The sequence below is a fragment of the Dermacentor andersoni genome, chromosome 1 (assembly GCF_023375885.2).
Source record: "Dermacentor andersoni chromosome 1, qqDerAnde1_hic_scaffold, whole genome shotgun sequence".
Lineage (NCBI taxonomy): Eukaryota > Metazoa > Arthropoda > Arachnida > Ixodida > Ixodidae > Dermacentor > Dermacentor andersoni.
Window position 1 is genome coordinate 19,452,214 of NC_092814.1, and position 144,179 is coordinate 19,596,392.

Sequence of the window (144,179 nt, forward strand, 5' to 3'; positions counted from 1 at the left end):
GAACGAGAGTTAGGTAAGCTAGTTTGCGGACATTAGTAGGAACATTTCTTAAGTTGCGTCGCAAGTACCCCAACGATTGGGAGGCGTTAGCTGTAATGGACGTGATGTACTCTGTCCAAGAAAGATTCGATGTGAATAGAACTCCTAGATACTGTTCCGTTCGACCGGCGGGGGCTGGGGATCTTCGGGGAAGCGACGGACGGAAAGACGCCACCATGTTTGCTGCGACGACTCGCTTTGAAAAGACGGCGATACGTCAGTCAACAGGACATCGGCGCCACCATGGCTGCGGCGGAGACTCGTTTTGTAAAGAGGACATTGCAACGCGTCCCCAATGGTATGGCGCCGAGATGGCGAGGCGCAGGCGGCGGAGCAAGTATTGTTAGTGTGTACGCCGACGCCTTCACTGTTCGATTGGAGTGGGGGAATTTCTAGAAGGATATGTTTTCCGGTGCCCTCTCACAGAGCTTAAAAGTCGTCAGTCAATGGCCACTGACTGCAGGGTCAACTATAGGATAAAGAGGCGCCTCCTCGGGTGAAGCACTGTGTCTGCGAAAACCCTCTCACCTTGGTGTCGCCAGTGCAACCTGTGCGCAAGTGAGTGCGTAAACCCTCCCCCTCAAAGGCGCGTCGGCTACGATGACTTTGGACGCTCCGTTTAGCCGAACGGCCGTTTTCCCTCCCCTAGGGATCTAGGGAGGACAGAGTGTATTTAAGGAGCCATTGGCGGCTCCTCAGTGTGCATTCCTCTTTCAGTCATGTTAGACTGATGAAGTGTAAAGTTCTCATGTAGACACTGTAAATAAATCCTATATTCTTCTTTCTCGAATAGAGCAAGTCTCTCCCTTCAACAACGTCCTCAGCGTGGATAAGTTGGACGACGGCATGGGCCAGCTACCACCTATTTCATGCCCGACCCCTACCATTACAATACCTTTATTGTGTAGCCGTTGCAGCAGTGTAATTATTAATATGATAAGGATACGGTGAGGTCGCCGACTTCTGGGTAGACGACAGTACTTTTCATTTTGAGGTATTTAACGTCATTAGCCATTTATTGCACCAGCTAATAAGGTTTGTCATTCATTGTTGTAGCATGACCTGGTAAGCGCAAAACTCCCAGAATCGGGTGCAACCACAGCATTTATGTGTGGTATTAGAGAACGCGACGCCGCACGCAACAGCTTCTGCGCAGGGCCAGCATCAAAAAATCCATGCACGAAACAAGTACCTAACCAAAGCTCCATACAAAGGCACCCCATGATGTGCGTAGCACACAGGTAATAAAAAGGTTGCAGTTTCGCCCGAAAGCTGAACCACCGATTTATATAGCAATGCGAAGTAACTGCTACTACTATCCTTACAGCAATACCAAGTAAGGATAGTAGTCTTACCGGCCATATAAACTTGTAAACATAGACATACTAACTAAATTAACAGGCATGGTGTCACGCGCTCACAAGCAAACATGAACGCATCTCACTTGACGACCAGGGAAACACGCTGTAACAGCCCTGGAGTGAAGAAGCGCGGCATCGACAGCGAGCGAATTGACTTTCATGCTGCGTAGCGCATAAACGCGAACTAAGCCGCGAAGGCGGCCTATGTCCCCGTCGCAGGTGCCTTTCGCAGCGGCCGGGTGGACGTGCGTGGCCGCCCAGGTCGCATCTTTACAATTGCCAGTAGGTACAGTGGGGCGTGGCGTTTATTGCGGCGCTCGATGTTTCTGCGCAGGCGCAAGAGCGGGTACGAGAGAGAAAATCTGGGGGCCTTTGCTCCTTGAATATGTGACTCTGCCTATAGGCACTACGGAGGAGGTTTCTTAGCGCGTGTTGTATGCGTTTGTCCCCTAGACATGCCGGCATTGCGTAGTGCGGCCGAGTTTGTTTACGCTCCGCCGCTGGCTGCCGGCGTGGTGAGGCAGTGGGCACGGACGCCCCATTAGGTGGTCGCTGTGCCTGAAGGGGAAAGGTTCTGATGGTTGTATAAGTCGCGGGTCGCTTGTTTCGTCGCGACGATAGATTGAATTTTTTACAAGTACTGCTCCATAGGCCATGTAACCGGCAAACTGAGGCCTCAGGAGAGCACGTGAGGTTATAATAAAGCAGGCGGCGCAGGATCTCCGGGGCACCCAAGGGGTAGCGGGGGGATCAAAGCTGGAAGCAGGGCGGCCCGTGGGTTGGGGCCGCGGAGGCCGAAGCATCCTAGGGGGTGTTCGCATAAAAAATTGGCTTATCTTATACACCCCTGGCACCCCTGGCACCCCTGGCACCCCTGGCAGCCGATCTTATACACCCCTCGCAATCGCAGGCCCCGCGCGTGCCAGAGGAGCGCCATCTTCCGCGCAAAGGAAGACGGCGCTCTTCCTCCACGCTTTCCTCTCTGTCGTGCGCGAGATTGAGCCGTAATCGCGGCTCACTCTCCACGCTTTCACTCGCACATGCAGCATACGGTGCGCGGCAACATTATCGCCCTTGGACTTTTTAGGGAACTTCATGGCGACGGCGGTGTCCATATAATTGCTACCGCAATAAAACGTGGCGGCAGCACAGTCGAGTCACCCGAGACACGGCAGACCAACCGGAACAACGACGCGCCGGCATCCGACGCGTCTTGGCAATCCGTGCGCAGAGCGGCAGCGTATGGAACCTCACACAGCGTCTAAGAAGCTGTACATTGTTTCCATTTCACATTTCACACAACGTGAGATGAGTGCTCCAGATCGGCCGTGTATTGCCACCTACTTGTTCACCAACTTATAGAAGTGACCACTTCGTTTTTCAAGCTTAAGTGACATGTTGTCAATAGAAAACTTACCTCGAGCCCAACTCCCATTCCTCTATTCAAATACATTACTGAGTTCTAAGAACTCGAATGAAATTTGCGTCATTGAAAAGACAAGAGTTATAATAACTATAACAACAAAAATATGTACTTATTGGCTCAATTTTGAAATAAAAATTTTCGAAAATTGTCATGTTCTTTTTTTAGAAATCGAAGCACTAAGTTTACAAATCCCTAGCTTGGCATCAAGAACAGATATAACAAATCTGCAACCTGCAACTCTTAGAACATATGGAGCAGCCAAATATGATGTACGACTTTTTAGCTAACCTGAAATTATTGAAATGTGCACGAAGGTTTTGCAGAAGCCTTATTCATAAGTTAATGGTGTTATTCAGGCAAGTGTATTATACATTATGGTATAAACCAGAATATAAGTTGAGGTATTTTCTTGAAAGAAAAAAAGACAGGCTAGCGCCATATTTAACGCCTTATATAACAATTTTATGCAGCATGTTTGTCGTCGTCTGGCAACCTATGGTGTGAATGTTGACCAAGGCATTGCTAAAGCTATATTGATACCCAAATGTGATAGCTGGCAACTTCCTTTCCTGGTCGCTTGGTCTTGTGTGCTCTCTTACGATCGACCTGGTGTGTGAAGTTCTCCCTTTTTCTTTTTTCTTATTTTGATGGTGAGATATGGTGAGCGATGAGTAGAGGTAAGCAATGAAAGTTTTCTGTGATGATGAAGATTATCCATTTGCAGGACAATGGGACATATGCGCCACACTTTGTAATGCAATGTGCACGAAAACACTTCTCAACAACAAAGCGGTGCATTTACATAATTACTTCGGTGCTGCATTCCATCTAAAGGTTTCAACATTTCATGCAAGAATAGTTTTCGGAGTGGGTACTGTATCGGGTACGTATCGGGCCTGCAAATGGCTAGTCATCGGACATGAGCCGTAACGCACGATCAGGTATTAATGTAGCCCTCGGAATAAACCATCGTCCTTCTTGTTCATCTCATGGTGCTGTCGTCTCAGTCCTTTCGCAGTTCGACACATGGTATCAGAAGAGCTGCCCCACGTGCAGAAAATATGCCTACAGGCAACCGCAGAAGCCGCTTCTCATGCGTGCTGCATGTGTGCATAGTATCGGGCTGGTGCGGACATTTTTCCATTAGGAGGCAATCGTATGTAGCTACTTTTCACGCTCATTCAAGTTTCCCTGAAGCAACTGCACAGCGCATCGGTGGGGGCGACCACAATTGCCGCTCTCAGGTCGATATTCTCCCACTATCGCATTCCACTTGAAGTTTGCATGTTCAACGGGCTGCAGTTATCCTGTTCCGAGTTTTCGGCATTTGCAAATAAGTACGACTTCGCACACGTCACCTGCCTACCCGCAATGTAATGGTCGGACGGAGTAAGGGCTCCAAACAGTCAAACGCATAATGAAAAATATGTATCTAGAATTCCCGCTCGATCCCTGAGCATGCTGCTCAGCACCCTTGGAAGCTGGGCAATCACTGTACTCGCGGACAACTTTCTGCGGCAATGAAGGGAAAGCAACGGGGGCTGAGCATATGCACATGTGTTACCGCGCCAAGTAGTCCGCCAACGTTTGACAGTGTTTTTGGTTGCTCGGAACAGACACTGAATCGACGCAGCTTCCCCGTGCGACGGTTTCGCGTTTGCCCAGACGCGGAAGGGAAAAGCCGCAAAATAAGTAAACCTTCACATTCAGTGGTGTGTTTTGTCTTATTTAACTGCTGCTAAAAAGGTGTTTATCTTTTCCCTTCCCGAGCTTAAACTAACGTCGATGAATACACGGGACTCTTTTCAGAAGCGCTCTCTCTCTTTTACGCGCTTTGCCTCCGTAGCTTTCCCTTCATTGCCACAGAAAGTTGTCCACGAGTATAGTAGAGCTTCAAGCAAGACAAGTGCTTTAGAAACAACGTTCCAGCAATTAACGTTGTCTCGGAAACGGAAGTTAAAAAGCACCGGCAGCAAAGGAAATGACGAGCACTACCTCCTTTGGTGACTCGCTGTGGTTGCTTAGTGGCTATGGTGTTGGGCTGCTAAGCGCGGGGTCGCAGCAACGAATCCCTGCCACAGCGGCCGCTTTTCGATGGGGGCAAAATGCGAAAACACCAGTGTACTTAGATTTAGGTGCACGTTAAAGAAACCCAGGTGGTCCCAATTTCCGCAGTGCCCCACTACGGTGAGCCTCATAATCAGATCTTCGTTTGGGCACGTAAAACCCCATAATTTTTATCCCTGGCACAAACAGCTGTAGTAAGAGTACGGGACAAGACATGGCGTCTAAAAGGAATGGTTATCAAAACAGCCGCCCCGAGGTCGTACACTGTACTAACTGGGCATTAGTGCTTCTTCAGACGCAACCGCCGTCACCTATTTCACACTAATCAGACCCATTCATCTGAATTAACTGATGCCTAGAACAATGTACAAATCCCAGATCCTGATGCAGGAGGTAGTCCTAGTGATGGAACCCAGAGGGCCTCCACATCAAGAACAGGCCGAAGCTCCTGATGCTGGAGCTTCAGATGCCTCTTGCCTAAATATCGCAACCTTGCGCATTGAACCAAGTTCCAAGAACGTCGGCGGGCACTGTCAGGCCGCCTCATCGCTTAAGGTAGGATGCAAAGTTTTAGCAAATGAGTCAATTTTCCATTTTGTTGTTGTTGTTCTACCCGTGGAAAGATCTATCGGGCACATGGGCCTCGTCTACAACTCGTAAGTCATCGGGCAGGTGCAGTGCGCTACGATCTGGTGTAAATGCGAAATGTACGTGTACTTAGATTTAGGTGCAGGATAAAGAACCCCAGGTGGTTACAATTTTCGGAGTTCCCCACTACGGCGTGCCTCATAATCAGTTCGTGGTTTTGGCACGTAAAACTCCATAATTTATTTTAATTAAATTTTTTTTGTAGATCTATCCCTCACAATTACCCATCGTTGGTCCTATTCCTGCCGGCCTGCAATCGACTCAGATCTTTCACAGTTCAATACAAGTGCCAAGGGGCGACAAGCGTGCAAGAGCTAGGCAATTTCTTTGCATTGTTAGAGCACTTCCTGAATTTGGACCCTATTTGCTCACGAGAATAAAGATCTCAGGATACCTGATAAGTTATTCCCCTTTCGTGCATTTAGATTTGCACAATTAGCTCGCAAGGAGCACCCATTGTTGTAACTTTACGCGATAGCTAGTTCGCAAAACTCGCCCTTGGGAATGCATGCGTAAAAACCAAGCACCTGCAAGGTGATGATGCTATTGGTGTTCGAAGCATGTACGAGAAGTGCGCACAAAGTTTTTTTGAGGCCTCCACTGTGCCATTTCGTCCGTCGTGCTTCGGTTCGGACTACGAGGGAATCGGTTAGAAATAATTTTTCATCCACGCCCTGCAGGGTCAAAAGACAAAGGACTCCCACTTTTTGAAAAAGTCCATTTAGTGTTAGTGGCGCAAATACGTCCCACTTTTATAAAATAAACTGCTTTATGTAGAAAATAGAAATTTCTCGAAAACTATTTCTGAGCACCTCATTTATTGATACCACTCGAAAATTTTCAAGTTAGCACCTTTCAAGCCAATTTCAAGCTATGTCTTGTCAGTTTCTGCACGTGTTCTTGTGCCTCTTTGGTAATTGTAGACGGTGATTGAGTCGCTTTGTGTTCCATCGTTTGGTCAGACCCTAGCGGACCTCCCACAGATGACGGAGGTGCGGGCCAACGTCCGGCGCCTCCATGGTGGTGTTGAGGATTTTCGGGACCCTGTCGAGACGCCTACCGAGGTCAACCTTCCGGCCTCGTTCTCATAGGCATGCCGGGATATCTGACGCACAAAGTATAAGAGCTCAGCTTTGGTATTTGTAGTCTCCAAGGCGAACCTAGATGCTAGTCTTATAATTTGCCGGACACTTTAAGGAAGTTGAACTCCCTGAGGAACGTGGATGTTGAAGGCTGGCGATTGGTGGTTTTGTCTCAGAGCAGTTTTTTGCTCACACGCCTCAGCTAGAGCTGCCTAAGGTATTCCGTGACTTGATCCGCTAAGCGCATATGTTTGCGTATTCGAAGTTTAGTTGCATGCGGTTCGAATGCCTCTCTTCATACTGTGCCAGGGGGAGCCCTCGCAGTGTAGTTCTGCGACGCCATTGCGTTTCCGAGAACGACCCTCTTCTCCTGCCACGAGTCATTAAAGGCCAACTGCGACGAAATTTCACTTGAGCTAAATTGACTATAAATGTCTAAGGTATACTCTGAAAGTAATCTTGGCAAAGTCACAGGGCTGGTAATTGCCTAATTGTGATATTAGCAGTTAGTAAATAGCGCCTATGTAGACGACGCGTGCATCTTGCGGTAAAGCCGTAGCGATGCGGATATGGCGAATATTGAAGAACCATACGCAACTGTTGATCTCTCAGTTGCGCCATGTAGCGCCTTGGCAGCCAGATGCATTGCTCGCTCGTCATTTGCGAGTTGACGGGCGTCGCTCTCGGTGTGCTTTCTCACCGTTGTTCTCGTGATTTGAGCAGTTGCAACAATACCGACACGTTGCGCGGCCGTCGGGTGCTGGAACACGTACTCGAGCACGAGCAATGGCCGTGCAGTACACAACGCTAAGTAGAGGAAGGCCGAACACATTTTTCCTGTCGCAGCTTTCAGATCGAAAGCGTGCACCGCGGCGCAGCAAACAAGTCTGACGCGGACCGGCAAACGCAAACAAAATATGTAAACAGCAGTTGAGGAAGCTGCACGAGCTACATTTGAACAGCACAGCCACTTACACATTAAAATCTCCTTGGCAAACGCTTTCTCGGGGTGACTATAGTACTATATTGGCACGCGCTAGTTACGCTAGAGGCCGAGGTTGAAGAAGTGTGTGTGGTAGCTGCTGCAGAAACGAGCAGTAAACAGCCGTTTGCTTGGAACTGACTGCTTGCCTTTTCCTCTCCCGACTAACTGGTGTAGGCGTCGGGTACGCACCCACCGTATGCCTACTGGTCCTGAACCAAAAGCTACCGACGCCAGTACCTCGGGGACGGCAGAAACCCATCGAAGCAGCCGTCGCCTCCGAGGTCTTCCACCGCAATACAGTCCCCTGGCAGGCTCCGTCAGGGAGATGTCAACAACAACCGCAAGCCAAACCGCGGGGATCCCAAATGCTGTTGTACCATGCATTGTCAACGCGCCTCGCACGCCTAACCCGTTCCACGGGGACGCCTTTGAGGAAGTTGAAGACTGGTTGGACCATTTCGACCGGGTAGCTGTCTTTAACGACTAGGACAATCGCAGTAAGTTGAAGAACGTCTGCCTGTCCCTTTTAGACGCGGCAAGGGTATGGTACGAGAACCACGAAGCCTCATTTACCAGCTGGCAGGAGTTCTACTGACTGCTTCGCGACGCCTTCAGTACCCCCAAAAGGAAAGAAAGAGCCGAACAGGCACTGTCTTCGAGGTTCCAAATGCCGAACAAAACCGTCGCCATGTTCGTTGAAGACATGACGCGATTGTTCCGTCGGGCCGACCCACTAATTTCAGAAGACAAGAAGGTGCGTCTGTTAATGCGAGGCGTAAAAGAACAGCTTTTCGCGGGCCTCGTGCGCAATCCTCCTACAACAGTGTCTCAGTTCGTTCGTGAGGCAACAGTCATGGAACGTACGCTTCGGCAGCTGTTCTCGCAGTATGAATGCCACACTACCGTGACTGCTGGATGCTCTCTCGTACCTCCAAATGATGACAGGGAGTCCCTTACCGAACTATTACGGCAAATTGTTCGAGAAGAACTGCAGAAGTCTTATGCATCGGCTCCGGCACCTCCCAGTGCCGCGGCTCTCACGGACGTCATTCGGGTAGAAATCGGCAAAGTGGTTCATCTCTCGCCACCAACACAACCGAACCCCCCACGTTCTCGTACGCGGATGCTCTTCGGGTTTGCGCGCCGTCGACGGGCCGTTTCTCTCAGCCGCCTGCTTGGATTCCTCGACGCTTGAACCTGCAAGCAGCCTTCCATCCTGGTCCGCGCAAGTCTACAGTATGGCGCGCTCCCAACAAAGGTCCGTTGTGCTACTACTGTGGGGAGGCTGGTCACATGTATTGCGACTGCCAGTACCGACGGATTGGTCTGCGGGGATACCATCCGGGCGCCCGTTGCCGACGATATTGCGACTCCCGCGCGAAATCGACGAATACTTAGAAAGTAACCAGCTTCCTCCTGCCCCGCAGCGAAGACAGTCACGGTCGTCAGCACCTCGTCGGTACGCGTCACCAAACCGCGCTCGACCCGCCTTTGATTCCGCTGGAGTCAACGGTGGAAGCCCGCGCCGGGGAAACTGAAAACGGCGACCTCCGGGGGTGAGGCTACTGTCATGCGAACCGTAAACTATCCTCCGCCGACCCCCGGACACCCCCCCCCCCCCCCCCCCCCCCTGTCCCGTCGCGACGTACCGCTGACGCCTTCATTCGAAACTGCCAAAAGAACTTCCGCTGCTATTACTGCTTCCATCGAAGGTTATCTGGTAACTGCACTTGTCGATACGGGAGCTGATTCCTCGGTTACGAGTGCCTCACTGGCCACTCGGCTACGCTAGGTGCTCACAGCGTGGGACGGCCCACATCCGATTACTGTTGGAGGACACCTCGTGTCACCCATTGGACGATGCACCGCCAGACTTGCCATTTCTACTTCGACTTTCGTAGCGTCTTTCCTTGTGCTGCCCAAGTGTTCTTGGCTAGTTGTACTGGGCATAGATTTTCTCCGGGAATATGGGGCGATCATTAACTTGCGTGAGTTCTTCGTGACTTTTTCTATGTTTCTTCGCATTCGAGTATGAATGATGAACATCACCGCACGGCTTTGCGCATGGTCGATGACTGCGTGACGTTACCGCCTCGAAGTAGCATCTTCGTCTTCGTTGAATGCCCCCAAGACCAACTAGGAATAGGCATCGCCGAAGGTAACCTCACCATTTTGCTGGATCGAGAAGTCGGCGTGCAGGAGGACTCGTATAGCTCCAAAATAGGCAAACCACGGTCCTAGTTACGAACTTCAGGGACGAATACAAGCAGTTTGCGAGGCATACCACCATGGCCTACTTTGAAACGGTGGCCGAGTCCAACCCTGTGCTTCGGTAACGACAATCTCGATTTCGGAACCCAGCGATGTGGACTTGACCAGTCACATCAACGTCAACCCATAGCTAGACCAACCCGAAAAAGAAAGGCTCCTCACTCTGCTATCGTCAGTTCGCGACTGTTTCGCCACCACGTCGAAGGTCAAACAGACTCCTTTAACCAAACACAAAATCATCACTGAACCGACCGTCCAACCTGTTCGCCAACACGCTTATCGCGTGTCGCAGAAAGAACAGGATGCTATTCGTCATCAAGTTAAAAAATGCTAGACGATTGTGTCATTCAACCATCGACACGTCCTTGGGCTTCACCTGTTGTATTAGTTAAGAAGAAAGACGGTTCACTACGAGTCTGTGTCGATTATCAGAAACTGAACAAGATCACGGAAAAAGACGTTTACCCACTTCCTCGGATTGACGACTCTTTGGACCGCCTGCAACATGCCCCTTACTGCGCGCACTCTATTTCGACCGACCGAATCTTACTATACATAGCAGGCCACCTGCGCAATCAAGGCAAGTAGGCTGCTCATGTGTGGCCTTCTTCCCCGTGAACGGCGCGCAATATAAGGCTTTTCCTTGATGCAAGTGTGACTCCGCACATTTCACAATGCACTCGTTTTCGGTGTTTTCTTTTTATTGTTATTTACGATGCCTTATAAGTAATAGCTAGCTTACACATTACAACTAAATCCTGTGGACGTAAGCGTAAGTCAAATGACGAATTATTTTTGCAGTGTTGTAGTTCCAATATGCGTTAAGTTTTGGGCGAGTTGGTTGTACATGATTCTTTAGAGACTTATGCATGCACAAAGCTAGGACGTCGAACGAAGAAGGGACACACAACATGCGCAAACAGGCAGGCCATGTCAAAGATATTTTCTGACAGTCTCTACAAGATCACTGCAGCCCAACCGACCTGCTTAAACTTCCAACACTGTTACCGTAACCACATAAAACCGGCGCATGCTGTGTGTCCTTCCTTCGTTCGACGTCCTGTCCTTGTGCGCGCATAAGTCTCTAAATTTCCAACATGCGACACCCTATGTTTTGGTCGCGAACGAAAGTGGTATTATGTGGCTACTAGTCTGAAAAATTTTCCATTCCGCTCTTCCCATAGCGAATGGTTAAGACCTGCGAGGCCTATCATGTAATGTATACATCATATTTCGCGATATAAATTACGAGACTTATTCCTAATGGAATTCCATTATGCATACCAATATGTTCCCTTTATATGTGACGTAGTTTCTTGGGGGGGGGGGGGGGGGGATCGCGAATGCATGCAGTGAGAAAAAGTCCCTGTAGCCTCCGCAGTGTCACCTGCTACACGGAATATAGGCATTCCTGCCCCGGAACATGCAGGCTTGCTACAAAAGCACGAGCTGAGCTAGTCGAGTCCCATACATTCAAATTGTGAATTGGAAGAAACTGCATTAAATATACCCTCCATGAGGACGACCCATCAAAAGTTGAAGGATTCCTCAAGGATCAAGGGAGCTCCTAGCACCATGTATTGCTTTTGCAGGGGTGAAGTTTTAACCTGAATGAATGAAATCTGCAATCGATTAGTCAAATCACTTACGTGTGTGGCGCGTCGCAAGACGCAAGCAGATTTATGGGCCCATAGCGGCTTAGAAAGCACAGAAAGAATGCAGCGGGAAAAAATAAGACTTGAAAAATTGCTTCACACACTCCTGGCACACTATCACTCATCTGTTGTCAAAGCTAACCCTGACAGGCTTTGTTTTCTTCGCTCATATCATCCCAACGGATCACAAGCGATAAGACCACACCGAGAGCGAGCTTCCCGCGACGGAGCTTCGCGAGGCCGATCCATCAAATAGGCACAGGCGTGCCCCATGCACCGGTAGTGGTCGGTGGCAGCTTCTTGCCCAAAGGAAAAAATTCTTACTGAACGTTATTTCATGAAAATCAGTTCTGCTTGCATTTTGCTCTCATTACTGCAGGGAAGTGCAATAGGCGGAGCAAATGTACGCATCAAGCAATAGTTCAGCTGGCACCATGGTGCTGCATCGCCACCAAAGAAGCCCTCAACAAACGCTCTAAGCTTCCACAATAAACCGAGAAAACTGCAGTGCACACTTTCCTTCTTAGTCGCGAGAGTTCCGGGCACGTGTCAAACGCTTTCCTTGTTGCCTGTCTACGCTGTTCCTACGAACCTTAAGCATCATGCAGATTTGTGGTGCCATTTCTCTTCCACATGTCTGCCAGGTCCTGCCAGCTTGCTCGTTGGCAAGCACCTGCGTTTCTGACACGTCTTATCCCCGCCTTGCAAAGCACAGGAGGACGAACTGGCTGCTTCACTCGCCCTTGCGAGCAGTCTTCGCGGCGACAGATGTCATCTGGGGCGTGTTCCCTCATGGCACGTTTTCAGGGCTTTCCACGCTCCTTCGTCCTCCCACCGAACTCGAAGCTCCATCGTCATTTATCACCTACTCAGCGCGTCTATTACGCATGTCTGTTAAGATGGTGTTATTTTTTATTAATATTTTATTACACGCCGTATTTAACGACCTGTAAATACAACATATGGCAATAATAAAATTTGATTATTATCCTGATTCTCTGATTCTGATGGTCAGTCGCTGTGATCGCGCCGTCACTTATCTAACAGATGCATTATAATAGGACAGGACTCCTAAACCCGTGGTGTGGGCCTCACAGAGCTTTGAGAGGGACAATAATAAGAAACAATGACTTTGTTAGGATATTTTGCTTCTTCAATAGCAAGGTGACAATTCTTGCCATGCGAAGACGTTTCTGAAGTCAGAAAAAAAAGTTACGAATGAATTGCGAGACCACTCAAATGTACCCGCAACTGCTTGCCGTACTACCATGTGGACAAATTTCATGGCACCTTCACAGAGCTAGTTAGTACTACATCCGCCAAGAAAGGATACGTTGCATAATAAAGAGGTCAAAAGCTCAACCAAGCAAGTCTTGAAGACTTCTGCGCCAGGCTGCACAAACATAAGAAAATAGTTTGACAACGCTGCCAATTTCGGAAGAGGTGAATGAGCATCCTTCCGCGAACTTCCAACAGAACAGAACTACACGCTAGAAGACACACAGCTAGAAGCAGCGAGTTATTTCTGTCCAGCACCTCTACCTCGTGGCATCCCATGACGGACCCACTAAGGATAATTAAAACTGCGTAACACCAGCTGTCACCTGTGTACGCCCCACTTGCAGCGTTCTCCAGCGCTTCGCCGATGAAGTCCGCAAGGCGTCAATCAGGTTCATTAAGAGCGGCATACATCCAGTTTCACATACCCAGTGGCCCAAGTTGGTCTGAAGATTGGCTTCAAACTTGCTTTCTTGAGCACAGCAGTCCGATGCTGTGGTAATTCGACAATGGTCTACCCAATGACCCAAATTTGGCAAGAAAGAGGTTAGACACGGACATAACGCATAGTGGGGGGAGTTCCCAAAGAATGCTAATGGCATTAAAATACCGCCCGATTTTTGCCCTCCAAGTTAAGAAACTATAAAACCCGTAAACGAAGGGCCATAATTAAGGAGCATTGTTTGGATTTCTGAAAAGTGTTATCAGATGAACACGTTTGTGCACGACGATGAATAGTGTACGTGTGAGTACAGCAGCAAGAGGACGACGATAGTGTGACGTGCTGACTGATTTGTTGTGTATACTGCAGTGGGAAGTAACGTGTTGTGCCGCACAGGACCCAACTCCTGCGGTGATTATACAGTACGCAATTTATGTCGAATTTGTGTACGCCTTTTATGTCGCTGTCGCGCGGAAAAGGGAGGGGGGCCCGGGCACTAAATCGTGTGTCCAAGTTCCGGGCAATATGATCTGAAGCCAGAATGATGTGACCAAAATATCAGAAATCAAAGGGTTTGAATATCATGCGCTCCTACATTAAGAGGTCTGACTGGTTTAGAGATACCCATGAGCCGACATTTTATTTAGGTACAAGTTTTATGTCGAGAGTTATTGTTTCATCACGCGTAACAGGGTTGCGCTCTCTCGCACTGCTTAGTCGATTAGACCATGCTACCAGGAGAAGCGACTCTAGAATTAAGCCCCCAGTAATGTTCTGAAATAACAACCAGCGGCAAGAGCAGCAAGAGCGGCAAAAGGGGGCAGAAACACGTTTTTTCAGTCTGTCACAGACAGCTGTACAATTCATAACACATATGTTATTTGGCATTGGTTTCCACTATCAAAAAATGACATTCGAACACACAACACTGACATCAATAAAATATGATATACATCAACCTCACCAGCTTAATAAGAAAAATCTGCTGAACTTCACAATGCTGAATAATTTTTAAAAAATACAGAGAAGTCAAGACAACATAACACACAGTTAATATATTGTATGTATTGTAGCATACACATTCGCGAAAACAGCACACATCATTTTCACTTGAGAGTAATCAACTTTCTTTTTTTGCCATTATTCTTTCCTTTGTTTATCTTGTCGTTTTTGAAGGCTGCGTAATTCTTCAGCAGATTGTATACTGCTGGATTAAGGATGTTATTTAACATTGACTCTTGACTGTGACCAGTTGCACAAGTGTCAAAGTCTTCACTGTCACAGAACAAATACTTCATCACACTTTTCTCTCACAGAGCAGCTCTCTGATTACTCTCTGCATGAAACATATTCTCATATTCTTTGCCTGTAATATGTTCTAATATCTTGGTGCACAGCACCACATGAACGAGACATGGCTGTGGAAATTTCAAGCCGTCTCTGTCCATATTATCAATCAGCATATGCTCACTGCGTTCAAGCTCTCTCTCAGTAATTGTGAATAAATCGCAGCAGTCATTGCAAGGCTGGTGCTCCAAAGCAGCATAGGCGCAGTAGCCAGCGATGTACACCAATGCCGGCATGTCTTCCCGGGGTTTCTTTAGATCACAGCTTCTTAGCTTTTGAGCTTCTGAGCATTTCAGCACACGTCTCTTTGCAAGTGTCAGTGGATGCTGGCATATCTGGCAAGATCAGTGTGTTCTGCAGGCGGATCTTTGCCTCAGCTTCAAATATCGGTGCGATCGACACATTGTAACGGGACCACACAGCTCCCGGTACTTTCCAAACCGAGCTTCGAGGGGATCGGTTTGAAATTTTCCAAGGAGAACGCACATAAAACCGAGCTCCTCCAAACAATATCTTGACACCTCGATCAAGGCGCATGCGGAAAGGCGGAGAGCTGAGTGCGTCTCCTTTGTCAACGCACCTGTATGTACACACCTACTTTTCTAGTCGTCGAGCCAGATAACAAATGTCTCTAGGAACTGCAGTTGCTCACCATTGATTTCACGTACTGGCTCTTGCCACACATCTCTCATTCTGTGTCCCTTGACGTTCACGATGCTCCACCATCGCACAATTAGGTCAATGAAATCTGCAGTACCATTTGCAAGCGTCAGATGCAGGGTTTCACCTCTTATCCTCAAAGCAGATGAAACAAAAGAGTTAAAAATTTGAAGAGCAAGTTTCACGTTCTGCCTCTCAATATTTGTGGGATTTAATGCTTTATAAGTTAGCCCAAAACCACTTTCAAAGTATTAGTTTGTTCAGCCTCATGAAGCTTTCTGAGTGATGTGAATGAAGCACCCTCCATTTTCTTGCTTTCTGTGGTTCCACAGGGAGAAGGTGGGTAATATAGACATTTGTCAGGATTTTTTTGGTTTAGCCAATTGTTTCTGATACATTTCAGCAAATGCACAAAGTCAACAATATGAAAAAAGTGGCTGCTGCGGATTAGCTGGATGGGGGTAAACGATTTCGAGCTTCTCAGCCTCACTAAACATAGCCATTACTTTCTGGTTAATGGAATTATTGTCTGTGATGACTGCAACGATATGAAGGTTCGCTTCTTCAAGTATCAAGACTACTTTTTTACAGTTTCATGCAGTTCCTCCGCAGTAATGTTTGACACTGGAAGGATGTGTGCAACATCTTTGAACGATAACAGGAGAGACTGCACCATAAATACATGCACTGTCTTAGCAGGTTCAGAACAGTTCGCAGCAGCCCTTGTTATGCTGCCTCCCTTGTATACAAGAACACCTGTAAGTGTATTTCATCTACCATTAATGCTGCATTTCTTTCATGAGCTTTCAGAAGACTTGCCCTCCTTTTAATATATCTTAGGAATCCTTAGGAACACGCTTGATTGTTTCAGTATGAGGCAACACTAACTATCCACTGCTCCTCAAAAACTTGTAGACATGCGGTGAAATAGTGTACAAAATGCTACACAACACCAAAAGTTCCGCAGGGTACCGAACAGCATTAATCCTCTTCATGAGGAGATGACACTGCTCTTTGAGGAACATCACAGCGCCCACCTTTTCGTCCTCCAGAAGTTCTCCACTTGAAATGTCACCAATAAGTGAGATCACCAATTTCAGTGCAACCTTTCCTTTGTCCACTTCTTGTGGTTATCCTTTAGTGCAGTGGTCCTCGACATTAGCCAAGAGCTGAAGAAGCACGCGGAAATCGTGGATGTGATCCGGGACCTCAAAACTCTTGTCAGATGTAAGGCGAGCACCTCTCCAAAACACACTCAATGACACATCCGACGACACAGTCACTGACACCAAATTCTCGGGAGCATCTGTTGTCACTTTGATGGAAGCAAAGATCATGCAACTGTCACAACGTACCGCTGTCCTAAACCTTTTCTCTCCTAGCTTCTGCAGGCGTGAACTGATGTCTTGGAGGCTGTTAACTTTGTTTTCTCGTTTCTCGTTCTCGTGCGCTAAAGCTGACTGCTTTAAGGCCCTTTGAAGCTGTTCGTTCTCCACACGTGTTCGCTTTGCATCAGGGTCTTCTCTAGACTGGCGAGAATGCGAAATATATTGCGGGCAGTCGGGAAAAATCGTTGGAATAGCATCAGGTGTAAGCCGGGTGAGCTTCATTTGAACCTCGATGGTCCGTCCGTCGCAGTCCGTGCATTTTGATGATGTACGTAGGTGCTCGGGCTTGAAATGCCGTTCACAAACCTGCGACACAACTAGCGCCGTCATATTATGAACACAACTTGACGCCTGCAAAACTGTGACATACACCTAGAAATCTAAGCGCGAGATCTGTGAAAAGCGCATTTTACTGACCCATGAGCCTTTTTAACGGATGAATATACACAGACCACCGCAAACGCACGCGAGCCCACGTGATTTACGCGTTTATATAAATGGTCACTTGAAAACGTATTATATAACAATACACTAATACACTTTCATTGTACATTGTTTATATAAATCGTCACTGCACGAATTGAAAAGGCAGACAACACTTACCAGCGGATATTTCAGTTTTCCAACGTCGACATCGTCCCGTCGCACTGCCCGCTGCCATTTTTTTCCTTCGTTCGGGATCACTTGGGAACCCAAACAGCCTGACCTTTGGCCCGTTGTCGTAGTGTCCTCTACAGTTTGGTACACAACATCGTCCCATGACATCGAACAGACCGTACGTGTACACAGAGGAATAAATGCAAAAAAGCGATCCATGTGCAGCGACGTTCTCCTGCGGTGTCTCGACGGCGCAGGACATGCACGTCACGTGCATCGCGTAGCACCTAGCGCCATCTGGTCCTCAAGGGCGACACCACGCGCAGTGGAATGGCTAGGGCAGAGTGGGATGACATCAGAGGATAGGTGCGGGCGAGTGCGGAGGCCTTCTCCTACTCTAGGTGGTTGTGGTTGAACCGGCTGGGCAGTGTCGCGTCGCCCAATTTCCGTGACCGAGACGGTCGATGGGGCATGTGGGAAACGCATGGGCATTAACGGTGGCTGGGGACCTCCAGCACCCCCTACCTTTTATCTTCACGCCCGTCTCCCCGAACGCTCCCCTTCAGCTCTGACCGTCTATCTTTTTCAAAAGGACGTCTTCTTGGGCAAGTTGGTGCTTAGCTTTCCTAGGTGTACTTTGTGGCGCAAAATACATTTCTGGAAAAGGAACAGAAGAAAGGAAGACAGTGAAGCGCCAAACTACCAACTGTTTAATGACAGCCTGAGCAAATGTATAGAAGAAAAGACAACTTCCGCTCATGCGCATGCCCTTTTGTTCCGAGCGAGGGTGCAGATCTATTGCGTCTTCTACGGCGCAGCCACTAATCCGATTTCTTTCCACGCGTGGGTGTTTCCCGCGTCCCTCCTTCGCGGAACCCAGCTGCGTGCTTCGTTTCCGGTTGTTGGCCAATACAGCAGCATGTGAACTCGTCCTGCGCTTTGCTGTAGTCACCTAAACTGGTACACACAGCAACAGCAAGGCCAACTCCCTAACCTCAAACTGACTCCATCCTCACCACGTACATCACAAACAGCAGGGGGGATAAAGGCCACCCCTGCCTCAGCCTCTTGTTATCAACTTTGTCCTTGCTGCTCATCTCTTTCCATGCAACGCAAAAGGTATTTTTCAGGCAAATCTCTCTCAGAAGCTGTAGACAATCGTCGCCTAAGCCCTCCCTTTCCAGAATCTCCCGCAAAATATTGTGGTCTACTTTGTCAAACGCTCCTCTAATGTCTCCATAAGGCCACATATAACGGTCTCCTTGCCACTCTTGATACTTCAACACACTGAGTAAGCATAAATAAGTTATTATCCAGGCGTCTACCTATCCTGAAGCCATTCTGAAGTTCTCCCAAAATGCCATTATTGCCAATGTTACCACACTTTGCTTGGCCATTTGCCAAGTTCTTCCTGGACTCTTGTGACTATATTTTTATTTGTTCAGCGTTCAATTTTGGGCTAGTCATGTTGCGCTCCTTGCTCTCTTTCCCAACTACATATCTCATTTTCATAATAATTCGTTTATGGTCACTCCCTATGCTGCTAAACCCTTCCTCGTCAATGAACATTTCTTCCAATTTATCATGAATTCCTTTGGTCATGAGACAGTAATCAATGGTTGATTGCCGGTTTCCCACTGCCCGCGTGCTCTGCCTGTCACACTTAGGGCCTGTATTCATGATAACTAGGTTATGTTGCTCACAAACATCTAGCACTGACTTCCCTTTGTTGTCGGGATAGCCATCTAGATCCTGTATTTGGGAATTCATGCCACCTAATAAGATAATTTCGGCATCATTCCCTAAACCCTTAATATCAGCACTTCGGCATTCCATTAAGTCTTGACTCTTCTCTGTGCAATTATTTCCGGTCCACAAATACGTTACGCCCAGCAAACTTTTCTTTCTACTCATTGTACATGATAACCAAAGATGGCCTTGACATTTTGTGTTTACTCTTTTCCCATTTGGCTCCCTCATGGATGAGAATTCCGACTCTCCTTCCCTTTCTTTCCGATTTAGCTCTGTTGCACCCTTGCCAAACATAATTCTCAATCACTGGCGACTCTTCCGAGTCTCTAACGTGCGTTTCTGTAACCGCATACACCCTTATTTGTTCTCTTTCTAACTGTTCCTCAATCTCTACCCAATTTTCCTTTCTTCTGTCGCCCTGCATATTTATGTAGCCTATTGCATGGCGAGTTCTCGTTCTTGTTTTCCTTCTTTTTCTGTTCGCTCAGGTTACCTTGGGGAACCTGAGCGCCCGTCGGTCCCCCCAAAAAGCAACTGCGCGACCAGCAAGTCGCCAGCCCACTTCTCGTCCAGGCCTGCAACTGAAGTACATCCCGTCTCGCTGAAAACTACCACACCTTCTCACTTCCCTGTTTACTTCGACAACCTCGAAACCTTTCTCTCTGCTCAAGGTCCATATAGCCCGATTATTAGCCACTACGTTTTTTTGTGCGTTACTGTCACGTATAGGCACCTCCGGCACCGTACACACCACGATCTGCACTTGAGTGGATAGCTCGCGCTAGTCGTCTGCCCCCTTCGCTAAGCGCTGAGCTAGTCCTGTCCCTTTCCTGTTTAGGACGCCATTTAGCCCACCTGCTACTACGACAGGGTTCCGTCCGTGGGCACTTTCCACGAGCTTTGCTTTGCTTTTGCTCGCTCCATGACAGAACCCAGCGTCCCTACCGCCACTCTTTCATCGCGTTTTCTCTCAGCAGTTGCTTCTGATTGAGTCGCTGGTGATAATCACCTTTCATTCCCTCTCCTACTGCCGAGGCCTCTCCCTCCTTCGCTTTGTCATCATTTTCCGCGTGATTCGGACTTGACAAGGGGCCTTAACCCCTGCGTTCCTGCTTTTCCTTTGTGGCGGCCTCAAGGTTGGTGCAGATCTTTCTAGCTACCCCGTACACGCGTTGCACGGCTTTCAGGTGCTTTGCTGACACTGCCTGCCCTGTCACGTCGGGAGTCTGCGTTCCATTGCCACGACCATGCTCGTTCACGATGGCAACACTGTTCAGCGTTTCCTTTGCTGCTTGACGTATTTTTTCCACCGCCTTCCGTGCATCACGCTCCATATTGAGCTCATTTTTGAGCCCTTCGACCTGTTTCACAAGCTCATGCTGGAAATCTTCCATTTTCTTTAGCTTCGCATCGACATCACAGTGTCTGCCGATCGGCTCGATTTCCTCTTCATTCTCATCCTTCTCCTCGTCTTCCTTCTCCTCGTCTTCCTTGAGGGAACCACTGCAAACTGAAATATTCCATCGAGCGGGCACGTTGGAGGGGCAGCCATGCATTCGCTCGATCAAAAACGCGATCTTGCTTTTTGTGCAGTTTACCGCTCGGTCTGGCACGTGGCTAGAACCTACGGATGCAGCGATTACCGGCTGTCGACCATCAGCGGTCTCTCCTGTCGTCTCTCCTGAAGAGCACGGTGGCTTTAAAAGTGACAATATCCATGAAAGTACGTCAACAAAATCTTGTTTTGGGGCACAGCTACCAAATCTGGCTGTTGAGGGGACTCAGCCGCATTTTGGAGTTTGCCCTGAATTTTTTCGCTTGTCAGCCTCTCATGTGTAGGAATGCGTGCTTGTAGCTGAGTACTGCTGAAAAGTGCAGAATTAAATTTTGCCGACTCAGCCAGGGTTGCTGCTTCTTACACCATGTAAGGCGAGCCTCATCAGTAGATTGCGAAAGGAAAAATTTCCGAATGGAAAAAACGCGTTCCTCTAAGACAGGTTCGCAACCACACGTTTTGCAGTGCTGCGCAAGAAACCCCCAGCTGTAATACCATTCCTGGCATTGTAACCATGTTCACGCAGCCTGTCATTCAGACATCGGCCAGTTTGACCAACGTAACGTTTTCCGCACTTGAGTGGAAAACAATAAACAACACCAAGTGCGCAATTAACAAACTTATTTTTGTGGTTCTTGTCACAGGAAAGAGGAGCTACCTTATTGGGATTAGTCAGTTTGCAAATCCTCATTAGCTTGTTAGGGGCAGACAACACTACACGAACATTCGCTCGCTGGGCGATTTTCTTAAGATTATGTGAGACGTTGTGAAAATAAGGGATGACGCTAGTCCTACCCCGAGTAGTTACAGGATTATCTGCGTGCTGGTTGTCTTTTCTACGCTGTCTTAGAATTCGTTCTGCTATTGACACTTGTAGGGACACGGGATAACCAGCCTACGAAAGCCGTTCGCATTGAGAGGCAAAGCTAGACGAAACACTATGGTGGCACGACTTTTTCAAAGCATTATTAAGGCAAAGGTTAGCAATGCCTCTCTTGATCAACTTGGAATGGGCACAACGAAACGGAAGAAGTGGTTTGTTACCATGAGGTTTATAGTACAAACACGTATGAATATCCGAACAAGCTAAGCGCAAATCCAAAAACCGGATCTTATGATCCTGTGGGAGCTCGTAGGTAACGTCAAGGGGCGCAAGGCATTCCTGGACTATTCGCACTACCGAGGCAACCTCAGTCTCAAGGTCAGCCGGAGAACACTGAACACAAAACAAAAAGTCGTCCACGTAACGAAATATTTCAAAAATGTTAGTCTGATAAAGGTTGACTGACATGGCGACGTCTAGGCGAGCTAAAAATAAATCACTGAGGAGCGGGGCAATGCACGAACCAATGCATACTTCGTTTTTCTGCAAATAGATGGTGTCATTCCATGTAATGAACGTAGATGACAAATAAAAGCTCAAAAGTTCTAAAAAGTGATTACTAGACAGCCCAGCATTATTTTGAAAACGGGTGACGCCAAATTCATCAATTGTCTGCGAAATAGCTGACAGCAAGTCATTGTGAGGAATAGAATAGTAGAGGTCCTTCACATCGACGGAGAAGACTTGAAAGCCTCGATCAGAGTTGTCTTTTAAAAATTCAATTACTTCATCGGAGTTGCGTATTAACAACGGGTCATTCACGGGTAAAATGGCTGGCTTGGCCTGCATAAGCAGTGCGACAGACTTCTGCCACGTGTCCTTTTCTGAAACAATAACCCTCAACAGGACGTCAGGTTTGTGCGTTTTCGCGCTAAAGAACACCTCTAGGTGATCTCGTTTGCTGCTGGCAATGTTTCTCAACAGTTTGTCCAAGTTGCATTCCCTGCAAAGTTTCTTAGCCTTAGCTTTTACCTTACTTAAGGGCACTTTATCCTGACGCTTAAAAACGGCGGAAATTGCCAGACCAGCTTTTGCGTGAAAATTCCCTTCTGAGAGTACACAGAATCCGCCTTCTTTATCTGCCGGTAACACGCAAATCGAATTGTCACGCATATAGTTAGCTACACGTCTCAACAAAACCTTCGGAAGTGCCTGTCTAGAGCGGGATATGGCCCCTACACCTTCGGAAATAACGCGCGAAACATCCTCTTCCGCCGCGAACTTGGAAATCTGCCTCACCATTGAAAGCATCTCTTCCGGTGGTTTACTAGACTCCACCGCGAACTTAGGTCCCAACGCCAAAACGTTGTGGATGTGTTCTGGTAGGTCCAAGTTTTCCGGCTAGTGAACAGTGTTTCCAGTAGTCGGTCTTCTCCCGGAACAACGGCCACGAAGTTCACGCAACTGGCACTGCCACAAGCACTCGATTTTCTGGTCAGCGAAGCGTAGAAATTTCCGCACTGTCAGACCCAGCGAAGTAGGTTCCTTAGAAACCTTTAGCTGAGTAGAGAGCAACTGGTGGTAGAGCCGAGCCTGCCTGTGCAACTCGGATTTGAGAATCTTGCAGATTCTGCTGGAATGTCCGGATGAGGGAATGAATCCACCAAAGAGGGAACCTAGTTCCAGTGGGATGATCTTGCGGCGAGCACAAAATGCCAAGGTACGGGCTTTGCACACGGTTGCCGCAACGAGCGAAACTGTAGCATACGGGTCACGAGTTGCAGCAAGAGTGGGGCCCGTTGAACTAGAAATGAAGGTCAAAAGCGTGGCAGTTTGGGCGAGTTGGTATGTCATGACTGTTTTAGGCTTGTAGCGCAGCTCAGGAAGAGCTAAAAAGGAAGGAGGTAGGGGTAATCAAAGGGAACGGAAAACAGAGTGAGCGCTAACTTCCAACTGATGGTTTATTTCGTGACACAAGACTACTTATACACTCGGCAAACCATATGACATCAAGAGATAACAAAGAAACCAAGCAACAAAACCGATAGTAACCAAGTGGTAACATATTCAGACAGCCTGTGGCTGCAGTCGGAGATACGCCAATTCATTGCTTGATAATGATAATGAAGGTGAGCTTACACATGCATGGCTCTACCGAGGTTGCCTCGGTAGTGCCAATAGTCCAGGAACGCCTTGCGCCCCTTGACGTTACCTACGAGCTCCCACAGGATCATAAGATCCGTTTTTTGGATTTGCGCTTAGCTTGTTCGGATATTCATACGTGTTGGTACTATGAACCTCGTGCTAACCAACCACTTCTTCCGTTTCATTCTGCCCATTCCAAGTTGATCAAGAGAGGCATTGCTAACCTTTGCCTCAATAATGCTTTGAAAAAGTCGTGCCACCATAGTGTTTCGTCTAGCTTTGCCTCTCAATGCGAACGGCTTTCGTAGGCTGGTTATCCCGTGTCCCTACAAGTGTCAATAGCACAACGAATTCTAAGACAGCGTAGAAAAGACAACCAGCACGCAGATAATCCTGTAACTACTCGGGGTAGGACTAGCGTCATCCCTTATTTTCACACCGTCTCACATAATCCTAAGAAAATCGCCCAGCGAGCGAATGTTTGTGTAGTGTTTTCTGCCCCTAACAAGCTAATGAGGATTTGCAAACTGACTAATCCCAATAAGGTAGCTCCTCTTTCCTGTCACAAGAACCACAAAAATAAGTTTGTTAATTGCGCACTTGGTGTTGTTTATTGTTTTCCACTCAAGTGCGGAAAACGTTACGTTGGTCAAACTGGCCGATGTCTGAATGACAGGCTGCGTGAACATGGTTACAATGCCAAGAATTGTATTACAGCTGGGGAGTTTCTTGCGCAGCACTGCAAAACGTGTGGTTGCGAACCTGTCTTAGAGGAATGCGTCATTCTTGGTCGCAGTCGTAATCAGCTCACAAGAGAAATCATCGAAGCAAAGGCTATCATTGGTCTGGGCCATGCATGTGTAAGCTCACCTTCATTATCATTATCAAGCAATGAATTGGCGTATCTCCGACTGCAGCCACAGGCTGTCTGAATATGTTACCACTTGGTTACTATCGGTTTTGTTGCTTGGTATCTTTGTTATCTCTTGATATCATATGGTTTGCCGAGTGTATAAGTAGTCTTGTGTCACGAAATAAACCATCAGTTGGAAGTTAGCGCTCACTCTGTTTTCCGTTCCCTTTGATTACCCCTACCTCCTTCCTTTTTAGCTCTTCCTGAGCTGCGCTACAAGCCTAAAACAGTCATGACATACCAACTCGCCCAAACTGCCACGCTTTTGACCCTATTCTGTGGTTCGGTAGGCGCTACAAAGACCTGAAGAAGCTGGCAGCCAGTCTGCTTTCGTGTTTCGCTAACAAGTGACATCTGGGTTGGTGTGAAAGCCGTCGGACGCTCTCGCAACTGTTAACGAAGTCAGCTGTTGCGCCCGCACAGCCGCGAACGGTAACACTACTCGTCCCGACATCGAAGACGAGAATCATGACCGGCTGCTGCGTACCGCAGTGCGCTAACAACAGCCGCAACGGCGTGCGGAGGTTTCGTTTTCCGGTCAGCCCTGCCCGAAGGAAGCGGTGGCTCGCGCAATGAAACGAGACCGATGGACACCGTCCGCCTCGTCATACGTATACTGTGTAAGTATTGCTCCAATTCTTATGCAGGCGATAGAGTGATCTTTGGCATACAATATAAAGTTTTCCTGCATGCTCCCACACAATTTCAGTTAGTTAGCCTGAGTTGGATTGCATCAAGAACGTGATCAATTGACTGACGAGCGAATGTGTGCTAGAACTCGTGGTAGAGCAAACTGCATTTCGCGTACGTAATGTTTTCATAAGCTGGGCTGCCTAGCCTCACTAACTGCCTGCAGTAGCGGAAGCTGTTGCATCTTTTCTTATTTGTGTAGCTCGCTTGCTGTTATTCTGAAGACGGCTGTGCTCCCATGCACAGAGCGAGAAATTCTGAAGAAGCAGTGGGGAATGGAATAGGCAGGGGCTACAGCAGGATGTAGATCTTGAGCAGTGCATCCATTCGCAGTGGGTGTACTCAAGACTGTTAAGCAATTTCAATTTCCTTGCTAATGCCAGCATGGTTACGAGCAACTTTGATAGCTAACCTATTTTGGGGTTGCTATTTAACGCGTTATGTGCTCTCGTAGGGAGCTGTCATACACACTACCGTTACTGCAGAGAAAGGATGCTCATACGAAACAGATTCCCACTTCATGACGCGTAAATGCATCCATGATGCATAAGCTGATACATTTTCAGACGCTACAAGCTCACACCCGAGGCTTCCGTGGCATGATGCGCAATGAGAATCGAAGCTATGACATTACATTGGTGTTATTTACTAAATTTCTATGCCTTGCAGGCCAACTTTGACGACTGCAGCTTCGAGGAACACAGAAAAGATAATTGGAAGACGCTAACAAGACATGCCATCCCGACACTGTTTGCATTTCGTCGTAAGTATATATATTATTTATTTATTGCAATACCCTCAGGGCCCAAGCGGCATTACAGAAGGGATGGGTACATTCTGATTATACAAGCACAATAATGTAAACAACAACAAAGCTATGTATGAAAAAACCAAGACAAAACAATAAAAAGAACAATGATGAACACAGCAGGTTATTCTAACAGGTCAATACCAAAGGCCTTGAATGACAATACCGTTAGCAACATTTTTGTACATATAAAATACACAACTTATTGAAATAACAAATAGCTGCGCAGCTTATTCTGTGAAGTGGTTAACAACTGCGTCCTTGAATGACTGTAGATCTTCAATGCTGGCAATACCCCTGGGAAGATGGTTCCATTCTGAGCTATTCTTTGGTATAAATGAATCGTGAAGAAGGTTAGTATGGCAAAAAGGAATGGCGACCTTATGCTGGTGATCAATACGGGCAGAAAAATACTGACACGTGTACTTATATTTTACAGGCAACCACGTTTCGCCGCCTAACAAATGTTATCGCACAGCGCGGGACGCGTCTGCATCTATCCGAAGTTTCTGGAAAGTTAGCGATGCTTCTATCCGCTGTCTGTTGTCGCCGAACCTTGTGTTATCTGATTTCATCGCGTGACTCGAATGTTGTAGAACTTTGTGGAAGGCATGCGGGTCCCAACGATTAGTCTGGAACATTGGACGACTGTTGTATAAAAGCCGACGCGCTTGACCCGCTGATGAGATTTTCGACGATCGCCGAGCGTGTTCGCCGCTATCGTTGTGCTATAAGTGTAGCCTGTTTTGTGGGCACAGGTTCGCCCAATAAAAGTTTGTTTTGTCGTTCACAGTATTGCTACTGTGTTATTCAACGTCACCACCACGTGACAATACGATGGTTGTGGTAAAAGTTTGTGTTTCAGTGACTGGTTCAAGAAAAAAAAATTATGAAAGAGGCAAAGAGGTGAAATTTTGCTTCTTAAGAGCAAGTTTAGAAGGCCAAGATTAGATTTCATCAGCGAGACACTGGCAGTACGGGAGTAGTTCGATACGATAAAGCAATCTGAGCGATTCTTAGCAGACTCTATTGCATCTGCAAGGTTACGTAAGCCTGGATCCCAGATAGCAGACGCATACTCGAGTTTCAGTCTAATTAGCGTTTGATATAGTAATAATTTTAAATGGCTCGGTGCTCCAGCCAAATATTGACCAGCCAAATATCAGCCAGCATCAATGCAGGATTGTCGGTTCTCAATTCTTTCAAAACTTCATGCTTGTCGATGCTTATTGTAGCTAAGCTTTAGCAAGGCTCCGCAAGAAAGAAATCTTATATGTAGATTTTCATTCAAGGCATGACTTGGGTATTCGGGAGGCATGGTGTGTGGGGTAGGGGGGAGAGAATGAGTGATGTACAACGCCTATAGACCACAGAAGTGAACATTTCTAGCAGATGACAATTAGGACTACTTTCGGCAAATATAAGCTTGCACCCTAATTTTAATTCAATCTCATTGCAGTCTAAAAATGCTTATGCACACTCTGAGGCCCTACCCTGCAGTGATATGACTCGCTTATGGAGCAGTAAAAAAATGAGGAATTAAAAAAAACACATTCCATGAAGCAGCACACCCTCAAACATGACGGTTCCGGAGTAATTTCAACTCCGGAGTAATAATTCCACAACACTGTCCTCTACAAAAATAGTGACGTCACCTCACTTGTCGCTAGCGTTTTATGCCACAAACGATGGCAACGCTGCGATCATTCAGACTGAAATCCAAAGGATGGTGACTGTGATCAGTCAGCATAAAATCCCTATGGCGTGCTATCGCCTGTAAAAGTAAAGCACAAGGGCTGCCTGTGTTCGGTTTGATTGTTATTTCTTACTTCTGAACAATTTTTTACAGCTATGCCGAAACGCCGCAAGCCACCAAAGTGTCGCTTCCAAGACGCAGCCTCTGCTAACGCGGCGGTAAGTGGACTGGCAGCTAATGATGGCTCTGTAAGCCAGTGTGGTAGCATATCAAACAGCCTGTGCCTTGATGTGATTGCAGCTGAAGATGCGCGAGATCAGCTTACCGAGAACTGTGACAGTAATGTGATCCACTCACCACGCCAGCATGACAGCATGAACATGTGCCATACTCCAGGCAGCTCTGGAACAAGTAGCTCTGCATGCTTTACAGATTTAAGTTCAGCAACTTCATTACCGTAAGAGGCAAACGCTCGCCTACCCAGATGTTTAGTTGTCAGCTGCAGCGTTGATAGCGATGAGGACGACAAGCCTTCACAACAGAGGACTGCTGCTGCAACGTGTAGCAAGTTTCAGTCAAACAGCATTGATAATGGGAAGAAGTGTTCCTTACCCTCCCCCATGTAGCCACAGCGTTGTCTAGCCACACATCGGCTAACCTCAGTGGTAGCACTTCTAGGAGCATGCTCCCTCCACTAGAGCTGACAGAGATCCATTCTGAACCCATTGACACAATGGTGTCAGAATTATCACCAGAAGTAGCTGGGTTCTGTGATAACCCCGGAACTACCAATCTGGTCTTGTTCACTTTCTCTGGAAATGACACCAATAAAAAGCCAGAATCGACATGCAATAGCACTGCAGGGCTTTAAAAAGTACAGCGACCTAACACGGAAGTACAAGAGGCTGGAAATGCTGCACAACCAGGCAAAGGTCTCCATTCGAAGCCTCAAGCCTCAAGTTAAGTCTGGGCGCCAAAAACTTGACTCCATGTCCAAGATTAAATTCCTAAATGAAGACCAAAAGAAAGTAATGACCAGAAAAAAGAGCAAAGAATGCGTTTGGTCTGAAAAAAAAACAATCAGAACATCGCTGCAAATCAAGCATGCATATGGTGCAGCTGGTTGTGAACTTCTGAGATCATTATCGTATCCCCTGCCCTCAAACACAACCCTGATCAGGAGGTTACAAAACATCCACTTTCTTCCAGGTATCCTCCACAAAGTGTTCGATGTGCTCAAACGCAAAGTGGAGGCAATGGAGGATATTGAAAAGGATTGTGTCCTATTCATGGATTAAATGGAAATCGTTCAAGGGTACAAGCATGACCACTCGCTGGACTACCAGCACGACCCTGCCCGACAAACCAGACAATGAAGCAAACCGCGCCTTGGTGTTCATGGTGGGCGGTCTAAACAAGCGCTATAAACAAGTGGTTGCATACCACTTCATGGGTAGATCTGTTGATGGACAACTGCTGAAAGACGTTGTTTTCAGCCTCATAGAAATGCTTCACAGCATATCGCTAAGAGTTGTTGTCGTAACAAGTGATATGGAGTCAGCAAACCGGGCTGTGTGGTGGTTGCTAGGGCTTTCTAGCCATCGAAACTCTGAAACAGCAGTGTCCCTCCGCCTCACTTCGAAGGTAGGCAGCTGCATTTTATGGCGGACCCTCCCCCCCCCCCCCCCCCCAGCACATGTTATAAGAAATCTTCGGGCTCACCTTCTGCGGGTAAGCTGTTTCTACTTGAGCAATGAGACAGTGAACGAGCAGGGCCTTCCTGGCAACAAGGTCGACATCGAACATGCAGAGGAAGTACTCGAGCACGACTCCGATAATGGCCTTAAGATAGCAAACGGCTTGTCTGCTGTCCACGTGAGCACTGGACATTTTACCAAAATGAAGGCCAGCATTGCTGCACAACCTTTTTCTTGAAGCCACTGCTGGAATTCACTGCCTAATCCAGAATGGAAACCTTTCAGCCGAGGCCGAAGCAACGGCTTGGTTTTTTGAGCTACTTTGGAGATGGTATAGTTTAATGTGATCACGTCATCCTGTGCTTGCTCTGAGCAAGGCAGATATCACCAAGTATAAAAAGGCGATAGCAACGCTCCACCTTGCCCAGCATACGCTGCCACAGGTGAAGATAGGAACAGCGCACTGGAAGCCGTCTCAGGCAGGCCTTCCGATTTCAAGATCTGTTGTACTTAGCCTTGCAGAAGAACTCTTATGCCACCGTGGGTACATGTATGCCCTGACCAGTCGATTAATCCAAGATTGCCTGGAAAAGATCTCAATCTTGCGGATGAAAAAGCCCACCCCAAGTGCATACGATGTCAAAGGCGCTTTGAAGCTGTTTGCGTAGGGCAGTTTCTCCACACACAGAAGTCAACAAGCTTTGACATTGATGACAGCCTGCACCTCGCCGACCTTCTTGGTCCAACTCTGCAAAAGCACCTTGTGGAGTTTGCGTATGACGAGGAGTGCCTAGAGGACCTTGTTATTGAGGAAGTTTCATCAAGTGAATGCGACATCCTCGCCTACTATGGAGGATTTCTTCTCAGGGCTGTAACCAAGGCAACAGGGAATTGTGAGCCATGCAGGACAGTATTAGTTGGAGAAAATGAAAGCTACAATGCACTCGTCAACTTAAAGTAGTACGGAAAGGGGGCTCACAACCTAATGAGGCCCATCAATGAAGTGATGGCTGTCCTGGTTCACTTTGAGGAACATTTCAAGGCATTTGTCTCAGCTGATGCCATCTTGCGCATGAAGGCTCCGTTCAGGACCATATCAAGGTTCCTGGCTGAAAATGTGGAGGCTAATCTTGAAGGAGTGTGTAGTTCTCGTGAAGAAAAGGTTGAAAAGTTGCTTTTGGAGAAGTATGTTAGCTCACGCTTGTGAATACATCTTCGCCAACAAATGGCTCGATGTGCTGAGGCAAATTCGAGCAAGACGTGTGCTGCAGTAAACCTTTCATAGGTCAAGCAAAATGATCAAGGAAAAATCGCTTTGTAGCCTGCTGCTTTCAATTCCGAACCGAGTGGCATAGTGTGGATACAGACTGTAGATAATCTGCTGGATGCAGCCTATTGATATCTCTTTTTTTTTTACCAGTTTGCATGGCATTGGTTAGTAAAATAAAACTTCGTAAAGTAGGCACTTGGGGGGGGGGGGGGGGGGGGGGACAACTGTGCCGCATATGCATGTTTTGCCTGATATGTAAAGCCGTCAGCCAAATAGTAGACCAAACAGGTCACTTCGTAAGTAGAGTCCTCCTGTTAGACGACTTCAATGTGCAACACACTGCACGCCTATCTGCTGTATTTATTGTGCATAGGACACCGTTACCTTCATTGTATATACGCGTTTCCATATCTTTTCATGCAGCTTGCTAATACAATTTTAACTGTCCTTTCTAATTTGCTTTTTCGGCACATTTTCTGTTAATGGTGTAGTTGGTAAGAAAGACCTTCCTGCTGGAAGGATTACAGACCACAATGCTAATGCGCGAAGCTGCACCTTTATTTTTAATTACTGTCTGTTTCAACTATTTTCTTGTATTTCTACTTGTTTTCAGTAATTGTGTGTATCCGCTGTATATATTTACATTTCCTTTGATTTCATTGACGTTTTGTATTCTTTCGTTGGACAGTAAGTGCCCAGCTGTGTGTGTGAGTGTTGCCCTTCCGGCATCAATTGTAGATGGGGATGTGCACAAATAAAGTGAAGTACCTTCGAATGACAAATGTCTTATGAATTATTCCTGAGTACGTGAACCATTTGTCTAGAATTTTATCTTGCTGGTTTAAAAAGAAAGCTCGCCTGACCATAAAATGATGCATGCTTTGGTTCTTGAACACACGAAGAACATTTGCATTATTGCAATCAAGGGCTAAAAAAAACACGGTGTTCACTTCATTGAAGGCATGGGGGGAAGAACACGCACCTGCACTTGCTTCAGTTCCTGCATTGCAAGTTCTCTAGTCAGGTGCAGTTATTACCAACGTCCAAACAAACGGAGATTGGTGCACGTATGCACGCAGATTTAGCACACTCGATTGTGTCGTTTTTTTTTTCTTGCTGGAGTTGCAACAAAGCAAGCATGGCGGTGGAGAAAAACAAAACATGCGCTTCTGAAATTGCACACGGTAATGTGTTTGTAAATAGCATTCTTTGGCATCATGACATCGAGTTATCAAGTCACAGTGAAAGTTTTCTTTCAACGATCTTGTTTGCTGTAAAATAAGAGCTGTGCAGCGTCGTATTAGGCACAAGCAAGTTTGACTAAGCTTCATCAACTCTTGTTACCTCGTGCACTTTTCCAAAGTTCAGTCCAATTACTGTTATTCAGGTTTTCTCTATTATGCCATAATTGACAGCACATGTAACAGATTTCTGCCTAAATAAATCAGTATGGACTGCAACACTGTTAGCTTAATCTTGGAACATTTTTGTCTGCTTGTGTAGCCGGCAAAGAAACTGCTACAGGAATTCAATGTGCTGGTACATAACCATCTTCCACAGACCTTTGAGCAGCCCAGTGTGCGGAGGATGAGGATTGCTTGGATAATTTGTTATGGCGTTTTGTTCTGTGCGACAGACATTTTAAATCAGCGTCTTTTACAGTGTGAATATGCAACTTTCTAATTCGTTTTTAACTAGCCTTCCAATTTTGGTTTATTTGTTTTTTTTTTTTTTTGTGCATGGCGGTGGTTGGTTGGGGTTTATATCGTAAACCAGCCTTTCTGCAGGAATCATAGATGGGAAATTATGACAATGTGCACGATTCAAGGGATGTAGATTCCAATGATCAATGCTTTTTGAATGCTTCCTCAGTTATGGGAACCATTTGCCCGGCATTACTTCAAGCTTGCTGCATACAAAAGACTGTCGGCTGTAACGTGATGTAATTGAGGCGGATGAAACGGCAGTTCACACTTTTATGGGCGTGCGAAAAATTCACATGGGCACTTGCTTCAGTTACTGCGTAATTACAGTTAGGCACGAGCGTTGGCAACGTTCACATAAATAGGGTTGATGCACGTGCGCGAGGACCTAACACACGTCCTGTGTCCTGTACGTGTCCTTCTTATTAGTGCCACGAGCATCGAGTGACACTCTTGTTTCTTGAGCAGCACTTCCGGTTCACCTCCTCAGATGACCGGGGACAAAATTCAGAAAAAAATAGTGGAGTACAAAATTCATGAGTTACATTAAAGATATGGTATCAGAGCATAAGTTTATATAGTTAATAGTTGAGTTACTGAAGTGTCTGGAATAATTAGAATTAATTAGCTCAGACGAAATTTTAAATAAATCAGAAAATATAGAAAAGAACTAGTACAGTGCAAAATTCATGGGTTTAATTATAGATATGGTATCAGAGCATAAGATAGTTAGAAGTTGAGTTACTGAAGTGTCTGGAGCAATTAGAATTAATTAGCTTAGATGAAATTCAAAATAAATCCGAATAAAAAAAAAGATAGTACAGTACAAAATGCATGGGTTTCCTTATAGATATATCAGAGCATAAGTTTATATAGTTACCAGTTGAGTTACTGAAGTGTCTGGAATAATTAGAAATAATTAACTGAGACAAAGTTCTAAATAAATCAGAAAAAAATAGAAAAAAAAATAGTACAGTACAAAATTTATGCGTCTCATTATATATATTATATCAGAGCATAAGTTTAGTTACAAGTTGAGCTACTGAAGTGTCTGGAATAATTGGAAATCACTGATTATCGCACACCAATGCACATAACACCAATGCCGAGGTGCGAGTGTTACTAAGAGACACCAAAGTCAAAGATTAGGGTCGCCTGCCATTTTTTTGTGCCCTTTTACAACGTTAAGTAAGCCATTAGCTCAGCAACATGTACTTGTAAGTTTTTAACACACTGTATAGGACGGATATCTTTTTTTCTTATTTCCTGTACTCAATTACATACAACTGTGGAGTAGAAACAAAACATAGGCTTCGGAAACTGCATATCATCATGTCAGCTTAAATGGACAGCATGAGCTAGCTATGGTGAAACTGAGCAATCGGGTCGAGATAGCGGTGAAAGTTTTCTTTCAAGGTCGGTTTTGCTTGCTTATCGCACTAGGTAAAAGCAAATGCGACGTAAGGGCCGCACGCGTCTTAGCGCGAACGCTAGAGTGCGCGGTTTGCGCTCCCCAGGACTCCGGCGATTAGGTGCTAAGCGCATGCAAAAAGAGCTGTAGGGGCTAGATCACGGGACACTCTCTCTGAGGCTGCGCATTATTTTGCATTGTGTGCGTGGGACTGTCACTGTTCACAGTAGTGACGACATGAAAGCTAAGCAGGCTCTGCCGATCCCATTCAACACCCATGTGGCTGCAACAGACTCGCTGCAGCGAACGAATGAGCTGCGGCGAGATTTCGGCGAGAACGCAGCCGTCCTACCTTCCATCGTCGCCGCTTTGAAGTCAAATTGGAGCCACGGCCTGAAAAACGGACTCCGCTAACAGCAGTACCAGCTCAGAACGTTTCCGAGTGGGCAAATTAGCGGGAGTTCTGCGTGGAAAAGGAATGCAGAAGCGGTTTAAGCGCTCCTGAACCTGCGCAGAGAATCAAAATGACTGCCCGCCAAATTTAGCGGCCGCTTTTACCTCATGGCGATCCTTCCGCCAGATTTGGCTGTGGCCTGCCACGATTTCGTGAGAGATGTCACCACCCTATAAACGCGGTACATGGAGGTTCCTTTGGAGGCACGGTTGCTGCGGCTGGAACCGGCACACGGCTGCCTATGCGGCGCCAGCCTACGTCGAGGACACCACGGTGATGTCCGGCCGCGGCTCACGAGGACTGCGACCCGGGGTCGACCCACGCAAGCAGCACTTCGGTAGGCCTCGACCAGGAACGGCCCTCAGCAACTGCGTCCTGGCAGGAACCGCTCAGCAGGCCTCCGCATCTTGGTCACCGGCCGCAGCAGGAACCGCTCTTCCCGAGCATCGCGCTCAATCCGCTGCTCGAGCTGCTCCGCGCTTTCTTTTTTTCCTTCCCGTGCCACCTGCCTTCGCCTTCTTCGGTTTCTGATTTCGTCACACTTGCAATTCTATTGAGCCCACGCGGCGTACACGTGAAAAAAATACAATTATAAAAAGGAGTATTGTGTCCTTTCCCAACACTAACATGCGCTAATTTCACTATAACAGTAGCAAAATCACAGTATACGATTAATTTTTTTCTTAGGACAATAACAGCTAGTGCAAATAAATATAACCCAAGCTAAATTTCCCAATAGGGTATCGCGGTATAAATAACAAGTGAATAATAATAAATAATTTATACGATATGATCAGTAGTTTGTGCGCTATATTCACACGCTACCGGTGCACAGTCATCAGCAAATTTTCTCCAATTACACCGCGTTGTCAAATCAGATACCCTCACCTGGCTAGAATCATAAGTGCTTAGTGACCTCAATTATTATAATATGTCTCGCTTTTGATTTAAATCGTTGGTGTTCAATATTTCCACAGATGGCTTGTTTTCCATGGCGCTTATGCAGCGCTTAAGTCAAGACCATGTGCACTGCCGCTTTGCACATCTTAGAAGGTCGAAAAAATATTGCGGGTTAATATATGAATGCGCAATATTTTTTTTCGGTCTTCTAACATGTGGAAAGTGGCAATGGACGCGGTATTGAATTAAGAGCTACATACTGCATAGGCAATTTGAAAGGAAGTAACGGTATCTGTTGCCGAGAGTAAAGATATTTGCCAGAAAACTATTGGAAACATACAATGGTCCCCACACGGAGATTTAATGGGGATACAACCGATGTATCAAAACATTTTAACATACAAATGGCGAGGATCAAACCCGATACAATCGATCCGCTGGTGTCTTGTATATGCATCTGAGGTACTTATCCCCAGAATATCTTGTATCTGTATCTGTATCTGTATCTTGTATCTGTATCCACAAAACGCCGTCTTCCGTGGTGGAACGATGACTGTCGAATAGCGCGTAAGAAACAGAACAAGGCATGGGCTTTACTTCGGGATTCTCCGACGGCAGAAAATCTTGTCAATTTCAAACAGGTCAAATCCCAGGGTCGGAGAACGCGGCGACAAGCTAGAAGAGAAAGTTGGAGAAAGTATATATCGGGCATTAACTCATACACTGATGAAACAAAGGTTTGGAATAGAGTGAAGAGAATAAACGGTCGACAGCCTTACTCGCTGCCTCTGGTAAATACTCAAGGCGACAGCATGGAAGATCAGGCGAACTTTCTTGGCGCACATTTCGAACAGATTTCCAGCTCGTCGCACTACTCTGAAACATTCCAAAGATACAAAAGGCAAATAGAAAGACAACCATTAGAACGGAAAAGCACAAAATGCGAGGCATACAATAGACCTTTTTCCATGGCGGAACTTCAGGCAGCACTAAATAGCTGCAACAAATCTGCCCCAGGTTCTGACCGCATCCTATATGAAATGCTAAAACACCTGCCGTCTGAATCACAAAAAACCCTTCTTTGTCTCTACAATTCTATATGGTCTTCCGGCCACATTCCCTCTGCTTGGAAAGAGGCCATCATAATTCCTATATTGAAACAGGGTAAGGACCCTTCTGTGGCAAATAGTTATAGGCCTATAGCATTGACGAGCTGCTTATGCAAACTTTTTGAAAAGATGGTAAACAGTCGCCTGGTCCACTATCTAGAAATAAACAAGAAATTAGACCCATATCAATGTGGTTTCAGAGAAGGCAGATCGACGACAGATCAGCTTGTGCGCATGGAAATGTACATCAGGGATGCATTTGTCCACAAACAGCTTGTATTATCAGTATTTCTTGACTTGGAGAAGGCGTATGATACTACGTGGCGATTCGGGATCCTTCGTGATCTTTCTGCAATGGGTATTCGCGGCAACTTGCTGAGAATAACTGAAAGCTATCTCTCTGACAGGACATTTCGTGTTAGAGTTGGCAACGTGCAATCTCGACCATTCGTACAGGAGACAGGTGTACCGCAGGGTGGAGTACTGAGCTGTACGCTATTTATCGTTAAAATGAACTCCCTACACACCATATTACCTCGCACGCTCTTCTACTCAGTCTATGTGGACGATGTTCAGATAGGGTTCAGGTCGTGTAACCTTAGCATTTGCGAGAGACAGCTACAGCTTGGCTTGAATAGATTCTCAAAGTGGGCGGATGAGAATGGTTTTAGATTGAACCCTCAAAAAAGCACATGTGTCCTGTTCTCAAACAAGAGAGGTGTACTTCCAGAACCAGATATTAACCTTAAGGGAGAAAGACTAACTGTCAGCCTTGAATACAAATTCTTAGGTGTTATCCTCGACAGAAAACTCAACTTCATTTCACACCTAAAATATCTTAAAGAAAAGTGCCTGAAGACCATGAACCTCCTCAAGCTGCTCTCTAGAACAACTTGGGGCAGTGACAGGAAGTGTCTGCTTAGCCTGTATAAGAGCCTCGTACAATCACGCCTCGACTACGGAGCCGTGGTGTACCACTCCGCAACAGAGACTGCGCTAAAGATTCTTGACCCAGTCCACAACCTCGGTATACGACTGGCAACAGGCGCCTTTAGAACGAGCCCTGTTGAAAGTCTTTATGTTGAGTCCAACGAATGGTCCTTACATCTACGTAGAACATTCCTAAGTTTATCATACTACACTAAGGTAAAATCAGACACCGAACATCCATGCCATTCCATCGTTAGCGACCTCTCCGCTGCCAGACTTTACCGTAACCGCCCACTTATTAGAACTCCTTTGAGTCTGCGCTTGGAAGCAATGGCAGAAAAAACAGACATACACTTCCCAGAAAATATTCTAATGCCTCCCACTCGCCTTCCACCGCCTTGGGAATGGCAGACCATGGAGTGCGATATCTCTTTTGTTGCAATAACGAAACATGCACCTGAGGCACACATACTATCACACTTCCTCGAACTTCAAGCGAAGTACTGCTGCGCCGAGTTTTACACAGATGCTTCCAAGTCATCTGCTGGTGTCGCATATGCAGCTCTTGGGCCAGTTTTTTCCACCTCCGGTACTCTAAATCCTAACACAAGTATTTTCACGGCTGAAGCGTACGCGATACTCTCAGCTGTAAAGCACATCAGACAAACAAATCTGAATAAGGCCATCATTTTCACAGATTCGTTAAGCGTAATAAGGGCCTTAATGAGTTTTCGAAAACATAAGAACCCTGTTTTTAATGAACTGTACACACAACTATGCCTAGCATTAATGTACAACCAAAACATCATCCTATGTTGGGTACCTGGCCATAGGGGCATAAAAGGCAATGTAGCTGCTGACGAAAGTGCAACGTCAGTCGTCTTTAATGAAACGGATGTGGATAGACTCATAGCAGCAACAGAACTTAAGCCCTTCTTACGCCATAAACTGAGGAAGTACTGGCAAGATCAATGGGATAATGCAATATTGAATAAACTCCACCTTATCAAACCAAAATTAGGGAACTGGATAACTGAAAGAATACCAAGACATAAGGAAGTACTTCTGTGTAGATTAAGAATAGGACATACGTACGCCACTCACTCCTACCTTTTGACGGGAAGCGAACCTCCGACATGTACCAAATGTGGCAACAGGCTTACAGTTATTCATGTTCTTATCCAATGCACTGAAATAGAGGCAGAAAGGAAAAAGTACTTCCCCTCCGCTTATCTGCAACACATACCATTACACCCAGCATTCTTTCTCAGCAATGAACCCCTTTTTACTTTTCAATCAGTATTAAACTTTTTAACTGAAACTGACACCTTAAGTGTAATTTGGCCAGGCTACTTGTAGCACGGCCTCCACCTGGAGGTCGTAGCTGCAATGAAACCATTTTCTAGAGCATGTGCCTCCCAGCCCTTGCTTTCAAGGCCTTGCTGAGGCACTAGTGCTACAGCCATCACATATTTTACTGATCACCCATATCTCGCGAAACATCTATTTTCATTGCAGACACCATCAGTCACTGTCATTTTTTATACTTGTATTTTACGCACTTCAGAGCGAATAAAATTTTAGGCCCTTTTACAGCCACATTGCACCATATGTATATTTTCCATCTTTTAGCGAATATTTTAGGCCGCTATGCAGCCGTGTATCATATACTCCCCACAATCAACACTCACATAGCATTGACTAGCACGGATCACCGACTTGGCGCTCTTTGGCCACATCTGGCCCTTGTGCCAATAAACTCTACTAATCAATCAATGTATCTGTATCCCGATACAATTTCTATGCATATTTGCCCAGCCCTGGTTTTGCAACGTTTAAACGAAAAAGTCAATATTCCGATAATGACCACTCAGGTTAGTGCGTTTTCTGGGATCGGGTGTGAGGTCTTGAATCACTCGTTATTTGGCGCACGGCCACCAGCGTAGCCGCAGCGACAGTTCGCTTACCGTTTAGCGTGGCTGGGGAAAAAAAGCAGCGTGGCGACTGCGTGGCCTCTGCAGCTGCGCCAGCAACGGCAGCGCACGCGCGCCCCAGAAAATCTCTCGAGCATGCGAGGCGTCATGCTGCTTTCGCGGTGGCAAAAAAAAAGCTAGTCGAAGGGCGCGATCGATTCCGTCCCTGCTTGGGCGTGCGCTGGGCTTTTTTTTTTGTTTTGTTTTGTTTTTCCCGTCCCGCGCGTCTCTCTTTGCAGCCACTATGCAAACACGAAAGGTCTCTTGGACGGCACTGCCTCCTAGCACTGCCAAAAACATTAAAAGGCATTTCTGGAAAGATGATACTCTCGAACATGAACGAGTTCGGTTCTCCGTCCTGTTTACAACTCGGCGGCTACAGTCACAATCAGTGCCGATACTGTTGTAGCTAGCGCAAAACTTTAGATGGGTGAAAAAGTGAGCCCTTTTTCTGAGATTATACAAACAGAACGCATAATTTTGCCCCTGTTAGGTGACTGAAAAACATAATTATGCATATTTGTATTCTTATGAACTGCGTTCTCATATTCCTCATATTCGAGCAGGTGTGGTTTGAAGCATAGACACTTGAGTTGAGACGCGCCCAATTCTTTTGTAAGAAACTTACCTAGCGTGGGACACATTCAACGTTAAATTCTGACTCATTTTATTTAAGGAGACCCATCCGTCCTCACCATAAACATTCTCAGATTTAAAGGGTGCCGAACTCTCATTCCTCCAATTGCAACATAGCATTGTGCCAGCGAGATCTCTTGGAGCCACGTAAGCAGTTAAGCGGAGCTGCATAACGGTACGGTGACGTAGGCCACCGGCGTGTGGCGGTGCCCTTCACAGCAGCCAGCAGCTTCCTCCAAACAAAGCCCTGATGTGAGAATAGCCAGCAACGCCCAGCCGGTGAATACAATATAGGGCCAGTGTAGGAGCATTCCTCCTTTGTGTAGCGATGACTCAGGAAACTCGCATGTAGTGAAGCGTGTCAAAAGTAACGGAACAATGGCCTCGTGTGTTGTGAATTGCGCTCACGCTGATTTTCGCCAGTGGCTGAAAGAACTGTGTGACAACTGACAATTTCGCTGTCCTCGATGTATAGCAGTTTCTCGGATTTGCATACATTGCAATATTTTTACATGGTTAATTCAAAACGGTGCAGTATTTGGCTGGGCTGAAACAATGTGGCGTAATAAATGCCTTGGCGCCCAGTGTGCCCTTTATACGGCGCCAGAAAGCGCAAATATTCTGATTAAGCAAGCTCAATTCTGAAGGCTCCCTTTCCTCTGATTTCTCTGCATAAGGCAATGAGCCCTTTAAAAATAATTAAAGTGGCTCACCGTTCAGGAGCAAGTGGTCAACATACACCGTAATATTATCAATATCACTCATGTAATGCCTAGTACGTTTCCCCGCGCTTTGAAGGTGGCAATGAGTGCCCCTACATCAGTCGAGTGCTGTAAGTGCAGTTGCGAACTGCCGGCTCACATCTATCCTTTGCGCTGCGTCTGGAGGTGTTTGGAAGTGTATTGAATTCCCCGCGTTGTGGTAAATGCAATGATATAACAGATGAACCGCATTGCTTTGTATCAGGGTACTCCACAATAATGACCTTAGCTACATTTATAGCCCATGCTTCCAGTGACGTACAGAGTAGGGGCCAATTAGGGGCTGATTATTTCGACTTATGAAAAGCATTTGATGTACTTTGCCATGAGCACCCAATAACAAAGCTCACGCTAATGGACATACCGTTTACCATCACTACCTTGTTATCTAATTGCCTAAGCAATAGATCTTGCTTCGTTGACATTATTGAACAAAGCTCCCTTATCTACGAGCTCACTAGCGGAGTTCCACAAGAATCCGTTCTTGGACTTCTTATTTTCTTCCTGCTTGTAAATGACATTCCGTCAGCATTTATACACACTTCATTCCTTTTATATGCTGATGACTTAAAGATAAGACTGTCGACAGGCTTCGAAAAACGTCCTTTTTTCACACTCAAAATAGTCACACACCCCCTCCCAACGTTCGATATGTGGAATAACGTGCTGCTTGCGCTATTGGTATTGGTAGTCGAATATCGCATGACTACCACTCCCCTGCTGCCTCTGCGAAATTGTATTCTACTGTGTGCCTTCCACAAATAGAGTACGCCTTTTTAATTTGGTGCGGAACTGGGAAATCTAATTCTGACCATATTGAAGGTGTCCAAGCTACACTTATATCTATCTTCAAGCACCACTTATACCATTCTGGCGCCCATAGTGCAGCACTCTTAAAAGGAAGAGGTCTGGACACCGACCAAAATGGTTTAAAATAGTTGTTTACGTTTCGGCTCCCGCACGGGAGCCTCGTTCACAATCACAGTTACAGCACTCTCAGATGTACCTCGTCTCGCAACTCTAAAATAAAGACACAACAAATCATAGCTTTTGTTCCTGTTTAATGTTGTTCACGGCACTACAGATTGCTTAGAGCTTCTTGATCATGTACAATTGTCCGTGTCGCAAAAGTATACTGGGCAGCGTTCCCCGTTTTCTGCGTGGCCTTGTGCCCATAGTCTCTGTGCTATGGCTGACTTGAAAAAATATGTAATTTGTTTTCTGCCTTTATTGACATATTTCAGAGTTCCGTTCCTGTGTTCTTCACAGGTCTTTAATAACTAATTCCCTTTTACACGCATCTCCTGGTTTTCTTGTTAACCGATTTGATTCTCTACAGTGCATTGTTTTATAAACCACATTTGTATTTTTGTACATCGTGTCACATGTATTACATTTTATGCGCACCACTACAAAGGTTCCGTAGCTATCCCTGGGCAGTATAATAAACTCTTGATCGTTATTTATTTCTGATCGTGAATTTATCCTTAATATTGTGCGAATAGAGTATTCACCTAGTTTACCTTTAACACTCAAGCGAAAAACAGCATACCGGTATATAAATATATCTTATAGTCAGCGACTGCTGGTGTTGAGCAAACTAAAGCTTGTTGCTTTTTAGTAGCCACGTTAACATGAATATGACAATGGCTCATTTGATCATATTTCCGACACGTCGCATATATGTAAATTCTGACATTGCCTTAGGAAGTGAATTAAAGCGGCGCTTGCATGGCTCTGCACTGCGAACGATAGTTGTGATGTTGAGAAAATCTAGGTTACGTCCAAGGAAAGGTAATTCCATTGATTTTATTGCTAAGGCTTATATTGCGAACTACTAAACAAGGACAAGCACAGACAAGCACAGAAGGCCCGACCAGTATGCGATGGACCCAGAGATGCTCCGAACGCATGTGATAATGTACGTCAACAAAGGCTCTGCAGCATCAAGAAAGGCATCACACACTCGTGCGAAACGTGCTCGTCAACAATACGTGTTGTGCTTCATTCCGCACCACATATATATGTATATATATGTATATATATATGTATATATATGTATATATATATGTATATATATATATATATATATATATATATATATATATATATATATATATATATATATATATATATATATATATATATATATATATATAGTAACGGAGATACAAAAGGCAGGGAGGCAGAAAAGAGGCTTAACTACAAGGTCAACACAAGCAATGTCTACGGTAGTTGAGGAAACACTAACGGGCGTAAGGCACCATGATGGTGCAATTCCTTCATCGAGAACACTGAGTATGTCCCTTTCTTCGCCACGCGAGCTTTGTTCGAAAAGTTCTGGTATGCATAACTTGTTCAAAGAAATTTCGCCACTCCCACAGTTCACGGAAGCACCGCATTGTTCAAGAAAATCGATACCAAGAATTACATAGTGCGAACAACGAGGAAAAGCAAGCAATTCAGATACAAAAGCTTTCCCAGCCAACCGAGCACTCACAGCACAAACACCAAGGGGATGAAGCCACTCGCCGCCTACACTACGAAAGATAATAGCGTCGTTCCAAGAAAACCTAAGTTATTCACAATATTCAGGCCCGACTGTAGTGGTGGACCACCTGAGCGAACTGACGCAATGGCTTGCCTCCCGTGCAATGGTCGGCGATCTAGCAGAACGCCCCTGGATCATACCATTCGCCAGAAGCCTTTCTGCCTTGCTTGTAAATTGTGACTCGCTCTGTGGGCTTGGTCTGCTTCCGGGGAAATGTAATGGAGAAACGAAAGGCCGAGAGAAAGAAGAGATGATGAAGAGAACGAAAAGCTTTGAAGGCCGGATTGCGCTACCACCACTGCCCATCTCCCGTGAATAAAACCATTTCGTCACAACTCTTTGTAACAATATATAATCCTTAATAACAATTGCATTTGAAGATACTTCGTGTGATCTCGAAGAATGGTTCACTGAAGTGACCTAAAAGAATGCCGAAGGGGTTACTGAAGTCTGCAGGTTTTTTTCAGGGTCAGAAAAGCACGCAAAGAAATTTCAAGCGAAGTTAACATACGCAACATATTCATTGTCTGAGCATTGGCTATCCACACCTTTAGAAATATTTATTGATTGGCTACCTGCTTCTCTCTAAAAAATGTAATAAACTTTGTCCTGTGTATATATTTAAGGATATTGTGTATGCGCATGGCGTTTAGAGTGGAAAATTAAAGCAATGTTGAAGTGAGAAAATTCGGATGATGCAGCCGCTGCTGGTGCTTCTAATGCGCGTGTCCTCCTGTTGTAAGAACTTGCAGAAATAAAGCCAAAGTATGAATTAAAGACCTTTCACATACGCGCCAACAATTATGCAGTAAGCTATTAGCCACAATAAAGTTTTAGATAAAAAGGTAAAGGCAAGTCAAAAGAAACCTTAAATCATGTGTTGGACAAAACCCTGGTAATGACATTATCGGGGCGGGGGGAGGGGAGGTTTCGGCATCGCCGGGGGGTTCTTCCCCCTCCGCCCTGTAGTAGGCGCCTATGCCGACGAGTGATTTGGTTTCGTTAAATAGAACGTTTCTCTACAAAAGGAGACCATTGCTTGTGTTAATCGTTTGCAAAAGTTACCTGCGAAATCCCGAACGTTGAGCTCCCAGACAACAATACCTTTTATTCCTTGTTTTCCTGATAAAAAATACCACCCGATTTTGAAAATGCTTTTAGCTCGGTTTGCCAGTGACCTTCAAGTGACCATGAACCAAAAGGCAGACACGTTATCCAGGTAGTCAAACGAGAACATCCAGGAAAGTTGCGAGAACAAAACGACATCATCCAGGCAACCAGTCAAAACTTGAAAAAATGTGGTCTCTGGCCCCCAACCATTTGTACAGGACCGCATTGCATACGCTAGCTACTGCCCAAACAAGTTCCAAAAGATATTGCTTCCGAGTTTCTCCTAAAATTTGTTCCCAATGTCACTCAAGCTGTAACTTCTAATACGCTGAAGTTTTATTTGTCATTTCCAATAGCGACGTTCAAAAGGCAGATACAGCGCACTACCATTTCCTTGTCCCCTTATGGCACTGAGCGCTGAACGCTCAGCAGTCCATGAGTTCTGTGGCGTGGGTTTCGCGTCGCCTCGAGAGATGGCGCTACGCTGCATGGTGCCTCCTTCAATGTGCTTCTACCGGCCACCGTGGCTTAGCGGTTATGGTGTTGCTCTGCTAAGCACGAGGTCGTGGGATCAAATCTCGGCTGTGGAGGACGCATTTCGATGCAGGCGAAGTGCAAAAACGCCTGCGTCCTGTGCATTGAGGGCACGTTAAAGATCTCCTGGTGGTCAAAATTAATTCGGAGTCCTCCACTACGGTGCGCCTCATAATCAAATTCTGGTTTCCACACGTAAGACGCCTGAATTCAATTCATTCTTCTTGCAGCTGCGCAGTGCCCACTGCCGGTCGTGCAGCCTTCGGCCGGTTTTCTTGTTCTAGCTGGACAGCATCCATGTGAACCAGTGCACACTATGGCGTGGTGCGGTGTGCTGTGGTGGGGTGTGGTGGGGTGTGGCGTTGCGAAGATGCACTACACCCATTTTAAGATCACGGCGTGTATATCATCTCCAACCAATCTACTTTGTCGAGCGTCGTTTCATGCTTACATCTACTCTCCATTACGGGAGAGCCAAAAATTTTTTACCCCTGAATTTCAACAAATATTAATCCCGGGAACGAAGGACCCTGTATCACACATTAGCAATTTTCACGACTATGTTGCAGAAGATAGCCGCGGACGCGGCCTCATTTCCGCGCTCTTCTGGTGACCGGGCCTTCTTTAGTTAGAGGGTAGCTCAAGCTGCGATATCGGACAATTTGGCGTTTCTCATCGGTCAAACGGGTGCATCAAGCTATCGTCACCGAAATAGCGGCAGCCGTTTCTTCGCTTCCGTGACTGGCACCGATGATCTGGCCTCCCAGGTGCCAATGGCTATAAATGACAGGCACATGCAGTCTTCGGCGGTCACTGTAGCTCTTCAACCGTAGTTGTTTTATTGCAGCGAGGCCAGAATGACCCAATTGTAGTTACCCACGTAGCGACGTATGTGCGCCACTCGATGAAATTTGGTACTCCCTATCAACAGCAGTGAAATACTACCAGAGTATGCGCAATGTGTTGCTATACTGATTGTCTTGTTTGGATTACGAATGGGAAAGCAGCGCGTGAAATATGGACGAATCAAGCACATGGCGATTAGGTTTTATCCACTGTGCCCGAAAACACACCGGCTAGCATCGGATCGAGTGATTTCAAAGTGCACTTATTCGTCATTTCTTGCAAGCTTAATTTCGAGGCGGATATGTATGTGGAAAAGAACGAGAAGGGTAACAGCGACAAACGCAGCGCCAGCAGGTAGGGCGCAGCCAGAGAGCGAACTGGGTACGAGCCACGCGATGGCAATGGGGCTTTTTAGCCTCCCGATCTTCTTCGTCACAATCACCCCCGGAATTGAGGAGTAGCCATCCAGGCGGCCTTGGAAGAGGTGAGCGGATCGTAATACTCCTTCAGCCGGTCAATGTGCACAGTCTCTCGCCCCCGACGACGCAGATCGGGAGATGGCGATACGGGTTGAGAATCAGTGTTAAATGCGTATTGGACGAATGGAAGTACAAGATCCCAGTTGGAGTGGTCAGACGCAACATACATTGATAGCATGTCACCAAGAGTTCTGTTGAATCGTTCTGTTAAGCCAACGGTCTCTGGATGGTAAGCAGTATATAGTAGTGCGGTGAATAATTTGGCATTCAGATAGCAGTGAGTGCAGGACGTCCTAGAGGAATACGCGACACCGATCGCTCAGCAGTTCACGAGATGCGCCATGGCGGAGAACAAAGTTGCTAAGAATGAACAAGGCGATGTCTTTTGCTGATGCAGCAGGCAAGCCGGCGGTTTCAGCATATCGTGTCAATTAAATGATCTACGCCGACAGCAATTCATCGGTTACCAGCGCCAGTAGATGGAATAGGCTCGTATAAATCAATGCCGACACGGTCAAAAGGCTGAGCTGGGCAGGGAAGTGGTTGGAGAGGTGCGGTGGAGAGATGCGGGACACATTTGCGTCGCTGGCAGGCAGTGCAGGAGCGTACGTATTTGTGGACAACGTTGTACATCCTTCGCCAATAATATCGTAGGCGAAGCCCTGCGTAGGTTTTTGACACTCCGCTGTGACCACACTGCGGGTCAGAGTGAAAAGCGCAGCATAAATCTTGTCGAAGGTGGCGGGGCACTACTGAAAGCCATGTGCGGCCGTCATTGCGGTAGTTGTGGCGGTATAAAAGTTCGTCGTGGATGGTGCAATGCTGCGCCTGTCAGCGTAACGCTCGAGGTGCCCAAGCAGCCGGAGGATTTGACAAAAAATCGAATATCATGACGATCCATGGATATTGTCGTTGCTCCGAGGCCATGTCCAGGATATCAAGCGGTGAGATATCATGACTGTAGGTAAGTACTGCTGTCTGAAGTAACTGGGTAGCGCGAGAAGGGCATCGGCGTTAGAGTGTCTGCGTCCAGAGTGATAGACGACACGGATATCATATTCCTGGATTCGGAGGGTCCACCGAGCTAGCCGGCCGGACGGGTCTTTGAGGTTAGACAGCCAGCAAAGAACGTGACGATCCGTCACCACGTCAAAGGGTCGACCGTAGAGATATGGGCGAAATTTCTGAAGGGCCCATACGATAGCCAGGCACTCCTTTTCTGTTACTGAGTAATTGGCCTCAGGTTTCTTGAGGGCACGACTGGCATAAGCGACCACGTATTCGGCATTAGTGTTCTTACGTTGTGCGAGCAGGACACCAAGGCCAACACCACTGGCGTCAGTGTGAAGTTCTATAAGAGCGCTTGAATCAAAATGGCGCAAGATTGGCGGAGACGTGAACAGGCGACGAAGAGTCGTAAAGGCATCATGAGAGGCTTCCGACCAAGTAGAAAGTTTATTGTCGCCTTGGGGAAGTTCGTTTAGTGGTGCGATCACAGTAGCGAAATTGCGAACGTCGAAATTAGGAGCATAGGCCAATGAAACTGCGTAGTGCTTTCAAGTTAGTGGACTTCGGGAATTCGTATACGGCGCGAAGTTTAGCAGGATCAGGAAGAATGCCTTCTTTGGAGACAACGTGGCCTAATATAGTCACTTTTCGAGCTGCAAATAGGCACTTTTTTAAGTTAAGCTGGAGACCAGCATCCCGGAAACAGGTCAAAACTTGATGCAAACGGCGAAGATGGGTCGGAAAATCAGAGGAAAGAACAACAACATCATCGAGGTAGCAGAGACAAGTATGCCATTTCAGGCCGCGCTGGATGCCGTCCATCATGCGTTCAAAGGTGGCGGGCGCGTTGCACGGACCGAATGGCATAGCAGTGAATTCTTACAAGCCGTCTTGCAAGCCGTGTTACACACGCTGTTTTAGAACAGTTAGCGTCAGCCATGGGCACCTGCCAGTAGCCAGAGAGGTGATCTAAGGAGTAAAAAACTCCGCTCCTTGCAGACCGTCAAGTGCGTCGTCGATACGTGGCAACGGGTATACATCCTTTCGGGTAATCTTGTTAAGCCTTCGATAATCGACGCAAAATCGTATGGTGCCGCCTTTTTTTTTAACTAGGATGACTGGTGATGCCCATGGACTACTAGAAGCCTGGATGACACCGCGTTTGAGCCTATCGTTCACCTGGTCATTGATAACGCGTCTTTCAGTCGCCGATGCTCGGTAGGGTCGCTGTCGAATGGGTGCATTGCTCCCAGTGTCGATAGTGTGCGAAACAGTCGTTGTGCGGCCGAGTGATGTTGCTGTTGCTTATCAGTCAAAAGAGGAAGAGAAGCCTTGGAGCAAGTGAAGAAGTTTATCGCGCTGCGTCGTCGTAAGGTCACTGGCAATAGCTGGCGTAAAAGAACGCGGCAGTGACTGAGGAGGCGATGCCTCGAGAGCAGCAAGATAAGTGGAGTCGTTCATCATGTCAAATATTGAAGCTGAGGCCAGTGGCTCTCCTCGTCCAAGGCTTTCACGGCGGCGTAAAGTAATTGGTCTGGCCGGTGGATTTGATACGAGCATGAGAGAGGCGCCAGTTTTGAACTCGAGGACGGCAAATGGCAGTGGCAGTGAACGGCGGTAAACTAAGAGTTCAGAAGGAGCGAATAGTACTGTGCCGTCATATACAGAGTCACAAGAGATACTGACAAGAGCGGAAGACCAGGCAGGTATAAGGGTGTCTTCTGAAACGGCGATTATGCGGCAAGGGTCTTTGTGTTCAGTGATAATATTGGTCGAAAACTGAAACAGCTCGATTTCGGCGCGGGCGCAGTCCATGTTCGCATGATGTGTGGGAAGTCCCAACCTAATATGACGGCATGTGAACATGATGGCAACACGATGAATTCTATGATATAAAGGACCTCCTGAATGACGACACGAATGGTGCAGGCGCCGGATGGCTCGACGTGCTGCGCGTCCGAATGGACAGTCCAAACAGCGGCGTCGTCACTTTTCCTATCCTGCGGCAAATACGGGCATCTATCGCTGAAAGTGCAGCGCCGGTGTCGACAAGTGCTAGCGTCAATATCCCTTCTATTGCGACTTCAGGAACATATTTCGGGAACTGTGAGGCCTTATATATTTTGCTGACACCGCAGTTCTCGCCTACTGAACTGTGGTTTTTAGTTTTCCTGGCGCAGAGGGCTCCGCCAACGGTGCATGCGGAAAAGGGAGCAGCGGCGAGGAGAAGGTGAACGGCGAGCGGAGAATGCGGTCTCGACGGAGGAGGAGATTCAAAGGTATCTGAATACTCGCGGCGTTGTTGGAAACGCGGCGCATGTGGACGCACATTGTTGGGGACGTCCGGTGTAAGGAGGCGACAGTGACGTGCCACGTGTCCAGCACGGCCACAATAAAAACAAATTGGACGATTGTCTTCCGTGCGCCAATCGTCTTGAGGTCGTGCATACTGCACCAGTGGCCGGACTGGAGGGGATGCGGGCGGGCGCAAAGGAGGGCGAAGAGGATCGTAGGTCTGTGATGCAGGCCTCGTAGCTACTTCGGCGTACGTCAGGAGAGCGGCAGTCGGAGCCTGCAGCAGAGAAGGCGAAATGTGGCCGGAACCTGCTCCTTGATGAGAGATTCGAGATGCGGGTGCCAACGGAGAACTAGACTGGCCGTGTGTAAGTGGAATCAGAGAAAGCTGACAAGCCACCTCTTCACAGACGAACGCCTTGATCTGTAGCAGCAGCGAAGTGTTATCCGGGACAACAGCCGAGCTCGACATTGAAGTGGCCTGAGGAGGAGATTGGCAGGTGGCTCTGCGTTGTTTACGTAGTTCGTCGAAGCTTTGACAGAGACTGACGAGTTGAGAGTCTGTCGCCGAATTTTTCGCCAACAGCATCTGGAAGGCGTCGTCTTCAATGCCTTTTAAGATATGGCGGATGTTCTCGGCATCAGCCATTGAGACGTCAACGCGGTTACAGAGGTCAACAACATCTTCTATATAACTGGTAAATGTCTCCCCGCATTGTTGCGCACGAACATGCAAACGTTGCTCGGCGCGAAGCTTGCGAACGGCAGGGCGCCCGAATGCCTCCGTCACGTTAGTTTTGAAGGCCCGTCCACGTCGTGAGCTCACGTTCATGGTTGCGGGGCCATACGCTGGCGACACCGCTCAAAATAAAACGCCACGTAAGTCAGTTTTTGGTGTCATCCCAGTGGTTGTGGATGCTCACCTTGTCGTAGTCAGCTAGCCAGTTTTCTACGTCATGGTCTTCGGTACCGCTGAAGATGGGTGGGTCGCGTTGACGTAATGGGCCGGAGCAGACCACGGTAGTCACCGGGGCAGCGGGTTGTGGTGGTGGTAGTCCTTCTTCCGGCAAAATGACGAGAGGCTGCAGTGTCCGATTGCGAAGTTCCAGAATTCCTGTTGTACCCAGCAGCTCCACTAACTGTAAAGGGGGTTTATTCGAGTCTAGAGCAGCAGCGACAAACGCAGCACCAGCAGGTAGGGCGCAGCCAGAGAGCGAACTGGGTACGAGCCACGCGATGGAAACGGGGCTTATAGCCTGTCGATCTTCTTCGTCACACTCCCAATAAGTGTTCATATTCTTAGTTAACCTCTAACTCGGAGCACAAGACCCGTCTCTTTCAACAGCCGTTGAAGGCTGTATATTGGGCAAAACAGCCGGGGCGACAACAGGCAACCAAAAGCACGATAGCGTTGTAATGGCTCCCCATCGCGCTTCGCGTTCCACTTCCAGCAGCACGCACGAGGGAACATCGCAAAAAGTTCCGCCGTCGAGCTTTGTTGCCACCGTAAGAAGGAAAAGCCAACGGCGCAATCTCTCATCTCCTCGTGAAGGACTGATCTCGACTCATGACGAGACACGTCTCATCACCACTGAACGATTGCTAGTGCTTGGATGAACTCGAAGGAGACGCAAAATAAATTCCGGGGTCCGCGTCCAGCAAACAGCTTTTCTATCGTTATTGCGAACGGTTGATCAAGCTCCGAATAGGCGAGTGAACAAACTGAACAGTTACCGCTTGCCAGAAGGTTCCGTTTGTACTGAGTTGCTCATCTAACCCGCCAAGACGTACAAACTCATCCAAGAGTGTATCGAACTTCTGCTGAATCTTGATTTATAACGCAAGAAAATATCTACGTCCAGTGGGAACGCGGCATTTTTGGAAAATTTATACACGAGGGCGAATCAGAAAGTCCTGACCCATGTTTTTTATTAGACAAAATAAGGTACATACAGGTAATTTCAAATATGCGTACTATTCGAAGTACCTTACATTATTATTCCGCATAGTCCCTCGCACCGGTTCAAGCATTTCTCCCATCGTCGCACTAAATTTTAGATGCCCCGGTGTCAGAATTTGTCCAATTGACTGTAGAACTATCGTCGGCCTTTTTAGAGCTCACAACACCACCAGCTCACACTTCTCAAAACAAAACACCTCTCCCGATACGTGGGCTGCATTTCCCTCTAGATTTCGATGAACGTTCGGCCATTGCTCCATCTAAGATGAATGACACTTCGTTGCACGTACGCCATGGACGTACGAGGTACAACCGCCATCTTCAACAACTAACAGCAGCGCCGTGCCGCGGAGCTACCGGCAGATAAGGCCTGGGCGGTTCAACGAAGGTCCACCGTTGGGAATGGATATGTTGACTTCGCATTTACAGCCGTGATCTAGCAAAAAAGTAGGGGCAAAGACTTTTTGATTCGCCCTCGTATTTTAAAATGTACTACCGAAACATTTGTTTCTTTGCTGCTGGTGTTGGTGTTCGTAATCAGAAATATGTGCACAGCTTTAGCACACCAACCCGCAAAAATAGAATATGTTTGTGACTATGGCAAACAGGCCATTGATTATAAAGTAGTTCAAGTATTAAATCATCATGAATCGAATATTGACCTTGCACTACAAGCCAAGAAACTCAAACGCAATCATCAATCATTCCTTCTCACTACTAACCTCATAGTGGATCCATCAGTGTTGTCAAATTATGTTTGTATATTTTGAGATGGATATTTTTTCCATTTCAATGTATTTTTTTTCAGTGTGTCATATATTGTAGAGTGCGTTGAACACACATGTATAAACAAATACGTATGTGATCCGATGTAGAGAAGCAGACGCATTGTGCTCGATGAACTGTATATTGAGTCGTGTCAACTGCGACAGACTGTCTTGTTGATCAGGGGGCCAAGACTTCGTCAGGCTTTCTAGCCTTTAGTCTTTGCCTCCCGCAGGGAAATTTTGAATTCTTCCTGCAAAATAAACATGTTTTTGATCTTGATTTTATTTTACTACGCATATCTACGGATATATAGGGTATTCTAGCTAACGTTTACCAGCTGTTCAAAAACCGATTTAAAATCGATTTAAAATCACTATGCTAAAATCACTAAAAAACGATTTAAAATCCCTATGCGACATACGATTTGGCGACCTACAGTGTTCAGTCGTCAGACCACTGACGACCGAACACCAAACATCTTGAAATTTCTTCCCACAAATCTTTGTATATATATGGTGCTGCGGCTAGGGTGGCGTTCAGGGAATGGAATCCACCAAGTCCATCGACTACGACGTCAGTTAAGTTGTCGCGGAAGCCCATTGCATGCAGGATCAAGTTAACGTCACAGTTCACATCAGGACCCTCTGTCCTCACTCTCGAAAAGTATTTGCTTTTCATCCCGTCTTCTTCTCTACGCAACACGATTAAGGAGTCTGAAGACTGTCCAGCAGCAGATCACCATCGTGGACCCCGTTGCGATACCACGTCCATGCTATCCATAAGCCGCAGTAAGTCCGCCTCGAAGAAACTGCTTTGGAATTTGTGGAAGAAAGAAAGCCTCCGGCGGCACCTGGTTCTTCATGCCTTGCTGGTGAAGCAGCGTACTGACACGGACACAGTGAAGACACACAAGAAAAGACGACTCTCGTTGCACTCGCAACTATTGTATTTCAGAACACATACTTCATATATATATATATATATATATATATATATCAACCTGCGCACCTTCAGGCGTCAAAGAAAATCAAGGCACGATTAAAGGCATTTTTAAAAATCACTTGCCCGAGCATACTCGGGCGTCAAAGATATGGCACCTATCTATCATGGTGTGCAATCCTATCGCATTTGCTGCACCCCTAACAAACATTTTTATCACACAATTTTTTCTTCCTTTAGTGTATTTCCAAAAAGGCAACCTCACCATGGCTTACATGTACAGACGGCTAACTGATACAACCCTCTCCCCTCTTGTGAATATGAAAGGCTTCCATTATTTCCCTATTCAGCTGATCCTTATAGTGCGATAAAACTATAGTATCATTGTAAAGCGACCAGCACCCATGTTGTGAGCAGTGCCCTTTAATGTGGGAATGAGTGTTTCCCCGAGTGACCCTTTGTGCTCCAAAAGTCTTGTGTTTACACAACGTCGGTGTGTGTAAAAGTCTTGTGTTTAAACGATCCGACCTGAGGGTGTCCAGATTTCAGGTTGCCCGAAACGTCGATGTTCGGCCGCGGCCTCGGGGATCGTTGTAGTTGTGCACAAAGCGGCGAAAGTATGAGCATAACGTTATGAAGCTTCGTAACTCCTTAGAGTCGTCGGTTTGGGGAAGTCGGTCACGGCACGTAGCTTAGCCGGGTCCGAAAGCACACCGGCCTTTGATACGACATGACCGAGTATTGTGAGTTTTCGCGCAGCAAAGCGGCACTTCTTCAGATTTAGTTGGAGCTTAGCGGTCTTCAGACACGTCACGACATGGTTGAGGCGTTCGATATGGGTTGCGCAATCTGGCGCAAAGACAACAATGTCGTCGAGGTAGCAGAGACATATGTGTCACTTGCCGAGTCCATCATGCGCTCGAAGGTGGCAGGCGCATTGCAGAGGCCGAAGGGCATGACATTGAATTCATATAGATTGTCAGGCGTGACGAAGGCTGTCTTTGAACGGTCGGCCTCTGCTAAGGGTACCTGCCAATACCCGGAACGCAAATCTAATGACGACAAAAACTCGGCACCTTGTCCCTGTTTAAAACTTTATGCCACAGCATGCTACTCCATCTATCAGCCGCTTTCTTGATTTTGGACTTCCGCGGACCAAAACAACTCCCGGCGCCGGAAATATTGCTAGATTTTGTCTCGAATGTCCTTTTCACACTCCAGAAGACATTTTAGCAAGAACATTGCGAAAGCGGGCTGGATTTCGCGGCATCGCCCATGCATCGGGAGTCACATATCGTAACGCAAGGAGCCTCACCGAACACAAAGTTTCAAGGGCGTTTTGATGGCGAGCGGGCTTGTGACGGCATCTCGCGGAGGCAGCGAAATCTGCGGAGCGCTTGGATTTCAATTCTGACACTTTATGGGTATAAAGTTCTCATAACCTTTTGATGCGAAAGGTACATTGACATTTACAAAGTCGTGCTTTAGATTTTCAATTCCGGAACTTTGTGGGTTTAATACTGTTATAAACATTTGAGGCCGAAGCTGTATTGACTTTTCTAAAGTCGTACATCGGACCATACAAACAAACACGCCAAATCAACACACTGTCACACAAGTTTGCAAAGCACGCAGCGAGGTCCGATGAGACGAAGCGTTGTGGTGGTTCATTTGTGCCGTTATGTCACAGTAAAGAATATCAACATTTTCTTTCCCTGCGCCAAAGCATCCATGTTAAGACAGTAAAGCCAGCAAAGGTAACTAAATTCTTATTTATTTTTCTAGTTGGACTTTTATTCGCGAGGACACATTCAGCCTCTTCTTCTTCTTTTTTTTTTTGTTCTCGCTATCCGCGGGCTGCCGATCCAGCCAGAGCCCATGCGTTTTTCTCGTGCGGCATCGACCACTACGCGGCGCACTTCGATGGCGCGTTCGTTTTTCTCTGGCCGACTAAATTTTCGCCTGGCAGAGTATTGGACGCTTTCTGGCTAGCAGACGAGAAAAGGAAAGAATACATAGTCGCTCGCCGCCAGCACTGCGGGGTCTTGACGGATAGCAAAGCGTTCGCTTGAGCGCAACCTCTCCGAAAAATTTTGTCTCACCTGTGTAGGATACCGAGCAGTATGCGTATGGTTCTCTGTTGACGGAAGCGTCTCACGTTTTCCTTGGTGCTCCTTCGGTAGCCACACTAGGTGCCCAAAGTAGGCATTCGATTGTAGCCAACATGCTTTCCTTTGCGTTATTTCATTTTGGCGTCCCCCGCCCCACAACAAAAAAACACATTGTTGCAGCGCAGCGCATTGTCGCATGGTGAAAGTTCGATTTTGTCACTTATTTTGCGGAAAGTAATGGGCCACGGGATGCTCCAGTTGCCGGAAAGTTATTATATTGTTGCGATAGCAGCTATATGGAGATTGGAGACTCCAGAAGCATTCATTCCTGCCGTCGCCCTCATGTTAAAGTCCAAGGGCTATAACATCGTAACCGCGCGCCGCATGCTGTATGTGCGAGTGAAAGCGTGGGGGGGGGGGGCGGCATGGGTGAGCCGATGGTGGTGGCTCAGCCTTGTGTGCGCAAGGGAGAAAACTGGGGAGGAAGCGTGCGGCCTTCCGTCGCGCGCGGTACATCGGGGGAGTGGAGGGAGGGGGGCTGTAATCTCTGAATCTGCGGTTGCGCAACATGGCTTTTTTGCCTTGTTTGAGGCATCATATATCGTGACTTTTTCTTAGGTACGTAGATTTATTGGAGACTTATATGTATACTTAAATATCTTGTTGCGAGGTTTTGTGTATATGCGCAGTAAACTTTGTTTCCAGTGACACTTCTTTGCCCTTTATCAAACTGTGTCTTCCCATTTGTACATTCCATTGTATCTTCGCATTTCTAATGTACAAGGGCGAGTCAAATGAAAGTGAGCCACCCAACCCGCGCAATAATGGTTCGGCTCATTATTTGTGGGGCATGCACATAGCGCATAGGCATCTCATTTACAAAAGTGACATGCAGGGGTGAAGATAAATGTTCTTTAATGCTCTCATACACTGGGTTGAACATGGTTGCGTGACACAATGGATACTCCGAAAGTTGAAGAGCATGGTGTGGTGGCGTTCCTGACAGATGACGATGTTTCCGAAAAATAAATTAGTCGCCGTATGGCTGCCGTCTGCATTGTACATTGCACTTCATTGGCCACTGTGAAGCGTTGGAGCATACGGTTCAAAGATGGACGTGAAAGCTTCAAAGATGATCCATGGCTGGGTCAAAGCCACCGTGCAATCACCCCCAATACAATTGCAGAGGCTGATTAGACAAGAACGGATGATAAGCACCGATGCATTGGCATAATATGGATAAGCATCGATGAATTGGCATAACCCTTCATAATATGCTGTATTTCGGCACTTTCGCTAAATGAGGCATCGGCGCGCCTGCAGAGATCGATTATGTCCTCAATATAGGCGGTAAATGTTTCATTTTGTGTCTGTGGCCGTTGTTCGGCGCGTAACTTCCGCACGGCAGGGCAACCGAAAACGCCAGATATTGCCTCCTCGAAAGCGGGCCAGTTCTCAAACTCAGATTCGGGGTTCCTATACCACAGCTTCGCCATGCCATCCAGTGTTCGCGGTACTCAACTTAGCAGCGTAATCCCACTTGTTGGGTCCACTAACTTTTTCGTAGGAAGACAGCCAGTCCTCGACGTGCTGGTCTTCTGTACCCGAAAATACCGGGGGGTCTCGATGGCGAACCGGGCCGGGCAAAACAGCGGCCGGGAGAGGTGGCGGCGGTTGGGCAGCGTCAGGTTGCATGGTCGAGTGCAACGTGCGAGATCGGAGTTCCAGGGTGCCGGCGATGTGCGTACCCAGCACGTTCCACAAAATGTAAAGAGGTTTACTGGACGAGTCCAACAAGCAGGCGGTAGCTCGGAACAGTGCGTAGGGAGAACAAGATGGTGATGTTCGACCGCCGAACCCGTGCCCTCCGCTCTTGATAATGATCGCTTAGCCCGGGATGTGATTCTCTTCCCTTCTTCATTACACACTTAACATCTTGTCATCGATTGGCATCGCATGCTGGATGGACATCAACTGCATCGACTTTTCCTTGCCACTTTGTTGCCGCAGTTACAGGCGACGCTGTGTTGGTGATTCTTGCTTGGCATTGATTTACTTTGTCGGCGCGTCAGTGCGCACTAAATGTTCATCACCATTAAACTTATTCAAAAATCGGCAAAGTACGAGCTGCGACATATTTTCATTGACCGGTAGTGAAAAGTAAGGTTAAAAAAAATTCACCGGCGAGAACAACACTCCCCAATGCAAAATTTGAGCGCAGCCGTATACGTGTTTTCATAATAAAGCACGTTGTTGCGCTAGTTGGTGCACTGTATTAACAAAACACCAGCCAATAAAGACGCACACAGGAAACATACAAGAAGACAGCAAAGAGGCTGGACTACCAACTATTTATTCGACAGAACGGGGCCCTAATTTATCAAGGGCACTCTGTCACATGACCGTCGCACAATGGGCTTGTCACAGCCAACTGTCAAAAAAAAACAATAAATTCCAAACGCCGCATGCACCTTCTATCTTCCAAGGGATCTCGCATCTTTGGCTAAGCCCAGTGATGAATATGTTAGCAATACCGTTGTTAGATAATCGTTGCAAAGCAGAGTCAAAAGTAATAAAACAACTAAATAAAATCAACACTACAAGAAAGTAGTAAAACAACACCCAGGAACACTTATAATACCCAATACAACGAAATGACCAAACACCCCCCCCCCCCCCCTCAAGCAGAACTGAACATCATGTCACACTTCTCTCATTTTTTTTCAGTGTTTTTATTTGGTGATATATTGGCTAGCTCGGATAATCTGCCTCGTGCGGCACATTGCAAATGGAGTGAAGTGTGGCCCCACTGCCTCGCTAATCTGGAGATTGCGAGAGTGAGTGACAGAGAGAACTTTATTCGTCATAGTGAGGAGCAATTTATGTGCTCGTCAGGAAGGCCAGATGGCCGCCAGGCAATGCGTGACTGTGACCTCCTCGGCTGGCTCCACGGCTCGGAGTTGCGCTGGAGCTAAGCAGCACGTCCTCCCACAATGAAGGTGATTGAGAGGCGAGGAGATCGGGGGGAGGGGGATCCTCCTCAGAGTCCCAGAGGATGTGACTGAGCGTAGCTAGCTCGCAGCACAGGTGACAGTATGGACTTACTCTGTCCCGGTAAATGTGCGATTATACATAGGGGTTCGGGTATGAGTGTCTGTAACCTGCGCGAGGTGATCTCATGACGCTTGTTTAGTTTACTGCCTGGTGCGGGCTTGTCTGTCGTGTAAGACGGTAAGATTGGGTTATGTCGTGATATGAGTGCAGGACTTCGTTTGAGGTCTCCGATTCCGGCAGTCCCTCCATTCGGCTGACTAATCCTCGAGCATGTTGGTGAGCCGCTTCATTCCCTGGATTCCCCGCGTGATCCGGGACCCATGTCAACTCTATTGAATGTGGTTTTTCTGTGTTGTATAGTGACTGTAGGAACTTCAGTGTGGTCTGTGCCACTATTCCTCGCGCAAACTTTGTTGTGGCGGTTTTGGAGTCACTCATAACTATACAGGTGTCGGTTGAGGCCACGGCGAACGTACTGGCGGCTTCTTCTGCTTCGGCTCTCTACGGACTTCTGCAGCGCGTAGAGAGCTCGAAGCTGTCTGTGCCTTGAGTCCTGGGCTTGGAACAGCACAAATGGCGTAGGTGTGAGGTCGGTCACAGTACCAGGCTGCGTCGACATACGGCACGGCGGAGTTGGTCCTGTACGGCTTGTGTAGGGCCTGGGCCCTCGCACTTCTGCCGTCGTGGTGGCCGGCGAGTGTGTTCTCGGGCTGCGGTTTGATGACAAACATGCCCATTATGTGTGGTGAGATGGTGGCGGGGTGACTGCCCGTCGGGGACGCTCTGAGGCCTATTCAAGCGAGGATCCAGCGGCCGGTCTTGCTACCTTGGAAATGGTGAACCTGTGATGTGCGGTGTGCTTCAATTAGTTCATCGATGGTGTTGTGAACTCCCCGTTCAAGAAGTTTTTCGGTGCATGTGTGTCTTGATAAGCCGAACGCTACCTTGTATGCGTGTCGTATAACGTAGTAGAGGCGAGCTCATTCTGTCGGCTGTTACTGTAATTATGGTATTGCATAGCTGAGACGGCTGACTACAAAAGGCCTGGACTAGTTGGAGCAGATCCTTCTCCTTCATGCCTTGCTGACGCGTGCTCACTCTGTGTAGCAGTCCCTTGGTCTGGTTCACCGTCACCTGGAGCCAGGCAATTGTGATGCCGGTCCGCCGGTAATGCTGTAGTATAATGCCCAGTACTCGTACGTGCTCGACGTGGGTGACTGGCTGCCGGTTTATGCGTACCGTGATGGGAGGTGAGGGTGACTTGTGCTTGCTTCGGTTTAGTGGACGGATCAGGGGGGGTTCCGACTTGTGCTGGCAGTACTCTAGTCCTGCTGCGTTCACGTGTTGCACGACGATGCCGGTGGCATGTTGGAGCGTTTCTTCAACTGTGCCGTCCGACCCTTCACACGTCCAGAGCGTGATATCGTTGACGTGTAGCGTGTGTCTGAGTCCCGGGACTTCATTCAGTTCCATAATCAGGGTGCGCGTGGCTAGGTTGAATAGGAATGACGACAAGAATGCGCCTTGCGGCGTGCCTTAGTGCTCGAACCACTGTCTGGATGGAAGAAGTCGTGGTGTAATTGAAGCAGGACGTCTTGGGCAGACAAGCGTGCTCGAAAACCGAGCATCGTGGGTGGTAGGAGATCGTGTTCTTCTGCAAAGTTCTGTAAGCGGTGGAGTATGACATGCTCCATGAGCTTGCCTAGACAGGAGGGGAGTGAAATGGGGCGAATATTCTCTAGGTTCAGTTTCTTGCCCGGTTTTGTTATTGACACCACCCGTGCGTGTTTCCACTCAGGAACTAAACGGCTGGAGCGCTAGCACTCGTCCATGTATTCGGTTATTGCGCCCACCGACTTCGGGTCGAGGTTAAGCAGCGCATTGTTCGCAACCCCATTGGGGCCCGGAGCTGACATCGTGCGCAGCTTGTGCAGCGCAGCGTAGACTTCTGCCTCCGAAATATCAGCATCCAGCTGTTCGTTGGGAGCTCCGACGTAGCGTGGCATGTGAGTGTCGCTCTGTCTCGAGGTGTTAACGCACCGCCTGGCGAGCTCCGCCAACAGCTCCTCGTCGGTGCCAGGGTATTCGTGTATTAGTTGCGTCAGCTTCATGCGTGCTGCCTACTTGGTGTTGCTGAAATCCAGTAGGTATCGCAGCAGGTACCATGTCTTCTTGCAGTCCAGCTGACCGTTGATGCTATTGCAGATCTGGCCCCACTGCTGACGATTCCACTGTAGAAGTGTGAGCCTCTATCTCCCTTTCGAGCTTCGCTATACGCCGTCGCAGCTTGTTGTTGTGATGTTGGCACTGCCACCTGAGCGCGACGCTTTCGCGCGCTTCCCACATGGGCAGGAAGCGGAAATCCGTCGATGGCTGCTCTTGAGTCGCCGCCATTTCGTATGTCGTGGAAATCTGGTCGCGGCTCAGTGACCTGATCCATTCGTTTCGGTCCGATCTGGAGTCGGGTACTGGTTCTTCGCGTAGCTGACGGAATTGATCCCACTTCGTAATGCGGGCCGTGGCCGTCTACGCCCTGCTGGCGGCCGTTTGAAAAGCCAACAACAAAATGTAATGATTGCTGCCGACCGTGTGTCTGTGTTTTGTCAGCAGACGCCCTGTATGTTCTTGCAAAGGGAGAAATCTGACGTGGGGTCTCTGCACACACTGTTACCGACCCGTGTGGGTCGTTGAGGATAGTAAGACCTAGATCTTGCGCGACCTCCCATAATTGGGTGCCTTTGCAGGTGGGGTTCTGGGTAACCCCCCTCTGGGTGTTTCACATTCAAGTCGCCCAAAATCAGTATTTTCGCTCCTTCGGCCAGCAGGGACGCTTTGCGGAAGACTAGTGGAATATCAGAATGCTGAGGACGAAAAGCGGGCTGTCTCCCCTTCTCCTCGGTAGTGTTTCATGCAATGTGTGTTGGATGTCTGTGCCCTGAAATTCGTATTGTGTGGCTGTAAGGTCGCGGTGTACAAGAATTACCTTGTTGGGATGACGCCTGTCGGCCGGTCCTAGTTGATTGTATGGAGTGTAACCTGGTAGTTTTACGGGAGTGTTCGTCTCTTGGAGAGCTATGATGTCTGGTGGGCCTTGTGTGTTGTGTTGAATGTGAAGCTACAAGTGCCCCCGCTTAGTGCGGTAGCTCCTGCAGTTACACTGCCATACTGTCAGGGTTGTTCGTGGAGCCAGTTGCATTGTTGTCGGTGTGGGGGCCTACCTGGCGGGCTGGCGTTGGTGTGTGGCTGGCTTCTTATGGATTTCCTCTAGAATGTAGTTTATGCAGGTTTCCGTTGTTTCTTGTAGTGCGGCGAGCTTTGTGTCGTGTTTAGCCTGTGTTGCCTCCCACGAGCTTTCGAGTGTAGTGTGTTTGTTTCTCGTATCCATGCGGAACGCGCGAAATTCCTGAAGATTTGTGTTTATGAGTCGATCGATCGCCTTAAAGCGCGCCTCCAGCTTAGCTTCTTGGGCGGAGATGGCCGCCGTAATGGCTGTGGCAATGTCCGCTTCGGTATGGAGCGAGGCAGTGGATATAGCTGCCTTGCGTTTGTTTGAGGTTTGTGGCTGTGATGCCGTGCTAGTGGAGGCGGGGGAGTATCCCCGTGTTTGTGACGCGAGTGTCGATGTCGGGGTGGATGTGTGCGAGGCGAGGGCCCTGTCTACCTTAGCTTCAAAGAATTGGGCATAGCTAGATAATTTAGCTATCTTAGAATGCAGAGCGGAGATTTGGGCTTGCAGGACCGAAATATGGGCTCTCAAGGCGGAATTATCCTTTGCCATCTCCCTCACCTGGGAGCTGGATCCCAGCGACGCTGGAGGTCCCTGTTGCCAGGCCACCAATTTAAGTGGATCTCCGGGGCCTCGGCTTTACGACCGGCGCCGGCTTGCCGAGGGGGATCGTTGGGTTGAGCGAGATTTGGGGCGGCGGGTACGGGACCGGGACCAACTGGCTCGGCGTAGAGGTTGGCCGTTGGAGTCGGGCGGCGGGAATGACGTCGACTGGGCTCGGAGGCACGGGGAGCGGCTGCTGGAGGTGTTGCGGCGGAACGCGCTGCGCCGGGTGGCCCGGGCCGGTTCTTGTGCTTGCTTCATTTGGGGGCTGGGCGGCATCTGCTTGGCGAAGCGGTATTTGCAGTTTGAACTGCTGGTGTTGTGTGTTCTGTTGCGTGGGTGACGCGTGGGCGCGATTCACAGCTGCTGCCGCTGACAGAACTTCCATGCGACGTGCGTTACTCTGGCGCCATCTCGTAGCCACCGACGCCACACTACTCTTTTCCTACCCGCCGTGGTTGCTTAGTGGCTATCGTGTTGGGCTGCTAACTACGAGGTCTCAGGGCCAAATCCCGGCCACGGCAGGCGTATTTTGATGGGGTCGAAACACAAAAACACCCCTGTGCTTAGATTTAGGTGCACATTAAAAAGCCCAGATGGTCCAAATTTCCAGAGTACCCCACTACGGCGTGCCTCATAATCAGATCGTGATTTTAGCACGTAAAACGGCAAAATTTTATTTATATTATTTACGCTTTTCCTCTCACCCTTTCACCATAACGTCCTCCTCCGCTCTCTTCTAGCGTCTCTCGCGTCTTTCATCCCCCTCTGCGCTCCGCGTTCGCTTTCATCGTTCGCTGTGCTCGTTCACTCGGTTACGAGGGACAATGTCGACGCTCGCCGCCGAAACGGCCGCCTACGAACTGCGCTCTAAAATGGTTATGACAATGCATCGGTAGGATGCAGTGTCTGAATGCAGTCCCCCACCCTGCGGATTCTAGGCGATATTGTTCCCACTTTTCCTCACTTTCCGGTTCCACTCTATAACGGGCTACATTGCATTGGTCACAGCCCCTCCTTGTTACTAAGTATTACTATTTCTGAAAGTCGCCGTTGTTAACGCTGCTAGTTTGCAGACGTGTGATCATCAGCTGCTGACAAACATGCCTGCTGTATTGGTCAATGTTGAAATAAAAAAAGGGTTTATCCCTCTTTCATAGGAATTGGTAGAACACGAAAGTGAAATGTGTCTTCACTCAACACCATTTTTGCTTTTGCAAGCATTTTTGCTTCGTGAACTCCCGGTCCGCTGCAGCGAAAGGCGCACGCTTTGCGGGCCGGCGACCATGTTGCAGGTTTTCTTGGCGCGTGGAATCCTGTCGGCGAGCGGCGCCGAGCTGCCGTGAGTCGCTTTGACGATGGTACGAGCATTTTGGTACAACTCCATAGTGTCTTGGGCAGCCAGTTGAGTTGCGACGTGCTCAGTTTCAGCAATGCGAGTGGCAGAGTTCCCAGCGCGCGCGGCGAAAGCACGGAGGTATTTTGCTTGACGCTGGCGTGTCTGTCACCGGACCAAAGCAGGATTCGTCTGTCGAAGCCGTTGCCTTTCTGCGCCACTTAGCACTGCAGTTTTCTTAGTTGGTGCCATCGCAAGCGAAGCAGTAGGTGGCGTGTAAGCACTGCTGATGCATGTTGAAGCTGCATGCCGTAGGCGACGAGGTGCCGCAGGCTAAACGAATGCGAAACACAAACCATGTGCGCAAACTGCCAACGCCAGGCTATGCCAACTTTTTTAGATTGCAAGGAATGCAAAAACGTTGGGCTATACCGCGTCGGAGTCTCCGCAGCGCTATGACTACAGAAGCGCTCCCTGTCGGCGCTCGTTCGCTTCACGATGCAGTACTTCGCTTCACCGCTCTTATCTCCATATCACTTGCAGCACTGCCCAAGGTACAAGGCGCACACAGGAAACATCCTTGCGCAGTGGTATATAGTTCCGGTCATAACTGGCTAATTATTGGGTATACGCAAGAGAGTTTTATTTTTGATCCTACATGATACGGTACAGCGATACGTGACATGTTAGGACGTTTGCGCATGCACGTCATTTACCGAGAATTACTGTGGCAGTTACCGCCTGTAACCGTAATAGCCACTCTTACCGTGATCAACTATAGCAACATGACAGCGCTCATAAGCGCCTACCACCCGCTTCGATCCGAATTCGCACAGCAACAAGCGTCAAATTACGTCATCGCGAATTCTCATCGCAAGCTGAGGTCAAATCATTCAGTATATTTTGTCGTAATTATTGGGATGGGCTGTTTGATTTTAGGCTACAAGGACTACATACACGGCACCAAGCCGTAAAACTGATTTGATGTCTAGTTAGCAGATGACGCCACAGCATTAGCATTGGTGATGCGTTGATGATGCGGAACGCTAGAAAAGCCGAATTGTTCATTGCATCATTAATTTACTACCCCGCTGTTGCATGGGCCATGATGACGGTAGCGAGCAAACGCCAAGTAGACGCCGAGCAGACGCTGTGGCTCAGTTGGAACATTTGTACGGGCATTCACCCGTACTACTTGCTAAGGAGGCTGCAAGGTGACTGCAAGGAAAGCGCAAGGTAAAGCGATGCCCTGTTGTCACATGCACGTAAACGCAGGTAAGATTACGGCGTCAAAACAATTTTTTGCGTCAATTCATCAATCATGGAGTATGTAACAGGATGGCAAGCAGACGCTGAGCAGACGGCGCGGCGCGGATGAGCACATATCGAGGGGCATTCGGCCTTCCTATTGGCTAAAAGTTCGTGTAGCTTGCACTGTGCTGCAACCACCCAGCTATTTTACTCCTTGGTGCCGACGTCACATCCGTTACATCCGTTACAGGAAGTCAAGCGTGGACCCCAACATAACACATTTTCGTGTTAAAAGTGTCTCGGTAGTGTTTTTAACTTGCATTTCAATGGGTGGGGCCGCTTCTACCACCAGATCTGTGCCTAAAAGATGTGCCCGGTTTGAAAGGGATGTTTCAGTGCTGTGCGCTTTCTTCTAAGATGCACCACGAAATTTTTACAGAAGCACGCTCTTCATAACTGCCCTATGCAACGAGAAATTAAGTTAGAAATTTCTGGGTCCCATACATCCTTATGTGCTGGGGCAAATCTGGCAACCCCAGCCCGGCCTCGCCACTGCCCCGACTCCCATACTAACTGTACCATAGGGCAGGTGCTCCAGACAGCAAACAAAGAGGGGAAACAGAAACATAGAGGTGAACTGCCCTCGAGCACCTATACAGCCTCAGCTTTGTCTTCTTCAAGAGGTGCCGGCACGTACTTTGTTTGTCTGTTCCAGCTGTTCTTCTACACTGCCTACGTCACCGACTCCAGGAAGTGTATATTTAAAACACTTCGCTGGACCAAAGGAACAAAACCTATGTTCAGTTACTTGCCACCGGTATGGAGAACGACGATGTTTTCGGCTGCACAAGTGGCATGGTATGTGGTGTCTCTGTCACATCTGAGCCGGCTTAGTGCAAGCTTGTACCTTTTTATTGAACACGCAAATGAAACGCATCTTATGCTCACAATAATTTTTTTTGGTCATAAAGGAAGTTCGTGTCTTATTTGTCGAGTCTTATTATTGTACGAAAAGGTGTTCACGCCACTCGCATGGTGGCAAATTCCAATGTACATCCTATAGCACCTATTAGGTGATGACACCATTGGCTTGGGGAGAAGGGCTCCTCTCGAAGCGTTAAGGTCGCGTAATGGCTGAGGACAGACTGGAATTTTTCACTAGTTGGCCCTCGGTGTCAGCCGCAGTGGATGCTCTACAAAAAAGGCCGTCTGGAGTTTCTGTCGTTCCACTTCAGTCGCACAGCAAGGTCGTCGAGCCTGGCGGATGAATAAACCCTCGGGGAAAACAATAATAGCCGACGTGGCAGAAAAAGAAAATATCCTAGGTATTCAGATTTACCTAATATTCAAATAGCCCACAATGTCATTAAAACTACGTTATGCCGATTTCATTGACCTGATACTTCTAAGCTGTTTCTTTTTTAGAGTGAAGCTCTCTGTGCGTACGTTCCCGGACCTTGCTGACCGCGAAGGCAGGAGGCATGCGGAAGGCGGCAGCTGCTGCTGTCGCCTTGCCGGAAAGCTCAGATAAACAAAACAAAATAACTGCTTGTTTGAGGTCGAACCTCGCTCGCCCCTCACAGTAGCCCGATCGGCTTACACTATAGAGACACAATCGATTGCCAGCCAGCTCTGAGACGAGTGCCTCAAGCAGTGGCGTAGCTAGGTCGTCTGGCACCCGGGGCCCTTAGCTCTTCTGTCACCCCCCCCCCCCCTCCCGGGTGTAGTCGAGGAAGGCGAGGATATCGACAATTTTCGGGTGTCTTCAGACGTATATGACACCCCCCCCCCCCCCCTACTGGCCCCGTGCTCCCGGGGCCCACGGCCCCCCGGTGCTACCCCACTGGCCTCAAGTCCCGCAGTACGTGAATGCGCGCCCCTTACTAAGCAGGTTAAAGACGAAGAATGAGGCAGGCGAATAATTCTGGTGTTTTACGTTCCAAAACCACGGCTGTCTGATTTCGAGGCACGCCGTAGTGTGGGATTAACGTTGACCGACCTGCAGGGTTCTTTAAGAACATGCGTCTAAGTAAACGAGCGTCTTTGCATTTCGTCAATCATGCAATGGCCTTTATATGCACATTCCACCTCGCTATTCCTCCTTTGACGGAGATAGACTTCGTGAAATCACTGCGTCCACGTCTCAGAGCGTGCATTTGCATACGCTGCTGTTTACGCTTCGGCATACACTCTGCACGGTGTGGTGCACAAACATAAGCATTGCATTGCATTACATTACCGTTGTCACCTGTGCGGTGCATCAGCACGTATATATTGCACGAGTATACGCGTTGCATAAGATGGCAGTAAAAACTATTCTACACATCGCATTTAGCTTTGCAGCATATAAGTAACCTCTTCACAACAGCGTTCTTCGCATAAATTTGAACATTTACGCTCGTTCTATCCAATTTTTTCTCGTACACTCATCATCATCATGATCATCATCATCATCATCATCCTGTTTTATGTCCACTGCAGGACGAAGGCCTTTCCCTGCAATGTCGCCCGGCGCCAACCGATTCCAACTAGCGCCCGCGAATTTCCTAGTTTCATCGCTCCACCTAGAAGTCGGATACAACTTTAGAAAAAAGGGGGCGTTTACTCCTCCGAGGCGGAGGCACACGAGCACCCACCAATGGGCGCGCACTCTGGACTAACGTCATCAGCCGGACGGCCGGTGAGCCCGCCGGAGAACATGGCCGCCCGCGCTTCGAACTGGGCGAGGTCGCGTCTGCTGTGGGCTTCAGGCCCTCGTCAGAGTGAATTCCAGAACTGTTTGTGATGGTCTATCATGCCGGAAATATTACTACGAGCTTACGATGCGGCATTTGAGCCGCGTGCGGTTATTCTGAGCCGTGATCCGGCGAAGGAACATTGCAGCGAGCATCGCTGGCGCTGCGCTACGCTTTGCCTGAAAACAGGATCCCGCGGCGACCGCTACGAACACACATCATGCGTGTTTGTTCCATGTTTTATTTCGCTCCCGAGTGAAGTCACGACGAGAAAAGTTTTCCGAAGTCTGGTGCCTACTTTTAGCGGCGGGTGTGTTCGTGCACTTCACCCCGTCGGACGGGGTGAAGTGATGGAGCAAAACCATTCTCAGGAGAAATCAGAAAAGTGTGCGCGCATGAAACAAACCTACGAGTATCTCAACAGAAAATATTTGCAGAAGAAGCCTTCAATGCGAAGATTTGTCGCCGTCAACTTAGCGTGAATGATCATTGTCAGCAGTGAGATAGCCGAGCGTCTAGCGACGGTGTTCGAGCGTTGTGTAGCACCGTCGATTGATTGCTGTCCACCAGTGCTCACTGCAGGCGCAAGCTGTAGAATGCGTGCTGTGAACTTGTGAAAACACGAAACCAAAAAAATTTTAATGTTATGCTATTTAAAACCTAGAGTATCTATTTAAAACGATGAATGAAGCATTTTTGTACTTTCCTGCCTCGACCGTATTCTCGCCCCAGGTTTGTAATGATTGCGATAAATACATTGTTTTATATAAGTACTTTTTCCAATAGCAACTGATTCATTTTAAGCTTGGAAAATGAGCAGTAGATGCGCCGTGTACATGTAAACAAGCGCAAAAGCCATGCAGAGCTGCTCTTTCTACTTTTGTCACTTGCAATGAAGCTAAAGAGCAGACGACGGGCAGCGTTGTAGAAGGCACGGGGTTATTTTTCTGTCGCTATCCGGCATGTGCTGTAGCACATGAGAGCTCTACTTAACCAGTCACCAAAATACAAAAGTCTTTATTTATACCGAGAATTACGCGCTTCAGGAGCACGATTTTTCCAGTGGGACTATTTTAGTCGCGGAGGCAATCGGCTGTCGCGCTTCGGTCATCTTGGCGGGGCCTCCCCTTTTTTCTAAAGTTGTATCCGCCATCCTCGACTGCGTTTCCCTTCTCTTGGTATCTATTATGAAACCCTAATGGTCCAACGGTTATCTAACAGGCGCATTACATGACCTGCCCAGCTCCATTTTTTTTCTATTGATGTCATTTAGAATATCGTATATACCCGTTTGCTCTCTGATGTCAAATCAATTTGGGTTGATTTTTTTTCTATACTTCTTTTCTTTTTTCTTTTTGCTGTGTTCTATAGCCCCAGCGGTTACTCTCGTATCCCTTCTTGCGGCCTTCAGGGACACCTTCGCTTACAGCGGCATCTCCCGATTGTAGAAGCTCAGAAACTGAGGAAACACAGAGAAAAGAGAAGCAAAAAAGTGATGCCTAGCTATTGAAAGGGGACATCGCTGAGGTGAATGGGTGGAACATTTGTTTGTTTGTTTGTTTGTTTGTTTGTTTGTTTGTTTTCGTGTTTGGATTTCTTGCTGACTCGTACATCATATCGTCAGTATCAGACATTCTGTAGCCATTTTGCGTATTCAAAGGCACAATATTACTGATAGGTGAAATGGACAATTTTTTTTTTTTTTTGCAGTGACTTTGGTAATGAGTTTTCTTGCACTACGTCGAATCATTTGCTCGTTTCTTTTTTTTTCCTAATTGCAATGCTGTCCATTGTTACAAAAAAAGAGAGAAAATCAGAGCAGCGCCACGCGGTCAAACACGCTTGCTCAGTCCCTAAAAGTGCACAATATATGTTTACACCCGCCGTGGTTGCTCAGTCGCTATGGTGTTGGGCTGCTCAGCACGAGGTCGCGGGATCGAATCCCGGCCACGGCGGCCGCATTTCGATGGGGGCGAAATGCGAAAACACCCGTGTACTTAGATTTACGTGCACGTTAAAGAACCCCAGGTGGTCAAAATTTCCAGAGTCCTCCACTACGGCGTGCCTCATAATCAGAAAGTGGTTTTATCACGTAAAACCCCAAATTAAATTAATTAAATGATGTTTACGTTGTCTCATAGATGGACCCGTGGTGGCGACAGTGTCCAAGCAGCATCTGCATAAACATCGTTCAAACGTTTTATTGTGTCGGAAAGAGTTTGAGGACAGTGGCACAAAGGGTCGATGTTCACTTTCCAGCCAAGGGCATTACATCCCGGTTAGTGTTGAATAAGCTTGTGTTAAGGCAACGCTTAACCGCAGCCGACAAGGAGAAGACGCCTTACGTCAGTGCAGGCTACGTGGAGATGAAAGAAATATCACTTCCTTTCGAAGCTTCACATGTCGCGATGTCTACCCGCCGCAGTAAGCCAGTGTCTATGGCGTTGCACTGCTGATATCGAGGTCGCGAGTTCGATCCCAGCCGCCACCGCGGCTGGGATCCAATGTATGAATGTACGAATGTATGAATTTAAACAAGAAAAGAAGACAAGAATGAAGTTATGTAAATAGAGGACACGTGAAGCAGGAAGCACGGGAAGCGCGAGAGAAGATGAAGGACAGATTAGCTGGCATTGCTGACGTAGGCATGGACTGGTGCAGACGCATCGCCAGCTGTGACGTGATCGGGATTCATCGGGAACACGGACCGGAGAGGTTTGTTCGACGACAGCTCCAGCTCCTCGGCCCCGGCTATAGTGCCGCGGCCGTGCTCCACGGTGTCGGTCCAGCCCCGTCAAGCCGTCACCTGCGACCGTCCAGTGCCACGGAGGCAACCGCCACGTGATCGTCCAGGCGCACTATCAACTACGCCTACGTCCTGTGCCACGCGGCTCACGAATACATGGCTGCCACTGCGGAAATTAGCCCCGTCAAGCGACGGAAGTCGACGCCTGCATCACATCCGAACTACAAGGGCTGCGTCTTGTGCCACGCCGGACTGGCTCCCACCACGTCGTGACGGCCAGATTGTTTTTCCTTTGCCTTATTAGAAACTATAGTTGAAGAGTTCTGTTTGTTGTGCATGAGTAGCGAGGATAGGGATTGAGTGCTTGCTTATAGTGTTATACCTTGTAGTATTCTTTTGTCATTTTCCCTTATCGTTTCTGTGTTATAAATTATTTTGTATTATTACCGCGTTGTATCTTGTATCGTTCTAGAGCGCTTAAATTTGTGACATAATCATATCGTGATTTCGGCGAGTAAAACCTCAGAATCTTTTTAAAGACCTCTACGGTTACACAACGCATGGCTTTGCTCCGTGCACTTCTGTTTATCGACAAAGAAAGCCCTGGAAAGAGCGTCGTCTTGTGCGACACAAAGCCGGCTTTTCAATGTATGTTGCTAAACCTTGAAAACGGTACGCGCTTCATGTTGACGTCGGAAGTCATGGGCCTTCACCAGCTAGTGAAGGACAATGGCCTTCAAACTTATTTTCAGGCCTTACTTGGCGACTGCGTGATTCCTGACAATGAACATGCAGGCAAGGCTGGAAGAACTGACCTCGCTCGCCCAGCAGATTACCCTGATCGGCTCTAGACATTAAGGCCACAATTGCGCATATACTTCTGACTAGGACAACGGTACTAAGCAACTTCGCCATCGTGAATTCACGACTTTATTAGGGACCCAAATGTGAGACGCATCAGAATGCGCGAACTCCACCGTTCGATGCACCTTTTTGTATGCATTCGGTGCATCACATTTCTTTTATCGTCTAATATATTTATATTGAGCTGACTTGTGCCTTGTTCGATATTATTTCGCAACCTATCGACGTATTCCATGCTTAACTTTATTTATTTATTTTATTTATTTATTCACATACGATCAAGGCCACAAGAATTTTACAGAGAAGAGGGCAGAATCACACAAAATGTATGAGAGCATTTTTAAAGGCGATAATGTCAGTGATGGCTGCGAGAGAAGTACTAAGTGGCGTAAGTCACTGCAAAAGCGCCAAACCATAAATCTAAGTATGGGTTAGTGCGACACATGCCAATAACAACTTTTAAGCGACGATGGCGGCGATATGATTTGTAATCCGGCTTAAGCAGAGGGTGTTCTTTCAGGACTGCCTTATGTAACAAAGTTTGAAAGTGACAAATTAATTTGTTCTCATTATTGCATGGCGTACAAAAAGGAAGCAGTTCGAAAAAAAAATGTAAAGTACTGTTGAGTAGACGGGGGTTCAAGCCCCATTTAACAAATGGGTGCTGCAGGAGCAGGACTGATGTGACACAGCATTATCTTACAACCACAACTAGATATCAATAATAGAAGAACGTTAAGAAAATCAAACGAATACATAAAGCAAAGAAAAATAGAAGCGTAGACTGTTGGGCCATTTGGTGCATCATGTAGTGTCGTTGATCGGGAACATCGGCGGGAAGAAACGGAGTGGGCAGGACAGACGCTCGCTTACAACAGAAGTTTAATTAAAGGTTTTCCAGCGAACGGAGGGCTAGACATGCGCGTTCAGAAGGCTGGTGCAAAGCTCATGCGTAACCACATGCAAAAATTGTAAGAAATGCTAACACCCAAGAAGATAACTAATTTCTTTATCCGTCAGCGCCATTGATGGGAGATTAACGTACGTTGCAGATTGTGCGTAAAGCCCCTTGTGACTTACGCCCCTGCGGTCGTTTACCAGATTCCGCTCCGCTGCGGTAAAGTTTACATTGGCCAAATGGGCCGACGCCTAAAAGACCGACTCACGAAGCACTCAGCGTCTCTAAAGGTTGTCGCGGGTGGTGTGTACCGACCTGCATACATCAAAGATTGCGGTATCACTCTGCTAATTGGAAATGCAACCATTTTCAACAAGTCCCATGACAGACTGACGAGAGAAATTATTGAGGCTGGCCAGATATACGCGCAGTCAGCCACGTGTGTCCCGTCAGTTGCGCTGACGGATAAATATATTAGTTATCTCCTTGGGCGTTAGCAGTTTTTATAACTTTGGCACGCGATAACGCACGAGCTTTGCAGGAGCCTCTCGACTGCGCATGAGCAGCCCCCCACTTCCGTGCAAACCTTTCATTCAACTTCAGTCGTAAGTGAGCATCTGTCCTGTCCACTCCGTTTCTTCCCGCCCGTGTTTCCGATGAGCGACACTACCTAAAAAAAAATATTTTGTACGACAGGGCTTTTCATGATGTACCAAATATAGCACTAATATAAACAATATGCCTGTCTTCAGGTTAACCCATCCCCTATTCGCATTTCATTTCTGTCCCTCATTCCAATGTACATATTTCTAGGAAGTGACAGTGGTTGCAGCCTTGTGATTGAAAATGTAAGCAGGATCATGATGAAGTATGTCTTGCACCATTACATAAAGTTAATCCAATAAACAAGCAAAAGTCAACATAATACAAGATTATAAACACACTGTACTGTTGTCCGCCAAGATTGCGTCCGTTGTTGCCATTGTGGCAGAAGATGGCATTGTGGCCACACCGAGCATCAATATGAGTTTAGAGACAACTTCGGTGTAAGATATTTCATGAACCAAACCATCTAGATTCTTTCTATTTACATCCCACCATACACGCTGTTTACTGTGAAAGATCTTCAGAAGTAGATAGGCCATATACGACAATACTTCATGGTAGTATATTTTCACGCACGTAACACTTTATAGGGTAGTCACAAAACCGACCTCAGAGAACAAGCAAACCATGGTTTTATTAGAGAAATATCATTTTTTCAAGCGTAGAACACGCATTCTACGTACAGCAGTCACAACAATGGCGATGGTGGAGGCGGCGGGACAGCTGACGTGACACAAACAAAATAAATTTTGAACGAGCCGGGAAGAAAGCAGAGATACGTTCCGGCGTAAACTCAAAGTTCCATTGCAGTTGCTGTTGAATTGTCGGATGGGAGGCCCCATTGTCTTGCAGAATAACCTAGACGCCTCCGTGTACAACTTTCGGGTAATTCGGAGACGCGATTTGAAAGGAAAGCCAGGCAGGGCTACCACAAATAGAGTCGGAAAGAGCTGGGAAAACGATGTCAATTGTAAAGCTCGAGAATGAGTCTGTGCAAGCACAAGTAGAGACAATTAAGCAGAGGGTGAGCAGACAACATCGGGGCGCTCCACAACTGCCGCTCCCTTTGAGCCCAGATCACCAAACAATTGATAACAGCTTAACTTTGCTAGGACAAAGAAAGCGACAAGACGAACACTCGTGCTTTCTTAGTCCTTGTTTTTCACTTGCGCTGTAAATCTGTTACCACGAGTTACCAACTAGTCTAAACCAGCGAACAAGCTCGCAAGCGAGTTGTTTACTCGATACCAAAAGTTTCCATTGTGTTGTGACATCGCAGCTTCATTCACGCAGCCAAATTTTAGCTACGAGAGTGCACAGCCATGTGCGAGGGACGTCAGGCGCAACGAGTTCCGGGAGCTCCTTTCTCGTCTCCTTTAGGCGGAGATGGTTCAAATTAGAAAAGGAGTACCTGCCACGCTGTGCATGTCTTCTACGTACTGCCTGGCAATGTAGCACCACCTGGTTGATGGCACTCGCTTCCGCATGACACCACAGAACAAGTACAGAAACGTGAAAGAACAACTGCAAGTTATACAGCCCGAAAATAGTAGGACAGAGATGTATGTACTGTCAGAGTTGTCGGACGGTCCTACCGCTGTCGACCAGATGTAGGAGTCGTCGGACTAACTCGCCGCTGCCACCATTTGAAGGAGTTGAAGGTCGTAGAGAGGAACTCGGTGAACAGGATTTATTTACATATTAACAGTTTAAGCAAGATACATTGGCAGTCTAGCGCGACTCCCATATGGAGCTCGCAAGACTAACATACAGCAAACAGCTTACGAGCACACAGCACACTAGTAAATTTCTAGTATGACAGAGCACTCAGCTCCCGACAACGAGCACGACACGAGCACACACTAGCAGCCGGCAAACGCTGCTTATAAGCCCTTGCTCGACGTCATAGTTCGACGTCATTCAAGATGACCCGCCTTTTTGGAGGATGAGGTGTGCCGACTTGGAGGATGAGGGCTCACATACACGTGCCGCACATACACACAGGTAAAAAGGCCGGACAGTTCTCGGTACCGCCCAGCTTTCAGTGCCGACGTCAGAGGGCTTCGTAGAACTCTGCTTTGTCCCGGGTGGCTCGGCCAAGTACCAATTTCCTGAGTTGATCGCGCGCCACGTGGCTGCCGGCCCTTCGCAGTTCTCCGAAGGGCGCCCCGTCTGGTGGGCTTGGAACACGTGCAGCGGGCTGAAAGCTGGCACGTTGCCACCCCGTACGGCCATTCTTAACAGCTCCTCCATGGCCCGGAAAATCTCGCCTGGCCAGTGCTGGCAACCGCTGGGCAGGAAGAGAATGGCTGGCGAGCAAGACGATGGCTTTGCTCTCTGCAACCCCTGCGTACTTGGAATGCCTTCAACCATCTTACAACAACTGGCACAGAAGGGCCGACCCGGCAACACAATACCGCTCAGCGTTCAAACGCCCGGAATCAGCTGCTAACCCACGAGGCCTCCTATCACAATTCCAATGCAAGTCACTCAACTGGGAATCCCAAATTTTGCCCCAAAATTTCGTGCCGCCAAAGCGAGCGTTCACGTTCCCCTTTCAGTTCGACCAAACCTGACTGTCGTGCTGCACAAGAGTAAAGGTTTACGCAAAATTAAACCGAAGGCTCTCAAACACCAATACCCAAACATAACATAAGCAGCCTAACTTCACGAACAGCCTGTTCTTACCCTATCGCAGTGGCGTACTTATCTCACGTACTGTTGCCACTGAACAGTCTGGCCAACTCCACAGCTACGCAATCACAATCGCGCTAGCTTTGTGGTCCCTATTCCGAACACGTGCTTGCATCCTACAAAGTTTTCATCACGCTGACTCACATTTGTTCCTTTAGTCCACACAGGACACGTTCCTTAAACAAACAACCACACTTGCGTAACTTACGCAACACAGAGGAACCTTTGAACAAATGTTTCTTTTACTAACTAGCTCTTCGCACGCGCACCAGAGGAGTCAGAATACGGCTGCCCTCGACACACACGAGCAACCCAGTCATCAACGTTCTGCTTCCTTCCGTCCACACAGGACACGTGCTAATAGACTTAAGAGCTCTTCTCAGTGCAAATCGTGCACTTACTGAAAATCTACGCGCTTAACCTTAGAAAATTCAAAAAACACTTTAATAAAAGAAGGTTAAATAGCACACACGCGCGTAACGATAGGCCTCTCAACGATAACCTTGACCTTCAGGTTACTCACACACACAAAAAGCAAGCCTATATACTTATTAATGAACACCTCGCGAAACTACATGTTTACTTAAAACGCGTCTTTCAAATCTCGAGCTTCTCAAACAAAACATAAACAGAGCTCATGCCTTACATATTGAAAGAAACTTAAATCGCGAAAATTATCCGAGTGCTCAAAAATAAAACAAAACTACATGCTTTACTTCCACGGAAGCTCCCTTGGCCTCCCGTTCCAAGCATTTACAACTGACTCATACTTTTGAGCCGTACTCGAGGTGGTCGCGGTCCGAAAGCTACTCTGGCTACGGGGGAAGAACAAAAGGGCTGACTCACTATCAGCTCCCCCCAGACGTTAGAGTCCCCTGCCAATTTGCGTCCTCGCGCCTCGCTTTCAGCATGTCCTCGATTGACCGCGTCGCTACTCACTCCCCACCTGGTGTCGTCTTGCCACCTTGCGCTTCATTGACATGCACGCTGAGCTTCGAAGAGAACGACGGAACGACGAGGAATTTAACTGCCCCGTGCCCTTTGTCCGCGTCCGCGCAGAACATGCTTCGCGGTCCCCCTTTGACCGCTGGCTCGAACGATTAGGATGCGTCAACATCGTCCGTGACGACCGCACCTGTCTCTTCTTCGCGCCCTGCCTTTTCGCGCCTGTCGGCGTCTTTGGCTTCCCTACATTAGCCACCGCATTCCGATCCTTTCGGCGCTTCTTTCTGCGGCGCTTTCTCCTCGAACTCTCTTTCATGCCGTCATCTCGCGCCTCGTGCTGGCCGTTACACATCTCGTCGGCCCGGATCGGTCTCTTACCCGCACAGTCTGAGTGATTTACATTAAAATCTACTCTCACTTTGCCTCGACTGGCGGACAGCTCAACCGACTCTGGCACAATGCAGCAGGCTTTACTCGAGTTATGCAACTCGCACTCTTGCGAACTGCCCTCTACTGCATTGCCCAGCTCACGCTGTGCATCTGCACACAGCCCGTCGGTATCGATCGCTGTCTCACGCGCACAGTCCGAATGATTAACAAATGAATCATCCCTATCTAGGCTATCTAGACTGGCGGAGAGCCGCACCGATCCCTGAACAATGCAGTTGTTCTCTCGTGAGCTACGGAGCTCGCCACCCCGAGAACTATTCTCAACTGCATCGTCCAGTTCGCACTTCACTTCTGCACGCAGATCTGACTCGACATGGGTGCTCGCGTCTGTCAAGTCGGTAGTATTCTGTACCTCGCTAACGACCTCGCTACCATGAGATGCGACGCACACGCGCGGTAACTGTGCCAATTTGTTCGCAGCTGGCCTAGCTGTCTCTACAGTCCTCTGTTGGCACAGCACCTCGTCGCTCTCACTCTGGCCTTTAACGGCCTCTGTTGCCACTAAGGCTTCGTTAGCTGCTAGTACTTCGAGTTCACCTATGAACGTGCTGCTACTCTCACAGGTACTACTACCTTTCTCGGCTTTCGACGAAAATCTGCAATCTATTTCCTCACACTTTTGCTGCGTCCAGCCTACAGATTTCTCAAGCTGCTGTTGACTTCCTGCGTTTAGCTGCTGCAAATCCTGTATCTGTTTCTTTACTGCTGCAATTTCTTTTTCAACCTCCTGCCGTTTTTGCTCACGCTCTTGGCGTTTTCGCTCGCGCTCTTGGCATTCTTGCTTAATTGATTCCTGTTCCCGCTTTTTGCTTAGAATTCGTTTGCCCATTCGTTCTATGAATTTCAAATCATTGTTACTTTCTAGAATGGTTTTACGAATCTCTGATTCCTTCAAGTCCTCATCTACGTTTACCTCGATCTCCTCACACAACCACAACAGGTCAGCTCTCGTCAAACACATTAGGACCATGGTCGCTACTTTAAGCTTTGGCTCTGCTGTCACACAATACTTGTTGCGATACCCACGCAAATCAAAATACAAGTAAAAGATCCCAGCGAATCAAATCCAAAAACACATGAAATTGAAGCCTGGTAAATCTGACAGCCAAAACCAAACGCTTACCCACTGAAGCAGCACCATATCACCAGTCCTTCCCCGCCGTATCCAGTCAGTTGCAAGAGGTGGTCAATCTCAAGTCGCCTCCAACTTGATCAGTATGCCGGTCGGTCACCATGTGCCAACGTCCGTCAGCTGCCGTTGCTGTCGCCGAGTCGTAGGCCGATTTACGAGCCGCAGGCCGATCTAGAAGCCGTAGGCTAGTCTAGGAGCCGTAGGCTGATCTGGGAGCTGTAGGCCGATCTCACCGCTGCCATTCAGTTCTAGGATTTGGAGCGGTCGTAGTCGTAGGGATGGAGCTTGGGAGGAACTAGGATTTACTGGCAGTATTTACATTTTGAACAGGACATACATTGGCAGTCTAGCGTGACTCCCATATGGAGCCCGCAAAACTAACATACAGCAAACAGTTTACGAGCACACAGCTCACTACTACATTTCGACCATGACAGAGCACTCAGCTCCCGACAACGAGCACGACACGAGCACACACTAGCAGCCGGCAAACGCTGCTTATAAGCCCTTGCTCGACGTCATAGTTCGACGTCATTCAAGATGACCCGCCTTTTTGGAGGATGAGGTGTGTCGACTTGGAGGATGAGGGCTCACATACACGTGCCGCACATACACACAGGAGAAAAGGCCGGACAGTTCTCGGTACCGCCCAGCTTTCAGTGCCGACGCCAGAGGGCTTCGTAGAACTCTGCTTTGTCCCGGGTGGCTCGGCCAAGTACCAATTTCCTGAGTTGATCGCGCGCCACGTGGCTGCCGGCCCTTCGCAGTTCTCCGAAGGGCGCCCCGTCTGGTGGGCTTGGAACACGTGCAGCGGGCTGAAAGCTGGCACGTTGCCACCCCGTACGGCCATTCTTAACAGTACACACAGGAGGACAAGTGTTCACTACAGCATTGAAATATAAGATGACAGACCATGAATACAATGAACCTTTGACTGAGCGCAATGCCAAGCGGCTGATATGCTTTAATACAGCCCGTCGTCAAATCAAAAACGAAAATAACGAGAACTGCCTCTCACGTAGCTCGCTATAGCAAGTATGATCTCTACGATGCCGATCAAATGTAGCAGAGACAAAATGCTCTAAGCTTTTTGTTCGTAAGTCCTCTTCGCCGTTATGGCCGGCCGCTATCGCAGTAAATATGCCCACCCAGAGCCGAATTAAGAAATATGGGGCCCTGGGCTAATGCGCATGCAGGCCCCCTTTCCCTATAGTGACCCCCCTCCCTGTCGCCTGCTACGCTACTGGAAATATGAGCTGTTTAATTCCACCACATTAAAAAGAACGAAGTGCGATCAACGGGATTATTATTAGTGTTATTATTATAAGGAAAACAACAAAACTTTCTTGAAACGCTTACGGTTGTGAACACCAACACATATGTTCACTTTGTGATTAATGTGCATTCAATTTTCAGCAAAAGCTAGGCTTTAAGGAGACGTTTATTGCACTCAAGACGAACAAGAACGTAGAAAAGACAACACAGCTCAGATGTCGATCCTCCTGAAGCGAGACTTTGTTTGCATCACTAAGTTTCATCCCGTGAGGAGTCGCATGGTTGCATCCAAAACATTCTTTATTAAAATTCAAGCATCAGACTGCAGTAATCGTTATACACGTTACCCTATAAATATGCAATAGATATATACAATACTTAAGGCAATACAAACACCATAAAAATGCACTAGAATACATATGAAATTTACCAACTGTAATTACAAAACATTATTTGAAAGTATTTTCCTTAAAGGTAAGACAAGCAAGGACGACACCAAATAAACGTGGCACTATCAAAAACAACAAAAATACAGTTCTTTATAAGCATGCTAAATATCACGAGAAGAACAAATAAGAGACGAACAACGAACATTTGCATATCTTGAATTACACTGCTCAGCGTTTCATTGGCAACGGGGAGGCTGGGAGGCGACACAAAGAACTTATTGGAACTGTTCATGTATAGCGCAAACAGTCCTCTTTTAAAATGGCATCTTTCGCGCCTTCGCTTTGGCGAAATCAGATATAGTCTGTTCGAAGGATAGATCGTGGAGGAGGTAACTTTCAATGGACATGATAGCAAGCGAGTTCACCTTGTCGTCAAGGGGGCTCGAACGAAGGCGATTTTTTATCAGCGACAACTTGGAAAACGATCATTCGGTCTAAGAGCTTGCCACGGGTATGCTTAAGTACATTTGCAAAGCAATAGAAAGGTTCGGAAACACATCAATAAGTTTCTTTCGTGCAGTAACTTCATTATTCCCAGGGGACTCGTGTTCTGGCACACAGAGTTGTGCAGAAAGTTCGCAAACTGAACGATTTCAGTGGAAAATGCTGGCTCCAAATCATTTTTGTAGGTTCTCACCACCTTCTCAGTCTGCTATGCCAGAGTGGCCTCGCTCCCAACTTCTGTCAGCAATTTTACGAATCCGAACCTCTCGCAGAGTTCAGTAAAGGCAGCCTTTCGCAATCGCAAAGCAGAGCCTAGACTGTCAAGTACAACACTGTAGGTCTCTACGATAAACTTTTTTGTGCCTTGTAGTGCACTTTCGCTTTTTCCGTCCGAGTGCTTACTCAAAACGATGCGTTTACCCTCATCCTGATAACATTGATTGGTACCCCCTTAGCGTGCGTGCTCTCTCTTCGAAGGTTTCAAAGAGAGGTCGCAAAAAATTAACAAAGCCTTTTAGACAGCTCAGCAGGTCTACAGCAGTTGAAATGTCTAGGCCTGGTTTCTAAAGTGGGACGCTCGTTTTGTCAAAGCGCTCCAAGATTTCACTCCAGAAAATCGCCATGAATGCGGTCTCTAGTTTTGTCATTTTCTTGAAGAGAGAGTGCGCTTCGTTCCTAGTGTCACCGTTTTCTTCCTCGTTTTTTGATATAGCTTCAAGGCAACGCAAGACCGCCTTGAAATTTTTCAGAATGGCCTTACATAATTCAGCGTGTCTTCTTTCTTTCTTTCTTTCTTTCTTTCTTTCTTTCTTTCTTTGTTTCTTTCTTTCTTTCTTTATTAAAACATAAAACATACAGCCAAATATTTTCTCAGCCCGCCAAAGCAATGATGCTTTTGAGCGGGACTGGGCAGTGCTCTGGCCCAAATCGCACAGTCTTGTGCTCTAAGAACAGAGGAAGCAATAGACAAAGAGTAACCTGTAGTCCGCGAAAGCACCGATGCTTTTATGCGGACCACTGTGTATATTTTGCCTTCAACAAGGCACAACACAAGGACACATTTTCGAACCCTCCTCCCTTCCATGCCCTCACCCTGTTCCTCCATCGCTCGTCTAATTTCTTGTATTTGTTCCTGCACGAGCCATAGTTTAAGCGAAGACATATTGTTACGGGGTTACAGCAACAAAATAAATGTACAGCACATCCCTCTATTTCATCATATACAGTTGTCAATGTGTTGGAAAAGTAGCAGTCATCAAACACTATTGGAAAGTAAAAAAAGAACAAAATACACATAGAAAGAACACAAAACTCTAGTCTGTTTTATACAATTGCTAGCGAAAGTTCATCAGAAAATTCCTGCCACATGTTTTGCTTTTGCTATTCCCAGTCACTTGTCAGAACCGTGTGACGCACAAAATCGTTTATTTTCCTGAATGACGATATTTTGGGAACTTGTGTCTTATTGAAGTAGAATGGTACATAACATGTTCGCGTTCTTTTACCGTAGTTCGTGAATGCTTTAGCCCGAACGAATGTTTCAGTCTTGCGCAGATCGCGGGTTTTGACGTTTTTTTGTTTTAAAGGATTCATCAAAATAATGCTTCGTAAGTATCACGGAGAGACAAAGTTGTTTAACATCAAATGTACTATGTTCTGCCATCAGCTCACTGTGGCCGATGGAATTGCTGGTTGTTCCGTAGGCTATATTGTTCTTTATTTTTTTGTATTATTCTATTTAACACGTTTAGCCTATATGGAGAAGCAAGTCCGTAGATCGTAATGCCATATCGTAATATGGTTTCCCCTAGAGCTTTATATGTGAGTTTTCTTAACCGAACCTCACATACTGATCTGATCTTGTACATGACTGCACATACTGCTCGGAGTCTTTTAGCTAAATATCTATGTGATGGACAAATGAGAAGTATTCATCGAAATAACACCAAGGTACTTTATTTTTGTGGCATACTGCATACTTTGGCAGGAGCATCCAATGCAGTATTCACTATGCAGGTATAGATGTGCAGTTAGCTGCAATTTTTTGTGCGGGCTGTGAAAGCAGATTAACTGTGTTTTTGCTTTGTTCACAAATATGCAGTTGTTCTCAAACCATGTTATTTTGTATATATCGTCCTGTAACAAAGTAACGCATTCATTAACATTTTCATGGGGTAATAATGAAGCAGTATCATCCGCAAATCGGTATAATTTTGAGTTTAGCGCCAGATGGGCTAAATCGTTCACATACAAATTAAAAAGTAGTGGGCCTAGTACGGATCCTTTTGGGACTCCATGCTTTATGTGTATTAACTCGCTGTCTATATTTTGAATTCAAACGACCTGATAACGATTTTTGAAATAGTCTTTAAAAACGTCTATGAAAGGCCCGCGGAATTCTATTTGAGCTAATTTTTCCAGGACTATTTTGTGATCTAACGTGTCGAAAGCTTTCTTCAGATCTAAGAAAAGCCCAATTACTATCTTATTTTTATCTATTTCACTGTTAACTACGTCTGCAAAGTCCTCTAGTAGTGTTATTGTGCTTTTCTTGCAACAAAACCCATACTGTGAATTAGACAACAGATGAAACTTTTCGTAAAAGGAAACCATGTTCTTGTGCATAAGCTTTTCTATAACACGCGACAATGTCGGCAAGATTGCTATAGGTCTGTAGTTTTCGCACTGTTGCCTTTTGCCGTTTTTGTAAATTGGCCTAATCAAAGCTATTTTCATTGCATTGGGAATCTGACCCGTCCTAAAAACTTCAGAGTAAATATATAGGAGCACACTCTTCAAACAAGCAAAGTTGAAAAATATCTCACGAAATCTAATCCCATCATATCCTGGCATTCTCGTAATGGAAAATGACCTTATTACATCCCAAACATCGACAACAGTTACCTCGCTCAAGTATGCAGAGTTGACGTTTGATTTGATTGTTGTGTCACCTGTACCCCTAGGGCAATTTTCCTCAAGTTTCTGAACAGTATTAGCAAAGCAGTTATTAAATTCGTTTGCTATTTCATCCATTTGTCTTCTGGGGAAATTATTTCTTATGGTTTCGTCTATGTTGCGTTTCGTTTGTCTGCCTGTTAGAGAATTTGCTATGTTCCACGATTTTCTCAAATTAAACTTACACTTGTTCAGCTTATTACTATAGTATTTATTCCTTGCTAGCCTTAGTGAAGATGTTAGCTTCACTAAGGCTAGCATCTTGATCAATAGTATCTTGATCACCTGGTCTCAGAGAGACTTTTCAAAACAAGCTGCTGGCCAGTTCCGCCCATGCTGGCGAAAAGATACCTCCATCGCTTAGGTGAGGCAACAAAGAACACATACACTCTCTGAATTACAGTGAAAAATTTGACTGCCTCACGGCAAATGTCAACGCTACACGCGCCAACTAAGTTCAGTGAATGACCAGCACACGGGACGTAGACTGCCAATTCGTTCAGGTGTTTGATTTGAGCTTGCAGTCCTTTGTATTTTCCTGACATATTACTCGCATTATCATAAGCTTGGCCCCTACAATCCTCAATTGAGATGCCATTGGTCGTCAAGAGGGACATCACAGTATCGAAAAGATACAAGCCGGTATGCGATTCAATTGGAACAAATCCAAGAAAGCGTTCGTACAGTTTCCCATTTAAATAGTATCGTAAAACAACTGACAGCTGATCAACGTGAGTAAGGTCTGGAGTCGAATGAACAATTAAAGAGAAGTATTTTGCGCGTTTGACTTCATCAACGAGACGTTCCTTCACAGCCTTTGCCATGTGCTCGATAAATTAATCACAAATGGTTTTTGACAGATACGATGGGTGACCTTTTCCTTTGTTCCCGTAGCGTTTGATGTGCTCCTCTAAAAAGAGATCAAACTTGGCAATGGCCTCAAGCACTCCCATATAATTGCCATTTCTCGGTGAACCAAAAATCTCCTCACTGCCGCTAAATGCTAGGTTGCGCTCAGCTAGAAGGTTAACTACAACGACTACGCGTTTCAACACCTCTCTGTCCAGTAAATAGTCTCAGTGACAAGATGCTTAACCAGCTCCTTGTCAATTGTGCTGCTCGAGTTAGAGTGGGCGAGCCATGCTGCCACGTAGGTCCGGTGCTCGACGCTATTTCATGTGCGCAAACCTTTTCTTCTCCTCCTTTCCAATCAGAAAGGTCGTGCGTAGTGAAAGCACTGGGGTTGCTTGAAATCGAAAATGATTTGCACATGAAACAGTAAACGGAACCTTTGGACTCCGAGTAAATTAACCAGTGTCGCTCGTACGCCTCCCCATTTACAGCCTTTCGCACGAAAAGTTGAGGTGACATATAGCGTTTCTGAGTTGTGTATTGCCTTTCGGAAGACCGAAAATTTTCTGCCCAATTTTGAAAATACAATGGCCCTTTATCAAGGCATACACTCCGAAAGCTGTCAGTAATAACGTCCGGCCATTTAGCAGGGTCACTTCAGAGAATCTCGCAACGTACCTCTTGCTGCGGGGGTGTCTGTACTTCTCTGTTGCCGCGTCTCATTCGTCCTCTCGAGGCACACTTTGTGGGTGGGAACATGATTATTTGAAGCCAAACTAACAGGAAACAAGTGAGTTGGATCTTGGAGTGTTCTGTCCTGGCGTTCGTCAATAGAAGGAGGCACATCGAGGAGGTTTGGCCCCTGCTGATCAGCAGTAGTAGAAATCGGGCGTGGCGTACCGGACACCTGGAGCTCTGTGGCAGGGGCCCAGCCAAGTAGCATAGACGTTGCTGACTCAGGAGCAGGACAGAGCTCGCTTAGCGTCGGTTGCTCACAAATATGGACGAGCGCGGTTGGCACCGTTTTCACAGGATCCAGACAACCAAGATGAGTCAAACCTTGCTTCTTGCCAGGAAACCGTGGTGATGGAGTTGGCAAGTCCTCCACAGAAGCACAGACGGTACTATTGGGAGTTTGACACGGACTCTGGGTAGAACGATCATACTGCTCCGCGGAAGCTGCATTCAGTAGGTGCTTTGTCATCTTTGCTAGCTTCTTTTCACGCTCTTCTCTTTCTAACTTCGCCTTTCGTTTAGACGCACCACTTTGATGCTTCCGACCGAGCATTTTCGCATGAATGGATGCTAATTGTTCCCCGGGCACTTCGTCAGTCCGACGCGACCGTAGGTGTCCAACAGTGGCCGTCCCGATGACTGGCGCACGCTGCCTGGATGGTACGTCGCTGGCCGAGAGTGGTGCGTCCCCGGGGAGCTACTCAGTGGGCGGGCTTATGCAAGCTTAACCGGCGGCTCGGGACTGAATCGCAGCCCGCGATCAAGTTCCTTTTATAGACCCGCACCACGTCTGTCTGTTACTAGCGCCAAAGCAGGCGTTCACATACGCATAGAGTTCCTTGTACAAATTCCCTCCTCCTTCTACGTACAAACTCACTCCTTCTCCCGTTCCGGTCTCGCCTTCCTGTTGGCTAGGAGCAATCGTCTGTTCTGGGAGGTGCTCGATTTTTCTTTCGCCCCGTCGACGCCGAGCGCGAGAACGAAGGGGGGAGGGCGACTCCTTGCGCGGGCGAAGTTACGTGCCCTCCGTCGCCTCTGAGTCAATTTTTCTTACTTCTTTCTGGAAAGTTCGGCGGCCAGTCTGACCTACTTTTTCCGTCGAGCGCACGCGAGGGTGCGCAGCCACTAGGCAGGAATGGGCCCTAGAGACTGGCCTTTGTGTCCAGCTCTCCAACTTCTCCCTCCACTCTTCCACAACCCTAGCCCGAACAGCGAACATTCCATGCCCCACGGCACGCGGACAAAAGCACGTGTGACGTCTTCCTTCCTTTCTTGCGTAGACTCTGCCATCAAACTCATCATCAGCTGCTACCGGACTCATCCTCCCCCGCCCCAATTACCATCACAGTAAAGAAAAGTCGAATGGGAGACAGTGTTGGGTATTGCAGCACATACTTTCTATGAGAAGCACAGCGGCGGAACTATTTGAGAGCTGGAGGGTGGCGTGATGGTGACGAGGGGCAAGGGAGATTTAGATCCTCATCCCACATTAGACGTTTAAGGTGTTTCCCCCTTGCCCCTCCTCTCCAGGCAGCAGTGGACAGACGGACTGACAGGAAACTACGAAAAATCTTCCAAGCAAACGCACCTCGCTTCGTAAGAAAGAGGGCCCCGCCGGGGTGGCGGGGGATTCCTGTTTTTGCAGCTGATCAGGCTAAACTGAAGCCCCCTGAACTTCCTAAAGTAGTGACACTCTCCTCCTCCACCTTCACTCCTCCTTATTTCATCTCTCTTTCACGCTCCCTCCTCGACCGTGGCGCCACCTACACTGCTCGAGCGTAGCAACGGCGTCAACATGCGCTTCTCGCCACTCCGTGGACGCTTCTCGAGCAAAAATGGCGCAGAAACAAGGCGCGAGGGCCTACTTGATGCTGTTAAGGCAGTAGCGACGCGGCGGCTGCCTCGACGGAGCGCGCGAAGAGGAGGCGGCATTCTTCAAAGCGTGGCGCTACTTTACGAAGTTTAAGGGGCTTTAGGCTAAACGCATGCTGTTAGATTAGGCGGGGGGCCCCGTCTGCACGTTCTGGTTTTCTCGCTTCATACATGTCGCTCGAACTTCCGTTGCCCATGGTTCCCTGTGCTAAGCAGGTTAGAATAAATGGGCCCCCTTCTCCTACTCTCCGAGGTGAGGCCCTGGGCTGCAGCCCCCTTAGCCCCCTCCCCCCCCCCCCCCTTAATCCAGCGCTGTGCCCACCATTCCGATTTGCTGACATGTTCTGATGGCTTTAGCGCGAGTACCTTCATTGTGATATCAGCTAACTATACGGACGCTCGAGGTCATCATCGCTGGCGCGGCCGCACTGTCACGGTAGGGAGACGCATGCGCGGCCCTCGCATCGAGTGCTAAAAGGTATCTAGGGACACGCACTGTTGTAGCCTTCCGCAGCGGCGAAGCCAGGCCAGTGGTGGCACCCGACATCAAGCACAGCTTTTAGTTGCCGTCAAGAGCACACAATACAGATAACACAAGTAAACAAATCAGAATAAAACCGTAAGTACATCAAATTCATAATGATTCTTTTTCAACAACCAAATTGCATGAAATAGGCAATTTAGCATATTTAGCCCCTCATGGTTCTCTCGTCTTGCTCATCGTCTGGAATTTCCATCTCCCGCCTTCCCCCTGTTTTCTCCGCAGTTTAGCTTTCCAAGACAGTGAATTGCTAATATTAATTTCTCAGTAAAAGTACGAGGTTTCATTTTTTTTGTGTTTGTGCTCTCGTCTTTTGAAACACAGAGGAGGAGACGTGCGCGGACCTGCACCCTCCCTTTATAACGTGCGCCTGGTCATGGAACCGCGCTCTGATCTCCCCCATTCCACCGCCTTGGGTGACCTTGATCCCGTAACCTCCAACATAAGGCACACAGGAAGCCGGCACACATCAAGCCACCATTATTTTCCGCTCACCATTGCAAGCTTTGCCTCGTACGCACAGCATGCAGTGCGCAGGGTGCGACAGCATCTTATCCTACCTAGACTTTATACGAAACATCACGGCGACAATGAAGGCGAAAATTCTGCTGGAGCCTCCCTATCATTGCCTCTTTGCAATAAAATACACACTGCGCAAGTTTGTCCATACGCACATCTGACGTAGGGCGTGCATGATGCAACGCAAACATTAAGTCCCAACCAGACGTACGCGCAAGCAGGTGGCCGAACGTGCCGCGCCGCGTCTGAGTGCGTACGGCGTCAGGCGCGCAGCTGCTTCGCGTGTCGACGCGCGGCGGTGTGGAGACCCGGCGCCTGTGCCGGAAGCTGCCGCCGCGTCACCAGCCCGACGCGCCTCACGTGACCAGGGCGAACCAACGTGACTTCCGGAAAGATTCCTCGCGCGGCGTGCAGGCAAGCCCGGGCATGCTGCGTCCGTTGTGATCGAAGTTCCGCGGGCGGTTTTGGTATTTTATGACGGCAGCCGCTGAAGTCTTCAGCCGTAACGGCTGCATAAATAATGAAATGTTCATCGCCGAAGTTCGGGACCTGACGCAGCGTGCAGCACGCGTAGGACACATAGCACGCGAGTGATGTTATGCCGATGCTGCTGGATGTTTCACCGGGTTCACAATATTCGTAATAAGTCGCAGTTGAGCTGACTGAGAAACTAGGAGTCCTGCAATATGTTTTTTTTTAAATGTAAGAACAAATTTTAAGTTAGAACTTATTCTGTTTTATTGCCATATTTAGCACATTGTTCAACGTGACCGTTAAGTGAAGGCTGGGGAGCCTTCGACACAGGAGCCTAGCAACACTGCGCCTCCACGACAAAACGCGCGGCGACGCGCGGCAACTCGTGCATTGTTTGGGTGCGCGCCCTTTTCCTCTGTCGGGCGCGACGAGACCTCTAGAGAGCACGGCGCGTGCGGACGTGTTCCAACGCGTACGTCTGGTTGGGGATTTAGAGCACACCAACGTCAAGATGACACAACGCAAGCGGCCATTCAGCCAATCAACACTTCTGCTACAATGCGATGCGCCATGTAAGGCAATAGAGGGTTTTAGATTAGGAGGACGCAAGCGTTGGGGCCCGCTAGCACTTGGGACCCCAACGCTTGCGTCCAACTAATCTAAAGTTCTCAATGAGAGTGCTCAACTCCTCGTTGGCTACAAACAATAGCGCTAAAAAAAACAACGCACTAACCAAACACGTCTCGCTCTGTGCTCTGCGTACTACACAGACAAGCAGAAATACACGTAAGCTGTTTGTTCTGACCTAACCACTCGTATTGCACCAAGAGCTGAACTACTTCAACGCTTGCCGTCCTCATCACCGTCTACTATTGTCAGTCAACGCAAACAGAAAGCTTCGCTTAACCGACTCCCACGTGCCTGGGATTTGCATGATGTGTGTGTATGGGCGCGTGTGTATGGGCGCGTGTGTCTGTGCGTGTGTGTGTGCGTGAGTGCGCGTGTCTGTGCGTGCGTGCGTGCGTTTGTGTGCGTGTGCGCGGGTGAATGTGGGCCCATGGTTTCAAACCAGCCAAGAACATCGAAGTACGGTTCGCGGGGGCGTCAGTATACGAAGCATTCGTTGCAGAATTCGTAACACTGAGAAGCTGAATATGCTTGATAAAGCAACCTTAGTAGAAAGGAAAGGTGCGCAGTGCTGGTAGCTGAATGATCATTTGCAGGGGGCTACAAACGGCTAAACTGTCGAAGGTTAATTGCGTAAGTATAAGCAATGCAGCCTTTTTGTCATGAAGAAAGGAAATAAACTATACTCAGGTCCTGTCGTAACATGGCAAATAGGGAAAGCTGCGGGATCACTTCGGTTCGCTTAGATCCCACCTCTGAGAGCTGTCGTCTGCTTATTAAAAATGCCATGGTACCGACATTACAAATGTCCTAGCAGCGTGTGCACAACGTGTGGCTGCGCATTTCACACCCTCGTCTATCGGCCCACACATAGCGTCTGCGATCGGGCTACCCGATCTCGGAGGTTATTGTCCAATTTTCCTGTTTCTAAATTTGAAAGCCAGGTGGTGACACTAGTGTAAAAAATACATTTCAAGTGAATTTACATTTAAAAAATATCTCATCATGAGAAGGACAAAATCTGTAACGAACACAAATACTTGTATTCAAAAAAACAAAAAATATAAGAAACACGCCAACTATATTCCTGCTAAGGTGGCTGCTCATTGCTCCTGGGGAAAAACTCGCCGTCCGCGTAAATACGTTCCATACACCAAGAAATGAGACATCTAGCCATCCTAGGACGCTCGGGACGCTCACGCGCTGTCTGGTTTCCTGGCATTCAGCGAGTGTCACTCCATTATCCCTGCAGCTGAAACGTGCACCGGGACTGCGCCTCATGCCTCCGGTCACGCGCTGGCAGCGGCAAATTCGCCGGCACCGCTCGTCACGACGGTACCACCGGCCGCACCATTAACACCTGAGCCTGGATCCCAGCTCCTTGTTCTTGCTCCATGTCCTTCGGTTAGAGCCCGCCCGCCGCCTTCTCAATATGCACATCAGACCCTGAGTGATCGGCCCTCAGAACGGAGCCCGGCGATGGCTTCCTAGTCACCAATTCGAAATAGGGCTTCAATTGTGCCCGAGGAACCGAGTACCCCTATGGACTTGTCTTCTGTGCTATCATCTGGGCCACCTGTGCTGTTATCGCCTGCATGTGGTCTGCGTTTGACGTCACTACGGATAGCTGGGCGATGCTACGTATGCCAAGCTATATTACCACGTGATGTCCCGCCGAAGTGTACATTATCGGCCATCGCAATAAATGGGGCGGTTTGCCATCCTGAGCACGGTTTCTCGACTGACTCTTTCTGGCAGGCATACGCGGTCCTATGCAGTGTCACCACATGGTGTCAGATGTGGGCGGTGGTCAACTACCTCGCTGAGGCAGTGAAAGGCAGCACAGAAAAGGGAAAACAAGCCCGCAATGGTAACCTCGGGGTTACCGCCACCGCTTGACTTTGACAAAACGTCCGAGTGGCCGGCGTAGATCGACAACTTCGATGACTACCGATTTGCCACAGCTCTCAACGAACGCTCGGCGGAGGCCCGGGTCCGCACACTACTGTGCACAATGGGACGCCAATCCCGTGAAATCTTTGCTACATTTGGGCTGACCGAAGAAGAAGCAAATAGTTTTGATGACGTCAAGCGGAGGTTCGACAGTCATTTCGTCCAAGAACGGAACATTGTTCATAAGACTGCCTGATTTCACAAATTCCAGCAGCAGCCAGAAGAATCGGTGGATCAGTTCGAAACTGCACTACGTGCTGGCATACCGCTGCGACTTTGGGGATATGAAGAAACGAATCATCCGGGACATGTTTGTCGTCGGCCTCCATGACGCTCAACTGTCCGAGACCCTGCAGATGGATCCGCAGCTAACATTGGCTACGGCGCTGGCCAAGGCTTGCCTTAAGGAAACCGTGTGACAGCAGCAGCAGAAACTTTGACCGGAAAGTGTCCACATCGGGAGCTTGCCAGAACTTTAGGACCAGGGAGCCTGCGTAGACGCCATAGGCCACCAGAAGCACCCACAACACAACAAAGGACGGTGCCCCTACGGCGCCGGCAACGCCCACCCGAGGTCGGCGTGCCCGGCCAGAGCTTCCAAGTATCATAACTGTGGCAACAAAGGACATTTCGCGAAAGCATGCCTCAAGGAAGAGGTGCCAGCACAAAGTTACGCGTCTCGATTGTCCAACATGACACCAGAGAAAATTTCATTGGTGCGATTGACGCTGCTGGTTAAGGCGCTATGTGTAGGTTCTGATAAACTGGGTGCCTATCCTTGCTAAGGTTGATTCGGGAGCAGAAGGGTCGGTTTTACCGCCTACTTTTCCAGGATCGCTCGCCCACCTTGATAAGACAGACGAAATACTACAGGGGGCTGGTGGCAACAAGCTCAATGTATTAGGTAATTTTTTAGCAGAGATTGCCTGGAAAGAGAAAACTGAGCGTCAGACGTGCTATGTCGTTAGCGCTCTCCGTGACGTACTTCTCGCGCTGCCAGCCTTAGAGGCATTAGAAGTCTTCATATTTGCCGACTCACTTACTGCAGCCAAGGAGCGGTATGAGATACTCTTTCCAGACGTGGTACGTAGCCTAGGAGCTATTCCAGGAGAATACACTATCAGGTTGCAACCAGGCTCAATGCCACATGCTATAACCATGCCGTGGCGAGTGCCGATTCCACCCGTGGAAAGGCATAGCACGAAATCGATAGACTATTGGGCATGGGAATAATTAGAAAAGTAGACGGCCCCAGAGTGCAGTGCGCATGAATCGGGCTGGCCACGGAACAGTCGGGGGCACCAAGAGTATGCGTAGACTTAACAAAGTTAAATAAAATCGTTGTTCGTGAGCGCTTTACGCTACGTTCCGCTGATCAAGCTTTAGGCTTTCTGGCAGGTGCGAAATATTTTTCGAAGCCTGACTGACGCCTTCTCGGGGTTCCATCAAATCCGACTAAGTAAAGACGCCGAAGAGCTTATCACATTCTTGACTCAGTTTGGGAGGTACTGTTTTACCTGGCTACCTTTCAGAATTACATACGCTCTGGAGTACTTCCAGAAAAGAATGTCCAAAATCATATGTGACCTGCCAGGCGTTGTCAATGTCATGGATGACGTTTTAATGTGGGGCGATACGAAAGCCCAGCATGGTGAACCATTATTGGATGTTATGTAGCGCCTAGCTAGTGCAAACGTGACTGTGAATAAAGAAAAGTGACTGTTTCGTGTTTATAAATTTTTGGGCCATATTCTGAATGGGAACGGCATTGAGCCGGATGCCGTTCCACCGAAATATGTCGCCGAACTAAGAAGCTTGCTCGACATGGCCAATCACCTAGGTCGCTTTTTGCCCCCACATGGCTCAAGCTACGGCCCCGATGCGGGCTCTTTTTCAGAAAGATAGCGTATGGGTCTGGGGGTGTGACCAAGAAAAAGCACTGAATGAGCTGAAAAGGTTAATTTGTTCTGCGCAGTGTATGGCTATGTACGATGCAACGCTTCCAACCGTTCTTTCAGCTGACGCATCCTCTTTTGGACTGGGATCTGTCCTTTTACAAACGCAGAAAGACGGTCACATTAGGCCAATAGCCTTCGCGTCTCGATCCCTCACGAACACAGAGCGACGATAGTCCCAGGTAGAAAAAGAAGCGCTGACACTGACATGGGCAGCCTAAAGATTGACGAGTACATACGTGGCCTAAATGTTGTTTTGAAAACTGATCACAAGCTTTTAATGTTGTTGCTGGGCCAGATGGCCAGCTTCGCCTAATGCGCTATCTTTTCAGTGTCCAGTACGTTCCCGGCAAAGCGCTAGCCACAGCCGACACTCTTTCGTGATCCCCTGTGACCTGCAGCGATTCAGAAAAAAGTTTGAGCATGTCGGATATGACATCGTACTAGAAGGCTTGTTTGCTTGGTTTGGAAACGGGAGACCATTTTTTTGCTAGAGGGCGAGAATCTCAAATAAATAACCCAATTTGAAAACATCTGCGCAGACTGTGTAGAAATAATTGGTAGCGAAAACCAAATATTCCTTCCTTCCTCGCACGTTACTGGCAAGAACGAGCATGTCTTAGCATAGCTGCATGTCTCCTGTGTAAATGAACAAGGCTGGTAATGCCGCAGTCGCTCATAACAGAAGTGCTGCGGAAACTGCATGATGGGCACCAAGGCATCGTGCGTTGTCGCAGTGTTGATAAAGGTTCTGTCTAGTGGCCAGGACTGAGCACTGAACTGGCACAGCTCGTTAATCAGTGCACTGTTCGCGCATAACACACCCCTCAACAAGTCGAGCCCATGATAGCAACCGCAGCACCATCGTTTCTTTGGGAGAGAGAGGCAGTAGATCTGTGCGTAATCAACAACCAGACATACGTACCTTGTCTTTTACGTTAACCGAAGGTTGCCATTCTTCCTTCCACAACGTCTGGAACTGTCATTGAAAGGCTGGAAATTATTTTTGCTAGGCATGGAATTCCTGAGTGCGTCGTAACCGATAGCGGTCCTCAATTCGTGGCTGCCGAGTTCTAACAGTTCGCTGTGTCATACGGGTTTCGCCATGCCCCTATAGAGCAATAGGGAAGTAGAGCAAATGGTTCAGACGGTTACGCACCTCATTCTTCAGTCGGAAGACCCTTACCCGGCGTTGTTGGCTTACAGGGCAACGCCCGGCATTCTTGGAGTCAGTCCCGAGGAGTCAGGCGACTGAGGACAAGGGTCCCAATGCTAGCACGTCATCGAAATCGGGGAAAATGCAGCCCGAAAGTGGGTACCAGCGGAGAGATGGTAAGGAAGCGTCAGTGGCGCAACTACAATAGACTCCATCGAGCCTGACTGCTTCGTAGGCTTGAAGCAGGTGACCTGGTCTGGGTCACGGACATGCAGTCCAAGGCCACAGTCCTTGCAGCGGCGCCGAAACCACGGTCATACGTGGTGCAGACGTACGACGGCGTTGACCTACGCTGAAACGGGAGAATGCTTAACCGTCTTCCAAAAGAGACAGCGAGCATGTACACTTACAAGTTTCAAAAAAACGAAGAGCAGCTGAGCGCAGGCACAATTGGCTCATAGCACAATGTCTCGACTGCAAAAGATTTAGCGGTGCCTCGAACTCTTGAGGTTGCCAATCGTGGCCCCACTTGCACTGTAACGTGGTTTGGTAGAGTGGTGAAGAAACCCATAAGGCTGGGCGTTAATGAGTAGGGATTGTGGCGCTTTGTTTTGTTCATATACAACATGTTCTTTGCCGCGTATGCGCGTTTGTTCTGTTCTGTTCGGTTCTGTTCTGTTCTCGAAAAAGCGGGATGAGCTGTTATCGCCTGTCTGTCTTCTGCGTGTGACGTCACTACGGATAGCTGGGCGACACTACGTACGCCAAGCTACATTACCACGTGATGTCCCACCCCCCCAGAAAAGTTTATATTATCGGCCATCGCAATAAACAGGGGCGGTTTCCTTTTTGCCACCCAGAGCACAGCTTGTGGACTGACTCATTCCGGCACGCATACGCGGCCGTATGCAGTGTCACCACACCGCCGGCCCCCCGTGGTTCTCAGAAGCGTCCTTCGGGACACTGCACCTGATCCGTCTTCAGCCAACAGTGACTCCCAACGCGAGCGCTCCTGTCTAACGACTGATTACACAGTTGTGCCGACATGGGGCTCGGTTTGCTATAAAGGAACCATTAAAGCTTTGGCCCCCACAGGCCTCACGAAGATTCCGAACAGGATTATTCAGGCAAATCTATACGCGTGTCTTGGCACCGCAGGCGTCCGCGACTTCACGGGCACGAAGAAGTAAAATACCATCACTGTGTGGCTCCCGACATTGGCTACTGTCGAGCGTTTGCAAACGCTTCAGCGTCTCTCGAGCACAAGCTAAGTCACGGTGCCGGTCCAGGTGTGCCAGGTAGAGGGCTCGGACTTAGAGCGCTTCTCCGTTTACAACGCTGACGTTGGCGAGGACCAGGCTGCTCTCCAGCGTGAGCTGTCCTGTCCTACTCACCCCGTCATTCAAGCGCGTTACATTGGAAAGGGGCGGAAAGGGCCCGCCAACTACACCCCAGCCCGCCTGTGCTACTCTACTATGGCTGCATTCTACGGCCACGGCCATATAATCTCAGTGTCGTCTATAGTTACATCTGTTTCCGACCTGGCCAGAAGCACCGATCCTGTCCGTTTACAACGCCAGATGAAGCTGTACCAAGCGGCCCATTGTCTTAACTATGTGCACTCTACAAGACCAACGACCACGAGATCACCTCTACAACTTCTCCCACAAAGCAAATTGCCACACAGAATGTTCGTCACTGGATTCATAAGCAATGGCCTCAAGATGCTTCCACACAACCAGTGCAGACATCTAACAGATTTGCGGCGCTCCAGCGGGATGACGACGACTGGGCAGAGCTTTCCAAGCCCGATCCGCCTGCACCCCCTTCCCAACAAACATACAGTGACAAAGTTCGCAAAGACTGCCGTCGCCAGCTGGTTATGCCGAAGCAGAGCATGCCGGAACATCCGCGTGATGATATGGCAGCAGTTGACAATCAAATTGCCCGCCTTTCAGCGGAGGTTTCCAAGCTCCGACAACACCGTGAACTATCGCGCGTCGCAGACGAGCAGTGGAATCTCACACCACCACAAATATTGATTCCGCTGCATCATCGTCTATGTTGCGCCCTACTGTATTGTTCACTAATTCGACCAGGTCTTCTGCTCCGATGCCGGATAACTCCACAATATCCCTTCTGCGGTTCATGGTCAGCCAGTTATCCAACCTGATATCTGTGATTTTAGAGCGCCTGGACTCGTAATCAAAATGGCGGGTACAAGTATTTGTGGTCTGCTGCAGATGAACTGTAGAGGCCTCTCTATGAAAGTGGGGGGGGGGGGCTTAAATCCCGCCTTTGCATGAACAAGCTGCAGGTTGGGCCCTGTTACTGCAGAAGACCAACGCCTTCCCTGCCATTCCAGGCTTCAGTGGATACGTTGTTAAGAATGGCCGTACGGGGTGGCAACGTGCCAGCTTTCAGCCCGCTGCACGTGTTCCAAGCCCACCAGACGGGGCGCCCTTCGGAGGACTGCGAAGGGCCGGCAGCCACGTGGCGCGCGATTAACTCAGGAAATTGGTACTTGGCCGAGCCACCCGGGACAAAGCAGAGTTCTACGAAGCCCTCTGACGTCAGCACTGAAAGCTGGGCGGTACCGAGAACTGCGGATGACCGGCAGCCACGTGGCGCGCGGTCAGCTCAGGAATGGGGTACTCCGCCCCGCCACCCGAGACGGAGCACAGTTCTACGAAGCCCTCGGTCGTCGACTCCGGAGCCTTTGTGTGTATGGGCTCGAACTTGTGTGCATTAGTGTGTGTGAGTCATAGTGCGGGGCGGCGGCAAGTTTACAATGATTGGATGAACCTTCCCGACCATTCCTGCTCCGTCCACGCCGAACGATGACGTCGAACTATGACGTCAAGCGGAGAGCTTATCAGCAGCGTTTGCCGGCTGCTAGGGTGTGCTCGTGTCGTGCTCGTTGTCGGGAGCTGAGTGCTGTGTCATACTCGAAATGTAGGAGTGAGCTGTGTGCTCGTAAACTGTTTGCTGTATGTTAGTTTTGCGGGCTCCATATGGGAGTCGCGCTAGACAGCCAATGTACCTCGTGTTATTAAATGTAAATCCTGCCATTAAATCCTGCTCGCCTAGCCCTGACGTCCCAGGTTCATCTCTACAGCTACGACCGCCAAATCTTACAACTGAATGGCAGCGGAGGGATCGGCCTACGGCTCCTAGATCGGCCTACGACTCGGAAACAGCAACGGCAGCTGACGGACGTTGGCACATGGTGACCGACCGGCATCCTGATCAAGTTGGAGGCGACTTGAGATTGACCACCTCTTGCAACTGACTGGATACGGCGGGGAAGGACTGGTGATATGGTGCTGCTTCAGTGGGTAAGCGTTTGGTTTTGGCTGTAAGATTTACCAGGCTTCAATTTCTCTGTGTTTTTGAATTGATTCGCTGGGATCTTTTACTTGTATTTTGATTTGCGTGGGTATCGCAACAAGTATTGTGTGACAGCAGAGCCAAAGCTTAAAGTAGCGACCATGGTCCTAATGTGTTTGACGAGAGCTGACCTGTTGTGGTTGTGTGAGGAGATCGAGGTAAACGTAGATGAGGACTTGAAGGAATCAGAGATTCGTAAAACCATTCTAAAAAGTAACAATGATTTGAAATTCATAGAACAAATGGGCAAACGAATTCTAGGTAAAAGACAGGAACAGGAATCAATTAAGCAAGAACGCCAAGAGCGCGAGCGAAATCGCCAAGAGCGCGAGCGAAAACGCCAAGAGCGTGAGCGAAAACGCCAAGAGCGTGAGCAAAAACGGCAGGAGGTTGAAAAAGAAATTGCAGCAGTAAAGAAACAGATACCGGATTTGCAGCAGCTAAACGCAGGAAGTCAACAGCGGCTTGAGAAATCTGTAGGCTGGACGCAGCAAAAGTATGAGAGAGAGAAGGCAGCACTGATCAAAGAGATACAGTATTGTGATCAGTTATTGGCACAGAGACAACAGCGGCTTGAGAAATCTGTAGGCTGGACGCAGCAAAAGTGTGAAGAAGTAGATTGCAGATTTTCGTCGAAAGCCGAGAAAAGTAGTAGTACCTGTGAGAGTAGCAGCACGTTCATAGGTGAATTCGAAGTGCTAGCAGCTAACGAAGCCCTAGTGGCAACAGAGGCCGTTAAAGGCCAGAGTGAGAGCGACGAGGTGCTGTGGCAACAGAGGACTGTAGAGACAGCTAGGCCAGCTGCGAACAAATTGGCACAGTTACCGCGCGTGTGCGTCGCATCTCATGGTAGCGAGGTCGTTAGCGAGGTACAGAATACTACGGACTTGACAGACGCGAGCACCCATGTCGAGTCAGATCTGCGTGCACAAGTGAAGTGCGAACTGGACGATGCAGTTGAGAATAGTTCTCGGGGTGGCGAGCTCCGTAGCTCACGAAAGAACAACTGCATTGTTCAGGGATCGGTGCGGCTCTCCGCCAGTCTAGATAGCCTAGATAGGGATGATTCAGTTGTTAATCATTCGGACTGTGCGCGTGAGACAGCGATCGATACCGACGGGCTGTGTGCCGATGCACAGCGTGAGCTGGGCAATGTAGTAGAGGGCAGTTCGCAAGAGTGCGAGTTGTCTAACTCGAGTAAAGCCTGCTGCATTGTGCCAGAGTCGGTTGGGCTGTCCGCCAGTCGAGGCAACGAGAGAGTAGATTTAAATGTAAATCACTCAGACTGTGCGGGTAAGAGACCGATCCGGGCTGACGAAATTTGTACCGGCCAGCACGAGGCACGAGAAGGTGACATGAAAGTGAGTGCGAAGAGAAAGCGCCGTAAAAAGAAGCGCGGTAAAGACCGAAAGACGGTAACTAATGTGGCGCCGCCAAAGATGGCGAGAGACCCAAGAGGGCAGGGCGCGAGGAAAAAGGTGCGGTCGTCACTGACGATGTTGACGCATCGAAAACGTTCGAGCCACCGGTCAAAGGGGGACCGAGAAGCTTGTTCTGCACGGACGCGGACAAAGGGCACGGGGCAGTCAAATTCCTCGTCGTTCCGTCGTTCTCTTCGAAGCTCAGCGTGCAGTACAAAGAAGTGCAAGGTGGCAAGACGAGACCAGGTGGGGAGTAGCGACGCGGTCAGTCGAGGTCATGTTGAAAGCGGGGCGCGAGGACGCAAATTGGCAGGAGACCCTAACGTCTTGGGGGAGCTGATAGTGAGTCAGCCCTTTTGTTGTTCCTCCGTAGCCAAAGTAGCTTTTAAACCGCGACCACCTCGGTTTCGGCTGAAAGTATGAGTCAGTCGTAAGCAATCGGGAACGGGAGGCCAGGAGAGCTTCCGTAGTAGGAAAACGTGTTGTTTTGTTTTATTTTTGAACATTTGCAAATTTTCGCGATTTGAGACTAGGATTTCTTTCAATATGTAAGGTATGAGCTCTGTTTATGTTTTGTTTGGGAAGCTCGAGATTTGAAAGACGCGTTTAAAGTAAACCTGTAGTCTCGCGAGGTGTTCATTAATAAGTATATAGGCTTTCTTTTTTTGTGTATGCGTGAGTAACCTGAAGGTCAAGGTTATCGTTGAGAGGCCTATCGTAACGCGCGTGTGTGTTATTTAACCTTCTTTCTGTTTAAGTGTTTTTGAATTTTCTAAGGTTAAGCGCGTAGATTTTCAGTAAGTGCGTGATTTGCACTGAGAAGAGCTCTTAGGTCCATTAACACGTGTCCTGTGCGGTCGGAAGGAAGCAGAACGTATATGACTGGGTTGCTCGTGTGTGTCGAAGGCAGCCGTATTCTGACTTCTCTAGCACGCGTGCGAAGAGCTAGTTAGTAAAAGACACGTTTGTTCAAAGGTTCCTCTGTGTTGCGTAAGTTACGCAAGTGTGGTTGTTGGTTTAAGGAATGTGTCCTGTGTGGATTAAAGGAACAAATGTGAGTCAGCGTGATAAAAACTTTGTATGATGCAAGCACGTGTTCGGAATAGGGACCTCAAACTTAGCGCGTCTGTGATGACGTACCTGTGGAGTTGGCCAGACGGTTCAGTGGCAGCAGTACATGAGATAAGTACGCCACTGTTATAGGGTAGGAACAGGCTGTTCGCGAAGTTATGCTGCTGAAGTTATGTTTGAGTACTGGTGTTTGAAAGGCTTCGGTTTAATTCTGCGTAAACCTTTACTCTTGTGCAGCGCGACGGTCGGGTTTGGTCGAACTCAGGAGGAACGTGAACGCTCGCTTTGGCGGCACGAAATTTTAGGGCAAAATTTTCTGATTCCCAGTTGAGTGACTTGCATGGAAATTGTGATGGGAGGCCTGGTGGGTTAGCAGCTAATTCCGGGCGTTTGAACGTTGGGCGGTATTGTGTTGCCGGGTCGACTCTTCTGTGCCAGTTGTTGTAAGATGGTTGAAGGCATTCCGAGTACGCAGGGGTTGCAGAGAGCAAAGCCGTCATCTTGCTCGCCAGCCATTCTCTTCCTGCCCAGCGGTTGCCAGCACTGGCCAGGCGAGATTTTCCGGGCCATGGAGGAGCTGTTAAGAATGGCCGTACGGGGTGGCAACGTGCCAGCTTTCAGCCCGCTGCACGTGTTCCAAGCCCACCAGACGGGGCGCCCTTCGGAGGACTGCGAAGGGCCGGCAGCCACGTGGCGCGCGATTAACTCAGGAAATTGGTACTTGGCCGAGCCACCCGGGACAAAGCAGAGTTCTACGAAGCCCTCTGACGTCAGCACTGAAAGCTGGGCGGTACCGAGAACTGCGGATGACCGGCAGCCACGTGGCGCGCGGTCAGCTCAGGAATGTGGTACTCCGCCCCGCCACCCGAGACGGAGCACAGTTCTACGAAGCCCTCGGTCGTCGACTCCGGAGCCTTTGTGTGTATGGGCTCGAACTTGTGTGCATTAGTGTGTGTGAGTCATAGTGCGGGGCGGCGGCAAGTTTACAATGATTGGATGAACCTTCCCGACCATTCCTGCTCCGTCCACGCCGAACGATGACGTCGAACTATGACGTCAAGCGGAGAGCTTATAAGCAGCGTTTGCCGGCTGCTAAGGTGTGCTCGTGTCGTGATCGTTGTCGGGAGCTGAGTGCTCTTTCATACTAGAAATGTACTAGTGAGCTGTGTGCTCGTAAACTGTTTGCAGTATGTTAGTTTTGCGGGCTCCATATGGGAGTCGCGCTAGTCTGCCAATGTATCCTGCTTAAACTGTTAATATGTAAATAAATCCTGTTCACCGAGTTCCTGTCTACGACCTTCAACTCCTTCAAATGGTGGCAGCGGCGAGATAGTCCGACGACTCCTACATCTGGTTGACAGCGGTAGGACCGTCCGACGAATCTTACAACGTGTCTCCTTCGATGAGCGACCACCTCTAGCACATGGGTGTCCCTCCTGGAGAGGCGGCAGTGTATGTTGATACGCACTATTAACAGGTCCGCCGTTCTCTTGAAAATTGGTGTAACTCATATCAGGCGGTAGTGGCAGTAGCTGTGAAGTTACCCAAGGCAACTGTTGTGGTAGTGTCATGCTAATTAAGACCAGCTGGTGGCTCTTCTTCACGCATTAATCTGGGCTGGTTATTGAATGTACGTCGACAATACCCAGAGTCTATTATTGTCGTTGGTGGTGACTTCAACGCCCTCACCCAGATTGCGGATACCCCACTTCTAGCCTCAGAGATAAGCGTGTGCGGCACGCCTTCGCGGATGCGTTGTTCGTTCTACTGAAGCATCCCGATTCAGCAATGCGGGCTGTGCCTCAAGCTCGATGTACAACATACGCCCCGGAGCTCACGTGGTGGTCGGGTCCCGGCACTCCGATTTGGCACCTGGAGCCTGACTGCTGGAGTAGTGACCACCACGTTATCATCCTCGGTCTTTATCCGTCGCATGCCCGCCGATTAGGCCGCAAGTGTACTATGGCCAACTAGGACTCCTTTCGCTCCATTCTCCAAGACACCTCTGTGTACTTATCGCCACTACTTGTTGACCGCATCCAAAGTGTGCTCAATGAAGCTACAACCATCGGCTGGGTAGACGTTGATCGACCGGCACCGGATGCCGGTCTGCTCAGCTTGTGGGCTGCTCGCAGACAAGCTGAGCTGGCAGCATCCCGAAGCCCCACTTCTTCACAAGTACGTACAACCCAGTAGAAAAAGACAACAGGAATTCCGGTCGCAACTACATAAATTTCTGTCGCGACTACCGAAATTTCTGTTGTACGACAGAAGTTCCTGACATTTCTGTAGCTGCGACAGACATTTGTGACGTTACGACAGAAATTGTGATGTCGCAACAGAAACATTCTGTCGCGAAAAGCAAGACTTCTGAAGTCGCAACAGAAAGCTTTGACAACAGCTTTTTATCGTGCCAGCGACTCTGACGTTACGACAGCAATTCTGACGTTGCAACAGATACATTCAGTCGCGACAGCCAAGAGTTCTGAAGTCGTAAACAACATGTTCTGTCACGACAACAAGAATTTATGAAGTCGCAACAACAACTTTCTATCGCAAAGCGATTCCGACATCGCAACAGGAACTCTCTGCCGGGACTACACATTTTCTGTCGTGGCGTTAGAAATGTGCCACTTTCTGTCGCAGCGACATAAGTTCTGGCGCCGCGACCGAAGCGCTTCCGGTCTCGATGCTTTAAAATTGTGTCAGTTTCGTATCGGCGGTGTAGACTGTACTTTTCTCTTGCACGGTATTCAATCGTGCTTCTCTGAAGCCGGCAATGCTGATAGCACCGACACCGGCATTAAAGTCGACGTGGCCAATTGTTATAATTGTGCCGTGACGACGAGGCAACAGCAACACGCTACCGGCCTCCTCAAAATCGGCCGCTGATCAAAATCATACCATCTGCGGGAATGGCTGCGTATCCGTTTTGTTTTATTTTGTAAGATGTGGCACACAGGCCTGTGGACTTACATGTGTCGTTACACTCACACATTAGTTAATTTCCCAGAAATATTGCATAAGCTTTTGCGAAGCGAAAAAGAAGTGCTGGGTTGTTCCATAAAGTTGCGTGAAAAGCTGTCTCGCTCGGGTCTCATTATTCTGGTACAGCGCTGCCGGGAGAAGCCAGTATGCAGTCAGAATGAACACTCATCCACGAATGTTTATGTAGCTATCTTGCATAGAACACAGGAATTATATGTGCGCTCAAAATTGTAAAGAGCGAGAGACAACTGTCGAAATTAGCATTACCAACCCTAACAGTGCCCCCGGTCACCGTTGTCTATTTCTGAATTTCTTAATTAATATGGATATTGTACAGCAAAATTGATGTTCTAGCATTCCACGATGTACCTGTCAATGGTAACAACACTTTTGCTCTTCTAGAGATGCGGCAGTTGACGCGTTGCAATGATAGAGCATCTTGGCTCTTAATATGCAAACGTAAACATCAACGCAGACAGATTCGTACTTTTGACACAGCCAATATGTACACAAAGTGCCATGTTCGGCGTGTTGCTGTAGTAAGATGCTGAGCTCGGAATCCTTAGGTCCGAAGTTCTAATCCCCGGCGGGGAAGTATTTTTATATTTTTCAGGAGGCTCCCAAAAGTTGAGAGCTGGCAGACCAGCTCTGGGCCGTCCGGCAAGCCGAAGATGCCGCCCGAGTCCAAGGACTTCGAGCCGCCACCTGAGGTCACCACAACAAAAACTGCCGGACTAGTCTTTAATAAAGTTTCTTCTTTTTTGCACTAACAAATTTACATAGCCTTAAAGAGGTCCCTGCTAATTTTTAATTAAATATTGATCAATAGCTACAGGACTTCACACTACAGACAACAGAACGTCACACAACATAACGATAGACAACAGAACGACAGAAACAACGTCCCAAAATACGACAGGCTGAAATTTCCTGTTGTGATTTTTCAAGTGGGAAGACTGAATTTTCTTACTGCTAAGGCCGGCATATATGAACGGCACCTATCGCGGTGGCAATGGCATACGTGGTGTGAGCGGTTTTCCTCCAGGACATGCATTGACTCTCTCTGACGAACGTTCCGTGCCATGGAACATGGTTACCGCTGTTTCGACGTGGCGGCCACAGCCTCCTCCGCTGCTGACTTATCGCCGGATGGTTTCGCCAGAGAAGCAGCCCGGAAGTTTTTCCCCCAGTACGACGTGCTGCCTCAAACAACCAATGGTGCTTCCTTAGGAGGCATTGCAGCACATGTCGACAAGTTATCATCTACAGCAGAGCTCGTTCGCAAGCTCTTTCACCATGCCTTAGTTCCTTGCAGCGATAGATGGGGCCAATCGCAAGACAGCACCAGATCTAGCCTCTATTGCTTATGAGGTTTATCAGAAACTGAGTTGCGCTGTACTGCCTCAATTCCTCGACACCATTAACAAGATATGGCTAGATTGGCTAGATGGCATTGTCCCTCCGGGCTGCAAATCGGCTATTGTGATCCTGATTCGAAAAAAACAGGCAAGCCGCCGACTGACCTTGGCAACTTCTGACCCGTTTTCCCTAACATCGGCAATGTGCAAGTTTGCTAAGAAAATGCTAGCCCCACAACTGTCGTGGCGGCTATAGTACCACGGTTTCTGCCATTTTGCTCAAACTGGCTTCCATCCATCCATAGGTACTGAAGATGGTATCCTCAGTTTTGCCATCAATTCTCAGCCACACTGTCCGTACTGTCCTCGCAATGGACGTCGAGAAGGCGTAAGATCACATCAGTCATGATGTCATCTTGGCTACAATTTACATGCTGCATTTTCCCGCTAGAGGACGGAATTTTGTCAAATACTTCCTTGAAGACCGACACTTTGCAGTACGCCTCAGTGGTGACGCCGTCGGCTCATTTGTCCCTCTTCGCGGAGTACCCCAGACATCGATATTGTCACCCACATTATTTCATTTGATTTGATTTCGTTTATTGATTTACAGAGTGGTAAATGTACAGAGTGGTAAATGGAGGTGGATGAGGGGAAAAAGCCGCACAGACGCGGCTTGAAGTAACCTCACCCCCTTAAGTACAATATGGCTGCATGGGGTAACACATCAAGCGCCAACACATCAATTTAACACATCAATATTTAACACATCAATTCAATATTGCTTCCATCCCACTTGCATGGCGCTTACACGATGTGCCTGACATAAAGTTCTTGTACGCTGATGACATTACGGTTTGGAGCACTCATCGTGACCTGCAGACTCAAGCCGTTGCTCCTCAATGGGCTTTAGATATTACGTCGACTTGTACTTCTTCGGTCGGCCTTATGCTTTCCGTCAGCAAATCTGCTTACATGTCCGCCGCCAAGCGCTGGGGCCGGCGTAAACTCTCTGCAACACCCATTCGTCTTCATGTATCCGGAACCCCACTTCAACAATGTTCAGCTGTAAAAATTCAGGGTTTGACGGTCCACGAGTCGGGAAATGGGACTGCTTGGCTCTCCAGCGCTACAAGGGAGGAGATTCAGAGGTTGGGTCTGATTAGGTGCATTGCTCCTAAACCGGGAGGCGTCCGCTCATGTGTTGCGCGACAGTTGGTGAAGGCGGTAGTGCAACCACGCCTTGTTTTTCAAGCCCAATACCAGCATTTGACGAGGCCAGAATGGGATTGCCTTGAAGCTGTTAATCGCGAGGCAATGTGGGTCATCACTTGCCTTCCCCATATCACCCCGATCGTGGATCTCCAAGAGAATGCACAGCTGAACACACTAGATTAGCTGGCGCAGCAGTGACGTGATGCTCGCAGGCTTAAGGCTAGCCTTTCACACGCAAGGTGTGCTCTCAGGGCTTACGCTTTCTCGCACTCCCTTCTACCACCGACATCCCCAGTTTGTCCTCCCTGGAGTTTCGTACAGCTGAACGATAACAAGCTAACAGATATATGTCGCCCGACACCAATTCACACGGCGGCGTCGCTTCGTGACCAAATTATAGTTCAATACGCCCACGTGCCACTTGGCTCCATCGTGATTTACGTTAATGCAAACATCCAGGACTGTGAAACGACCACTGCACTTTATTGCCCTTGCGCACCTGCCCTGAATAAGTCGTCCTGGTTTCAAATCCAAGAGCCTCCTTCCTACTTTTGTGCTGAGCTCCTTGCTGTCCCAGAAGCGCTGTGCTCTGTGGCCGCCTTTCCCATGGTTCCCACGGCTTCCATCGTCATCCGCACTGGTGCCCTAAAGGTGGCGCGGCTCCTGTGACGCGTCAGTCGCAGCCCTGAAATATGTCAGCAAATCCATCTTCTGACAGCATGCATCCCGCAGCAAATATCTAGCAAGTGGATCCCACGTGACTTTCTGAGCTTCCAAAGCCGTGCGGATCGGATGGATGGATGTTATGAGCGTCCCCTTCGGAACGCGGCGGTGGTTTGCGCCACCAAGCTCTTGCTATTACACTGCCTAATGTCCTACCTAGGTTAAACAATAAAAAAGAAAAAAAACACTATAAACTACCCCACCCAAATTTTTTTATCCCCCATTTCGAACTGTGCTTTTGTACGTCTCCATTTTTGTCGTTTTCCTACTTTTCTGTGATTCTGTGAATCGTCTAGCGACCTCTACGTCGGCAATGCCTCAGCTCCTTCACCTAGATGATGCCACCCTCCTTTTACCAAGAAAGGAGCAACTCCGGTGTCGCACACGTGCTCTCATACCTCCGCCTGCGGTAACCCTCCCCCGCGGTCTTACGCGAGCAGAGGAGGTTGCGGGGTTGCCCTCACTGCTGCCATGACTAGGAAGTGGCCGCACTTTCGCCAGTTATCTCCCCGCCTTGGGTGTCCAGTCTCCAAGTCACGCAGTGATGAAGCCGACATCCACCACCTACTACGGGTTTGCCTTGCGTTGAAACCGACGAGGCTCCGGCCCCCCACAGCAACGGGACTTTCGCCGCATAAACCAAGCGATTACACTGCTTGGACGCAGGGACCACATTATCGATCCCTCCTGGACTTCATTAGATCCACAAATATTTTTTTATTCATTTACTCATCCTTCTTCGCGCGCATTCCATACCCCTGTATGCCCTGAGGCACTAACCCTCGCATTAAAGAAAGCGACTATCTTAACAGCCGAATTGCACTTTTCAGCGTGGCGTGCGAAGGTCGCGCAGCCTTCGCCGTTCGTCAAGCTACGGTGAAACAGATTGTAGGTGGGAGCATTACGTCGCGCAAACAGCCTTGGCAAGGGAACTCCCCGCGAAGCCATTCCCTTGGCTTTTTTCCTTGCAGGGTCGGCCAAGCACATCACCTCTGAGAATAAGCCTACTATCCCTAGAATATTTGGTTGTCGACAGCTTTTAATCGGTGTGCACTTGTTGGGCTGCCCTGCTACACAGAATTTCAGACATTTACTAGAAGGAACTGTGGCCCTAGTGTCTACGGAAGCTGCAAGCCAAGCAGTTCAGTCAGCATGAGAATGATGGCTAGTGCATGGATTTGGTTAAAATTCGCCTTTCTGGGTTTAAGTAGTTAAATAAACAGCATTATAATTGTCTGACGGCAGGATTCAAACACAGAGCTAAGCACAGAAGCTCGATATTGAAGCCGTTAGGCCACGGATTAATGGACAAGCGAAACGGCTGCAACTGGCAGCGATTGTGCGTGTTCGCGTATTTGTATTAGCGGCTGCATGAAAAAAACGTATAGATTGCTTAGAAATTTAGGTACATTAAGGCAGATAAAGCGTAATAAACAAAGCCAGAAGAACGTCGGAAGATACAAGTAGGAATATCGGGTACATTCATATACCAACCACTATTCCCATGGTAGCTGAACGATTGTACCGCCAGAGTTCCTTCTAGTGATTATAGTAGGATACTCTGCCCTGTCGCATACCTCTGCCTGTCGAGAAGGAGCACCAAATCCTACCGCGGCCACGGGGATCACATGTTGGGCTGATTCGTTTGGCTTCACTTGTATTGCGCAATTCCGCATCCTAGTTGGTTTTTTTTTCTCTTCTTTTTGAAATAGAGATTTTAGACATGTTGGCTCTCCGCTGTCACGTTGTCAAGCCGCCTAGCCAACAATAAGGAATAGCCATGTGCGCCGTGCGTTAGAAATGAATTTGAAGGCCTTTGAGTCACGTGGGCATTAGAGAGGGGGAGGGCGAAGTGCGACATTGCTGTCGCACTGAACAAGCTGTCATTCGTGGAGGCAGCCATAAATTATGCGTCGCACTGTGACAACCTGGCTCTCAGTTGTGGCGGCGCACGTTCGTTGCTGTCCCTTTCGTGCAGCACTCAATTATGCGACCGAATGGCCTACCCCAAACAGCGGCCGTTTGAAAGTCGTTACGCCAACTCGCATCTACGTTTCGCGTCTCGAGCGAGAGGCACTGCTGCCTGGAGAACGCTCTGTTTGCTCCAAACGGCTCCCGAATGATCAGAATTCATAGGGGAGTCATCCTTTAATTAACATTCGTGACCTTTGGCCCTCCCCAAGAATGCAGCTCCTCGACTGCTGCATAAAATATTGACAACGCGTTGCTCCCAGCGCAAATTCCACGGCAGGCAGCGGAAGAATATGTCGTTCTGTAACGGCAACCGAGATCCCGTGCGCTCCCAATTGATGTGGAATACACGAAACGTCAAGTTAGTGCCTCAAAGTTACGTGATGGTCTGTCGTGTTTATTAGGGCAGTTGGCGATCGCCAATTTTTTTAACATCATGAATAGTGCACGCCGACTTCATTCCTTGCCTAACTTCTCACGTAGGCTTCATGCAAAAGTAGCTATTAGTTAGTGCTTTTCGAATTGTTTTTGGTATGAAATTGTTCGATTTTGCAAGAGTGTGCTATGCTGGAAACGGTGATAAGTTCTCGCGACAACAATTAAAAGGAGCCATTGGTGGTAAGCAGTCAAATGCGGCTCCAGCTGTAAGAAAGTAATATTTTGTTTATCAAGCCGATCTTCTTGCAATTCATGTTTTATGAAGTCACGAATTATTTTTGCAATCGTAGGTGGTGTCCTGATCTGCGACCAAGCGACGGCTCCCTCCAAGTAACATAGACTGATCTGGAAGGCCATGCTTTTGCTGGCTGCATGCGCCAGGCGTTTTGTTTAGCCAAGCCAAGCTAAGTTGTAGGATATGTCCGTAGTACGTGCTATTAATGCAGTGATGGCTATTCGCGGCACAATTCGTCGATGAAATTTTGTGTCTCACAGAGACAACCGAACCCGGGGTGTTAACTTGTGCGCGCACAACAGTCTCACGTGCGCCGCGATGAGTCGCTGTTCCATTCGTTACCACGAAAACGGCACTTCATTCTTTTTTACTTCGTGATGCGCACGAATAGAGCACGAAAGCCTTATAATGAATGAACTGTAATTTTAACCAATAACAATGTGTTTTAGAACTACAGAAAGCTGAGCTAGTTCGTAAGGATTCATTATGCAAAAATTGAGGCGTGCAGACAGGACACAAGAGAAGAGAAGTGGACAACACGAACGCCGATTATCAATTGAAGGGACCACTGAGGAGAAAAGAAGAAAGAAGCCACAAAACTCATCTGCGCAAGCTCTAAAATGGTATGACCACGTGTCAGTAGGGTACATGTACCGGTCTACGTGAGATATGGCTGTTAAGGTACTTCATCTCTTCCTTGTGTAAAGTAATCGAAGGCTGACCCACGCACGCACTTCGACCACTATAGATATGCCATGCCTCGACCATAAGACGCGTATCTTCATTCTTGTGCCTGTATAATATCGCGCATTCATCTAACTCTGGCGTGAGTTACAATCTTGGCAATGTAGGGAAAGATTAGAAGGCGATCCACCGGTTAATGACCTTTTATGCTCCATTAGCCTCTGATTGCTACACCACCCCGTTTGCCCTACGTAGAACTGGCCACAGCTAAAGGGAACTTTATAAACCACACCCATACGACAGTCAGCAAAATTGTTGTTCTTATTGTGCTTCATAGGACAAATACCTGTTCGTTTCTTGCCTTTTACTAGCTCCTTTTTTCTCTGTACGGCAGCGCATATCTTACCTAGCTTATTGGGAGCAGTGAAAGCAACATTAACATGATATCTACTTGCAACATTTTAACGCGTGTGCGATACTGAATGAATGTACGGAATAGCCACTACTCTTTTTTTGCTATTACTACTTTCTGTAATCACGACCGTCCCCCTCGAAACGGACTTCCTTAGGCGTTCAGCCACAGTGGCCACTGCTATGCTAGGATAACCTGCTTCTAATAGGCGCCGGACTTGTGCATTAAAACTGGCGCTCATTTTGTGCATGCAGGATCTGGTGAGAGAAGACTTAAGACGTGACATGGCAATTCCGTTTTTTACTACTTTGGAATGCTTCGATTGAAAATTTAACAACGGCTTCGAAGATCTTGGGGAGCACTACCAACAAACGTGATTTTGTTCGAAGAACAAGGAAACGTCCAGAAACTGAATTATGCGGCGCTGAGGAAATTCATTGGTAAACTTTAATCCTCCTCCATAAAGTTTAAATTGCTCAGTTACTGAGGTAGCAGCAAAATCGAATTATTTCCTATTGAAGAAAATCAGGTGATCATCAATGTACCGAAATATCTTGATAACGCAATCACTTAAGGCTTTCGCTAAGCAGCTGTCACCCTTGCTCAGGTAAATATCGCTAAGAATAGGGGCAACTTTTGAGCCAATACAAATGCCTGATTCCTGCACAAACACGCCATCTCTCCACCCAATCAGCGTCGATTTTAAGTACATTGAAATAATTTCTAGAAAAGCTCCCGTGGAAACACCGCATCTGTCCATAAAAGCCGACTCTTGCATTTGTTCTTTAATGCACTCATTTACGCAATATAGCAACTCGTCATGTGGTAATGAGTAATACAGGTCTTCGATATCCATACTGAAAGCTGTACAATCACCAGGATTTTCCTCTCTCAAATACAGAACTAGTGCCTGAGAGAGAGAGAGAGAGAGGGGGAATACAGGAAGGCAGGTATGTTAACCAGTCAATAGTCTGGTTGGCTACCCTGTGCTGGGGGATGGGAGAAGGGGAAGAGAGAGAAGGGAGAGAGAAGGTATAGATACCTGTACGGACAGCACTTGAGTTAAAGTGCCTTCACTGCATTCTGAGCCGATTTTCGGTCGGGACGGTGCTCTAGTATTGTCTGTTCACTCAGAGGACGATCATCTAATTTCCTCAATGTGTTGGACAAAGATTGTCTTTGTGCTTGAAATTGAGGACAATGGCACATTAAGTGGCCAATGTTCTCCTCGCATCCGCAAACATCACAAGCAGGACTATCAGCCATTCCAATTAGTACTGAGTAGGCATTCGTGAAGGCAACTCCAAGCCATAACCGACACAGAAGAGACGCTTCACGTCGATGCAGACCGGCTGGAGGTCTGAGTTGAAGTGACGAGTTTAGTCTGTGCAGTCTTGCGCGCCTTGTATGTACGGTATTCCGCTCTGCTAAGGAGATCATGCGTGCAATGCCAAGTTGTCTCGCAGCGTCGGTCCTTGAGAGAGGAATGGGGATGCAGTGGTCTTCTTGGTTTGACGTCCGAGCAGCCTTATCGGCGTCATCATTTCCACTGATACCGCAATAACCTGGTATCCACTGAAAAGAGATATCATGGCCTTTTTCTCTTAAGTGATGGACAAGTTCCGCGATATCGCACGTAAGCTGATCGTGAGTTCTATGTCGGAGAAACGACTGCACACATTGCAAGGCCGGCCTTGAATCGCAGAATGCCCATTCTCTAGGACTTTCAGCATTTATCACTTCAAGCACGTCGCGGAGAGCCGCGAGCTCTGCAGCTGTAGACGTAGTGACATGGGAAGTCTTGAACCGCTTGGTTATTCTCATTGCTGGTATGACTACAGCGCCACCGGAACTGGTTGATGTAGTTGATCCATCAGTGTAGACGTCCTGTGTAATCGCCGTATTTCTCGTACAAGAGAAGTAAAGTTAGTTGCTTGAGCGCTAATGATGACAAGTCCGACTTTTTCTGAAGCCCTCGGATTGTAAGGTTCACTTGAATACGGCGCATACACCATGGAGGAATGGAAGGCCTTGCCGCAGGTGTCTAACCTGACCTGGAAGAGGCACGGTGCGCGAAGACAGTCGCACTGAATGTCGTGTGGGGCCTATCTACTGGGAGACTTGCTAGGTGATGGGTAGGGGTCTGCGCGAAGTTTCTTATGTGCACACGCATTGTTTCAATGCTAATGTGCGTTCTAATAGTGGAATCTTGAGCGAGTGCAATAAATTCAGTCGTTGACGCACTCTGTGGTAGACCAAGACATATCTTGCGGGCTTGGGCTTGGATGCTTTGGATCATATTCAGGTTAGTTCTGCAAGTGTTGGACATGACCGGTAGGCTGTACCGCAGGAATCCAATAAAGAGGACCCTGTACAGTTGTAGCATAGAGTGTATTGGCACTCCCCAGGTCTTTCCTGCAAGGAACTTAAACATATGACAAATTCCTGTAAGGCGTTTTTTCACATAATTCACATAGGGGTCCAGGAGAGATTTTTGTCAATGACCACCCCAAAAAATCTGTGACTCGTGTTGTACGAGATCAGTTGTCTGTCGACGGATATCACGTAAGGAGACATTGATTTCCTGGTAAATGCCACCACTGCGCACTTTTCGTATGATATATGAAGTCCTTGTTCTCGAAGGTAGGATGAGGTTAAAGTGGATGACTTCTGAAGCCGCACGTGAAGCTGCAGTCGCGTCACAGCCGAAGTCAAAATGCAATTGTCGTCGGCATAGATGGAGAGCCTAACGGTGCCTGGCAGGATGTCGGCGAGTCCAATGAGTGTTAGACAGAAGAGCGTTGGGTTGAGTACTTCGCCCTGAGACACCCCACGGTTACTGTAATGCTGGGAGGTCGGGCCATCCTCGGTAAGTACGAAAAAGGATCTCTTATGTAGATAGTTACTTATCCAGAAATAGACTTTGCCGCCAAGTCCTACTGCCTCTAACGCGTTGAAAATCGCTTCGTGCGTTACGTTATCGTACGCTCCTTTAATATCCAGAAACAGGGTAGCAGATAATCTTTTGCAGGACTTCTGGTGCTCGACATAAGTCACCAAGTCGATAACGTTATCTAAGGAAGAACGGCCACGCCTGAAACCGGCCACCGCATCTGGATATACCTGGTAATGTTCGAGGTACCATTCTAGCCGTGCTAGAACCATCCTCTCCATAACTTTTCCGATGCAACTGGCAAGCGCAATTGGTCGGTATGATGCAATGTCTACAGGCGACTTGCCAGGCTTGAGCAGTGGAATTAGGCGACTGGTCTTCCATTCCTGTGGAACCGTACCTGTCTGCCAGTGCCTGAGAATTCTGCAAGCGAAAGGGGTCTGAAAAAACTAGTGAAGCTAAGCAGTTCTGTGGGTAACTTGCGACACAGACCTGCGGCCCTTTCTCTGACACTATAGCACGAAAAGGAATTTCTTGCTCACGGGTCCTCGCCGAGAAAAATAGCTCTAAGCTGAGGGATTTTGCTTTCTTGACATTAGAGACAACCCTATCAAGATTATGTCTTGACAGAAGGTCAACCACACGTTGCTTAACTGCCGAGGGCTTGAGTTTTACTCGCTGCAAATTCTTTTCTGCGGCTGAAACCGCTTTTTCTGAAAACATGTTATCTGGCATAATTACGAAATAACCTTCCTTGTCAGATATTACTGGTCTAAAATTATGCTACACAAGGTAATTAACTAACGGTCGGACAGGGTCAGACGTCTGAATATGATAATTTGATTGATTAATGCTTGCAATGCAAACTGAAATAAAGCGCCAGCGTTCTTCTTCTGGGACGAACCTGGTTATGCAGCGCGGTATGCTTAAAACGTCAACGGGTTTTATGCTAGACTTAAAACAGTGCTTGGGACCTAAAGCAAGGACTTTTCTATGGGTATCACTTACGATGGCGTCTCCAAGAACCGGTACGTTATTTGACGGTGAATTGTTAGAAAGGTGTTTCCTCTTTGTTGAAGCTCAGGAAGTTTCATCCTCCAGAGGAAGTCTGCGTGTTGATCGGCTAAGCTGTTCTAATCGGCGTAAAGGCGGTTCCAATGACGACCGTCTCCCAGGGCCTCGCAATGGACCTTTAAACACTCCTGATAGAGCCTAACTTGTCGTCATGATTTAGCGGAAAGAATAGCTCCAATCTTCCTGGCATGTCCAGTTGATGGCTGAAGGAAGCCGCACATCATTTGAACTTCCAATGGGACTACACGATTACGAGTAAACCACGACATTGTTCAAGTGCGGAAGATCATCATCATCATCATCATCAGCCTGGTTACGCCCACTGCAGGGCAAAGGCCTCTCCCATACTTCTCCAACTACCCCGGCCATGTACTAATTGTGGGCATGTTGTCCCTGCAAACTTCTTAATCTCATCTGCCCACCTAACTTTCTGCCGCCCCCTGCTACGCTTCCCTTCCCTTGGAATTCAGTCCGTAACCCTTAATGACCATCGGTTATCTTCCCTCCTCATTACATGTCCCGCCCATGCCCATTTCTTTTTCTGGATTTCCACTAAGATGTCATTCCCTCGCGTTTGTTCCCTCACCCAATCTGCTCATTTCTTATCCCTTAACGTTACACGCATCATCTTCTTTCCATAGCTCGTTGCGTTGTCCTCAATTTAAGTAGAACCCTTTTCGTAAGCCTCCAGGTTTCTGCCCCGTACGTGAGTACTGGTAAGACACAGCTGTTATACACTTTTCTCTTGAGGGATAATGGCAACCTGCTGTTCATGACATGAGAATGCCTGCCAAACGCACCCCAGCCCATTCTGATTCTTCTGATTATTTCAGTCTCATGATCCGGATCCGCGGTCACTACCTGCCCTAAGTAGATGTATTCCCTTACTCCTTCCAGTGCCTCGCTACCTATAGTAAACTGCTGTTCTCTTTCGAGACTGTTAAACATTACTTTAGTCTTCTGCAGACCAGGCCAGTGAGCATGCATTGCAATTGGTCCCCTGAGTTAATAAGCTTGGCAATATCATCAGCAAATCGCAAGTTACTAAGGTACTCTCCGTTAACTCATATCCCCAATTTTTCCCAATCAAGGTCTCTGAATACCTCCTGTAAACACGCTGTGAATAGCATTGGAGACATCATATGTCCCTGCCTGACGCCTTTCTTTATTGATAGTTTGTTGCTTTCTTTATGGAGGACTACGGTGGCTGTGGAGCCGCTATAGATATATTTCAGTATTTTTACATACGGCTCGTCTATAGCCTGATTCCGTAATGCCTCTATGACTGCTGAGGTGTCGACTGAATCAAACGCTTTCTCGTAATCAATAAAAGCTATCTATACGGGTTGGCTACATTCCGCCCATTTCTCTATCACCTGATTGATAGTGTGAATATGGTCTATTGTTGAGTAGCTTTTTTCGGAATCTTGCCTGGTCCTTTGGTTTACAGAAGTCTAAGGTGTTCCTGATTCTATTTCCGATTACCTTAGTAAACACTTTGTAGGCAACGGACAGTAAGCTGATCGGTCTCTAATTTTTCAAGTCTTTGGCGTCCCCTTTCTTATGGATTAGGATTATGTTAGCGTTCTTCCAAGATTCCAATTCGAGTTCTTACCATCCTATCGTCACTGCAGCGCACCTTGCCGAGCACGTCCACATCTTGTATGATACCAGGGTTAGCGCAGTGTATGAAGTCTATTTCATTTCTAGTCTCGCCATTGGGGCTCCTCCACGTCCACTTTCGGCTATCCCGCTTGTGGAAGAAGGTATTCATTATCCGCATATTATTATGTTCTGCAAATTCTACTAATAAGTCTCCCCTGCCATTTCTAGAACCTATGCCACATTCCCCCACTGCCTTGTCTCCAGCCTGCTTCTTGCCTACCGTGGCATTGAAGTCGCCCATCAGTACAGTGTATTTTGTTTTAACTTTAGGCATCGCCGATTCCACGTCTTGATAGAAGATTTCGACTTCCTGGTCATTATGACTGGATGTGGGGGCGTAGACCTGTACGACCTTCAATTTGCACCTATATTAGGTTTCACAATAAGACCTGCCAATCTCTCGTTAATGCTATAGAATTCCTGTGTGTTACCAGCTATATCCTTATTAATCAAGAATCCGACACCTGGTTCTCGTCTCTGCGCTAAGCCCCGGTAGCATAGGAAGTGCCCGCTTTTTAGCGCTGTATATGCTTCTTTTGTCCTCCTAACTTCACTGAGCCCTATTGCATTTCATTTACTGCCCTCTTATTCCTCCAATAGCACTGCTAGACTCGCCTCACTAGATAACGTTCTAGCGTTAAGCGTTGCCAGGTTCAGATTGCAATGGCGGCCTGTTCGGATCGAGGTATTCTTAGCACCCTCTGTTGCGTCACAGGTCTGACCGCCGCCGTGGTCAGTTGCTTCGCAGCTGCTGGAGACTGAGGGGCCGGGGTTTCATTGTTGTATTCATATAGGAGGTTGAGGCCAAGTACTGCACCAGGGTGGCCAATCCTGCTTTGGTGAGGGAGTGCACTACCGGTTCTGGTCACCGGGAACAGGCCGCACTCCAGGCCTGTTCTATGCAATTTCATCAACACGCGGATTTTTTTTAATCCGGTGGAAAATTGCGTGGCACCGGGATTCGAACCACGTTCCTCTTGCACGCGAGGCCGATATTCTACCTCTACGCCACCGCTGCGGAAGATATATATCGCAATTAAGGAAGGGGACGAAATGCGAAAACACCCGTGTACTTAGATTGACGTACACGTTAAAGAACCCCAGGCGGTCTAAATTTCCGGAGTCCCCCACTACGGCGTGCCTCATAATCAGAAAGTGGCTTTGGCACGTATTTAATTTTTTTAGAAAGGAAGCTTAGAACGACAGAAAGCTGAGCTAGTTAGTAAATATTCATTACGCAAAAAGGTGAGGCGTGCAGACAGGACACAAGAGAAAAGAAGTGGACAACACGAACGCCGACTATCAACTAAAGGGAGCACTGAGGCGAAAAGAAGAAAAAAGACAAAAAACTCATCTGCGCAAGCTCTGGAATGGTATGACCACGTGTCAGCAGGGTACATGTGCCGGTCAACGTGAGAGATGGCGGTGAAGGCACTTCATCTCTTCCTTATGTAAAGTAATCAAAGGCTGGCTCACGCACGCACTTTCACCATTATAGATATGCCATGGCTCTACCATAAGACGCGCATCTTCATTCTTGTGCCTGTACAATATCGCACATTCATCTAACTTTGGCATGAAGTAACAATCTTGGCAATGTAGGGAATGATTTGACGGCAATCCACCGGTTGATGACATTTTATGTTCCATAAGGGTTCTACTTAAATTGAGGACGACGCAACGAGCTATGGAAAGAAGAATGATAGGTGTAACGTTAAGGGATAAGAAAAGAGCAGGTTGGGTGAGGGAACAAACGCGAGTTAATGACATCTTAGTTGAAATCAAGAAAAAGAAATAGGCATGGGCAGGACATGTAATGAGGAGGGAAGACAACCGATGGTCATTAAGGGTCACGGACTAGATTCCAAGGGAAGGGAAGCGTAGCAGGGGGCGGCAGAAAGTTAGGTGGGCGGATGAGATGAGGAAGTTTGCAGGGACAACATGGCCACAATTAGTACATGACTGGGGTAGTTGGAGAAGTATGGGAGAGGCCTTTGCCCTGCAGTGGGCGTAACCAGGCTGATGATGATGTTCCATTAGCCTCCGGTTGATACACCGCTCCGTTTTCCCTACGTAGAACTGGCCACAGCTAAAGGGAACATTTTAAACCACTCCCATACGTCAGTCAGTAAAACTGTTGTTCTTATTGTGCTTCAATGGACAAATATCTGTTCTTTTTTTGCCTTTTACCTGCTCCTTTTTCCTCTGCATGGTAGCGCATATCTTACCTAGGTGATTGGGAGCAGTGAAATCAACATTAACATCATTTCTACATGCAATATTTTTAAGCCTGTGCGATACTGAATTAATTTACATTACATTCATACTGAATGAATGTAACTTTTCAGAAAAAGCGAGTTCAGCCATAGAAAAGAATTTAAAGCCAGTAAAACTCAAGCCCTCGGCAGTTAAGCAACGTGCGGTTCACCTCAAGTTGATAGGTTTGTCTCTAATGTCAAGAAAGCAAAATCCCACACCTTTGAACTATTTTTCTGGGCGAAGACCCACAAGCAAGAAATTCCTTTTCGTGCTATAGTGTGAGAGAAATGGACGTGGCAGGTCTGTGCCGCTAGTTACCTAGAGAACTGCTTAGCTTCACTAGGTTTTTCAGAGCCCTTTCGCTGGCGTAATTATCAGGCGCTAGTTCAGTATTTGAGAGAGGAAAATCCTGGTGATTGTACAGCTTTTAGTATGGATATCGAAGACCTGTATTACTCATTGCGGCATGACGAGTGGCTAAATTCTGTAAATGAGTGCATTAAAGAACAAATGCAAGAGTCGGCTTTTATTGACATATGCGGTGTTTCCACGGGAGCTTTTACAGAAATTCTTTCTATGCACCTAAATTCGACGCTGATTGGGTGTAGAGATGGCGTATTTCTGCAGAAATCAGGCATTTGTATTGGCTCAAAAGTTGCCCCTATTCTTAGCGATATTTACCTGAGTAAGGTTGACAGCTGCTTAGAGAAAACCTTAGGTGATTGCGTTATCAAGATATTTCGGTACGTTGATGATTACCTCATTTTCTGCAATAGGGAAGAATTCGATTACGCTGCTATCTCAGTAAGTGAACAATTTAAACTTTATGGAGGAGGATTAAACTTTAACAACGAATTTCCTCAGCGCCGCGTAATTCTGTTTCCAGATATTTCCTTGGTCTTCGAACAAAATCACGTTTGTTGGCAGTACTCCCCATGATCTTCGAAGCCGTTCTTAAATTTTCAATCCAAGCATTCGAAAGTTGTAAAAAACTGAATTGCTATGTCATGCCTTACGTCTTCTCTCACCAGATCCTGCATGCACAGAATGAGCGCCATTTTTAATGCACTGGTCCGGCGCCTATTAGAAGCAGATTATCCTAGCATAGCAGTGGCCACTGTGGCAGAACGCCTAAAGTCGCTTTCGAGGGGGACGGACGTGAGAGTAGTTCCATTCATTCAGTATCGCACAGGCTTGCGATAGAAGGGGGAGTAGATAAAAGTTGCGAGTAGATATGATGTTAATGTTGCTTTCACTGCTTCCAATAAGCTAGGCAAGATATGCGCTGCCGTGCAGAGGAAAAAGGAGCAGGTAAAAGGCACAAAAAGATCAGATATTTGTCCTGTGAAGCACAATAAGAACAACAATTTTACTGACTGTCGTGTGGGTGTGGTTTATAAAGTTCCCAATAGCTGTGGCCAGTTCTACGTAGGTCAAACGGGGCGGTGTATCAATCAGAGGCTAATGGAACAAAAACCATCATTAACTGGTGTATCGCCTTCTAATCTATCCCTACATTGCCGGGATTGTAACTGCACGCCAGAGTTAGATGAATGCACGATATTGTACAGGCACAAGAATGAAGATACGCGTCTTATGGTAGAGGCATGGTATATCTATAATGGTGGAAGTGCGTGCGTTAGTCAGCCTTCGATTACTTTACATAAGGAAGATATGAAGTGCCTTAACAACCATCTCTCACGTAGACCGGCACATGTACTCTACTGACACGTGGTCATATCATTCCAGAGCTCGCGCAGATGAGTTTTGTGTCTTCTTTCTTCTTTTCGCCTCAGTGCTCCCTTCAGTTGATAGTCGGCGTTCGTGTTGTCCACTTCTCTACTCTTGTGTCCTGTCTGCACGCCTCACCTTTTTGCGTAAGTATGTGTCACGTAATAACTCATTCAGGCACAGTAATCTCGTATACTACATCCGAAGTACCAAGACTGCACCGCCAGGCCGTGCCACTTACTGGTTTTTCTTTAGACTGTCTTTGCCAGTTTAAAATTACAATTCCTACTTTAATCGCGAGCAGCGCACAGGATTATATCGCTATAAAACACAGTCATTCCCAATCCCGTCAACAGCTCACAACACATTCTGACGTCCCTTGAAGGTGCACCCAATGCACGGTACACGGGCGTCATCTCGCTTTCGCATATATCGAAATGCGGCCGGGATGCGATGCCGCGCCCTCGGGCATAAACTAACGGAACGCCATAGTCGCTATGTCACCACGGCGGGTGCTCGCTCTCCTTTCCGAAGCAATCAAATAACGCCTTTTTTACATTTAGGTGGATGAAGCTGGGTGCAGCACCTACAGTGTGTTAAATATTTCCATCTAACTCAAGTGGATCTTACATTGCCTTCCTGTTTCTGATCCTGAGCGTCTAGAAGTACCATCTCCTCCAGCCAATTTTGCCAGTGGGAGACAACCTTAAGACTGCTGGAACTTCTGATAGCGAATAATATGGCCGCCGAATCATGGATCAGGTAGCTTCTTCACTCATTTCTGTAGGAAAAAACGCTGCTTGTGTACGATTACCTAGGTCAACTTATTCTTCAATTTGCGATGACATCATATTGCCTTTACTTTCGTTCTTTCTTTCTTTTTTTTATTTTCGCATTTCACATCGAGACACAACACTGATGTGCCTTGGGCACATAATGACAAGTCACAAGCGATACATACGAACGATGGTTGATGCTGGTGGAAACGCGATTGACCTGAGAAGGAAATGTGAATGAACTGCCAGGAGCTCAGGGTGGAATGGTTGCCTGACCAAGCAAACCTCAGAGAAACTCATTTAAAACGGATAACCTATACAGAAACGATACATAACGAGCTAAAATGAAGCTTTCTATCTACTTATATAAGGAAACGTCGGATTAGACATCAGACTTGGTCAGTGACCATGATCCCCTTCCCTTCCTCTACTTATATTGCATGTGCAATCAATATCTCCGCTCTCCGCTCACTCGTCTCCTCTGCATAGTTAAGAAGACTTTTCTGGAGTGTATGCGCAATCATCGACATATATACACTGTCACGCAGAGCATCAACGTCAACAGGTCTTGCAGTTTTGTGTACTTTGCCAACCAGACGGACCGCTTGCCTTCAACTGGAAATGCTCAGTGGAGTGTTTATACAGAGTGTTTCAGCGAACACTATCAAAAATTTTAAAAATGTCTCTGGCACTAGCCCGTTAGCTGGTCTACTCGAAGCCGTGGACAAAACTTGAAAAAAAAAATTGAAAAGCATACTCCCCTAATTAACAAAAATTCGCTAATGATGTCTTTAACTAATTACCTTATGGCACATATTGCAATTTACAAATACTTGCAGTTGAGACTGCAAGTCATATTCACTTGAAAATAATTGTGTGGATGACACCATTTATGAGATATGCGCCGTCATACTTGCGGTCAAAATTCATTGCCGTTCCACTTAATTTCATAACGAAACGTTTTATGCCTTCAAGCTCAAAAGTAACTAGGACGTGAATGCATTTCTCCGCAAAGTTCGTGAGTTAATGTCTCGAAACTGTGTCATCCTGAGAATAATTTCTATGTGGATCCACCTTGCGAACACCCCGGCTATAATTTGTAAATTGCAATATGTGCCATAAGGTAACTAGTCAAAAACTAATTAGTTAAGTTTTGCTAATTATGTGATTATGCACTTCAAACTTTTTGCACGTAATGTGCGCCTCTTCGTAGACAAGTTCAAGGACTAGAATTGTTTTATCGGCCGCAAGCAATGTTTCTGTTCGCTGATGAAGCACTGTTCGCTGATAGACTCGGTAATTTTAACACAAGTTGCTGCAATTTTTAATACGACAACGAGCATGGTCTTTTGTAGACAAGGATAACAGAGGAGTGAACGGTAAGCGAAGGCTTCTACAAGGAGTACTCCAATTTATACAAATTGATGGCGTATTTACGCGGTGAGTTGGTGTCCTGCACATTTCCAAGGGAAGTACATTTGTTGGTCAATGCGGTAATGGTTCACCCTGCAGTATAACTAGTGGCCATTCTCCAGTAGAGTGGATCAATTGTTGAAAATACAGATGCTGCAACCATGTATTTTTATGACTCCGGCGGTGGTGGAGCTGATAGTGTTTGTGCAAACGCTGCGGTGCACTGTTATTCCTTGGCCTTGCAATAACAAGAAAGATGAGGCAACAGTCTTAAAGCGACGGACCATTGGGCAAGTTTGGAAGGATTTATTGTTGCAAAATCGGGCGTAAAATAATGACGGAAAGAGCAACAAACGCATATAAACAGGCCCAGAAACTATTCATGAAAATCAACCACTGCAGGTGCAATGTGTGTGTGTGATACTAGAGGGGACCAACTCAGGCTGCTGACAGAAAGCGGAGGGTGCCAGGTCACACTTGCATTGCAAGCTCATGGACTCAAAAGCTGCACATAATAATGCTGAATCTCGCATTATTCCATTAGCACTAATGGCTAGCTTACAGGGCTAAAAAGAGGATTGCGTACGTCTAGTTGATTCGCGAAAAGTACAAAGTCGATCTTCACCTCGAATGTCCCCTCCTGCTTTCAAGGTGTACCCTATCAACTCAGTCCGTGCAGCATTAAACATGTGGTCTCATTTTCGGCTTGGTCCTGTGGCCACAACGATATTCCCCGTCTGGTCCTCGAGTGCCTTCGAAGCGCTACGCGTAGAAAACGTCTACAGCAAGAATTGCACGGAATATATAAATACCTACCTTCGTCAATCGCCTACGAGCGGGGCCCACGATCGTCAAAAGAAGCCCAGCGGAAGGGCTGACCACGAAATAGCTTTTAATGCATTAGCATTCTTAGGGTACTTGACGCTCTTAAGGGGGCTACTTATCTATTTATGTATGTTTCTATCGATCCATGTATTTATGTTCATATCTAACCGTTTTCCCGCCTACCTGGGTCACTGGGTAGTCACTGGTGGAATCGGTAGCACATCGGGCAGCACACGGTTCGAAACCAACCATCGGACCAACTTGGGTCAGAAAGTATGTGGAAATGTCTACGTACTGCTCTTCAGCGAACCTCTTTGACATGGACCACTGTAGGCGCAGGACTAGGCAGATCGAAGAAACTATTTGACGCCGAATTGGACTGCTGCAGGCATGTGCGGTGTGTGCTGGTCTCCAATGAACCTCTTTGAGGCCGGCTTCGGCTACTAGGTGTGTGCCGTCGGATGTGTGCCACCGTTCAGTCAACATATGTGATGCTAGCTTGTGCAACCAGGTATGCACCACGGAAAATGTGCCACTCTACGATGACGAAAAAACATACGTTATATTTCTCCAATGTTCACCAGAATCAAAGCCATCTCACAAGGGTCCCTCAAGGGCAGCAACCTGACACATCAGCAGGCTGTGTGACAAATGCTCTCGCTACGTGGTGTTCTTCATGGAACCTCTCGTCAACTTCGGTTAACTGAGTATGCGCCCCTGAGTGTGCGGCAAGCGAGAGAACAATCCTTGGCGTCCGCAGGCACCGCCGAGCCACGCTTCGCGACGCGCAGGCAACGCGCGGACTTCGCGGCAGTGCCACCAGATGGCGCAGCGCGTACAGAAAGAAGCACGGCAGAAGAGCCCTGTTGCTACATGACCCGTTTCTTAGGCACCAAGCATTTCGGAAGCCACGCGCAGGCTTCGCGGCGGCGGCGCTAGATGACACTGAGGCAAGCGTGAAAAAGGCGTCCTGCTGCAGTGCACGTTTCATACACATGCCGTTTCGATGATGGCAATACGCTTTGTCACTATATTGATTCGGTGCTAACGCTTTATCATCCACAGTCATCGTGACATGGGTTCTGCCGCAATTTCTGTCAGCATTCTTAAGGTACTTCACACACTCTCCGGGCCCACTGTATGTTTGTGTCTACGTATCTGTGTAAGTGTGTATCTAACGGTTTTCCCGTCTACCTGGGTGTGACACATTTGGTAAGGCCCACTATACTGCGACAGCAGCTCGGCAATGACTCTCAAGCTTGCACTTGACGCTTCTATCTGCGACGCCCTAAAACGCCTCCAAGTGCTGAATAAGAAATTATTTTGGGTTTGACGGTCGACCCGTGTGAGGTGCACGTGTGGCGATATCGTGGAGGAGTGACAAAAACTCAAAGGTGGCACGAGTAGCTGCATATTCTAGAACAGATAAACTATTTAACCACAAATACGAGAGCAAGATCACAATAGAAAAAAACCAAAGGCAAGACATGCTAAGAAAGCGGCCGTACGGCAGGTCCTCTACCCAAACCCAAACGTGCCCGGTCCTGTACCCAAACGTGCCCCTCGTGGGAAGGAAGGCTGGGCAAGGACCTCAGTCGTTTGTGACGCTTGGTCACTGGGTAGTCCTGGTCGAAGAGGTAGCGTATAGGGCTGCTCTGCTGAGGTAATAGGGTTCGACACCAACCATCGTACCAACCTAAGTCACTGAGTATGTGGCAATGTGCACATAAGCGGCGCTTTTCAAGGAACCTTTATCACACCGACGTGGATCACAGTAACATGCGGGAAGGGTAGGTACTGCTGTTCGAAGAACCACGTTGTAGGAGCGACAATGCTTTAGCGAGCTGTGCCATGAATGGACTTGGTATGTGCCGCTCTTCAGTGGACCTTTCGCCAACTTGGCTCAGTGAGAAGGTGCCACTTAGTATGCGGCAAGTGAGGAAACAATTCTCAGAGTTTACAGGCACTGGTGCGCCACGCTTCTGCTCTCGGAGACCGCGCAAAGGCGTCTTGTCGGTGGCACGGGTCGGGAACGAAGCAGGAGAGAGGAGCGGCCGCATGACGCGCATTCGCGTACACCGGTGCACCATGCGTTTCGGAGGCCACGCTAGATGACCCCGAACCTTCTTAGGGAAGCGTTTGAGAGAAAAAAGTGCGTGAAAGAGAACCAGGTGGAAAAGGAGCTTGTGCTGACAAATTTCAACTGGAACGAATCCGAAAATTCCTAAGCCCACAGCCATAGGGCTAGACGAGGTTCCCATTGGGCTGATTAATGAACTAGTATCGAAAAGTAAGGAGGCTCTGGTGAAAGCAGTGGAAAAACCTTGAAGAAATAGTAGAATACCAGACAATTGGCCACAAAGAAAAAGAAATTTAATTTATAAAGCTAAGCGGGAGAAAGGCTCGGAAACACTGGATGACGTCCGACTTGCTCCAAATGATCAAGCATAAAAACAGATTGTACGCACAGTTTGTACGATCAGAAGATGAAGAGTTGCTTCGGCAATTAAAAAATATAAAAATAATCTAGCATCAAAACTAAACTAAATATGGCTCGAGATGCCTATTTCGCAAATGTATTTTGGAGCCCTGATGAACAGCGATCAGATGCAATCTCACGGACACTCAATTGCTTATTGCAACAAAACACCCGTGATGTTTCTGATAACTTTAAGCATGAAGAAAAACGAATTTACGGGACCTGTTCAGCTGATGCCTTCCACAATTTCTTTATTTTACAGGAATCTCAGAGACAGGTACAGTGCAGCTAAAATTACATTGAATCCATTAATGAATCCAGCTGTCCCTCATCCCTTTTCGCTTCTCCCACCAACTGCAGATAAGTTTTCTCGTGCATAAGTAGTATTAAAAATACCAAGTTGGTAGATGCAACTGGTCTCCAGATAGCGGCCATTAAACACGTTCTTCACCTAATATGCCCGGATGTTACTCACATTTACAATCTCATATTATTTACCGCTTTATTTCCAAAGGCACTGCAAATGGCTCGAGTGATATCGGTTGTTAAAAGCGGCGACAAGAATTTGATTAGTATGTATCGTCCGATTTCTATACTGCCGGTGTTCTCGAAGGGTTTAGAAAAATTAATGCATGGTAGGGTACCATCTTTTTTTGAAAAACATAACCTGCTCCTTAACTTTCATCACGGGTTTCAAAGAATCGATCTACTGAAACAGTATTACTGATTCAAAAAGAAATCATAATAGATATGTTTCAAAATAAGGAGGTAGGTGAAGGCATACATATAGATTTTACTAAGGCATTTGACTTGAAAAAGCACAGAATTTTACTACATAAACTGGCAAACTATGGAGTTTGCGGTAAAGCTCACGACCTTATGAAATCTTGTTTGTGGAACAGAACACAATATGTAGATTTTAAAAATTCATTGCCTTCAATAAAAAATATTAGTGCAGGAGTCCCCCAAGGAAGCATTTTGGGACCACTCTTATTTTTAATCTATATAAATGATATTGTGCAATCTGTAACTGATGGTAAGATTGTATCCTACGCTGATGACACTTCGATGTTCATATCCGGGAGATCGGAAAGTGAAATCGAAGAAAGCAATCAGTACACTAAATGCATTAAATACATGGGCAAAATCAAATTAATTCTAAAAGATTAACTCTCAAAAGACAGAAATAATGTTGTACTGTCCAAAAGGGAACGTTATTTTCAGGCGGTTGAACGTGTTCTTAACTTCTGATACTGTTGACATAGTAGATTCTGTTAATATCCTTGGCGTTATATTTTCAAAGGATTTGACCTGGAATGATCATATTGACTATATTAGATCAAAAGTCTCTTCAGCTGCTGGTGTTATGGTGCACCTGTGTGGTATCCTTCTTGTCAAGGTTAGGCTGTTGCTATACAAGTCATTAGTTCTCTCTCTCTCTTGCAATATTGTTGTACCATTTGGGGCACTACGGGGGTGACAAATTTATCCAAGCTTCACCTTCAAAAAATAACTGTAAGCTGCATTGCTGGTCTGCCTTACGGTTCCCCCCCACATGACCTGTTTTTAAAATATGAAATCCTGCCAATCTATAGTTTATACAATTATAGACTTTAATGATCTAGAAACGCTCCTTACGAAATGATGAACATTATATTTGTTATCTGGCAAAACTTGAGAAAAACACGCATATCCTGCCGACTAGACATAAAGATATTTGGTTAGTACCGACACCTAGGGCATATTATACCGAGCAGTCTCTTTCTTATACCCTCCCAGTATTATTAAATAAATTTTACAAATGATTTTTGACCCTTTTGAACATTCAAGTACCGGTATTAAGCGATATTTTCTTAGCTTAATTAAGTGATGATATTGCACTCACTTTAAAGCTATACCGTTTTTTTTTTTTCGTTTCAGCATACCCTGTGATTTGTTTTCCTAATACCTGTGTTTGTGCTGCAATGCATAGCGCTGCTTTTTTACAAAGTGTTTTGTTATCTTGTTTCAGTGTTTATTTGGAAAAACGAAAATCTCTGCCTGTGTACTGCACTGCCAACTTGGTAAAGGGGGCAGGACCTCTGTCAAGCTTGCTAACTTTTAGTCCTGTCTCCTTCTCTGTCTAAGCGAAAATAAATATTGAATTGAATTGAAATTGACAAGATAGAATTCACTCGTATAGACCGTTGACCATTACATCGGGAATATACAGCTTAGCAATCGAGGCAATCAAATTAGAGCTGCGAGCATGGACCGAGAATAATAGCATTTTGGGAGAGCTTCAGAATGGCTTCAGAGTAGGTACGCGTTTGGATGGTAACTTATTTGTTCTTACTCAGTGTATTCAAATATCAAGAGTAGAAAGCAGGCCGTTATATGTCGCCTTTTTAGACATTACAGGGCGTATGACAATGTAGACCGCAACATTTTGTGGGATATTGTGGAAGGGTAGGGTTAGGCGACGATTATTTACAGCTCTTGAGATAGATTTACCTAGAAAATACCCTTTGCGTGGAATAGGAAGAGATGAGGCGTGAGGAGAAATTTGATATCAACAAGGCACTGAGGAAGGGATGCCCTTTAACCCCACTGCTGTTAATGATGCACATGGCGAGGATGGAGAGGGCGCTAGAAGGAAGTGCAATCGGGTTTAATATCTGATACAAACAGGCGGGTACAGTAGTAGAGCAGCAGCTTCCAGGTTTATTTTATGCAGACGACATTGCGTTGCTAGCTAACAAGCAAAGTGACTTGCAACGTCTGTGGACAGGAAGGCGAGAATATAGGTTTGAAATTTAGCCTTAGAGAATCGGGTGTTATGGTATTCAATGAAAACAATGCACATACAGTGGCAATACAGGGCCAGGATATACCTCGAGTAAAAGAATATAAATACCTTGGTATATGGATAAACGAAGGCATAGATATATAGAAACACAGGAAAAAACAATAAGAGTAAAGGGGAAGCGAAATGCAGCCATAATGAAGCACAGAGCGCTATAGGGATACAATAGGTACGAGGTGCTCCGAGGTATGTGGAAAGGTGTAATGGCTCCAGGACGTACTTTTGGAAATGCGGTTGTTTGCTTGAAATCAGGGGCACAATGAGGACTCGATGGCAACCGACGGTCAGTGGGACGCCTCACATTGGGCGCTCACGGAAAGACTACAAATGAAGCTGCGCAGGGTGATATGGGCCGGACAAGTTTTGAAGTGAGGGGAGCTCACAGTAATATTGATTATGAATAACGACTGAGGAATATGGAAGAAAGGAAATGGGCTGGGAGAGTGTTCAGGTACCTGTACAGGAAAAACATTGATTCACAGTGCAAGAAAAGAACTAGGAAGCTTAACAGCAAGTATGCGGCCTTTAGGGTGAGCAACACAGCAACAAAGAACATCAAGCGGAAAGCAGAGAGGCTGAAATAATCTCATATGTGGCAGCAGTGCAAAAGAAACCTGAAGAAACCTGACAAGCATGAGGAACTACTTAAGCGGAAAAAAACAAAATGAGGAAACAAACTATTTATGATAATTCAAAGGGAAGGTGATTACTTTTCGAAGCGAGATCAGGATGCCTTAGAACATGCACTTCTAAAGCGAAATATAAGAACGTAGAAGAATCATGTGCTTGCTGCGGTAAAGCTGGGAAAACGATGGAGTATGTTTTATTAGAATGTGAAAATATCTGCACAGCGGTCGATTTAGGCAACACTGAACTCCTTGAAGCCTTTGGGTTAAGCGAGAGCAGGGGGAAAATAAACATGTCCGCAATAGAGATTAGTAACAGGTGATTGGAAGATTGGCGGAAGAAAAGCAGGGAAATGACAACAAACGGAGACGTACAACGATAAAGTTCACAATAGGGGGTCAGGAAATTTGGTTATGGGAATTGAACGTGAGTTTTTCTTTATTTTTGCTTTTTTAACATAGGTAGGACATTAGGCAGTATAATGGTAAGAGCTTGGTGGCACAACACACCACCCCGTTCCAGAGGGGACGCTCATGACATGCATCCATTCATCCATCCATCCATCCAAGCACGAAAAAGGAGTCCCGCTGCAGTACATGCCTTATACGTAAATCGTTTCGACAGTAACAATACGGTGTGTCGCTACATTGATTCAATGCTAAGGCATTGCCGTCGACATTCACCGTGTTATGGGATCTGCTGCATATTTTACAGCGCCGACGTACTTATACCATGCACTAGCTGCTACATTTGTGTGTTTTGCGCAATGCCGCTATGCGCGAATGCGCCGTGCCACTGCTTTGAACAGCGTTTATAGATACTTTTTCAGGTTCACAGCTCCTCCTCTTGAGCCGGGCGCGACTTGTTGCTAGGGAAAGTGAGGGCGCTGAGGTCTAGCTTTACTCCAAGTGAGGGGCGCTGCTCTCCTGACATGGGCGCGCTGGTTGCAGTAGTTTGCGCTGCTTCTTGTGCTGGTAGGCCGGTTTTATTTCCTCACTGCGTGTGCCTTGTCACCGTCCTCGTGTATGTGGCCGGTGGTCGAGGCCTTTCGCGTGCGGTCCAAGTTGTGCGCTCACGGAGACGCCGGTGCCTGCGACGTGCGAGTCACCGAGTGTTGATATTGCGCGCGCAGCTTGGTTTGTAGGGTCACATTTTGTTTTTCTCCCCTGAGATAAACCTTACTCCTGGTGTCATGTCTTATGTCATGTTATGGAACTTTGCGACAACATGTCGATGTGTTTCATGTCTGTTTCCACCAGCAAGTGCAGGGAAAGCTCCTACAAACGGCCCATAATTCCCCCCACCCCCTCCCCGCCGTCAGATCCGCGTTGTTTCTTTAAAATGGGTAAAGAACCATTTCCTGCGCGGAGAAAAGTTTGAGGGAAATCATGCAAGGTATCTGAAGTACAGTTTCAGGATGGTGACATAATCAAGTCACATGTTACACGTCGCATGCTATAAGCCGCGAGGTCGTCGAAAGTGAGCGCGGTGAATGGGAATGCATAAAGTGGACAGTTCCGTGCTGCCAGTCTGCTTTTGCTCCCACCGAAAACATCGAAGGTCGTCAAGACAAAGGGAATTTGCACATGAGCAAGTAGTAGAATCACGTTTTGGCATGTCCGGAAATTATCCGCAAGATTCACGCCTTCCTTCGCACGGGCGCCCTCAGCTATGGTGCTTACCATTTTGTTATTCAGCTTAAACAAAATTAGGAAGAAAGAAAATGATCAAGCCATCCCGAGTGCTGCGCTCCGGCTTCCCTGAAATGTCAGCGAATTGGAGACATTGTCCATTTTGTAACAAGCGTGCATTTTTCACACGAATGAAACACCAGGAAAAGTACCATGCAATCAAAGCGTAGCGGAAGCCTGAATAGGCCAAACTCTAGTCATATATTTGGGGAGAGCCACTTACTCTTATGGGCTCGTGACGAGTGCTTTATTTTAGTAAAGGTGACATATTTTCTATTCTGAGCACTCCTTAACTTGTACGCGAATGGTGAAGGTGGGATGCACTTTCTTTTATTTTTGCAACGTGAACTTTGGAATACTGTTGAACTAAAAGCTTATTACTAGGCGTGTAACTGGCGCAACAAGAGTATTAACGTGATGTTTAAAAGATTTCAAGTACATTCGGATTGCGGGCTTAACTTTTACAGTAATTTACGATAGGTGAGTGCACGAAGAAGATCTGGCATATGCACGAGCCCACAAATTTCGAAAATAAAAAGCAAAACTCCACTGCTTGTAGATAGCTAGCTGACGTCTGAACAGGGAAACCATTCGGCGCGAGTGGGCGTTTCTTCCTTTAATTCAATGTCGTGTTTTGAACAGAAATTGCTTCTTGTAAGCGTGCATGTGAGTTTACAAAATGCTGCACTCGTACGGACATTTCTAAACGGAAGTACATGAAAGGTATGAAAATTTGGAGCTCTCGAGATGCATTGAAGCCCTTCTGCACGTGGACAGCGATGATGCAACGCTTTTGGTGCGCAGCCCATTATGTGGCAATTAATAATAATCGTTTTTAACTACGTGACTGTAAAAGCCGCCCAATTTTAGCTACCTCATGTCACGGAAAGATGAGGTGTTTATCCGCATCATAAAATTCATGCGCGGCGCGTCGGTGATCTCTCCCGGAAACGGCTTTCACTTTACTTGAAACGAGGACGCTTACAGGACACACCACTTTTATTGCGACTTCAGCAAGAGGGAGCTCGTGTACCTATCCTCCCAGTTAGGTTCTTCGTATACAAGAGGAAAAAAAGAGTGGGCGCAAGACGGCTGCAGCGAGCAGCACGTAAATGCCGGTGCGACAAACAACCACGACGCACGCTTGGCGCCAAGGTCGACGGCTGCTCTGGGGTGGCTGTAACGGCAGCGAGCCGCTTCTGCGCACAAGCGAGCAGTTCGGAAACGGAAAAAAGTACCGATAAACATTGGCTCTGACCTCTCATTATCGTTGTGTGCACACGCTTTCATGCAGGAACACTTTCTGTATGAGCGTACTTTCTCATGTCCGTATCTTGCTTATATATGCGTCGGTACTTTTCACACTTCATCGGGACTTCACGATTCTTCAGGTCTTTGAGACTTACCCCCGTATTCACAAACGCACCTCGACTCGACGACTCGAAAATCGCCTTCAGTGAAGGAAAGCTCTAGCGTTTTACTCAAGAATCTCAAGGTAGGCATGCAGCTACCTTGAATCGCTCCTCGAGTGAAGTTAGGGCGTAAACATGGCGGCCATGTGATGTGACGCTCGCCTCGACAGCTTTTTCTGATGGACGCCAATTGCCTCCGTAGCTTTTCTTTAGCTAACGATGCTGTGCATTTTCAAGGGCTTCGTTTTAGGAACCAGTGTAATCCTCCTGAGCGCTTCGGCAACGGAATTATTCCATTACAGCACCGAGACAGATCGGCAGTCCTGTCAGGGCTGCGAGCTAGTGCAGTGATTGTCGTCTTACTCCGTGCAAGAGGGAGTTATTGACCTGCATACGGGTATTCTTAATGCGAGTGCTGCAAAACTACTATTCGCGCCAGTGCATTCACGTGTTTCTTGCGGCTGATCGTACAAAGCCGCATCTGTTCAAGCACGGTGCCATACACAATTGCGGCGGACTTCGAACCTGTGAAAATAAAACGTTACAACAGTACAATCGTTCGCGCGGTTTGTACTAGGGAAGATCGTCACTGACTACGCTAATCCAAGGAAGGCGAAGGACACTGCAGCCAGGCGATCATCTATATAAACAAGCAGTTGCGTTCACTTTAATTTTTTTCAGTTTCCTTTACTCTCATGCAGCTGGTTGCGCTAGGGAAAAAAATGTACCGTAATTTTGCGTGAACCGGGTGCAGTTGATGGAATTTATTGTCGCAACCAATAATTACGTGAGCCTTGCTTCAAAATATTCAGTTGAATCAGCTTATCATGCCTATGAACATCAGAACCCAACGAGGAAGTGACCAACCATGAAACGGCTTTCAGAGTCATACTTGCATGTATACACAGATGAATGGAATGTTTTATTTGAATAAAAACACCGAATAACAATACAACAGAGTATAGTTTTTGTATGTCATATTATTTTTTATTGCGATAAAAGAAGCTGTAGCAGTGCAGTGACAGCTCCTAATACAGACAGTGCTAGCAAGTGATAGCAGATATGTCTCGTAATCTTTGTTGCGAACATTTCAGCTCTCTAGAGGGTTCATTATATAAGTGTTAAATCGCCGTATGTCGGTCTGGCTGCGCAAGCGCCAAACCAGCTGAAAAATGGTTCTTTGCAAATAAAAATAAAAGCAGTATGTGTTCATTATAGTAAAAAATGATCGCCTTCTACAACACAAAAGTCTAAAACGAATGTAATTAGTACGAAAAGTAAACCAAACAAAACGAATACGGTACCTAAGGTTCTTTTCATGGGCCTTAACATCATTGTATGTTTATCACCAACCCTGTGTCTTATGCAGGAACCAGGCTGCCAACACAATCACCCAGATCAACTGTATTTCCAAGGGTGCTGTGTGTTCTGCGCTTGCATTAGTGCGGAAGAGGACAAGAGCTCCAGTTAATGTTCTTTGTTGCACTACAATAGTTGTCGCACTATTCTGGCTAAGACGTCTATCCTACCGCATCTGGCATGCTATCAGCTCAAACATCATCACTAAAAGCAGTTTGACTGCATGCATTTGCCTTCATAGACACGTTGTAGCTGAAGTCATTGTATTTTTTATCCAGGTTTCTTTTCTTCAGCCATGTTTATCAAAACAGTATTTAGCCCACAATGACCTCTGGTAAATCCAAATGGCATTTTTTTTTCTAAAACAACAAGTTAACATTGCGCTCGTCTTGATGTACTTTAATGGTACGCAATTACAGCGAGAACTCTGACCCTCTAAACAGAAGCAGTAGTACTGCTTACGAATATATTCTCGAATAAAATACCATCTGTATTCTAGACAGTAGCACGTAGGGTGTAGGCACCCGAGGGCTCCGAGTTTCAGCTGAAGTGAATTATGAGGGCCGGAACAATGAATTTTTTTCATTGGATAGAGATGACAGCTGGCTTCCATAGGGCTTGCAGAACTTCAGCAATTGACCGACGAACAAAGCCCAGCGTAGCAGCGTGTCTTGTGGGATCCCAAATTAGGCCAAATGGTGATACAGACTGTCACAATGACGATGCTAAAAAATACAGTATAGAGTGCATCCCTACCCTTAGTCCATACAAGCTGAGATCAACCATAAAATTATGGCATATTTGTTAATGTACACTTGCTCATACTATAGTAGCTTCAGCATACCGCTAAATATTGGAGTGCTGGCTACAAATGCTGCGAAACGGCTGTATCACAAAATGTGGGGAGCAAAAAGCTCACGTCGCAATGACAACATATCATGGGCAAATGATGACTTCGCAGATCATAATCATGGATATATGCTTTCCATAACAAGTTTATATGACAGTTGAGGAGGAATACAATATGAATTTAATTTCGTTATGGTATAGCTGTTTCATATTTTTGGTGAAAATAACACGATTCCCATTTCCCCATTTTGTCAATGTGGGGAGATGTGACATCAATATTATTAAAAGTTTATGAAAGTAAGCACAGACTAATTACCGGGTAGATTACTCAAGTACTTGAGCACCTAAGGTTCTTTCAGGCAAGCGAGCTGGTGCAATTCCAACAGGCAGGCACCGTATCTGTCGATGCGTTCAGGTCTGCCGCAAGCTTTACTGTGCAGCACAGACGTAGGTTTTTTCATCAACTGGTCCTTCCAATGCCCACATCCTACACCAGAATGCCAAAAATGTTATGTACATAGGGCGTTCGCGCGCTAAGTAAATTCAGTGTACCTGGGCAACGGAAATGAAAAGACATAGCACAACTAAACAAATATGGCCATTGTGTGAACTTCAAAACACAGTTTATGGAACGTGTATCAGATGTTTTCACATAGCACACTGAGAAATGTAAGGTGAAAAACACTAATGCTGGTGAACTAGACAAGTGAATTTTCAGAAGATTAAAACATTGTGTAGCGCATATGTGAAGTGAGGAAGTACTGGAAATGCAGGCACAAGTGCTGGTTCATTGATCATGTGTGCTACAATTTGAACAAACCGACTAACCACCGCGGCTTCTAAAACAAAATACAGGACTCAAAACGCTTTTGTTCAACCTGCCGGTGCTACGCACTCAACCATGTGCATTCTGCCACATGTATACTATAACGGCTTCTCCTCTACTGAAATATTTCATACGCGATACTGGAATGATGGGTACATTCTGGATTTCTGTTTAAAAAAGTGGAACCAATAACACACTGTCGTGCCCAATTTCCCACAAAATCCAGTTAGCAAAAAAAAAAAAAAACGTTTTGCGCAAGCTTATGCTCCCTCGAATATGCTTCACCTACTAATACCCGCAGCATGGACAACTGGAGTCAGTCATGCTTGGGCCCATCAGAAACGTTTTATCGACAGCGCCGCAGGAACCTCACGAAAACCACATCAACATAATGTGCTTCCATGCTAAAATAGCTCACTCACCCATATTTTCTGTCCTGTTGTGTCTTTCAGCAAACATTCAGCAACACTCGGTCTTAAAGGTAAACAAAGCTGCTCATCGGCCGTTCCATCTGTGACTTCCTTCAAAGTCAATCCTGCTCGGTCACCATGCACAGACGGACAAAATCACCCATAATAACCGCGATTAACAACCGCAACGTGAACCACCAATGAAACACTAGGAAACAAACAGCAGCGGACAAATGCCGGCGCAAATTTTCTTGGTTTTCAGTCATGTGCCATGCTCTTAGCTGTTGGGGTGCGATTGTTGCCAGACCTCAAACACAGCTCCCGCTTCATCTATCCTTCGAATGCTCACAGTGGCAGCGTTGCCGAGCTGAAGCTGTCCATTGCGCCATGTAGTCGTTTGATTAGGAAGACGAACTAACGGAAACACATATGTGTCCTAAATAATTGTAGTTTTGATAAGCACATTTAGAAATAGTATCGATATCCGACGCTTTTCTCGGTCCATGTACTTCACTTGAGTCGTAGGCGGATTTTCCAGGCGTTCCTCGGTGGAGGAAAGGTGGAGTAGTGTTCATGAAACGCAACGGCACCTTGAGTGAAGAAAGCCCCGTCGCCTCGACTTGGCTGATCGGAGCAAAAGCATTGAATGAAGTTGTGTTTAATAATAAGGCTATTATTGTCTATTGCAGCCTATTCTCCGCTTGTTACGTCTTCGCGCTCCTCTATATCTGGAATTACATCGGTATACATTCTTCACTTATAGCTGTCTATCTCTTCCTACTTCTTAACATGTGACGGTTATGTTAAAGTGTACATTTTTTTATTATATGTAACTTACGGTGCTATATGCTACTAAAGTCAAGGGACATCTTAATGTACCCCAAGTGGTCAAATTAATCTGGAGACAACTCCTATACAGCGTGTATCATAGCCCGTAATAGAACAAGGCTTCCAAGTAAAAGGTAAAGATGTTTCCCTGGCATTGGCCTAGCATGCAATATGGTAAATAATTACGATGACAAATAAATGATACATCGTACATCACAGCGTAAGCAGCCAAGGACTAAATCGGAGAAATTACTTGTGCTTAATAAATGAAATAAAGAAACGATAAATAAGTGGAAATGAAAGTGGATGTAGAAACAACTTCCCGCAGGTGGGGAATGATCCCACCTTTGTTCTCATTTATCACAGAGCAAGGGTCTCGAATCCGGCAACATTGATGCCTTCAGGTAGCATGTAGGGGTTTATTCACCAGTTGCCTTCACCCAAAGTGATCACGTTCTCGTGAAGCCAGCGGCAGAAAGGATGTTCCACATCCGCCGCCAAGGTTTGTGAGTGGTGGCGCGTAAATACCCAAGAAAGTGACTGGGGAAACGGCACCACGGTAGCTCAATTGGTAGAGCATCGCACGCGTATTGCGAAGGTTGTCGGATCGTTCCCCACCTGCGGCAACTTGTTTCTTCGTCCACTTTCATTTCCATTAATTTATCGGTTCTTTATTTCATTTAATAAGCACAAGTAAGTTCCCCTATGTTGTCCTTGGTGTTAGTGTTTGTTGGCTTCTGATAATATTGTTACGTCCAAGCGCATAAAAGGGACGCGGGGATCAAGAAGAAAAGGGAAGAGGAAAAGGAAGACTGTGCAGCGGCCATTCCCGTTGTTCGTAGCCTGCCGTACCTGCTCTCGCACGCCTAAATAAACCCCTTTTCCCCGTGCTTGTAACAAATTGGTGGACGGTGCGGGGTACACCTCGTAACCACGGAGCCTACGCTGCTACAACTTCGTCGAAGCCGTCGACGTGCCGGACTTCCGCCACCCTCACCTGACGTGCCTGAATACGCCTGCCAGATTCCCGAAGGATCTGACGCGGCTTCAAGGCCAACACCTGGTGTTCCGTGGCAATACTACCGGGTGCCACTCACTTTCGGAGGAAAAGCCAGGGAAGATGTCAACGAGTGGCTCACGAACTACCGAAACGTGAGCCGGTCTAACGGTTGGAACTCGACCGCACAGTTGTCCAATGTTGTGTTTTCCCTTACCGACACAGTGCTCGTCTGGTATGAGAATCACGAAGACACGCTCACTTCATGGGAGCTTTTCGTCGAGGAGCTCAGAGCGTGTTTTGGAGACTCTAGCGCAAAAAAGAAACGCGCTGAACAGACGCTTTCGCAAAGAGCTCAGATTCCCGGCGAGACCTGTACGACTTATATTGGAGAAGTGCTGAAACTTTATAAAACAGTCAACTCTCAAATGTCTGAAGATGACAAAGTTGGACATTTGTTGAAAGGAATAGCCGAAGACGTCTACAGTTTTTTGATTGGCAAGGAAAGCTTGGATTCTGTTTCTGACGTCATTCGCCACTGCAGGACCTTTGAGACGCTGAAGATGCGACGGATAATACCGAAGTTTGGTCGACTCGCTAATGTCACAATGGTGGCACGTGTAGATCCGAGCTCGTGTGTTGACCTTCCATCTACAATACGGCAGATTGTTCGCGAAGAGTTGCTCCATCGGGAAGAGATGTACCGTTGCACACCCGGCATCACTGGTGCGTACTTACCACACGAGATGAGAAACACGGCCGTTTCGACCGCATGGCAACCCACGGTTCACTCAGTGACCGTCGAGTACAGGTCTACCCCACAAACGAGAGGGACCATAGGCTATCAAGACATGACTACGACCAACGCCCTCGCCGCACGCACGCCTCCCGGCGGCTGGTGCCTAGCCATGAATGTGACCCACCTGCTGGCTATGCAGTCGACAGCAACATGCGTGACTACGGGGAAGAACATCGAAATTTGCGGCGTCTGCCGGTGTGTTTCCAATGTGGTGTCGCAGGCCACATAGCGAGGTTTCACAATCGTCGCCCAACAACGTGGAATGGTCGATCGGGGTCTTCAACAAGGACCACACCTCCTATGAGGACAACTCAAAAGCCGTACACTACCTTTGGTCAGCTGGCGTCCCTCCCGGCAACGATTACTGGCAGAGAAGCTTTCGGAGCCGCTCGCCGGCATCTGACAGGAGTTTGACGCCACCGCCAACTTCTTGTGCACCGCGCTAACGTCAGTCTCCATCGCCAGTACGCCGCTCCTCCTCGCCTTCACAACCAGAAAACTAGCAGCGCGGCCGGTGGGGGTGAGGTCGCTCGACACGTGCTATCGACAGAAATGCCCCCTGCAGTTGCTATGATTAAGAACAAAGTGCATGTACTTGTTGATGGTGTTCCTACAATGGCTTTAGTGGATACCGTAGCAACTGTATCCGTAATGAGTCTCGGTTTTAAATCTCGGTTAGCGCGCAAGTTCCACCAAGGTATGGCGCTCCCTTGTGCTGAGCGACTTGTTTATCATCGACAGAAGCTTTTTGTCTGAGACGTGGCGAAGGTAAGCAGGTTCAAACGACGGGTCAGCTGTTAGTACGGCTACGGACGAAGACGTGTATTCTGTAAAATAGGCGAGTTTGAAGCAACGTTTTGTGGAGTGAGTGGCGAGTCGTTGAGCCCTGTTTGTACACTGCTGAAGTATCCTTGGCTGGTGGAGTTTTCGCGACGGAGTTTGTAGTTATTCCCCGATCGACGCACGAAGTGATTTTGGGCATCGACTTTTTGTGGCAGTGTGGTGCGACCATTGATTGTCGCACGGGGGAAGTTTGCGTCGATGGCCATGTTTCGTCCGAGCTCTTAGAGGAGACTTGCCATCAAGGTGAACTTTGTGTGCCTGCAGATACTGTTGTGCCCGCGTCCACCTCTGTGTGCGTGCCGGTTGTATGCCGCGGTGAAGTTCCAGACAGTTTCGATGCCTCCGTAGAGCCAATGCATATAAATTGTGTGAAGAAGAACGTTTTTGTCCCTCATTGTGTGGTATCCATCGGCAACGGGCCTGCTGGCTTGTGGACGGCCAACTGCTCGGCAGAACCCGTCCTGCTTCTAACTTCACCACGTCTCAGACAAAAAGCTTCTGTCGATGATAAACAAGTCGCTCAGCACAAGGGAGCGCCATACCTTGGTGGATATGCTCTCTAAGCATCCGTCAGTGTTTGACTTTGCGCAGCCGGACAAAGCGTTCTCGATTCCCGAGTCACGAACGCGCCATACGATCAGGCAAAAGCCTTATCGCGTGTCGCCTAATAAGCGCAAGATAATCGGGGAACAAGTGAGTGACATGATGAAAGATGGAATACTACAAGAGTCCTCGAGTCCTTGGGCAGCTCCGGTCATACTTGTCAGAAAGAAAGGCGGTAACTGGAGATCTTGCGTCCATTACCGAAGATTAAGCGCCATGACTAAGAAGGATGTCTACCCGCTGCCCCTGATTGATGATGCAATTGATTGCCTTCATTCGGCCTCTTATTTTTGTTCAGTGGACCTGCGCTCAGGATATTGGGAAATCCCGATCCACCCGGCAGACCAGGAGAAAACAGTCTTCATAACCCTGGATGGATTATTCGAATTCAATGTGATGCCATTTGGGTTGCGCAACGCTCCAGCAACCTTTGAAAGGTTCGTGGACACCATTCTGCGTGGGTTAAAATGGAACATCTGTATGTGCTATCTTGACGACGTTGTTATATTCGGGCGCACATTCAATGAGCACAATACGCACCTGGATATTGTCCTCGACTGCATCAAAAGCGCTGGCCTGGTTCTGAACTCAAAGAAATGTAACTTTGGTGACCGTCAAACCCTTGTGCTGGGTCATCTTGTTGACAAAGACGGTGTCCGGCCTGATCCCCTCAAGACGGCAGCTGTTGAGGCATTCAGTTCACCGCAGTCAGTGAAGCAACTTCGTAGTTTTCTGGGTCTTTGCTCTTACTTTCGCCAATTTATTCCTCGTTTTGCTGACGTCGCGTATCCTTTGACAAATCTGCTACATAAAGACGCACGGTTTAAGTGGACACCCGAGTGCCAGTCTGCATTTCGTCAGTTGAAGTTCCTGCTGACCTCCCAACCTATCCTTCGCCACTTCAATCCTACTGCGCCGACAGAAATCCACACAGATGCTAGTGGCGTCGGTCTGGGTGCCGTCTTGGTCCAACGTTATGACGACCGTCAGCACGTGATTGCTTATGCAAGCCGCTCATTAAGCAAACCTGAACGAAATTACATGGTGACAGAGCAAGAATGCCTCGCTGTAATCTTTGAGGTTCAGCGATTTCGCTCGTACTTGTACGGACGTCCATTCCTAGTCGTCACAGACCACCATTCCCTGTGCTGGCTCGTGAACCTTCGCGACCCTTGTGGTCGCCTTGAGCGCTGGGTTTTGAGGTTGCAGGAATATGACTTCACTGTTTCCTACAAGAGTAGCCGAAAACATGCTGACGCGGACTGCCTTTCCCGTATGCCGCTTACCACGACGGACTGCGACGCACACGATTTTGATCATCTCGTCGCTTCTGTGACATCCTCTTTTTCAGATATCGATGCGTTCAAAGCAGAACAACGGACAGACACCAAATTGGAGCCACTCTTCAATTCTGCCCATTCAAGTGCAACAAGCAGCTACTGTCTACGTGACGGGCTCCTGTACAAAAGGAACTACTCAAACACGGGTGCACGCTTCCTTCTAGTGGTGCCGGAGCGTCTCCGGCCAGCAATCCTTCTGGCTATGCACGATGACCCCACCTCCGGTCACTTAGGCACTGTGTGCACCCTTTATCGCATTCAAGAACGCTTTTACCGACCCCCGATGCGACATTCGGTTGAGTTGTATGTCGCCAGCTGCATACAGTGCCAACGTCGGAAACGCCAAACCACTGCCCCATCTGGTCTCCTTCAACCTGTGCCGCCTCCCAGCTCACCCCTTCGGCAAGTTGGAATTGATCTGTTCGGCCCTTTTCCAAAGTCATCTAAGGGGAACCGCTGGATAATTGTCTGCGCCGACTATTTCACACGCTATTGCGAGACTGCGGCTATACCATCAGCCACTGCCACCGAAGTGTCGCTCTTCTTACTTCACGCTATTGTTCTGCGACATGGACCTCCTGGTGTTATCATGAGCGACCGGGGACGTCAATTCACGGCGGATATCCTGGAAGAGCTTGTGCGTTTATGTAACTCGCACCTCAGGCACTCGACGCCGTATCATCCGCAAACGAATGGCCTCACTGAGCGCACAAATCGAACAATCACGAATATGCTTTCCATGTATGTTGCGTCCGATCACAAGAATTGGAATGAAGTTCTACCGTTTATTACTTACGCCTACAACACCGCCAAGCACGAGACAACCGGCTACAGCCCCTTCTTCCTTCTATATGCTCGGCCGCCCCGGTATACGCTCGACACTGTCCTCCCATTTTACCACCACGACAATCCTACGGTGGCCGATACGCTATGCCTCGCTGAAGAGGCAAGGAGACTTGCGCATCTGCGGACTTTGGCATCACAAGAAAACTCCAAAGCCCGCTACGACGCACGACATCGGCCTGTTACATATCACCCTGATGATCTCGTTTGGCTTTGGACTCCAACAAGGAAGCGCGGTTTGTGCCAAAAGCTTCTGGCAAACTACGATGGACGTATATTGTCATCGACAAAGTCACCAAAGTGAACTATACCCTCGAGCGCCTCACGAACACTGATAGACGTTCTGCTAGGACACAAGTCGCGCATGTCGCACGGTGGAAATCATGCACGCCAGGACAAGGTAGTTGATTCGCCCAGTGGGCTTTGTCTGCGAGGAGAGGTATACGTTACGTCCAAGCGCATAAAAGGGACGCGGGGATCAAGAAGAGAAGGGAAGAGGAAATCGAAGACTGTGCAGCGGCCATTCCTGTTGTTCGTAACCTGTCGTTCCTGCTCTCGCACGCCTAAATAAACCCCTTTTCCCCGTGCTTGTAACAATTTGACTAATAAAAATCGGGCCCCTCGGTTCACCCCCTTTCTTCTCGTTTATTACATAAGGAAGGTCTCGAATCCCGCAACATTGACCGGTTGCCTTCACCCGAAAAGATCATGTTCTCGTGACACCTGCGGCAAAAAGGATGTTTCACATCCGCCGCCAAGGTTTGTGAGTGGTGGCGCTGGCTAATACCTGTGTCACACGGGCACATTTGGAAGGCCTTCCAGTCGACGGCCTTCGAAACGCCACAACTCTATCGACTCAAAGGAGTTGTCGCGCTGTTACACGGCACTTTTCAAAGTCCGTTGAGTGGTTCAGGCGTGTCTCGTAAAATTGTGTGGCGCTGCGGATCTTTATTTTCTTTTTCATGTCACGAAATGTTAAACAACATTAAAGCCACTTAAAAGCGCTATAATTTCTTTTATGTTTGTTTATACATTAAAAAAGGCACATGGAGTAGAGGGAGAGTGTACTAGACAACGTGGAGGAATGAATGAACACAAGCACGTCGCTGTTGTCGAAAGCATGCGCAGTTCGCACATATCAAGTGGCAAACATACTTTATTGAATAATTAATAAAACTCATATATAGTATTTTTAGAGTGTTTTGGTTTGATTTGTTCTTTCTTACCGTGAGTACGAGCACACTGTGAACGAGAGGGTATGTTCGCACTGTTTCCGCTTCCGTTGCTCAAAGGCCATCGAGATTTCGATAGAGTTGTAGGGTGCTCCGTTGACTCGATAGACTATTGACTCGGCGGCCTTCGAAACCGCCCGTGTAGCAGCTCGAACTTGACCTTTGAGTCAACTGACTATCGGTTGGAAGGCCTTCCAAACGCCCGTGTGACACGGGTATAACACTCCCAGGGTTCTGCTAGGAAACATAAATACCCAAGAAATTGGATGGCGAAACGGCGCCGCGGTAGCTCAATTGGTACAGCATCGCACACGTAATGCGAAGGTTGTGTGATCGTTCCCCACCTGCGGCAAGTTGCTTTTTTCATCCACTTTCATTTCTATTAGTAATTTCCCCTATGTTGTCCTTGGTGTCAGTGTCAGTTATCTGAAGACCGGAACGACCTTCCCCACCTTCCTATCACTGGGTTTGCTACCTGTGGAAAGTGATTATGGGAACAGTAATAATAGATAGACTGAGAAAGCATGCCGAGTATTCTTAAACAGTTTGCTGGTGATTTCGTCAATACCTGCAGAAGATGACACCTTAATTTTTTCAATAATAGAGGCGATGCCATGCGCAGAAAATGTGACTTGTGGCATAATCAATCTCGGTTGGCCAGTTGGGACAAATGGAGGTATATAGGTTTCGTTGGTGAAGACGGGTGAGACGGTGGTATTAAATATATTTGCACATTCAACGTCGCTCGCTTCGTGTGATGATCGACGTGTGACCACGATTTAGAACTAGCCAGAACTTTCTGGTATTATTGGTTAGGATCTTCCGCAGGTAAGTTAAAAAAATGCGCGTTTACCTTTACAAACGGACTGCAAATATGTTGACTCGGCCTCACAGTATTTGCTCCGTGCGCATGCACTCGCGTTACGTTTTGCTGCCCGGCAGCGCCGTTTCTTCTTGTTCTCCAGTGATCTCAAGGATTGTGCGAACCATGGTTTGTTATGATTGACACGAAATGTAATGGTAGGAGTAAATGTGGTCGTTAGTTGTGTAATTTTAGTTTCAAAATTAAAAATTAGGCCAGTTACCCTTCATTGATTGCTCGTGGAAGCCTCTTTCGAACTCTGGAAAAAAAGCCAGCAATTCCTTATTAATTTCAGCGTAATTGCCTTTGTCGTAAAGGCGAATCGTTTCATGGAACGTTTGGTGCGATTCTGGGATGAAGGCAAAAGTATCACGTAGAATTTTGTCGCCGCCAATTTCACGGACATAAGTAAGAGTTGATAAGCTCTTAGGGTGATTAGTTAGTATAAAGTACAATAGCACTCCTTGTGCTATTAGGTTTGACATGTGCCGTACTAGGGCTTTCCTAAACGACTAAATGCGATTCTACGTGACTGTCGGTTTCATCACAGCTCTCACAGGCCACAGAAATTGTTTTCACGAGGTTTACTTTTTGTCTACTTTATTGGCGCAGAAAAACAAACTTCAGGGAATGTAGTGAGGCCAACTTTCTCGACCATTAAACCAATATTTATAAGTGTTCTGCAAATAATTGTATAATTCTAACGGTATTTAGGGCATTTATTTAATGTACCGATTCAGTCAAGCAATTAGAAAAAGAATGGCATTTTGGAAACTTTTTTTTTTCAAAGATAACACGGAAGGGAAAGGGTTAAAGATGTGTGGACTCAAAGCAAATAAATCTAGCTGCAACAAAGCATATCAGTCTCCAGGCTTCATTGATATGTTCAACAACACAACAATATATTTTATGGTTTCACGTCTACTGACCTACAAAATTGGACGAAATGCATGTGTCTTTTTTATAACACAGCAGTCACAATGCACAACTAAACGAATGAAAATTAACTGGTAACCTAAAGAAACCAAGGTGAACCTTCATTGATTCTCGAGTAGATTGCATTACGCTCAGGTTGCCTCTGAAACAGTATATTGTGCCACGAATCTTAGTCAAACAAGCGTGGTGACCGTCATGTACAGGGCCTCGGGGAAATGCATGCAGCAATACGATACATGCTTCCCCGCTTTTTATCATACCACATCAACCGATCAATCGCGGTGAAAAAGTTATCAAAAAATTGGAGTTAGAATTACCCCGCTCAAAGCACTACTGGTAAGAAAATCACCTCCAGCGCTTGTTTACAGTTTATCTTCCGAGGAAGGGGGCGGGGGGGGCGATCCCCTTCTTAATGTATGTAAGTTGGAAGTGCAAC

At 47.5% G+C, this 144,179-nt stretch overlaps 1 long non-coding RNA gene and 1 pseudogene across 1 annotated transcript; both read left to right on the plus strand.

Annotated features, from left to right (window-relative positions):
• The first annotated feature begins 24,945 nt into the window (after positions 1-24,945).
• LOC129380403 (uncharacterized) lies at positions 24,946-103,057 on the plus strand. Its single transcript, XR_008608405.1, has 4 exons — positions 24,946-25,054; positions 25,794-25,887; positions 27,782-27,846; positions 102,886-103,057. It is a non-coding gene; the product is annotated as an uncharacterized lncRNA (long non-coding RNA).
• Positions 28,447-30,610, plus strand: LOC140215313 (uncharacterized; annotated as a pseudogene).
• Positions 103,058-144,179: the final 41,122 nt, after the last annotated feature.